The sequence below is a fragment of the Panthera pardus genome, unplaced genomic scaffold (genome assembly GCF_024362965.1).
Source record: "Panthera pardus isolate Hobbes unplaced genomic scaffold, ASM2436296v1 HiC_scaffold_16, whole genome shotgun sequence".
Lineage (NCBI taxonomy): Eukaryota > Metazoa > Chordata > Mammalia > Carnivora > Felidae > Panthera > Panthera pardus.
This window is the reverse complement of record NW_026526721.1, coordinates 81,875,081-82,017,239: the sequence shown is the minus strand read 5'-3', so window position 1 is coordinate 82,017,239 and position 142,159 is coordinate 81,875,081. Positions and strand designations below refer to the sequence as shown.

General features: G+C 49.9%; 2 protein-coding genes across 3 annotated transcripts; both read left to right on the top strand.

Annotated features, from left to right (window-relative positions):
• Window positions 1–45,683: 45,683 nt before the first annotated feature.
• On the top strand, window positions 45,684–65,668 carry EPHB3 (EPH receptor B3). 2 transcript variants are annotated; one of them, XM_019463386.2, is made up of 16 exons: window positions 45,684–46,279; window positions 54,787–54,851; window positions 56,222–56,894; window positions 59,196–59,351; window positions 60,101–60,451; window positions 60,624–60,748; window positions 60,927–61,086; window positions 61,166–61,274; window positions 61,632–61,684; window positions 62,751–62,873; window positions 62,996–63,243; window positions 63,624–63,839; window positions 63,951–64,100; window positions 64,192–64,385; window positions 64,489–64,644; window positions 64,750–65,668. In XM_019463386.2, exons 1-16 carry the CDS (start codon window positions 46,165–46,167, stop codon window positions 64,856–64,858), a joined length of 3,003 nt encoding a protein of 1,000 aa, XP_019318931.1. In that variant the 5' UTR covers window positions 45,684–46,164; the 3' UTR covers window positions 64,859–65,668. The 2 variants fall into 2 exon arrangements, with proteins under 2 accessions (XP_019318931.1, XP_019318929.1); XM_019463384.2 differs by having other exon boundaries at window positions 61,605–61,684.
• Window positions 65,587–105,181, top strand: LOC109275119 (trithorax group protein osa-like). Its single transcript, XM_053904164.1, has 4 exons — window positions 65,587–65,700; window positions 66,376–67,412; window positions 90,099–90,616; window positions 105,036–105,181. The coding sequence occupies exons 1-2, from the start codon at window positions 65,587–65,589 to the stop codon at window positions 67,306–67,308; spliced, it is 1,047 nt and encodes a 348-aa protein (XP_053760139.1). The 3' UTR covers window positions 67,309–67,412; window positions 90,099–90,616; window positions 105,036–105,181.
• Window positions 105,182–142,159: the final 36,978 nt, after the last annotated feature.

Here is a 142,159-nt window from a genome sequence, read left to right as displayed (position 1 = left end):
ATTCATGCCTCTGTTGTGCCCAGGCATTAAGCTAATACATGAGAATCGTACACAGCATAACAACTATGTTCGTTATTATGACTGTGGTACCAATATACCAGGTTTCACCAGTCTGGGGCTACAAGTCCAGTCTGGTGAACATAAGTATCTACATTTTGATGACTCTTGGCCTTCACCTGTTCACAGAGGGTCTTAGAATCTTGCAGAATTTGACTTCAGTTCCTATGCTAAGGATGATTCTGGAATCTCGCTGCCCAAGAGTCAGTTCTGGCTACTGCTCTGTCACCATGTTGCTGGTCAGGTGCAGATGTACTGGCCATGCTGCTTTCTGGGCATTGTTTCTGTAGCTGCTGTCCTCAGCAGCCCCTGAAAAGCTGTAGCACCTGGGCTACACTACAACCTTCATGAGTGTCGTCTCTTGACCTATGGTGTTGCCATCATTGTGGGTGTCCACTCTTGCTGCTGGCCGTGTTGGGTGCCTGGGGCTGGGGATCCACAGATAATGGCTTCAAGAGCTAGGAGGGTTCTGGTCTTGCTTGGTCTAGATTCAAGATCTCTACCAGTTCTTCCAAGGGAATTATGCTTGTGCCATGTGAGACAGAGGCAGCTATTTATTCACTGGAGAGAGGGACCTCACAGGAAGATTCTTTGAGCTCTATAAGTCTCTAATGTTCTGTGAGGCCACTCTCCTAGGTCCTCCATCCAGCCTATCTTCTAAAAGTACATACCTGCGGCTATAGTAGTCTGGGTTTGGGTCAGGTCAAGGACCAGCCTGGTTTTTCTAAAACCAGTAAGTTACTTGGGCCCTCAGAGTTTGAAGATGAGTGGGGTTTGCATATGAGATGCCTTTGTCTGTTGTAGCAAACATTCTCTGTGATGCCGTATTGCTCCTTCCTACAATGGCTCTTGTCAGGGACCCTAGGGTATCAGCTATCTCTGTACCCTATTAACAAAGTTTAAGTTCTTGCTTTTCCAGACATACCTCAGTCCCACACAGTCCAGGGAACAGAAGAGGAGCTTAGTGGACACAGTTATTCTGTGTGGTTGCCCAGCATCTAAACCCCCTCCCTCTATCTAAGGAATTGTCCCACCTACTAGACATGCATGAGGCCGAGTTCAGCTCCCCACAAGGAGCTGGAAATGCCAGGTTGGTCCTTAGTGGCCTCTCTTGAAGTGGGCACAGTCCCCACCCACCTGCCCTAGACTCTGCCTTGGCTCTTAGCCCTCCAAATCATTCCTTTAATAATGCTCCTTTCTGCTAAAATCCACCAGAGATTGTTGATGATTGGAGGCTAAGAATCCTGTCTGAAGTGAAGAGTTTCATTTCTACCTGACCCTAGCTCCACCCTGTTAGATAAAAATGTGTTTGGTTGTCTCTCTTCCTCCTTTCCTTTCCCCTCCCTATCTGTTCCCCTTTCCTGCTGATCAGTAAGGAAAAAAACCAGCAACTTCAATAGAAAAATGGGCAAAGGACATGGACAGGCAAACAACAGAAGAGAAACACAAGAAGCTACTAAGGATATGACCAGATGCTCAAAATCACTGATAATCAGAGAAACCCAAATTAAAAGCTCTGTGAGATAGCGTCTATCTCACAGGCACCTGTTAGGCTGGCAACCATTCAAAAACCAGGTAATGCTGAGCTGGAGGGGATCTGGTGACATAGATATCAATCATGTATCGCTGATGGAAGTGTAGATAGGTACAGCCACTCTGGAAAGCAGTCTGGTTCTATTTGGTTGAGTCGAGTCCTACGTTTGCATGCCCCATGACCTAACAATCCTGCTCCTGGATATACAACCCAGGGAAATCGTCATACCAACACATAAAAGAACACTTATAAAGAAGTTCCTTGCAGCATATTTATATGGTGGCTGGTAATTAGAGGTAACTGAGTGTCCACTGCTGGGAGACTGGGGCCAGGGCACACGATAGGGTGTTACAGCGAGGTTAGATGTCTTGAGGTAGGTGTCACACAGCAACAGGGAAGAATGGTACAAGCACAGACAAGAGGAAACATAAGAAGACATATTGTATAATTGCTTTCCTGTAAACTTTAAAAATATATGCACGTAAATCAGCAATGCACATTTTGCAAGAACACATCCAAATAAAGATGAGCGTTAATACAGTAAAAGAATGACCTGTAGAAAGGGGGGAGTGAGAGTAGGGAAGTGGGATAAAAGAAGGCACATTAATTAGTAAAATAACCAAAGGACTTTGTGCAGACCAAGAATAATAATGCAGCATGGACGGAGCAATAGGAGTAATTCGAGCCTCTTCAACCAAAGCAAACAAAATGAAACAGACAAAAACAACCACCACCACTAAAGAGCAAGCATGATGTGTACGTAAAATCTTGATTACACAGGTAGAGGGTGATGTGGATGCCACAGCAGGCACTGAGGGTGGGCCACGTGAGACAGGGCAGGGAAAGACCCTGTCCATGTTACGAGAATCAGAGCAGGCTACATCTGAGTAAATGTTACCTACCTAAGAACAGGCCTCTTTCCAGGTGGCTCATCAAAGAGGTCTGCTCACATCATAGAAGAACCTTTCCACCCCCTTATATGGACCTTGGGATCAAATCCATATTTGATTAGCACACCAGAAGCACAGCACTTACGTCAGTGATGCTCATATGTCCTGATGGATGGTCAGGAAGACATAAAGATGGCCTCCTGGCTGGGCCCAGAGCACTCTAGTGGACCCAGAAGCATGTGCTAGGCCATCTCTAGTGGCTAATTGGAAATTGCTCTCCATATTATAATGCCTTCCCATAAAAAGTTCAACTGTGCATGAATAAAAGGAAGGATCTAAGCTCAGCCAGGAAAGGAGTGGTACCAAGGGCATTAGCAATTCCCGGCATCTGCTTCCTCTGACTAAGGGACAAACCACTCTCCCTCTAAAGAAATGATAGCAGTTAAAGGAGAACTCAAACCATCTTCTCAATAATATTGAAGGCCTAACTAAAGGGGAAAAAAAAAGGAATTAATAGAGTAGAACTCTATTACCCTGGAGGGGTAAGAGTCTAAATGGGTGAGCTTTTGCTCCTTGTCTGGGAAAAGGCAGCTAACAGGCCAACCTTCTGGGGTGAATAGGAGGGGCAATATTGCATTCCACAGTGTCCTGAAGACACTGACACTGTGAAGACACTGTCATTCCTCTAGAGTGTAGAGCTGGAGGGACAGAGCTGGTGGTCACTGTCTACCAAGGTGGAAACCTAGTCCAAGCCCATTCCCTGCTTATACAGAGAGCCCACCCTCTAGAATATTCTCAAGCCCTGTTCCTGGACTGAGTGCCCTCAGGTGCTGGCCAAAGAAAGGTTGAGCCTCTCCGAAAGAAGATCCTAGGTCTCAAATTAATTTTCAAATAATCATTTCATTTAACATGTCCAGAAGGAACACAGGCACACAAGGCACATGAGACAAAACAACGTGTCTCAGAATCAACAGAAGCCATAAGCCATAGAAATAGACCTACCAGGATCTCAGATAGAGTTCCTAGGTACAACCTGTAATAGAATAATGCTTACTGTGTCAGGGAGGTAAAAGCAGAATTTAAAGTTTTATATAAGGATATGGACAAATTTAAAGCCACACTGCTGATTTAAAAAAAATCAATTAGACATTATAGAACTAAAAAGTGCAAAAATCATGGGGCACCTGGGTGGCTCAGTCAGCTGAGCATCTGACTTTGGCTTAGGTCATGATCTCAGAGAGTTTGAGCCCCGCGTAGGCCTCTGTGCTGATAGCTTAGAGCCTGGAGCCTGCTTCAGATTCTGTGTGTGTGTCTCTCTCTGTTCCTTCCCCACTCACATTCTGTCTTTCTCTTTCTCTCAAAAATAAATAAAGCTTAAAAAAAATTTTAAGTGCAATAATCCAATTAAGAACTCAATAAAGGGTTTAATAACATAGTGGAAAGGAAGATAAGTCAGAAGAAATCATCAAGAATGAACCACAGTGAGACAGAAAAATGGAAAATACAAAAGAGATGATAAATAAGAGAAGATACAGAAAACCTGATACATGTTTCATTGGAGATCTGGAAGCAGGGGAGACAGAGAATGGAGGGGAGGGAACATCTGAGGAGATAAAGGATGGAAATTTTCCAGAATTGATGAAATAAGCCAATTCTCTGATTCAAAAAGCCAAAGGAAAGACTGCCACAGGAAGTAGAAATCTCAAAGAACCAGGCATTGGTTAGGCCAAGAATTCCCGCTTGGGAAGTTCTCCCTGCATGACAAAGTTTGAGAGTACTTGAGGGAGCTGGTGGATTTCTTTATGGAGGTGTTCTTGTTAGTTTGTTTTTGAAGATGGGAGAGATTTGACCTTGTTTATAAGCTGAGGGAAGAAACCAGCTGAGAGTGACAGATTGAAAATACAGAAGGGGGGCGCCTGGGTGGCTTAGTCAGTTAAGTGTCCAACTTCGGCTTAGGTCATGATCTCAAGGTTCATGGGTTCAAGCCCCGCATCAGGCTCAGTGCTGACAGCTCAGAGCCTGGAGCCTGCTTCTGTGGCTCCCCCTCTCTCTGCCCCTCCCCCACTTGCACTCTGTCTCTCTGTCTTGGGGCGAGTGGGAAGTGAAACGACAACAACAACAACACAGAAAAGAGGTAATACGTGAAGACATTTTTTAGAGGAACAGGGATCCATACTGTGAATAATTTATAATTATAATACCTATAATACCTATAAATTTATTGAGCACTACATGTCAGAATTTGTTTCAGGAAGTTAAAATCCTTAACAGCTAGTAATTGTATTTGGACATCACTGATACATGCTAATTGATGCTCAGAAAGTTCAAAGAAAAAAAAGAACCACAACAACTTGGTTGTAAAGTATGGCTAGTAAATGAGGGCACTAAGATCCCATTCAGAACTGATCTACCCCAAAGTCCTTGTCCTTTCTACTCCACCAGGCTGCTCTCAGAGCTCCAGCTGACCTCAAAAAGGCCTTTTGTTGGGCTGAGATTGGATAGAAGGAGGAGAGGATGACCATAGAGGTGCAGCTGTTTGGAGAATATAGAGAAAGGATTAGGAAGTTGAAGCAGTTCAGGCTCAAGGCTTGGTTATATCCAGGAAAGTGGTAAGGGGTATTATCTGCAGAGTTTGAAGGATGTGGGAAGTCAGCAGAGATGTAACTGCAGAGGAAGAGTCCTCTGAGGGGCGCGGGGAGAGAGGGAAAGGAGCCTAGTTAGAGGAAAGCAGAGGAGGAGGCTGAGCGTCAAGCCAGGTACAGGGAGAGAGGCAGCAAGCAAAGAACAGGAGTTGAGGGGTGAGGGGAGGCTAACACCGTGACTTACTGAGGATGGTGGCAGGACTGGGGTGAAAGGAAGACTGTGAGCCAAGTGCCAAACCATCAGTGACAGCATGGAGTGGTGTCCCAGAGGCCCACCAAGGGCACTGAGAAGCAGGAGGGAAACTTGAGAAGAAACAGAACATGTCATAGTCTCAAAGGATCTCCCCCCACCTGCCAGTATTTATTAATTACAAAGGGAAAAGTAGTAACTTCACAGTGGAGAAACGCAGCAGATCTCACCTTAACCAAGTGATCTCCAGATGCCGTTTTATTAAAAGAGTTGATGGGACAAAGCTCCCAGCTGCCTGGCAAGGGACAAGTCCATAAATAATTATTACGTATTTTAGTCCTTGAGATAACAATGGCAACTATGGCCCAGAAGTCTCTCCATCCCAGTCCTACCTCGGTGCAAAATTAATCTGCGCTAACGTGTCACTGTGTCCCAAAGGGTTAATGTGTTGTCTCTGGGTAACATGTGGTTAACACATGTGCCCTTGACCGGTCTTCCTTAATAAATGGAGTGATTCTAACAGTAGGGATTCAGGCACGGGGTAGCGTTGGGAGAACTGCTTTGGGCTGGGGTGAAGGTGAGAGAGTTTTACGTCTCGAACTGAACCGGGAACCCCCGCGATCCCCCACGGTCCGCACGCCATTGTGCTCTGGCTGCGTCTCTAACCGATGAGCTTCCACGGCTCTGGCCCTGCCAGCCTCCTCCAGACCCTCGAGTCTGCAGGTGCGGGGTGGATGCTGCGGGTGGCCTGCGCTCTGTCCCCTCCCCCATGCCGGCCGGACTGTGGGGCTCTGGGCTCCCCGCCTCATCTCCGGCGCCTGGCGCAGAGCCCGTCCAAGCAGACTACGCAGCGCCAAGTGACAGCCCTGACGCTCCTGGTAAGGTCTCCTCTGGGAAGCGCGCCGATGCCCCCTAGTGGCTGAGCTCTGAACCTTCCGAGGTCCCGCCGCTCTGCCGGGGACGAAGGTACGAATCCCCTGGCGTCCCAACCCCCTAGCGTCGGACGGGGCCTGCAGAGAGCCGGGAGCAGTGTCGCCCTGGGAGTGTGCGGGCCGGGGCTGGGCTGGGAAAATGAAGATGGTGCAGTCCTCGAATGAGCCAGGTTGGAGTCAGGCCCGACCCAGGAAAGCTAGAATCCTCCTCCTGCTGTTCCCTGGCCCCCACGCTGGCCTCAACTCTCAGGTCTTTGTTGTCCTTGGGGGAAAAGGGAGAAATGAATATTTATGTGCCCGGCAGCTTCACTCAGCCATGTGGAGACTCACTACTTGTAAAAAGGATTTGAAGTGATCACACAGATTTCTGAGGAAGTTAAAGAAAGGGGAAAATGTGGAGGTAGAAAGATCAACAGAGGGGTGAGGTTAATATTTAAAATGACTCTTGAGACCCTGAACCAGAAGACTTCTGTAGACCAGAAGACTACAAACAGAATGTTAAACTTCCAAATCATTAGAGCTTTTAAAAGGAAGAAACCAAGCCGACTCAAACAGTTCATCAAGAATCAGGAACAAAAGACCAAGGGGAAGGGAAATCATGGAACTAAAGGACATAAAAGAGGGGTAGTGGGTGGCTGAGTCAGTTAAGTGTCCAACTTCGACTCAGGTCATGATCTTGCGGTTCATGGGTTCTAGCCCGGTGTTGGGCTCTCTGCAGTCAGCACAGAGCCCACTTGGGATCCTCTTGTCCTCCTCTCTCTCTCTGCCCCTCCCCTGCTCACACTTTCTCTCTCAAAAATAAACATGAAAAAAAACCCCGCATGGTATAATCTCATTCCATTTGAATGATGTTTACAAAAGGCAAAACTAAGCTATATTGTTTAGTAATAGTGATACATAGTTTATTTCAGAAATCAGATATTACAGAAATTAGAAATCCCTCCCTCTGCTGAAGCAAAGCAGGACAGGGGAATGGCTTCAGGGGTGTTAGGGCATTGACAGTATTGCATGTATATATATTATTATGCCATATATATATATATATATATATATATATATATATATATATATTTCAGTTTGTTGTATATATATGGATTATAAAAGCCCAGTTTTCTATATGGAGATATATACCATGCTTATTAATAGGAAAATACAATATCATAAAGATGTCAACTTCCCAAATTAATCTATGAAGTTTTTGTTTTAATCAAAATCCTAGCAAAGATTTGCATGGAATTGACAAGCTAATTAAACAATATATATGTATATTTCTCCATTAAAATCTGCATATAAAGTATAAAATAGAAGATGAAAGAATTAAAAACTAAAAATCTTGGAATGGAGAAAGTGTTTCCAGGTAAGGGGAAAAACTCAGAAGCCAAAAGGGAAAAAAAATGGGCATTAAGACAAAATTATACGTGGAGAAATTATCTGTGGAGAAATATACACAAATACAAAATAAAAAATAAATGACAAGTTAGAAAAAGAAAATAAGTGCAACTCATATGTCAGATAAATGGCTAATTTCATTACCATATATTGTAAATTCTTATCAATCAATAAAGGAAAAGATAGAAAAATGGACATATGGCAGAAAAAGATACACAAATGGCTGAAAAATAAAAGATACTCCATTTCACCCATAAATAAGGAAATGCAAATTGAAAATAAAAATGAGCTGTTTTTCATTAAGAAATTTGATAATATAAAGTGTGAGCGTGGGGCACCTGGGTGGCTCGGTCAGTTAAGCGTGAGACTTTGGCTGCCGTCATGGTCTCGTGGCTCGTGGCTTCGAGCCCGCATCAGGCTATGTGCTGACAGCTTGGAGCCTGGAGCCTGCTTCAGATTCTGTGTCTCCCTCTCTCTCTGCCCCTCCCCTGCTCGCATTCTGTCTCTCTCTCTCTCAAAAAGAAATAAGCATTAAAAAAACAAAGTGTGAGTGTGAATGAGGGCAATGTAAACAGGCATGCTCATGCATTTGTTGGAATTGTAAATTGTAGCCTTTTTTAGAAACAAATTTGGTGAAGTCTATCGAAATTACACATGAATTACTCTGTCATCCTATAGTTATAATCCTGTATGTGTACAGCCATATATATTTTTTGAATTTTTAAAATTTTAGAGAGAGAGAGAGAGAACGAATGGGGTAGAGGAGCAGAGGGAGAGAGAAAGAGAATCTTAAGCAGGTTCCATGCTCAGCACAGAGCCTGATGTGGGGCTTGATCCCACAAACCTGGATCAAGACCTGAGCCGATATCAAGAGTCAGACACAGGAGCCTTTGGTCATATATATATTTAAGGATATTGATTGCAGTGTTGTTATTGAGGAATCCTGGAAACAGCTTAATGTCCACCAATAGGAAACTGAAACTGAACTACTGTGTAGCTATTTTCACAGTGAGCAAGAAAGAGTACAGATAAGTTGTTCAATGAAAAAAGCAAGATGATGAACTGTTGTGTATTTTATGCTTCCATTTGTGTCAAAAATGGATCGGATAGATTTGGAGAGAGCATCAACCATATACAGGATTGTAGGACATTAACATATTACAAGGGCCTATAAGCAGCATATGTTTTGGAAAAAGCTACTGGGGGCCTGAGAACCTGGGCAGTTGAATTTAATTGCATTGTTTTCTGCTCTGTACTTTTTGATTTTTTATAAACCTCTCCTTCTATACCTCTCCCCTCCTTCCATCCCCCTCACACATACACATGCATGCACACACATTTTTTTTTCAATTCTCAAGTGCACTAAAAAAGAATTATTTTGCCTTTTTCCTTCCTCCAAAGGTTCTAACACTTTTTATCAAACCTGAGAAAACTGGCTATAGAGTAGACAATCTTCCCATGAGCCCAATCTGCAAGTTGATTTAAATTCTTAAATACTGAAAAAATATACAGTTAAAACAATAAATAAAGGGTTTTTTTAAATTATGAAAATGAATCCTAAAGTATCTAGTAATAAGCATAATAAAAGGTGTTAGATGTATATGGAAAACATGTAAACTTTATGGTAGGATTTTGAAGAAGACCTAAATAAATGGAGATATTTGCCATATATATATATATAGGGTCCATATATATATATATATATATATATATATATATATATATATATGGACCCAATACCATAAAGATGCCAATATGCCAAAATTACTCTGTGAGGTCATTGTTTAAACCAAACCCCAACAAAGACTTTGTAAAACAAGTTAACTCTAAGACATACATGGAAATGTAAAGGACCCCAAATGGTCAAGATAGTCTTGAAAAAATGTGAGAATACACACTCATGTAGAAATCAAGACTTATTATCAAGTTATAGTAATTAAGAGTGTGGTATTGCTCAAGGGTAGACAAATAGACCAATGGAACAAAATAGCTAGAAAGAGACCAACACATTTTGGGAAATTTAATTTATGACAAAGCTGGCATTTCAAATGACTGGAAAAAATGGTTCTAGGACAATTGTTATCTGTATGAGAAAGATCTCTCTGTAACTCCTTTCATGAAGAATCAGATCTGGTGGATGTAAGACCAAATATAAAACAGCAAAATTTTTAAAGTTCTAGAAGAAAATATAGAGAGACTTAGGACCTTGAAATAAGAAAGGGTTTTTTAAAATGTTTATTTATTTTTGAGAGAAGAGAGAGAGCATGAGCAGGGGAGGGACAGAGAGAGGAGGACAGAGGATCCAGAGTGGGCTCTACGCTGACAGCAGCGAGCCTGATGTGAGGCTCGAACTTGTGAACTGTGAGATCATGACCTGAGCCAAAGTCAGATACTCAACCAACTGAGCCACCCAGGTGCCCCAAGAAAGGGTTTTTTTTTTTTTTTAACCAAGTCACCCAAAGCACAAACTATAAAGAAATAGATATATTAGACTACATTATTAGCACTTATATTTTCTGTGCCTTAAAAGACACTATAGAAAGTTTTTAAGATAGGCCACGGGCTGAATGACAGTATTTGCAACACATCCATCTGAAAAGGGAATAATATCCAAAATATATAAAGAATTTTTAAAAATCAATAAGAAAATTACAAGAACCAATAGAAAAATAGGAAAAGGTTATGAAAAGGAGTTTACAGAATTAAATATACAAATGACCAGTAAGCATATAAACAGATACCTAACCCCCAACTTCATAGTAATCAGGGAGATGCAAATTAAAACCATAAAGAAATAATATCATAAACCCAATAAATTGAGGGAAAAAATCTGACAATAGCAAGTTTGATGAGGATTGGGAACACAATAATTCATCTGTTGCTGGTATGATCACTTTGGAGAGCAAGTGGGCAGTTGCTAGTAATGTTGAAGCTAGGCCTCCTTTGCAACCCTGCAGCCCCAGTCCTGGGCGTGCAGCCTAGAAGTTCACACACAGGCACAGAAGACACGGACTAGAATGTCCATAGCAGGACTGTCTGTAATCGGGACAAAATGCACAAACAGTCCAAATTTTCATCGGTAGGAGAATGGATAAATAAATTCAATATAATATTAACACAATAGTATACTATACTTCCATGAAAATGAATTTTTATTTATCAAAGAGACCCCAAAACTTAGGTAGCACCACATGCCAGGCTCTGTTCTAAGTTCTTTATAAATATTGACTCATTTGGGGCGCCTGGGTGGCTCAGTCGGTTAAGCGTCCGACTTCAGCTCAGGTCACGATCTCGCGGTCCGTGAGTTCGAGCCCCGCATCGGGCTCTGGGCTGATGGCTCAGAGCCTGGAGTCTGCTTCCGATTCTGTGTCTCCCTCTCTCTCTGCCCCTCCCCCATTCATGCTCTGTCTCTCTCTGTCTCAAAAATAAATAAACGTTAAAAAAAATTTAAAAAAAATAAATATTGACTCATTTACTGAATGAACCTGAGCTAAATTTATCAACATGAGTCAACATGGATAAATCCCAAAAGCACTATGTTGACTGCGGACAGCAAGTTACAGAGGTATTTGTGCAATACTTTACCATGTGTGTAAATTTGAAATATTTAAGACAGTATTATTATATCATGTTCAAGAATTTAGACATATGTAATAAAAGTGTATGAAGAGGTTACCACAGGGGTGAGAGTGAGGGTAGGGAGTAAGGAGGGTCCCTGAGGGGCTTCCTTAAGAAAGATTCTGCATTTCTAATGCTTAGTGATAGCTAAACTATTCTATCTCAATGCATCTCCAAGGTAGTTCAGAAAACAGTAAAATATAGAGGGAAAAAAAAATCACACACTTCCATTTAATTGGTTTCCTTCTCGTCTTTCTCTGCTTATTTTATATATTTGTAATAATCCCATATATATTCTTTCACTTAAGTGCTTTCTCATTTTCAGTACAAGGAATATCTGCACTTTGGGAATATTTAGGGTTATTCCTTCCGATACGTTTTCACAGGTCGAATTACAGTGTCAAATTGTATGAGTACCCAAAGACTTTTAGTACTCTTTCTTACCACATTTTGCCAAGGGTTGGACCAATTCGTTGTCACAGCCTCCAGTAGCGCATTGGTGCCTCCATTTCTCCCAGAGCTCTGTCATTACTAAATATTCTTGCAAAAAAAAAAAAAATCCTTAACATATTTTTTAAATGTTTGTTTATTTTTGAGAGACAGCATGAGCAGGGGAGGGGCAGAGACAGAGGGGGAGAGAGAATCCCAAGCAGGCTTGAGGCTCAGCTAGTGCAGAGCCCACAGTGTGTGTGTGTGGGGGGGGGGCTCCATCCCCCCACAGGGAGACCGTGACCTGAGTGAATATCAAGTAGAGTCCACCACTTAACCGACTGAGCCACCCAGGTGCTCCAATCCTTAATATTTTGATCTGTGAAAATGTATTATTTTGAGAAACATTTCCCCTAACTGCTTATCATTCATTTATAAAGGAAGAAAAGCTTTACTGTTGAGGGCGCCCTGGGACCCGCGCAGTGGGCCTGGCGGCAGGTGCAGCTCGGAGGTCCGGCCTCACCCACACAGCCCTTCCTCCCACGCTCAGCGCAGGGGGGACAGTGGGTCTGATCTGCGGAACCCGCCCACCCCCGACTCCCAAAGCACAGCGAGCTCGTCGGTGGCATAGTTTACTTTTCACTATCATTCCTTCCTGCCGATGGGTGGCTTTGGGCTCACGCCTTGGCGGGTGGGCTAGGGCTAGAGTACAGGGCTGCCTCACAGCCGTCTTTGGGCCTCTTCTCACCCAGTGAGAAGTGACACACTGGCCATTGACATCCGCCCACGGAGCGAGGGCGCACAGGGCTCCATTTACCCTTCCCGGGCCTGGTGAGTGGGGTGGGCGCCTGCCCCTCCCCTCCACCTTGGGCCACACACAGGCGGGGTGGGACCAGAGGAGCTTGTCCTTTCCCGTGGGCTGGGCTGGAATTTGGGGGCGGGGAGAGGCGGGAATTGAGGAAGTTGGAAAGGGAGGAGTGAAGGGCTGGATGGGAGGTGGGAGGCTGTTTTAGAGTTTTAGAGTTGGGGGGGGGTGGGATGGTGGTGGAAGAGGGGAGGCCGGAGAAGGGGCAAAAGGGAGGGCCTGGGGGGTAGCTTTCTGGACCAGAGGGTAGGGGCCAAATGAGGGCGGGGGGGGGGGGGGTGGGGAGGGACAGACGGGGGTGGGGTAGAGAGATGGGATAAGGATGTGAAGAGGAGACCCAGAGAGCAATTGGGAGGGCACTCAGATCCAGCTGAGGGATAAAGGAGTGGGAAGGGAATGTGGAATAGTGGGATGAAAGGAATTTCAGGAGGGAAGAGGCATTGGCAAGCTCTGGCTACCTCCTGCAGGAGCTGGGCTGGCATTTGCCAAAGGGCTCTTCTTCGAACCTTTGCAGGGTGGGAGAAGTCTGCAGCTCCAGGCCTCGGCTAGGTGGAGGAAGGTGATGACAGAGGTGGGCAGTGTGCACTTAGCTGTGGAGAACAGGCAAGGGCAGCGCCTCCCCAGCTGTCAGGAGTCTCCTGGGGGTGGAGTCTGCTGGGACCAAGGTGTCACCTGGGAAGTGGGGAGAAGGGAGGGGGGGGGACCCCCAGTGAAGGAAGAGCACTGTGGTGGAGGGAGGATCTGAAGAAGCACAAGGGCCACTTTGGGAAGCCCAGGTTCTTCCAGGGACCACCTGCTTGTCACAGGGAAAAATCCCCACCAGTGTGACAGGGAAGAGATTAGGGTTTAGCCAAGTTATGGGAGACTCTAAAAATGGTGCCTTAAGACCATGCTCCTCAAACTGTGCCCACAGATAAACCCCCCTGGGAGAGTGTATTAAAATGCAGATTCTAAGTCAGCAGATCTGAGGGGGTGCCTGAAATTCTGCATTTCTCCAAGCTCCCAGGCAAAGCCTGTGCTGTGTGCTTCAGGACCACGCTATGAGCAGCGAGGGTGGAAGGAGCTGTGTGTCAACATGCAGAGGTGTCTAGGTTATATGGTAAAGTGAAAGAATAGTCTATGTGGGGTGACCCCTGTTTTTTTTTTTTTAAAGTGTGTGTCTTACACAAACACAAATGTGTACACATACACAAAAAAGGTGCAAAAACATACCACCTATACTTTTTCTGGGAGATGGGATTACAAGTGATATTAATTTTCTTTTTGCTCATCTCTATTTCCTAAATTTTCTCCAATAAATACATACTCCTATCGTAAGGAAAAAGAGTCGCCGCTCAAAACCATGGAAGTTACTTATTTTAAAAAGAGGACTCAGGCAGAAGTTCACAGATTTCCCTCTGTGGGAAGCTGGATTAGTTGCCCCTCCTCTTGGGCTCAGAGCATCTATTCACACGCTGCCTGGGGGAAGGGGTCCATGGGGAGGGGGTCGTCAGTCCCTGGGCTTGGCAGGGGGCTCAGCAGGGGGCTCACCTTTGTCGGAAAACTCAGCCGATACCCTCAATAAATATGTGCTCACTTGAATGAGCTTATAGGACAAGGTCCCACTGAAGAAAATTTGCATATGGCAGACTCTAGGAGTGCATTTAAACGGCAGTGTTAAAGGGAAATTTTCTTACTGCCTATTACTTTTATTTTTTTATTAAAAAACTTTTTTTTAATGTTTATTTGTTTTGGAGAGAAAGAGAGCATGAGCGGGGGAGGGGCAGAGAGAGAGAGGGAGACACAGAATCTGAAGCAGGCTCCAAGCTCTGAGCTGTTAGCCCAGAGCCTGACGCGGGGCTCGCACTCATGAGCAGTGAGATCATGAACAGAGCCCAAGTCGGATGGCCAACCGACTGAGCCACACAAGTGTCCCTATTACTTATATTGCTTATATTATGTGGGCACACCGAGCCTAGAGACCTTAGTGTATGAATGGATAGCTCTTTCCATTTATATGTTATCTTATTATTTACACTTTCTTATTGATTACCTCATTTGATCCTTGAGGTAAGTGCTCTCATTATCTCCCTTTTATAGTGGAAGAAACTAAACCTCAGAGAGTTAAACTTACCCTGGGTTAACATTTAGTAAGAGGCTTTTTAACCCAGAACATCTGACTCTAGAACCTAGTTTTTTGACTGATGAAATGTACTGCATCTCACAAGATAGGGGACCAGGTTCAACCTCACCTTCCTGTTCATGTACAAACACATCTCTGGAGCTCCTTGTTCTCATGTGTGAGCCTGAGGTAGTGAAACCTCTACAGCACAGCTCAGACTGCAGTGTGGGGAGTGACCTGAGCTCACCGCGAAGCTGGACACTCACAAGGGGCCATGTGGTGGGGGTGGCCATGATGAGTTTATTTGTTTCAAAGAAGGCATGTTAATGTGAAATCTAGAAGCTGATTGCTGGGGATGAACTGGATATCCTTGAGATGGTCTGTTTTCTTCTCTGGACTTCTCTATAAATTAGGAAACACCTTTAATATGTTCTCCCTGGTTTTGAAAAGATTTAGTCTATCGAATAGATTGCATTTGTTAACTAATAATTGGTTTTCTCATTTTTTATTAATCAACCTCATTTGTAACTACCATAGCTTCTAATAAATATGAAATATAAATATAATCACACTAAGCAGCTGCAGTTCTAGCAAAAGAAAATAAATCTGGCATTTTGGTTGGCCTGGGCCGCTTTATAAGAGGTAAATGTTTAATTGTTGTTGGCTTTTAGAATAGAAAGACCCATAAACCCCATAAGAATCTATCCTAAAAAAATGGTTTAAATGGCAGAAGGAAAAATGTATTTATAAAGATGTTTATTGCGTTATTTATGATAGCTTAAACAGTAGAAATGCACTAACTATTCATCTGTACATAAATTAGGGCACATTTGTATGTTTGCACAATGGCATATTTTACAACTATTAAAAGTTCTGTTCACTCTTAGAGCAGAGAAAAATTTCCTCTGCAGGGCACCAAACCCAGAAGTCATTAAGGGAAAGCTGACAAATTTGACACCATAAATATTAAAAAGGCTTGCCCTTGAAATACACCATAAACAAAGCAAAAATACGAGTGACAAACTGAGATAAAATATGCAACAGCAATGATATTAGACCCACGTATCTTTATTTTCCTGTAAATCATGCTCTATTTCAGCTTCTCTCCTCCAGGGCTGAGCCATGAAGCTTGTTGCCCAGAGAAAGAGGGGCAGGAACTGCTTGGGACAGAGAGGTCCCTAAAACACTGTAAATCTCAACCCTGATTTCCTTCACCCCTTTAGCAAGACAAGAGTCTCAAATACCAGCCTTTGTGGAGGAAAGAAAGAATAGTTTTATTCTGAATTTTTCCCTTTAAAAAAATCAAGGACCAACCTGGGTGGACTTAATCATAAACATCTACACAGGGAAAACTACTACCAAGAGGAAGTAGGAAAAATAGCTACATATAGACCCCAGAGGATTGTGGGAGGGAGAGAAAGGTGGGAATAAGAGAAGCAGTTGGTGACACATGTGTGTCTCAACTGTCCCAAAGTTCCAGACAGATAGATTGAAGGAAACACTAAAAGCAGAAGAGAGGCTTCTGACCCTGTTTTAGTTTGGGATTATGGAAAGAGAGCTCTCACCAGGCACCTTCCTCGAAGCAAACTTTCTGCCTACTTAGGCACAAAGAAGGCAAGCAGTTGGCTACCCAGAGTCTTTCCTGATATTCATTGGCATGAAAGATGTCCAGAATTTCCTGGATACTCTTGGGAAGGAAGATCTGACCCGTTATATAAGGCCCAGGTAGTTACCCAGGCTGGGAGCCAAATGAGAGTTGTAGCCAGGCCTCAAGGGGGTTCAGAGCACCCATAGGACTGAAGAGGAGAAAAATCCATTGAAAGGACCATTGGTCTCCAAGAAAGCTAAGAAAATTCTTGATTTTCTTAGCCATAGATATAAGCAACAAATGTCAGCAAGATGCTTGCCCAGTGACCAAGTCAACAAGAAACATGGTTATAGAAACTGGAGGAGCTATGGAGCAGTCTAAGGCCCTGTGCTCAGGAACTTAGCTCCCCTCCTTTATCTTTACTACATTAGAAGCCCCATCTTCCATACACCCAAATGCCATCTCAGACGACAGGAGGAGGAGGAATATGAGAGTTAAAATAGTGGGTACGGTAACTGTAACAAAAAGATACTAAAATATGGTGGCTTAGACAATAGAGGCTGGTTTCTCGCTCAGATAAAAGTCCAGATGGGCAGTGCTGGTCTGATAGGGCAGCTTGAGAAGGTCAAGAGGTTGCTCCTTCTATCTTGTTGCTCTTGTTCTCAACATGTGACTTCTGTCTCTTGGTCTAAGACATCTATTCTAGCTCCTGCCAACATGTATGCCTTCCAGCTAGTGGAAAGAGGGACAACAATATATCAAAGGCATAGTTTTTGCCTTCCTTTTAAGGGCATGACCTGGAAGTCATGCACATCACATATGCTCACATACTGTCATCCAGAACTAGATCACATTGCTACACCCAGCTTCAAGGGAGGCTGTGAAAGTCTTCAGCTGGGCAGGCACCCAAATATCCATATCTTATCCACAGAACACACTCACCCTCCTCCAGCTCAAAGTTCAGGGTCTCTGTGTGCTGCAGGGTCTTCTCCCCCAGGTCCAGATGCAACCATTTATGTCTGGTGATCTCTAACCAAAGAGAAAAGTTACCTTCCCTCCCTCCAATTACACACATACCCAAAATGCACTAGTGGAAAAGAAATAGAATGAGTAATCAGAACTTCCATTCAGAAAATGGAAGAATGGAAAACACCCAATAGTCACTAGTTCATAGCAATGATCAAATCCTACCACAAAGGAGTTACAAACACTCCCGTCCCTGGTGGTGGAGTTAGTGCCTTGGCTTGTCTATCTGGTAGCGAGCTACTTGTGCATTGACCTCAGAGAGGACAGAATAGTTTTTGGCAAGATTACTTGTCTGTTTTCCTCCATGGCCTCATCCCAAGTGGGCATTGGAGAGGATGCCCTTTTGGGGGACTTGTGTATTTCACAGCCTTTTTCTTCTGGTGCCTTTGCGGGGGTGGGGGGCAGGGGTAGGAGTTACTTTAGGAGTTAATACAATCACAGGCTTTTTTTAGGCCACACAGGGGATTTTTTTTTTGCAATGCAGTTCACTCCAAGAGTTAGTGGGCTTCAAGTCCATTTGTTTCCTGTTAGTGCCATGTGCAGGTATCTATAGTCAAAGTCCTTCTTTAGGCATGATTTTTACACGGGAAAATTTTGTTCTTTAATTTACTGACTTCAGATTTGTCTTTTTTGTTCCGGAAGGCAATTAAATTACTGGTGGATTTTATTGACTCTCAGGCTTGGTCTGTTTGGGTTTTGTCCTTATTCCCAAGGAGTGGTTCCTACTCTAAAGCATGCTCCTTACTCCCCCATCTCCCAATATTGTGCACCTTTTGGTGTTCCTATTTGGCTCTCAGCCTCACATAAGCCACTTTCTTCTCGGCCTTCTGGTCTCCTACCTGCACATAGGCAGCCAAGCTTTTAGCCAAGGACTATGGAGAACTCCACAGTAGAGTTTCTATCACCCTTGTCCCCCATGCAGTTCCCACATCTTTGTTACCCTGCCCTAAAAATTCTAGCCAATTTAGCATCCCTGAATTTCTGCTTCTTCAGCTCAGCAAGAGTGCTACATACTGTGCTATGCATTGGGAGGGCTGTCTCCCTATACCATGACCCAGAAAGTACCCCCAGGAAGAAAGCCAGGGCCAATGTGGAATTCACCCTAATGTGTTTTCTTTTTTTAAAGGTTCACAGTCTCATACTGCCTATTGTCCAATATACTGTCCAACTGCCAGTTTATTTTGTCTAGTTTCACAGTTGTTTATGGTGGCAGTGGTGGGAAACTGGTTATCAGTTACTCCATTGGGAATATAATCAAAATTCCTTCCTTCTCTAGGTAGAGAATTTTATTTGGATACACAACTGTCCAGGGAACTGGCCAAGGTAATTTGAGCAGAAGCAAAGGAGTGTGCCTCTACTTCTCTTTGTTTTCTTTTCCTGCTGGCTGGAATGTTATGGCTATGATTACTAGCTGCTCTTCATAATGAATGTAATGAAATCTGCTCTTCATAATGAACATATTTAAAGCAGAGATCTCAGAAAGAAAAGAGAAGAGAGAATGGGGCAGGGGAAAAAAGTATATGAAGGAATAATGGTCAAATTTTCAAAAAATTTAGTGAAAACATCACCTATAGTTCAGTGAACCCCAAACAGGATGAATAAAATAAAACCATACCCAGGCCCAAGCTGCTAAAAACCAAATAGAAAGAGAAAATCTTAAAAATAGCCGGATAAAACACACATTATGGATAGCAATGTGTGAACGATGGCTGACTTCTCATGAAAAACGAGGGAGGCCAGAAGACAATGGACTATCATCTTTAAATGGCTGAAAGAAAAAGTTGACAATCCATAATTTTATATTCTGTGCATATACTCCTCAAAAATGAGGCTAAAGTCATTTAAAAATAAATGATAGCTGAGAGAATTCATTGCCAGCAAAACTGAGGTACAAGAGGAGGTAAACTGGATAGAAACCCCTTTATAGGATTCTACACCCAACAATTGCACATTCTTTTAAGTGCACACAGAACATTCAGTGGAATGGACCATATGCTGGAGCACTATAGAACTCTCAATACATTTCAGAAGACTGAAATCTTGTGGAGTATGTTCTTTGACTATAAGAAAATTAAATTAGAAATCAATAACAATAAGATACCTAGAAAATCCCCAAATATTTGGAAATTAAACGAGGTAATTCTTTTTATTTTATATATTTTATTGTTATTTTTATTTGTGACATTCACCTTGTTTAATTATAGCTATATATTCTTTTTTAAAAGACTTTTTAAATTGAAGTAGAGTTGACACACAATGTTAGACTAGTTTCAGGGGTACGACATAGTGATTTGCCCTCTTTATAGGCAATGTTGTGCTCACCACAAGTATAGCCCACCTGTTACCATATGACACTATTACAGCACCATTGACTATATTCCCTATGCTGTGCCTTTCATTCCCGTAACTCATTCATCCTCTAACTGGAAGCCTGTACCTTCCCCTCCCCTTCACACATTTTGCCCATCCCCTACCCCCTCACTCCTGCAACCATCAGTTTGTTCTATTTATTGTCTGATTTTGCTTTGTGTTGTTTATTCACTTGTTTTTAAATGAGGTAATTCTAAGTAAATTACAGATCAAAGAAGATATCAAAAGATAAATTAGAAAATATTTAAAATTGTTTAGAAGGACACGTTGAGGTGCCTGGGTGGCTCAGTCGTTTGAGCGTCCGATTTCAGCTCAGGTCATGATCTCGCAGTTCATGAGTTTGAGCCCTCGTTGGGCTCTGTGCTGACAGCTCAGAGCCTGGAGCCTGCTTCAGATTCTATGTCTCCCTCTGTCTCTGCCACCACCCCCACTTGTGCTCTCTGTCTCTGTCTCTCTCTCTCTCTCTCTCAAAAATAAAGATTTAAAAAAAGGATGTGTATAGGTTTAAATGCTTATATCAGAAAAGCAACAAGTGTTTCAAATCAATGATTTAAGGTTCCAGCTTAAGAAATAAGAAATATATGAGTAAATTAAACTCAAAATAAGTAGAAGGAAGGAAATAATAAAGGGCAAAGATCAATAAAATACACAATAGTCAAACCAGAAGAAAATTAACAAAGCCAAAGGTTAGTTCTGTGAAAAGATTAATAAAAGTGATAAACTTTTTATAAGAGTGGTCAAGAAAAGGAGAGAGAGAGAGAGAGAGAGAGAGAGAGAGAGAGAGAGAACACACAAATACCAATGTCAGGAACAAAAGATGGAAGTCAAGTCAATTGGGATTCTCAGACCCTGGGGAAAAAATTAAGGACTGTTATGAACAATCTTACGCCAATAAATTTAACAAATGAAGTGAACAAATTCGTTTCAAACTTACCTAACCTGACCTAAGAAAAAGAAAATTTGAATACTCCTGTACCCATTTAATAAATTGAATTTCTAATAATAATTTTTCAAAAGCTTCTCACAAAGGAAACTCCAGGCCCATATAGTCTCACTGGAGAATTCTATCAAACATTTAAGGAAGATGGAAATAGTGTCAAGATCATATTGTAAAAGAGCACATAGGTAGGAATTATTGTTGCAGCTATCTGTGGAAATTATAATCTGCCAGTGATATTGGGATAAGCAAATATTTCTTAGGACACAAAAAGTACAAACCAAAAGGAAAAGTAATAAATTGGACTTCTCAAGATTTAAAAAATCTGCTCCTCAAAAGGCACTGGGAAGAAAATGAAGTCAAGGCCATCGCGCCTCCAGCCAGCCTGAGTGACTCTTCTCTCTCTTGCTTTGCACCTCCAGCCTCACCTCGGCTGGAAATGGACCCCACTGCACCTGCACTGGTTCCTGCAAATGAGCTTCTTGCGAGAGCTGCTGCTCCCGCTGCCCCATGGGCTGTGCCAAGTGTGCCCAGGGCTGCTCTGCAAGGGGGCATCAGACAGAGCAGCTGCTGTGCCTGGTGTGGGGAACAATCTGCTCCTGATGTAAATAGGACAGTTTGTGTAGACCTGCAGTTTGTTTAAATATTTGAACGACAATACGCTTGTCTAGACTCTTCTGGCAGAAAAGAAAAGAAATGGGAAGGGAAGGGAAGGGAAGGGAAGGAAAGGGAAGGGAAGGGAAGGGAAGGGAAGGTGAGGGGAGGAGAGGGGAGGGGAGGGGGAGAGGAAAGGGAAGGGAAGGACAGGGAAGGAAAAGAAAGTCAACACCCAGACTAGGAGAAAATATTTGTAATACACGTATATAAGAAAGAACTTGTATCCAGAATATATAAAGAACTTTTGTGAGTCAATAAAAATAAGATGAATAACCCAATTAAAAATTGATAAAAGACTTGAGGAGAAACTACAAAACAAGATTCTCTGGCCAATAAGCACAGGAGAAGATATTCAACATTTTTAGTCATCAGAGAAGTGCAAGTTAAAACCACAATATTACTTCATACCCATTAGGATGAGTAAAATTTAAAAGACTGAAGATTCTAAACATTGGCAGGGATGTGAGACTACTGGATTTTGTAGGCTTTGAAGACGGAGGGAGGGGGCCATGAACAGAGGGATGCAGGTAGCTTCTAGAAGCTGAAATAAGTACAAAAACAGATTCATCCTTGCTGTGGATTGAACTGTCTTCCTGTAATTCATATGTTGAAGCCCTAACCTCCAATGTGATGGTATTTGGAGACGGCACCTTTGGTAGGATTTGGAGACGGCACCTTTGGTAGGTGATTAGGGTTACATGAGGTCATAAGAGTGAGGCTCTGATGATGGGATTGGTGCTCCCAAAGAAGAGGCACAAGAGGATTCTCTATCTATCTGTCTGTCTCCTACTGGCCATTGTGAACACACAGAAAGAAAGTGGCCAGGAAAAAAATCTTCCTCGGCACCTGACTGTGCTGGCACTCTGATCTCAGTCTTCCAGTCTGCAAAACTGAGAAAATAGATTTCTGTCCTTTAAGCTACCTGTCTGTGGTATTTTGTGTCAGGTGCCAGAACTGCCAGAGGCAATCCTGGAGTCCCTAGAAAGGGATGCCTTGATTTAGCCCAGTGAGACTTGTGTCCAACTTCTGACCACCAGAACTATAAAATAACGAATTTGTGTTGTTTCAAGCCAGTAAGTTTGTGATAATTTGGTACAGCAGCAATAGAAACATAGACCCACTTATTCCTCCTCTAGATATTTTCCCCAAGAGAAATGAACAGTAAAAATCTGTAAGAGTACTTGTACATGAATGTTTGCAGCAGCCTTTTTCACAATAGCAAAAACCTAGAAATAATCCAAATGTCTATCAACAGGCAAATGAATAAACAAAGTGTGATATATTCATACAATGAAATACTCTTTAACAACTTGAATGAACTACTGGTATATTCAGCAGCATGCATAAATCTCATAACATGTTTGTTGAGTGAAAAAAACACAAATGAGTACATAATTTATGATACCATTCATATGGTATTCAAGAAGGGGCAAAACTAATTTAATGTGATGGAAATGAGAATGGTGGTTGCTTGTGGGGTTGGGGACAAGGAAATTTTCTGGGGTGATGGACATAGTCTACATTTTATTTTTTTTTTTAACATTTATTTATTTTTGAAAGGCAGAAAGAGACAGAGTGCAAGTAGGGGAGGAGCAGAGAGAGAGAGAGGGAGACACAGACTCCGAAGCAGGCTCCAGGCTCTGAGCTGTCAGCACAGAGCCCGACGCGGGGCTAGAACCCACCAACCGTGAGATCATGACCTGAGCTGAAGTCAGACGCTTAACTGACTGAGCCACTCAGGCGCCCTAGACATAGTCTACATTTTGATTAGTGTATTGGTTACATAGGAGTAAAAATTCACCAGAACCTTTTGTGTTGGGGCACCTGAGTGGCTCAGTCAGTTGAGCGTCCAACTTTGGCTCAGGTCGCGATCTTGGGGTTCATGAGTTCGAGACCCGCATGGGGCTTGCTGTTGTCAGCGCAGAGCCTGCTTAGGAGCCTCTGTCCCCTCCCCCTCCCCCTTCCCCGCTTGCTCTCTCTCTCAAAAATAAATAAACATTAAAAAAAAAAAAACTTTCGCGTTACACATTGGAGATCTTTGCATTTCACTGTACTTAAGTTTTCCTTGATTAAAAAAAAAGGAAACCAAGAACAAATATTGGGGGACATCTCAGTGTCTGGCATATCATTCATCTCTCATATTTTTTCACTTAATATAAGAGGTAGTTAATGCCTGCTGCTGTAATTGATGAATCCCCAAATCAAAAATGTTTCTCTTTCTCAGGAGGTACAAAATGGATGCTCATGGTCTGCAGGCTGTTCTCCTCCAAGTGGTGGTTTAAGAATCTATCTTGGCCTCCGCCATCTCCACAACATGGCTTCCAAAGCTGTTGCCTGGGTCTACCTCAAGCCAGCAGTCGAGTTAAAGCTTAGAGATTGTGCGTGGGAGGTTTCTACGGGCCAGGCCTGGCAGGGGCACGTGTCACATGGGCCCTCATTCTGTTGGCTTGAACTGAGCCACACAGCTACACGGAACTGAGAAGGAGGCTGCTAACTGTAGTCTAGCCAGGAGCCCCAGAAGATGAAAAGGCTTCGATACTAAGTTAGCAGTCTCTGCCACACTGTGTTATTAACATCCCTCACTAGCTTACACGTGTTAAATATTTACTGTTCACCGGCAACTGTTCTAAGAGCTTTGCATTTAATCTTCAACAGCTCTTTGAGATACATACTAGTTTAATCTGCATTTTACAAGTGAGGAAACAAGAGGTATACAGAAACGAAGTGAGTTGTTGAAGTCATACAGCTCATATGTGGTGGAGCCTGGATTTGAACTCAGGCAGCCGAAGACCAGAACAGGTGGCCAGAACCACAACTTTGTACTGCATCCAGATGAAGATTGCATAATATTTCAAATGCTTGGATGGGCCAACTTTACGTAACCATTTTCATATTGTGAGAGATTTAGATTATATATTGATTAGGTCTCTAAATAATGCATTGCTGAACATCTTAACGTTTTCCCCCCCTGCATTATGGATTGATTCCTTAGGATTAATTCTTTTTTTTTTTATTTTTATTTTTAAAAGTTTGCTAAATTAAGCCTACAAGAGTCTGCTTCCTTTCTGAATTATGCACTGCATACAAATGACCTCATTATTGACAAGACATTCATCATTGGATGCTAACTGTTTTGGTTCAGCTCTCCCAGTTTGCAAATTATTCTTTGCAAAAATATTAATCTGCTTTTGTTGATATTTAGCCCTGACGATACTTGAATAGACAGAGTTCCTCACTTTACACAGCAGAGTCATGAATTTTTCATTGAAAAGATCTCACAGCTTATCTGATCCAATTCCTTAGTTAATAGAGAAAGATAGTTCTAAAAATGGTGGGGCAAAAATAGAAATTTTATAAATTGAATCGCATTTTTTACTGACTAGGGGAGCTTGCTGTCAAAGAGATTCTATGAGAAATGCTTCCTGTGAGTGAAAATTTAGCTTGTGAACAATTAGGAGCTGTGAAAATCAAGATGCAGAAAGGGACCAAACTGTGACAAACTGTTCCTTAGCTTTGGAAGTGATTTGTCTATTATGCAAAAACAGTTAACATTTACGGGGTGCTTATTGTGCATCGGAACACCGTGCTCAACACTGTACATACTTTGTTTCATTTCATCCTGGCAACAAACCTGTGGGGTATATATTGTTAACATCCCTGCTGTACAAATGAGGAAACTGAGAAGAGGCGAGGTTAAATAAGGATGCGCTACTTTAAAAGGCAGAATCACCCCAACAGAATAGCTCATTTCCCCTCGTTAACACACTTTATGTCTTTTCAGATTCTTTGTTTGTCAGGGTCAGGGTGGAGTGTGGGGATTCCACTCAGGTAGATAATTCCAAAGTCCTAAAATCCTCTTCGTTGTCAGGTTTAAAAAAAAAAAAAAAAGGAATAGGATAGGAAGTTAACTAGTAGCATGAAAATCTAAACTTTCTTGAAAGCTGAGTGGGAGGGATGGGCCATGTGAATGCTGATTGATTGATTAATGAATGACCTTTCAAGAAGAGGGGACCCACCAGGAAGTCTTTTGTGGGGTTCCCATTCTCTGTCACTTGCTCATTCTCTATTTCAAAAGCCATCCCACCAGGTGTCTCCCTCCTCCTTCTCTTCCTTCGCCCTCTCCTACAGCCTCCTCCCAACCTCTCCTTGGCCCAGCCTTCCTGCCTATCTCTGTCCTTTCCTGTCATTCAAGCCACAACCCTGGAGAACCTTCTCGAGCTTCTCAGAAGGGAGAGGCTGACTTCCAACAGGGTTCATCTGTTTTATTTTTATTTTTATTTTTTTTAATTGTTTTTTCAACGTTTATTTATTTTTGAGACAGAGAGAGACAGAGCATGAACGGGGGAGGGTCAGAGAGAGGGAGACACAGAATCTGAAACAGGCTCCAGGCTCCGAGCTGTCAGCACAGAGCCCGATGCGGGGCTTGAACTCACGGACGGCGAGATCATGACCTGAGCTGAAGTCGGCCGCTTAACCGACTGAGCCACCCAGGCGCCCCAGGGTTCATCTGTTTTAAATGAGACACTCCTTCCCAGATGCAAACCGTTATCTCAAGACCCCCTTTCCTCATGTGGAACAGAAGAGTATCAGGGGCCTACATATTCCCCCATATGACTGTCCTCCAGTCTCAGGCAACACAGAAGGCCAAGATCTTGCTCCCAGAGGACGATGGGGGCAGCAGGTCCTAGGTCCTAGGGATCAGGAGTGGTGAGTTCTTTCTGGTGGTCCTTTGGCCGCTGTGTAAAACTGAGGACAGCCAGATACTGGATGAGAGTTTGGCTTGAGGATAACCTACATTCCGGGCCCTGTGGCCTCTGGCGTTCCCACCTGGATTGTGGCAGCCTCCTGTGGGGCAGGGGAGAAGATTCCAGGGAGAACAGGATCAGAGTGATTGTGCAGTGGGGAGGGGGTTGTGTGGAAAGAGGCCTTGATTCCAGCTGCCTGAGCTGAAGCCCATGCAGTCCAGCCAAGGGGACTGGGACGTTTCCTCATGGGACCCACGCTGACTGGGGCACTGGGAGGCCCACAGGAGGTATCACACGGGCGGCCTTCCTCAGGGGACAACTGCCAAGCCTCCTTAGAAAGGAAAGGCTTGCTCAAGCAGGCCATATTCACACACACGAGGCACGTAAGTGATGTGCAGACAATCCAAGGACAGTGAAGAACTGGCCACTCCAGCACCACAGTGACTGGGTGAGCTGGGCTATGGCTTGTGGGGGGGTGGGGGGAGGGCTGGCGGGGGAAGTGTGGGCGGGGTTTCTGGGATGGTAGAGCCTGTAGAGCCCGTGGTTCCTCTAAATGAGTCAGAGGACCTGGATTTGGGCCCTGGTGGGATCACTGTTTTGTTTTTGTTATCACTGTTTTTTTTCTGTTGTTTTTGATCATCAAAAGAGAGGCTGTGTGTCAAAGAGCCTGGCAGGTAGTAAGTGCTCCATAACATTAGATGAGCCTGAATCTGGCACGTTCTGGGAGGCCTCATGGCCTACATAGGGATTGCCTGGCTCAACTGAGCTCCTGTTAGGAATACATTAGCTACCACACAGCAACTGGTAATGGCAGTTGCCGCCCAGGGGCGGAAATTGTTGCCAGGGACAAGGGAAGGGGGGGTCCTTTATTTTTTTAAATTTTGTCCATATACATCTATTTCTTGTTTCAAAAACTAAGTACCATTTAAAGTTTTTAAAAAAGGAATATACGATTTTGTATTAGGGATTCAAGGTTATCAAAGCATCTGTATATAGATGGTTTTAACTGAACCTTCAAAACAATCTTGGTAAGTGGGTATTATCTTCATTTTATAGAGAAGTTAACTGATGTGAGGTCTCATAGATAAAGAGGCAGAGTCTAGCCCTGAGCCCAGGGCCCTTTATGCCAAGTGGCTTCTAGTATGGTGATTAAGAGCCTGAGACTTTGATCGACTTCCATGGCTTGATGGGATCCTCTGTCCGTCCTGGGGGTGAGGGTGGGGCTCTCCGTGCCTCAGTTTCTCTCTGAGTCAACTGCCCTGGAGCTTCACGAAGAAAGACATGGGATAAACTTGCATCAGCCATGTAAGCCCCCCCTCTGTGCTGGAGAGGGAGCACCCAGAAGTGAACAGATCATCAGCTCTGCCCCTCAGTTACGGGAGGATGGGGTCCTTGACCTGCTGTGCTCCTGAGGGCCCCACGCTCAGCCTGGGTGGGCTGGGGCTGACATCATTTGGAAGCTCCCTGGGAGACGCTGTTGTGCAGTCAGAGTTGAAGGGCACTGGGTTTAGAGGATTATGGTCAGGCTGCTGGGCAGTGCTGAGCCCCACCTTGGCTAAAGGCCAGGCCCCCCACCTCTGTCCACATGCAGCAGTGTGCTGTGAACGTTAACAGAGGGAGAAAGCCTGAGGCTCTTGTTTAGGGCCACAAATCCAACTGTGGTGACATGAGTCCGAATCCAAGTCATTCAGGTTACAAAGGTTGTGGGTTCAGGTCCAGCCTCTGCCAGCTGTGTCACCTTAAACAAGTCAACTAAGGTCTCTGAGTCTGCCTCTCAATGAGATGAGAGTGGCAATACCTAATTCTCAAGGTTGTTTGAGGCTAGACTTATCTGAGAAAGTCTACCTGGGGGTACTTTGAAAACCTTAAAATCCTAGTATAATATGGTATATTCTTAAACCACAAAATAGAGGGAAGAAAGAAAGAAGGAAGGGAAGGAGGGAGGGAGGGAGCGGGGAGGGGGGAGAGAGGAAGGAAGGAAGGAAGGGAGGAAGGAAGGAAGGAAGGATGAGGGGGAAGGAAATACCTTTCCCTTTACCCAGATTCAACACTAGTCAAGCTCCTTAAATTCCTCTTAGATATTTGAGGAGCCTTCTTCACTTGGCCCGTCCTGGGTAGAGGCTGATTTTCTCACCCCAGCTCCCTAATTCCTGGAATTTCCATGGCTCCACTCTCTGTAACTAGGACAAGAGAAACACGCATTCCTCCCCACATTGGAGTTTCTCCACTTTTGGTGGGTCATTTCCCCCCTCAAGGATGTAACTGCTCAACCAGTGCCCCCTGGTGGTGACTCTTATGAGCCTCTCTAATTTCACTGACCTGGAAGGTTGGCATTCAGGGGAGGAAGAACCTAGATGGGGTACCTAGAAGCACCTGGATAGGGCTTAGGTAAGGAGAATCAGGCTGTGGGGTCCATGTGTGACCTGCATCTTTGCACTGTGGCCACTGTGCCCATCGTGCCGGCACTGGGGTGTCTAATGACAGAGACTGACTGGTATCAGTTGGGTCATTTCATGTACTAGGTTGCTCCGTGCCTCTTCCATAGTAGATGCTCTCTGGTGGGAGTTAACATGTGACACAGAGATCTTCACATTTCTGCCTATTCCCGTATGTCTACCTGCATCCTCTACCCCTGCCTTCGCTATCCTCATCTTCCGATCTTTTTTCCTTCCAGGCCCCTGACCAGCCACGCCATTAGCCATCACCCATGCATTGCACATATTTTCACTTCGGGACACTTCTCTATCCACACAAAGGAAATGATGAGAGGGACCATCCATAACTCTGTCAATTTACTGGAGGGTTTTCACCCTGTTTTTTTTTTTTTTTTTTCAAAAGGTGACTCCTAAGAGCAGCTATAGTGCACTTACCATCATTTTTAGTTGGCACATACCTAGGAAGCTGGCTCATCTGTAACCCCAGCTCTGGCTTTTTAGTCCTCCTTCAGCTGGATGGACAGAATCCCTACAGCCTTGGGTGTGAGCTGAGGGAGGTGCATTGGGAAAACAGCGATGGGGGCCCCGCAGCTTGCCCGTGCCTTCTGTTCCTGCCCAGGCTCAGTGCGGTGGTACCATTTCCATGTACAAGAGGCTGATGCTGGGTTTGCTGGACCTTACAATGTGGAGGGTCCGACCAGACCCAGCTCACGATGGGAAGTTCTGGCCGCGTGGTCACTTGGTGTCCTATGGAAGTTTGTTTTGTTTTGCTGGTTGATGAATAGTTCTCTGCTGCAGACGGCATGACCTTGCTGGAGAACTAAAGGGTCTCATTGTGAGCGTCCCATGGGAGCTTGCCACCAACCCCACGACTGAAGCCTTCAGCACCATAATATCAGTCAGTCATATGGTTCAAGAGACAGAGCTGCTGGCGTCTCAGATAATGCAGGGACACCTGCAGACTTGAGAGTGGGGCAGCCTGGATGAGGGCTTCCCCTTCCATCTCAGGAGAAGCTCTGCCATTAAGCATGTTAAGTTCTTAGAAAGAGAGGCAGACAGAAAGAGAAAATGAAGTTGCTCTTTGCTGGCCCCTCTTGTGATCTTTTTATGTAACATCTCTCCCAACTGTGACTTCCTTCAGGGCAGCATTTAATCGCCGCTCCTCTGCCTATGTTAGCTATGTGATCCTGGGAGAGCCCCCTCACTTCTCAGAGCCTTGGTGTCCCCCTCTGTAAACTGGGGATATATCCCTGCCCACAGTGCCATGGGGCTGTGGGCATTAAGAAAAGAAAGCACACGAGCCCCTGGAATGGTGTCTGCACATTGTCAGCATTCCTGAAAGGCTGGCTCTCATTCTTCTCCCCTGTGACCCTCTGACAGAAGATTACCCCACCCCACCCACAGGGCTCAGTAAATCTGTGCTAATGTGTTAGTGGGTGTCGATGAGTTCATGTAACCTTGGGTCACATGTGGTTAGCATGTGTGTGTTTTAATAGGCTTTTTTACAGTGACGCTAATGATGTGTGGATTGTTTGGGGGCGGTAGGGCTGTGTTCTCGAGTTGTAAACTCACCATTCCTCTACTCCCCAGTATTCTCAGAGCCTATCTCCTCTGCAGCCCTCGCGGGACTGCGGGGTGCGTGCAGTTGTGTATGTGTGTTGTTAATGTGTTGTATGTAAGTGTATGTCTTACAGTTAAGTCCACAGAAGCAGGAAAAAGACACAGACCGCCCCTGCCTGGATACCATCACCTCACCGACCTCCGCGGGCCCAGAGCCCGTCCCTGCTTCCCCAACTCGGCAGTGGACAGCACCTGTGCCCCGATCTTCGTATCTCAGTGTTTAACCCAGGGCTTCGCCTAAACGTGTGCTCAATACAGAGTAAGTACTTCTTTGCTAATTGAAAGTGGAAAAGTCCGTCCTGGTGTTGTCTTTTCTGGGCAGCCCTGCAGTGCCCTCTAGTGGACGTTCGCTGAACTTCTTAAAGTTTGAGGTTCTGCGAGCCCTAGAACAGTAAAGCTCAGGTCTGTTTTGGTAATCCAGCCAGGCTTGGCCTCCGTTGCTGTTGGTCCCTCTGCCTTGCAGAGGCTGTGTGTGAGAGCTGGGTGAGGCTGGGGTGGCGGGGGAGAAGACCAGATAGGTGCCTGGCAGAAGAGCAGGGTAAATCGGGGAAACCCAACCTGTCCCTTCCTTCCCAAGCTTCTCTTCTTTTCTTCTCAGGTGGAAATGACTCAACAGTTGCCCTAGTTTTGTTAATTTTTAAAAAAAGGGTACCTAAAACAAGATGACACATAAAGGTCCCGATTCTCTTACGCCAAGTTCATGCTTGTATACCCACATCTAAGACATCAGCAAATTCTGTTGGTTCTGGATCTGAAACCCATCCCAAATCCACCCTCACTGTCAGGCCATTGCCCAAGCCACATTATCTCTCGTCTGAATGATCACCAACGCACCCTGTGGGTTCTACTCTTATTCCCTTACCATATAGTACCAGACTCCATACAGTGCCAGAATGTTCTTTTAAAACCATAAGTCAGGGGTGCTTGGGTGGCTCAGTCGGTTAAGTGTCCAGCTTCAGCTCAGATCATGATCTTGCGATTGGTGAGTTTGAGCCCCACGTTGGTCTCTGTGCTGACAGCTGGGAGCCTGGAGCCTGCTTCGGATTCTCTGTCTTTCTCTCTGCCCCTCCTCTGCTCGTTCTCAGTCTCTCTCTCTCAAACATAAATAAACATTAAAAAAAATTTTTGTTAAACCATAAGTCAGATCATGTTGCCACACCCTGTTTAATACTACTTTGTTTCCCATTTCACTTGAAATAAAATCCAAACTCCTTCCTGTGGCCTACAAGACCCTATGTGTGGAACACAAGAATAAAGCCACTCCAGAAGGCAGAACAGGGCCAGTTGACAGGGGTTGCAGAGCATGAACTTTGACCCAAGGAAGGAAGGAATTTTCAAGAATCAAAGCTGTGCAGACTGCCTACACAATGAAGGGTAAGGTCCCACCGTGGAAAGTGCAGAGCTTCTGCTGAGAACATTTCTGTACATACAGGTTGGCTGGAGGCTGGAGTAGATGATCTCCTGTTACCTTCCTGCATGGGAATGCTAGATCTCTAGGAATAAGAAATGTGAAGAGGAAATTCCCACTTTACTGGTGGTGGTGAGATAAGCAGGATCTGGACATAGGAAATAGCTCTTTAGGAAGCGTCAGCCTCTGCTTCTTCAGGAACACTTCGTCCAGCGGGGCGCTCAATAATTGTGTGGCCCTTTCTGTTAGTCGACACCAGATGCAGGGCAAGCCAAGACTGTCTGCCTCCCTGAAACCCTCTTCTTGCTCTCAGTTCTTCCGTCTTGCAGAGTTCTGGGAACTCTTCCAAAACCATGCCAGAGACCATTGTGTATGTTGGGGACATAAGGATGAAAGGTTTATACTATGCTGTCAAGAAGTTCATGGACTCAGGGTCTCTGGGCTGGTGAGCAGTCATAGCGCAAGGACGCTTGGATTGGTGGGATAAGTGGGAAGGGCAGAGTACATAGGAACTGGAATATGTGAGCCCGAAGCCCTGGCTGGGAATCAGCATCACCTAGGGAGCCGTGTGGTCAGGGTTTCTGGAGATTCCACGGGAGGGTCCAGGAATCTGGTGATTTTTAAAAATCCCCAGGTGGTACTAAGGTAAGTAAGACTGTGGACCCCCAGCTTAGTTGGGAAGAGCTTCGTCTTTGAGACACCTGGATCAGAATCCTAGCTTTGCCACTTAACAGTTGTGTGACTATGGCATCCACCTCTCTCGTCCCATGAGTGAGCAAGAGGAGAAACAGGAAGAAAGGAGGGAGAGAAAGGGAAATAAGGAGAGATTTATTGAGCAGTGTACCCAGCCAGGGGACACTAGGGCGGGGGCAGGGCGTCTTTGCAAGTGGTCACACCACATAGGCCCGGCTGCACCCCAGGCCACGGGTCTAGTCATGGGCACACACTCAGTCTTGTCTCCATTTCTGGAGCACCTGCCTCCAGGGTTATTGCCAAAGGAGCCAAGATGGCGCCTTTTTGTAGGGAACACAGTAAATCCTTGTAAAAGGTTATGGAAGGGTTTTCACGGCCACCCCATGAGGTGGTTATAAGGTGTACCCCCATCACAGAGAAAGAAATGGGTACACTGAGAGGTTAAGTTGTGTGTCAGAGGCACCTGAAGTTAGGTATGCAGACCTGTCCCAAGAAAGCCAAGGATGAGTGTTGTTCAACATCCAGCTAAAAAATATTACATAGTGGAAGCCTCTGGCTTCCTCTGCTGACTCCCTTTCCTCTCCCCTACAACCGCTCTCCCGGAGTTGGTGTTTATCATTTTCATGCATCTTTATATTTGTTTAGCATCTATACAAGAATTCGTAAACAGCACGCAGTCCCCTACTGTATGTTTAGACCTTTTATACACAGTGTCACAAGAAGGAAATCCTCCTGCCACTTGCATTTTTTTCTCAATATTGTTTTTGACGTTTATCCACATTGATGCATATATCTCTAACCTACCTATTATCATCACTTTTTAAAATTTATTTTTTATTTTTAAATTTTTTAAAGTTTATTTATTTTGAGAAAGAGAGAAGGCACAAGTGGGGGAGAAGCAGAGAGAGAGGAGAGAGTGAGAATCCCAAGGAAGTTCTGCACTGACGGGCCTCGAACCCACTAACCATGAGATCATGACCTGAGCCAGAATCAAGAGTCAGATACTTAACTGACTGAGCCACCCAGGCGCCCCTTGAAACTTATTTTTTAAAACTAAGCTACAATTGACATTTATCTTTGTATTAGTTTCAGGTGCTTAGTGTCAACGTAATGATTTGATATTTGTATATACTGTGAAATGATCACTACAAGAAGTCTAATGAATGTCCATCACCACACACAGGTACCATTTTTTTCGGTGACAAGAACTTTTAAGATCTACTCTTTTAGCAACTTTCAAATATATGATTCGGTATTATTAGCTAAGGCCATCATGCTATACATGACATCATTAGGACTTACTTATCTTATAACTGGAAGTTTGTACCTTTTGACGACCCTAAGCCATTTCACCCATCTCCCCACCCCTGGCCTCTGACAATAACCAATCTGTTCTCTGAATCTCAGTTTGCTTTCTTTGTGTTTTCTGTTTTTTAGATTCCACGTGTAAATGAGATCATGTAGTATTTGTCTTTCCCAGTCTGACTTATCTCACTTAAGGTCCTTCCATGTTGTTGCAAATGGCAGGGACCCTTAAGGTCCATCCATGTTGTTGCAAAGGGCAGGATTTCTTTCTTTTATGTGACTGAATAATAGTCCATTGTATATATTACTGCATTTTCTTTATCCTTTTATTTGTCAATGGATACTTGAGCTGTTTTCCTATCTTGGCTATTATAAATGATGATGCTATGAACATAGGGGTGCAGATATATCTTTTCGAGATCATGATTTCATTTCCTTTGGGATTATCCAGAATGATATGACTTGGTGGATGACATGATAGTTTCACTTTCAGTGTTTTTGAGGAATCTCCATACTGTTTTCCATAATGGCTGCACCAGTTTACATTCCTACCACAGAAATGCATAATGATTCTCTTTTCTCCACATTCTCACCAACCCCTGTTATCTCTTACACTTTTGATAATAGCCATTCTAACACGTATGAGGTGGTACCTCATTATGGTTTTGATTTGCATTTTCCTGATCACTAGTGATATTGACCACCTTTTCATGTACCCGTTGGCCATCTGTATGTCTCCTTTGGAAAATGTCTATTTAGATCTTCTGCCCATTTTAAAATCAGACTGTTTTTATCATTCCTTTTTAAAATCCATGACTCAGTTGATGGACCTTTGGGTTGCCCTCAATTTTTTTTTTTTTTACTATGACAGACAATACTGCTGTAAGGATTTTTTGCTCGGCTTTCTTTCTGCACACGCATGAGAGTTTCACAAGGGTATACACCCAGGAGTGGACCAACTGGGCTGAGGGCATTGTGCTCTTCAGATTCATTGTGCAATTTATGCACTAGCAGTGTAACAGAGTTTCTATTGCTCTGTGCACTCGCCTCGCCAGATCTCACATGTACAAGCCTATCTTCGCTTCTGTGCTTAATAGCCTCTTGTGGCAAAAACAATGGGAGAATAGTTACACAGGAATGCATCTAGACTATGTTCTTGGCTATGAAGTCCTCAGCAAAGTCTGGATGGAGGCTGCTAAGGCAATCTGTGCCATTATTAATTCAGAACATCCTGCTACAAAACATGGGGTAAGAAGCAGAAAGCACACTAGGAATTTGGACAGGCTTGCTGGCCATCTCCACCGACGATATGCTTCAAGGCATTATCCTTTTGTCCTCACCTTTTGTTGGAGGGAATAAATAGGAAGCCCAGACTTCTAGGTTTGCCTGTTCACGACAGTTGTCCCAGTAAAATCATTAATAGCACCTCCTTTGACACTCCTTGGGAGTGTTTAGGTTTGAAAGATAAGTTATACAGTCACCCTAGCTATAAGAGTGGCAATTCAAATCAATTTCCTATCCAGACTGTTCAGATTTCTGGTGCTCTGCTGAGGTCAGTGTGGATTTGACCGGTGGCTGGAGAACCTGTGTGTTGCAAGTCACAGGGGAAGAACTGCAATTGTTGCTGCAGTAACGAGGTTGAAGATAGAAGTCGGAGCCCTCAGAACGTTCCAGAGGGAGCTGACCACAGCCCAGAATCCCTTCCCTGAGAAGCTCTGGTGCTTTCACTGTGGAGTCCTGGCCATGCGTGCTGGTCACTGCCCACAGGACAGCCAGCTCCAGGCACAGGTGGTGCCGGGTAGCCTGGCGGGTGTTCCCCTCCTGGTCCCCTCAAGATCAGAGTCTGTTCCAGGCCAGCAGACAGTGCTCCCTGCCAGCCCTTTCACGAAAACAGTTCCTGGATGTGCTTCATGAGTTGTGGCCAAGCTCTTGTGACAACACCTCCTGCAATAACAAAGGGACCCTTTGTGGGCAGTCGGCTCCGGCTAACAGCTTGTGGATGGCTGGCCTCCCTCTGGCACTTTCTTTTCTAGACAACCCACCCCCAACCCCTTACACCCATTCAGTTCAAGACAATCTGGGATCCTAGATAGATAATTGGGCCATTTGATCAACCTGAAGAGGTAGGTCAGGGCCGCCTTCCAACATTGAAACTTCCGGAGGAAATGACAGGACACAGTGGGAGATCTGTGGTGGGGGACAGCTCAGGGCATCAGCCTTCAGTGGTTCCCTTCCAGCACTGTGCCACCGCCCAGGTGGAGGCCTGCAGCTCAGCAGCATGCTCATATGACAAAGGCTTCTCTTAGAAAGAAGTCCACTCAGGATTTCCAACTGATTGGCCTCGGAGGCTTAGCCTCTTACCTTAAAGAGTAGACCCACTGAGGATTACTTCTACCGGTGGCATTCAAGACTCCTCTGGGAGTCTTTGTTGAGCTGCCCCCACCCTATGTTGGCCCTCTTGCTTTTGTGCCTCCTCCATGATCCACAGTGAGTGTGTGGGTGTGTGCACGTGTGTGTACGTGCACACATACATGCCTGTCATAACGTAATTATTCTGTCAAGGACAGTGACACTATCTTACTTCATGCACTAAAAGCTCAGTGAAAGTTTGTTAAATGAAGAAATGAGGGGCGCCTGGGTGGCTCAGTCGGTTAAGCATCTGACTCTTGATTTCAGCTTAGGTCATGATCTTATGTGTCAATGAGTTTGAGCCCCACACGGGGTGCTCTGTGCTCACAGTGCAGAGCCTGCTTGGAATTCTCTTTCTCTCCTTCTCTCTCTGCCCCTCCCTTATTTGTGCTTGTTCTCTCTCTCTCTCTCTCTCTCTCTCTCTCTCTCTCTCTCAAAATAAATAAATAAAATTAAAAAAAATTTTTTTAATTAAAAAAAAAAAAGAAATGAGCCAATCCTTTGCTTGGAAGGGGTTGGTCCCAGAAGCAGACTGGATGGAGGAACTCAGTGACATTGCCAAGTCTTCTTTTTTCTTCTGTCCTTCTCTTCTGTCTCATTTTGTAGTGCACAGACTGTCTCCATATTTAGGGAGGATGGCAACCAGCAAGCCCCAATTCACAATAGCTGCCTGGGAAATGAAGGCAGCTCCATGGTCTCCCCTGATCCCTGGATCACCTCTGGGACCATGGCATGGGGTACACTGACTGGAGGGTTCACTAGAATCACCAAATTGGACTGGGGCAGAAGCAGTTTCCCAAAGTGAGGGGATTGAGCTGATCTTGAAGAGACAAAAATAACAGCTTTGCAGGGCCACCACACTGAAGCCTGAGCAGTTCCTAAAAAGACAGTTCTGAGCTGGAGGCCAGGACTGCTCTTATAGGAGGGGTGACTCTGGCACTTCTAATAACCACAGGCCAGCCAGGTTTTACAAGGATGATCCCCTCTGCAAGCATGGCAGGTGGCTATATCTGTAGACTCTGAACATCAACAGTCAGCAGATGTTTACTAGATGCTAGATGCTAGATGTGGGACACTGCGCAGGCTGGGGGGTCAGTGGTCCGCAGCCAGAGGCATTCTCTGCCCTTATATGGCTCATCATCTACTCAATGCCCAAGGTCCCCTGAATGGCCCCCACTGAGCCTCACCTCCAAGCAGGCTTTGGTTCCAGGACAACCCTAAGGTAACATTCTTGGAAATGGGCTTGATGGGCATGGCCCATTTCATCCTGGCAACAGTGCTATAGTGTAGATTTTAGGATATAGGGCCAGAAATAGGCCCTAATTTAAGCAAAAAAGGAGAGAGGAAGAGCAGAGGTGAGAAGGGAGGTGGGGAGGGAAAGAGAGAGAGAGAATATGTTGGGAAGACATTGGCTAGTTCACAGAATTGAAGAAAAAGATGAGTACCCAGGCCAGGATTTGGGATGGACTGGGACAGGACCAGGGCTTGCCACGGCTCTGTGTGGACCTTGTCTATAGGGTACTGCTCTATTGGCTCAGCACCGGCTACCTTCAGTCCCTGTGACTTCTCACAAGAGACCAGTTCCCAAGAGAAGGCTCCGACTGGCCTGATTTGGGCCAATACCCACCCGTGTGATCAGGGATCAGGTTGTGTATTGGCAGTTCTTCTCTGTGGAGTTGAAGAGGAGTGGTGACCCAAAGGAAGAGTGAGAAGGAAGGAGTATATTGGGGGCAGACAAAAATAGCCACCGTGTACCACATAGGTATGCCTGTTTTCCAGGTGAGGAACTGAGGCTCAGAGAGGTTATATAACTTGCTCAAATTCACACTGCTAGTGAGTGATAGGACTTAAACCCAACGTGCTTGATTTCAGAGCCCACATTCTGACTCTCTATCCAAGGATAGGTGGCTGGTGGAGGTGCCTTAATCACAAATGATAATTTACAAAATATCATAGTAGTCAAAAGTTTGGGGACCAGTTGGAAGGTAACTGCCACCAAACAGGCAGGAGAGGAAAGACTAGCTTACACCAGGGCAGTAGCTAAGATGGATATGAGGATATGAACCACGAGAGAGCGTGAAAAGAGACGTTAAGTGGCTAAAATCTGTCATGACTGATGACTAATAGGATGAGTGAAGGAAGGACAGTAGTCTACATGGACATTCTGGTTTTGGGTGTGGGCACCTGGTAGATGGAACTGTCTGTCCCTCGCTGAGATACAGACCCAGAAGGAACTGGTGGGGCTGGGGGAGAAGGAAGAGGAGTATAATTTTGGACATGTTGGATTTGATACCGAAATGGAGAGATGTCCAGGAGCCAGTGGACAGGCGGGATCTGGGACATGGAAAAGAGCCATAGGCAAAGGTGGTGTCCCCCAGGGACACTGTGTAGTATGAGCCCGACAAAAGTCTGTGGATCTGCAGATCGAGTCTGGGGAATCACAGCATTTGGGAATAATTCAGCATACTTGGGTTCTGCAATTGTGTGAGAAGATATGGGGGAAGTATCTCATTCCTTACTGCACATCAGTGTGATTCTTTTTTTTTTTTAAGATTTTAAAAAAATTATTTATTTTGAGAGAGGGGGGAGGGGCAGAGAGAGGGAGAGAGAGAATCCCAAACAGGCTCCACACTGACAGTGAAGAGCCCGACCTGGGGCTTGATTCCACGACACTTAACTGACTGAGCCAACCAGGTGCCCCACATCAGTGTGATTCTTTCTGCCTCTTCTGGCCCTGCTGCTTCTCCTCCCTTCCCTTACTTGGGTAAGTCAGTGTCAATATTTCAGAGGCCATAGCGTCTTCTGAGCACAGCCTTGCTGGCCTCCCAAATGTGCTTTGTAACATCGTAGATCTCTTTGACTGGAAGCTGCATGAAGGCTGAGACCCCACCTGTCTGGTGTCATGGTTGCATCCCTGTAGGAGGTGGAAACCCTCACCCTCTCAGGCTCCGTACTAGCAACAATGATGATGATGATGATGATGATGATAGTGAGTGGTACTAGCATTTATTGAAGACCTGCTAGGTACTAGGTACTCCATTCAAGCCTTTACATACTTCTCTCATTTAATGCTCAGAACTGTCCCATGAGATTGTGTAGTTTTACAAGTGAAAAAACAGAATCAAAGAGTTGAAGTGACTTGCCCGAGGTCACAAGGCTCAAGAGAGGTGGTGTCAGATTTCTTTTTAAAAAAATTTTTTTTAACGTTTACTTATTTTTGAGACAGAGAGAGACAGAGCATGAACGGGGGAGGGTCAGAGAGAGAGGGAGACACAGAATCTGAAACAGGCTCCAGGCTCTGAGCTGTCAGCACAGAGCCCGATGCGGGGCTCGAACTCATGGATCCCGAGATCGTGACCTGAGCTGAAGTCGGACGCTTAACCGACTGAGCCACCCAGGCGCCCCCGGTCTGAGAGGTGGTGTCAGATTTCTAAGCTAAGTGCCATGGACTCTGAAGCCCTGCTTTCTCTCACGGTATTCTCCTTCTGGAGGGAAGTAGGAGGGGCATCACATGGAGGGTTCTGGGAGCAGCAGCAGAGACGTGGAAAGGCCTGAAAAAAAAAAAAAAAAAAAGCTTTCTGAGAGGGAAAAGGCCGTTAGGTCTGACCCAAGAGTGGTAGCTTTGGAAAACAGAGAGGAGAAGATGCCTCGCCTGGATAGTACCTGCTGGAACCCTAAGGTGGATGTGGCACCATTTCTGGCTGGGCTGGGAAAGAAGCCCAGGATGAATTGGCCAGAGCCACTACCTGGGCAGGTGCTGGGGAGAGAAGACAAGCAACGAAAAGGGCCTGGGCATCCTGATGACCCTTCCCCACCTGAGGCGGGTACAAAGTACCCACACTGCCCGGGCACCGAGGCCGGGCCTGGCAGGAGAAAGGAGAGCCCCAGACAGAGGCCTCATTGACTCTGGTGGTCCGGAGTGGGCCTCTGTAGGGACTTCTACATCAGGTGAGTGTAAGGGAGGGGAGTGGGAGAAAGCTAGACTAAAAGGCATAATTTTAAAAAGCAAATGGGACTGGCTTAACCCCCTGCTTGAACCTTAAAACCCACCAGGGGCTTCCCATCTCCCTCACCTGAGCTCCAGACTCCGTAACACGGCAATGTGGTTACTGCTGACAGTGTCACCAGTGACTCCTGGACTGTCCCCCAGCACATACTTCATGATCTCCGCACCTGCCCCCAACATTAGACCCACCTGGGGAGCTTTTCAGAGATATCAGTGCTCAGGTCCTGCCCCAAACCAGTGTTTCTGGGGGTAGGCATCCTTCTTTAAAAACAGAAAACAAAAAACAAAAAGCTCGCCAGGTGCTTCCATTGTGTTTCTAGGGCCAAGAAGCCTTGCTGATCTTTCTTATTCTCCGGGCCTCAGCCTGGTCTCAACTCGGTGCCTGCCTCCTCGGGAAGGCTTCTGTGACCCCTCTCCTGGGCAGAGTGGGCTGGTGCCCATTTATGTCTGTGCCCCACAGCATACAGTAACTGTGCAATAAGTGGGCTGAAAGCTGAAATGTTCAATATCAAGTTAAAATCTGTCTCCCAGAAATTTCCCTTAGTCCCTGATATTCCCTCCTTCCTCATTAAACATGAAAGCCCAAGCCTTTTCCATTTTTTTTTTTTTTTTAACTTTCCCCAGATGTCTATGGGTATTGGTCCTTAATTAGCACTTTTGGATGCCTCTGGGTCCTCACTGTCCTCCTGAGCAGGAGCTGGCTCTCTGTTCCCTCAAACATTAGAGTTTCCCCAAATAGCTCCTAGAAAAGGAAGTACGGCTGCTCCACGAGAAAAGACAGTTTGCAAACAAGGGCTTTGTGCAGGCAGGCTCAAAGGCAACCGAAGCGTCCCCTCTCTGGGAGACATTTAAAGCACCTCCACGTAAGATCACAGAGAGATTTAGTCAATACTCATCCATTTCTTCCTCCACCTTTCCTCAAGGGAAGCCAGAACGGAGCTCTTGTCAGAGAGGCTGTGGAATAGCTTCAAGAGAGTGGAGGGGATGATCCAGGTTGGATCGGACAAGGACGAAGGCGAGAAACTGCCAACAGGGTATTAATTGGCTTTGCAACAGCTTAGAGCCTCGCCCTGGTCCAAACAACTTGAGGCAATTTCCAAAAGCAACTGTGAAGGAAGAGGCCTGCACCTTTCTCACCTCTTTCCAACAAGCAGCTCGGAAGCAGGGGGAAGGAGCCAGGAATCCACAGGGCATCCTTCTCCCGCCAACTGCCAGGGCCTGGAGGGAGGCCAGGCCGCGCGCCTCCTGGGGCTTGGGAATGTGCCTGAGTACAAGGAAGCTGCGGGGGGGTGGGGGGGGGGGCCGGCTCCCTATCATGGAGAGGAGGTGCTGACAGCAAGTGCCCAGGCCCCGCCAGGGTTCCGGGGAAGGGATGGCTGCTGCCCAAACACTGGGTGTGGACAGCTAGTCTTTGTTGGATTTCTGGCTCCAGTGACTGTCCTTCTCTGATCTCAGTTTCCTCATCTGAAAAGGAAGGTTTTGTTGGGCCAGGTATAAAAGGTCCCTTGTAGCCTCATCTTCTGGGGCTGGTGAGAAAACCGGATGGCGGTGGGGGCGAGAACAGAGGGAGAGGAAGGTTCAGGAGCGGTTGTGACTCAGGGGAAAGACAGGAACCGAGCGCCTTGTCTGTCCGAGGCAGCAGGTTCCAGCCTGGAGGCCCCGCCCATCAAAGAGGGGTGGAAAGACTCCTCTACATCTTGGAGGAGACATCACATGAGGAAGCTGAAGTCCAAGACTCAGCTTTAAAAGACTCTCACAAAGTCATACAGGTAGCTAGAAGGGGACTTTTGTTCACCACAGGGATGGCAGGTAGGTTTGACTTCCTGTGCCAAACCTGATGGGTTGACCAGGGCTGTCTGCATCATGTTGAAGAAAGAGTTCAGAATCAATGAGCAGGGCCTGCCATGGGCTTGGGAAGAAAAAGTGGCAGCATGAACACCACATATTGGCCATACTTACTGACTCGGTCAATAAATTGTTATTGAGGGGCCACTTCATGCAGCACACTGGCCTTATACCAGGGATTCAGTGGTAAATAAAGCAAGCCCCTGCTCTCAAGAAGCTTACAGTCTAGAAAGGAGACAGATAACACACATGTAAGCTAATGACTAAACAGTATAATCTCAATTAGTGCTAAGTAGTATATGGAAATTAAATAGTGCAATGGGCTAGACAGTGATGGTGCAGGAGAGGAGGGAAGAAAGCAAACTGGTTAGGGAGGTGACATCTAAGCAGAGATCTTAATTCTGAGAGAAAGCAGAGAAATAGAGCACCCAGGCAGAAGGAAGAGCCAGTGCAAAAGCCCTGAGATCAAGCCTGCAGGGGACAGAGAGATACCACAGTTGAGGCTGTATAGATGGCAAGGGAGATGGTCAGTGGAGGAGGTGGGAGCTGTGAAGCCAGCTCTCTGCTTCATGTGCATAGTTGGATGTCTGACAGGCCTAAACTTAGCCAGTCCAAAATGATACCCTCAGTCCTCATCCCCCAGCCCCTCCCCACCCAAACTGCTCCTCCTCAAGTCTTTACTTCTCTTCCTATAAATAAGCACCCATGCTGCTGCTCAGATCACTGGGCTACAACCAGCCAGGTCATCATCAACTCTTGCCTGTGGTCACCTTGCTGGTCTCCTTGCCTCCACCCTGGTCTTTGACAGGAGCCCAAAAAGCACTCATCAAATCAAGCCCGCCATCCTTCATTGCCTCCAAGCTCTCTTCTCCCAGTTTTGACTTTTTTGCAACAATCTCCAGCCCACAAGCCCAGGAACACATATTTACTATCTTTTTAAAAGACAATGTGAAGTTGGTCACAGGTGCAGGGGGCATTAAGCCCCAAATCAATTCCTCTAGTTGTCCCCAAACAGACAGGGTTTCCAGAGAGGTTCTGGGCACTGAGTATTGTCATAGGGACCATATATATAACAGGCACCTGCTGTGCTCCTGGCCCTCGGGCCAGAGCATCACAATAGACAAGGAGGTATGGTCATCCCCCCACCTTCATTCCTGTGGGTACTAGGACTCAGAAAGGTTCAGCTTCTTATCGTGAATACCCCAGCTGGTGAATGACCATGCCAAAATTTGCACTCAGGTCTCTCTGACCCCAAAGCTCAAACTCTTGCTTACATGTTAAGCTTTTTTTCAGTCTCAAATGGGCAAAGGATGGTGGGCTCAGTGAGAAGAACCTTGACCTCAGTCTGGATATTTTCCCTTCATTCCAAATCAAGTGTCAGAGCCTGCTCCCTGGGTTCTTTGGTACCTCCTCAGCCTGGAAAGATGGTTTGGACCTTCTGCCCACCTGCTCCCAAAGAGATGAAGGTGTCCCAGCTTTCCTTAACCGGCTTGGCGTTCAGTCCCCACACCTCCACCTGCTCCTCTCTCACATCCGTTCTGTTGGCAGGTGGTCACCTTCCTGCCCCAGGCTGTTGTAGCCAGTACCTCGGTGCCCTTCAGTCTATCGGCCTCTTGATCAGGAAGCATTCCCGTGGGAACCATGGTGCCAACATCCGGTGAGGACGGGCCCTAGTAGCCCTGCTATCAACCCAAGAACAAAGGAGCTTGGTGCCTGCCGCTCGGCAGGCTGTGTTTGTCCAGGGCGAGGCCTAGCCTGGCACAGATGCTGAGCAAACAGGAGTGCCGGCCTCACAGATCTGCCTTACAATGAGCAGGCCTTTGGCGGAGAGGTATTGCTCTCAGGCCACCTGCCAAAACACTACCCTTCCCAATGCCAACCAGCACCCCAGGGCAGGGGGACTTTAGGGCAAGCAGTCCTATCCCTAAGCCTCAAGCTTTCTAGCTCTACAATGGAACAGTTGTACGAGATGATCTCCAAGATCCCTTCTGTGATCTAGAGCCTTGAATGATGTTGTGGGAAGTTCCTAGGGCTTGAGAACAGATCTGAGGTGGAATCTGGGCCTCTGTCTCATGGCACCCCCTGCCTTAGCCCCATGTATCCACACATGTCTGTGGCTGGGAGGATGGACCTCTCTCAGAAGAATGTCTTCAAGTACCAGATCCATGACTTCATTTGCTCTAATGGAGCATCCAGGACTGAAACTAAGGTATTTCATGATCAAAGGATTAAGTATGACCATCTTGTTTCTGAGGCCACCTAGTATGTGATCCCTTACTTTCTGCCCCCCAGAAATCTTAGTGTAGCTGGGGAAGACTCAGAGGGCCCATGGAGGGATGTTTCTCTAACTAGGACAGTGAGAGGCTACACAGTGATATTCACAGACTTCAGCATGCATCAGAAGCACCCGGAATGCTTATTTAAGATACAGATTCCTGGGCCCTATATCCCAGAGACTGAGTCCCAAGGTCCAAGGTGGAATGGGTAGCTCAGGATTCTGAGTTTTTAACAAGCACCTCGGTGATCTTTAGGTCTCTGATGAAGTGGAATGAGTGAGTCTAAAAGCTATACAGTCCTGGATTCAAATCCTACCTCTGTCGCTTATTCGCACTATGACTTGGGGCAAGTCCCTAAGCCATTCTACATGTCAATTTTGTCTGTAAAATGAGGTTATAATAACATCTACCGCTTAATAAACAAAAGCTATTATTTCAGAGTGTTGATTGCACTTTGTAAATGTTTGTCAAGCAAAGGAGGTAGAAGTTCATTGTCAATCCAGAAACCCAGGGGTTCTCCATCTACCACATCTCTCTCAAACACTCAGTCACAAATCTCATGAATTCTACCTCCTAAAACATCTAAGACCTGCCCACTTTTCTCCATCCCCACAGCCTCCACCCTAGTCCAAGCCACCACCTGCTTCTACCTGACGACTGCACGGTCCTCTCTCCATCTCCCTATTTCCACCCTTGCCTCCTCCCCTTCTTTCCAGGGCAGCCCTGCTAATCTGATATGGCAATGCCTCTGCTTCAAGCTCCAGCTCTCAGGAAGGCCTTGAGTCTAAAAACAACTCTTTTGGTCCCCCACACCTACTTCTAAGCCTCCTTTCAGCTCTTCTCAGCCTCTAACTCTACACTCAAGATATTCTGAACTTCTTTCAGATTCCTTTAGTGAATATCAGTTTCTCTTGCCACAGGGACTTCATGCAAAGTGTGTTCCTGTGTCTGAAACAGCCACGCCACCCCCATCCTGTCCCCAAACACACATCTTTCACCTACTACTCATTTTTCATCTTTCAGATGAAATGTCATTTACTCAGGGCCAGACGTAGCCATTCCCCTCACAGGTGCTGTGGCAACTCTGTCCTTCCTCCATAATCACACCTGTTATACTCTGTTGTGATGACTTCATGCCAGCCTCCATCAGTAAACTAACTCCAAGAGAATGAAAAATCTGTTGCTCTAGCAGCAGCAGTAATAGAGTCTATGCTCAAAGGACGACGAAATACCCTGCTGAATGAATGAATAAATAAATAAATAAGCAGAAGACCCTGGTCGCAGGATGTGTTGCAGATGGGCGTCCCCTTGATAGTGCCTCAACTCAGTTTAGGATATGGACGTGTCTGGAGAGAAGACAGCCACGTGGGGGCGTCTCTGGGCAGGTACAGGCCACAGGGGGGCGCCCTCAGCTCGTTGTATGTGACTGGCACCTCTTTAGACTCAGGTTCGGTTACTAATGGCCAATGGGAGATAGGAGGCGGGGTTTCCCTCTGATTGACAGTATCGCTCCGCCCAATCTAATTCATCTTTTTCTTGGCTCCGCCCCCTCCAGGCCTCGGAGACGCTGAGGGTGGGCCTGATGGAGGCGCCACCAACTCAACTCCAGCAGAGAGCTCTCGAGGCCGAACAAGCGCGCCTGGCGGTCTGTGAGTGGGCGGCCTGCGGTGAGGGGTGGGGCCACGGCGCTGACAGGCAGGCGGCCGGTCCCGCCCCTCTCGACCAGAGCGGCAGCGCCAGCGCTGGGGACCACAGAAGTGAGTACGCGAGCGGCGCAGCAAGATCCCTGCTCGGACCCCGGACGGTGAGCGCACCCGGTGCCCCGAATCCGAGGCGGGCCCGCGGCAGGCCGCCAGATAACTGTACCCCTAACTACCACCACTTGCGCCCTCCTGCCCCGGCCCGCCTCCCGGAGTTCTCCGGCTCCGAGCTCTCCAGCGCCCGGGATCCTCCTGGACCGGTCCATCCAGATTGCCGCGGGACCGACCTGCCTGCATCCCCCAGCATCTACGGGCTCGGGCCGCCGCCTCGGTCCCGGAGCCGCCCGCCTGGATTGCACCCTCTTCTTGCCCGGACCTCCTGGGACCGTACGCGAGCGTTCCTCGGAGCCCGCGGAGCGGACCCTCCCCCAGGTGTCCCCAGCCCCGCCGGCGCGGCCCGGCGCGGCCCGGCTCGGCTCCTGGAGCCCTCCCTGGCCATGGCCCGAGCCCGCCCGCCGCCGCCGCCGCCGCCGCCGCCGGGGCTCCTGCCATTGCTCCCTCCGCTGCTGCTGCTCCCGCTGCTGCTGCCCGCCGGCTGCCGGGCGCTGGAAGGTGAGCGGCGTCGGGGGGTGCGTCCAAGGCTTACGGCGCCCGGGGTCGCCCGCCCTTGGGCCAGAGTGGACCCACGGTGTGGGTCAGATGAGGGCTGGGCGCACGTCGGAGGAGGCTCCGTCACCCGCGCCGCTCCGGGGGCCGGAGGATGGGTGGGGAGGACGCCCCCGGAGCTGCCTTGGAGGCTCCAGCTGGCTCCGAGGCCCGCGGTCGGCGAGTTGTGGACCGCAGGCGGCTTGACTGGGGTGGAGCGTCCCCGAAAGTCACGGCCCAGCTGCGAGCTCTTGTGGGCGAACTCCGCACTCGCCGCAGAGAAGAGGGGCCCTCGGCGGCCGCGGGAGGCGAAGAAGTGGGGGCGACCCACCAGGCGAGGCCGGGCCTCTGAGACTGCCGCGGGGTTGTGGCGGGTGGGGGCCAAGCGGACTCCCGGGTTGGGGGGCGGCGTTGTTTCGGAACCCGTTGGAGTTGAGCGAGAGGTGTGAGTGCCTACACCCCTTTGTCAGGGGATGACTGCGGGGGTGGAGAGGCGGGGGCCTGTTATTGTTTATGGTTTATGGAGCGCCAGTTACACACGAGGTGCAGTGTGCAGTGGCCATCCACACTGCTATGCGGCTCTCCCTCCGCCTTCTAGCAAGACATCCGAGTGCTTGGGTCTCCACTGAACCCCTGAAGTTCTGGGGTTTGCCCCATTAGCCGGTGGGAAAAGGCTGAGTTTCTCAATAGACTGTGTGAACTACCCAGACGGTGCTGATGCTGAGGGGGTAGCTCCAACTTCCAGATGACTGTATTTGGGTGAACAGGATGCTGTTGGCCCTGGTGGGAGAGCTCACACATAGGCCACTTGACACAAGCCTTGGGGACAGAGAGCCACTGACGCTGGTCATACAGGATAGACACACACACACAGAGTTTCCAAAAATTTTGGAGCCATTAAATGAGGGAAGAAAAAAACCTTCCTTAATGTGGAGGGAAGAACCCACAGAAATTTGGGGGAAACTGGAGCACTTATTTTTGGTATCTTTAACAACAGATCTAGTCACTTTCTTAGTACAGGAACAAAAATATGAATTCTGTGTAAGTTGGTCTGTTCGTATGTTCACAGTAACCGTAAGGGTTGGAAGGAAAAAAGAACACAGTTCCGAAAGAAAGGCATCTTCTGGTGCTTTCTGATTTTCTTTAGGGGAAAAACGTTCCTATGAGCCCCCACCCCCTTTTAGCTCTGAGCCCACTGGTGCTGACTGACCGATTCACACGGGTGGACACATGCAAATTCAAGCAGACACAGTGAGGTCGCACCCACATGTGTGTGATAGGATCTCAGGCGTGAGAAACCAGCGTGGGGCTTTGTTGTTGATTGCCTCAAGGGTGTGAGCCAGGGAGCCTGTTGGAGTTCCCAGATCTGTGTCTCTGTGTCTTAGCCCAGGAGAGGTGACACAGACACACACTTAGGGGCTGTGTGTGCCAGGAGCAGGGCCCGTGTTGTCAGGTGTGGTGGGTGCTTGTGCTGGCAGTGGGGTGGAGGGGGTGTGGTTTGGGTCAGGTGCGCAAGGGCTACCTGAAGAGGCTCAGTCCTTCCCCCATTCCTCTTTCCCTCCCCCTTTCCCCCCTTTTCACCCCTCACAATCAGCTGGACCCTCAGAGGCAGGCCGTTGCTGGGAGCTGGCATCCGGGCCTCCAAGCCAAAGAGCCGAGGGGCTGACCAGGAGGCAGAGAACTGATGAACAGCAGCAGCAGCACAGGAAACAGAGGGCAGCAGGGCCACTGCCCCAGCCGTGTTCCCCCTCCCCGCTCAGCTGAGAAGTGGGATCCCTGGGACTACTCCCTGGCTAGGTGGGTGGTGGCTAGGAGGCCAGGCCAGTGTGGGGTGCCCCTAGGAAGTAGCAGTGCCTTGGTGTGTGGCTTTTACCTGTTCCCTCACTTTCGCCATACCTCAGACCTTAGGGTTTTCAGTGTGTGTGCGGGACTACGCAAAGAGAAAGAGAGATGCTTCAGGGCTCAGACCCACACTCGGAGGTGTGCCTACCCACCCCTCTGTCCTCCCTCACTGTGACATGGGATAGTGATAGTACCCACTATCCCTGGAGTGGGTATGGACTGAGTCCATAACGTGTTGTGGGGTGCTTAGCACACAGCCATTATTATTCGGGGATTAACTATTATTATTCTAGGATCTGCTCCATGAGGAGGGGCAGAAATGAAACTGGTGTGTGCCTTACCTGCTGGAGGGAGTTTAGAGGAAGGAGTGATGGGGGCAGGAAGGTTGGTCTGGGGAGAAAGTTGTCTCCCCACCTCCATCTCTCTTCAGCTCTGGGAGGGATGGGATGGGATGGGAAGAGAGCTAGGTGGGGGACAGCCGTCCCTGCGTCCCGCCCATCCCCCAGCCCTGTCTAGAGCTGGAAGGGTGAGATAGGGAGACTTGGTGGTCCTGAGCTATGGCCAGCGGGGAGGGTTAGGTGGGTCCCTCCCCACTCCTAAGCTTTATGGGCAGGGTATCTAGCCTCTGCTCCAGCTTTCCATTTGGCTTTGCCAGGATTTGGTTTGCCCGGGGCCTAGGGGGAGCCTTTTGGCTCTCTGAGTTATATTTAGGTCCGGTGTCCTGAGCTGTGGGTGCTGTGTCCTCATGGCTCCATTGGTTAGGTACTGTCTGGCACCTGGTTGTTCTGCCTCCCTACACACTTGGGGTCCACCAGGACTGCATCCAAGGACCTCATTGGTTTTACCTGAGGATGGAACCAGGGTCCTTGCCCCCTCTCCTTGGTTAAAGAAACACCCCTCCCCTTGCCCTCTGATTGCTTACCTCCCCCCTAAACACAACACAAATTGCCCTCAGATTTACCCTCAGTCATAGGGAAACAGGGCCATCCTGTTGCTCACTCTCCTTTTGAGTAATGTTTCCCAGTGCCCCGAGCCAAGATCATTCTCCCCTTCGGTACCAAGAACCGGAAGGTGAACAGACCAGGAAGGTGAGCAGACCCAGAACGGGCATGAGAGGAGGAAGGGTGTCTGAGCGTTAGGGTACTTAATACCCCAGATAGCATGGAGAAGTCTGCTGAGAGCCAACCCTTTTGAGAAAAGAGAAACCATTCCCAGATGTGAGAGGTGGGGACGGGACAGCCGCCCTCCCAGCCAGGCTGTGTTAGCTGAGTAGCCACTGCAGTGCGCCTGGTCCCCGGGTGGCAAGAGACAGTGTGTGAACCCCTCCCTCCGTCAGAGGCAGCAGCAGTGGTCCCTGAGGAGGTGCCAGCTGAGAGGGGTCAACAGGCCTGGCATTTCTGTGGTTTCTTACTTGTAGAGTTGCCTCTGGTGCCCCCCACCCCATCCCTGTTTGTCATGAGCTGGCACTTAAGAGCTGCCACTGAAGGACAGCGGCAGGTATTCGGGGGAACCAGTTTTCTCGTCACTGCCTTCCCTTTAGCCAGAACTGCTGCAACTGCCGTCTCTGTGGCCTCAGCGGCTTGGAGCTAAAGCCTAAGCTGCCGTGGGCAAGGCCTCCGCCACCCGGCCTTACACTAATTAAACAGCATGAAGAGGCTGAATCACCAGGCCTGCATAGTTTGAAAATTGTAGCCCTGCCTGTTGTGCTGAGTCAAACTGGTTTGTCGGGATTGGGCAGCTGGGGAGGTGGGGCGGGGGGGACGGGACAGAAGAGACTGGGTACAGCTGGGCACCTGATGGGGTGAGAGAGGCCCCCTACCCCAAGGGCTGCCCTGGCCCCGGATCTCCTATCACCTCCTGCCCCCAGACTCCTGGCCAGGCTTGCTGTGGCTGGGATCCCAGGGAAGGGCTCAAAGGCCTCACAGAAGGGCTAGCTGTCCATCCATCCTGGCTGGCTGGCTGGCAAGGCAGGGACTGGGGCGGGGGGCATGGGTGAACACTGAGGCATCTGGGCTCCTTGCTCTGTGCTTTTTCCTCCCTTCTCCCTTTCAGGTTTATTTAATTATAAATCCCCACGATCTGAGGGGAAGAATGGAAAACAAAATGTGTTCTCTGTTTTGAGATGTTCCCCTCCCCTGCATCCCAGATTTGAAGGCCAAGGGGCCATGAGCGGGGAAGGGAGAGGCGGCCCTGGGGTGAGTTAGGCTCTTCTAGGTCCCATAGCAGGAGCCCCCCAAGTCCCCTTCCTCCACAGGCTGACCACCCTGATTGTGCAGGTTGGTACATGCTTATATACACACTGACACAAAGGGTAGGGACAGGATGGAAGAAGACCGGACAGATCCCTTGGGTTGGTTGCTTGAGGTGGGAACCCCAGCAAGGAGAAGGGGGACCACCTCAGGGCTGGCATGGGGTTTTCTCCCTCTCTTTGCAGCCAGGGCTTTGCACCTTCTTGTCCAGACTCTACTCCTCTGTCCACTTGCACCTGCACACTGTGCTGGGCCAGCCCAGAAGCGTGACCTTCTGTGTCACCTCAAAGTCCCTGATCTGGAGCTTGGGCTTTATGCTTTTATCTCTGGAGGTTTTTTGTTTTTTTGTTTTTATTTCCTGGGTCTCACTGACACGGAGCAGTGTGCTCTGTATGACCTGGAACCTGGGGTGCTGTGGGGTCTGGCAGCTCCATAAAGCTGTGTGTACTTGGCCCTTCACCAGGGCAGTGGCAGGCTTCCAGCTGGTGCCTCTGCACCAGGGCCACCCAATGAGGTCTTCAGACATAGTCTGGGTGCCCATTATATTCTCCTCTTGCTGGGTGCCCAACTTGTGTGTGGAAGTATTGCCTGAAGCTCCTGGGGCTATGTCTCTTCATGATGCCACCCCCTCCCTAAGGGCTCAGTGCTGGGGTCAGTGCCATTGTACTGGCAGGGAAATGGCCTGCTGCTTGGGCAGGGGCTGTCCCTGGGGAGGCCACACCCACCCACACCCAAAATCATCTTCATGTCCCTGCCCCACCCCCAGCCTCGGGACCAGTGACTGCTTCGGCCTGGGCCAGGGCCCCAGGAAACAGGTCTGGGGCTTGCTTCTTCCCTGCACCTCTGGCCAAGACTGGCCTAGCACCTCCGCTTTCTTAGCAGACACTGCCCCTCTCCTAGCCCTACCTCCACCCCACCTGAAGACTCCTCTCATGGAAAGAACATGCTTGCAGTGTGTGTGTGTGTGTGTGTGTGTGTGTGTGTGTGTGTGTGTTTGTGTGTGTGTGTGTGCGCGCGCGCACATGTGTGTGTTGCACGTGCATGGAGGATGCACTTCTGAGGCTCTATACAAACGGTAGATGTTGATATTTGTACTGCGTCTGCAGGCTCCTGTGGCCTGTTTCAGTGCAAATGGGCACCAGCGTGTGCAGCTGATGCTAGTTGTGTGTGACTGCATAAGAGCACGTCACTGAGTCTGTAGAGAGAAACAAACTGGTGTTTGTGGTTGCATTTGACCACACTCAAGACTGTGACTTGTGGCCGGCAGTCGTGTGCAGTTGGGTGTGTAAGGAGAATGTACTATTGGGTGTGCGTGCCCTCCGTATATGCATATGTCTCTGGAAATCTGCACATATGAAGACTGTAAGAGCGAGTTTTTGCCTAAGGCAAGCCAGATCTGTGTGTAGGAAAGACTGTGTGTGAATGCCTAAGGAAGGCTAATCTATTTGCACCATATGCATCTGTGTGTCTGAAAAAGGCCGAGGCCGTGTATGAAGCGGCATGTATGTTTGTGGGCGGCTGTGGCTTTGTGTGTTTTTGTCCACCATATGTGTTGACTTGCCATTCTTTGGCCCCAGTGGCAGAGAATGAGCCCAGGCACTGAGGACTGGGTAATGTTCGTGCGTGTGTGTATTTGTGCACAGGCAGGAGCCGCACAGCTGCCGCCACGTGGCTGTGCTCCGTGGCCCTGTGGAAACCTGAAAGGGGTGCGGCTTCCCTTCTGAGCATTGAAGCCCCAGTCTCAGAACGCCCCCAAGCCTGCTGTCCCCTTCCATTTTCGGTTTTGAGGGGCTGGTGGGGGGGTTTCCAGCCTGATGGAGCCCCGTATCCGAGAATGGCTGCCCTGTCCACCTTCTGGTTTCCCTCCGGCAGCCACATGGGGGGCAGAGGAGGATGGGGGTGCGGTCGCCAGCTGGGGAGTTTGGCGACTGCTCACTCAGTCCTCTTTTGTCCTTACCCTGTGCATCTCATATCCTTTACCTCAGCGTGTGTACATGCACATGCACGCGGGGCACACACATAGCAGAGAAAAGGTGGGCTCTGTTGGGTTGGGCCTGTCCTTCCCAATGCCACAGACAGATGGATTCTGGGACCTCCTCCATGCCCTTCCTGAGGCTGGGACACAGGCACCTCAGGGTCTCCCTCTTGCTGAAGGGGAGCAGGCCCCTCCCCTCCCCCAGAGAGTAAGCCCCCTCCCCACCAGGGTGACCGGAGCCCTTCCTCAGGCACACATGACTCGAAATCCAAGTCCTCTCCTCATTAATGGGAAAAATGTGCCGAGATTGAGCGATGGCCAAGGCTGAGCGATGGCCAAGGGCCGATCCCCGCCCCCTCCCTCTCCCGCTCCCCAGAAATTAAACAGAAATGAAGAGCCTCCCTCCACCCCTGCCTCCCCCCACCCCTCCCCCTCCCCACCGTCCCCTCCCTCCTCTCAGAGCCAGCACAGGGCTTGTTTTAAACTGTGGAGGAATCTGGCTGGAGGGGGGAGGGGGCTGAATATTTGGGTTTAAACAGTTCCAGATGGGTTTGGCACAGGCTGAGCAGAAGGAAGTGAGGGAGAGGGAGGAGGGAGGCAACTCGAGGGAGCGGTGGGAGCCCCTGCCTGCTCGGGCGGGCGGGTGGCGGGCAGCGGGCAGACAAGCAGGCGGACTGGCTGGCTGGCTGGCTGGCTGGCTTGAGGGGGGAGGGGGCGCACTTGGCTCCACTGGCTCCAGGGACAGGAATACTCTGGGCTGCTGTCTGGAGAAGAGGCCACTTGGCAACCTCCCTCTCTATCTCTGTCTCTTTGGGCCTCCCTGTCTCTCCACCTCACTGTCCTCAGCTGGCCACCCCACTGTCTGGTCCTAGCCAGCCGGCTCTATCCAGATCCGAGCCTCTCGCCATCCACCCCAGCAAGGCCCCTGCTCCACTGCCTCTCTCCTGGCCTGTTTCTGGGCCCCTGCTTCTGCCCATCTCTCCTTCCCTCCCCTACCCCCCTGCCAAATGTCTGTGTCTATCTGTCTGTCTGCCAGAAGGGCCCATCAGGCCACCGACGATGAGGCTGGGAGAGCTCACCCTGCAGCCAGGCCCTCCAGGGACCAGTCTCCTCTGGTGGAAGACGAGGGAGCCTCACTCCCCCTGTGTCTTACATGAGGGTCTGGGGCCACAGCTGCCTCATGCACCATCCTCAGCTCAGACCCAGACTGCAGGAAACCAGTGCCGGCCGCGAGCCTGGAACCTGTGGGGTTCAGGGCTTTCTCCTCCTGGGCAGCCCTGACCTGCCCCCTCCAGCTCAGGGCAGAGGGGAGGACTGCTGGCTGCCCTGTCTCCCAGGCTAGAAGGAAGGAGTTGGCATCTTTCCTCTCAGAGAGCCAGAATCCAGAACCCGATTCCTAGGGCAGTGAGTTTATGTTGGAAACCTAAATGGGCCCCCCCTTTGGCTGAGCAGGGGGAGACAGATAAGAAGTGGAAGCTTGGAACAGGATCGGTGCTGTGACAAAGCCCCTGGTCCTGGATGCACAGAGGAAGACATCTAACCTTGATTTGGGGGTCCAGGGAAGGCTTCCTGGAGGAGGTGACAGTTTGAGCAGGATTTAAAGGATACATAGGAGCTTTCTCGGCTTTCTCTATTCCTCCTTTCCCTGTTCTCCCCTTCACACTGCACTCAGAGTGCCCTGGTTAAGGGGTTAGTTGTGGAGTCAGACCTGCGTTTGAGTGACATTTCACCCCAAGTCCTAGCAGTTTTGCCTCAGGCCACATAGAAACTTTATCTGGGCCTCAAGCGTTCTCACCTGTAAAAGAGGTGCACCCACAGCACCTTTATTTATCTGAGGATCGTAGGAAGAACTGAACTAGCTTGCAGAGAGCTGGTCTGGGTCTTGCTGGCCCTCACCCCGCCCTCAAAGAGCATTCCTGCCCCATCCCCTAGAGGAGATTGAGTGGGAGGTTGGGTGGGAGCAGGCTCTGCTCCCGTAACTGCCCTCCCCGTCCCCTGGGCATGTGTGGCACTGGGCCTTTGTGTTGGGAATGGAGTCAGGGGAGGCCTGGGCAGCAGGGTCTGAAGCATAAGGTCCTTTGTTCCAGGATAAAGGGCCTGCCGCCCCTTTGTGTGGAGATTAGCAGAGCCTGTAGGTGTGTGAACTGGCCCCAGCTCTTGCCTGGGGTCAGCAGCAGACACCTGCCTCCCGCTGGCCAACCCGACCTGACTTCTTTGGGGCTGTGACATTTCCGGAGATGGCTGCAGGGTCTTCTCCAGGGCAGGGTAGCCGAGAGGACTTGGGGGTGGGGTGGGATGGGGCGGTGCCTGCTGAGAATCATTCTCCGGTGTCCTGGCCTTTCCTGAACAGCCTCTTTCTCGCCATCCTGAGCGTGGCCTCTGACCTTTGTTCTTCTGTTGCTCCCCAGAGACCCTCATGGACACAAAATGGGTGACTTCTGAATTGGCATGGACATCTCATCCAGAAAGTGGGGTAAGCCTCCCCCACCATCTCCCCTCAGTGTTGGTTGCCAGTTAGGCCACTCCCTACTCCGGCGGCCATTCCCCTCGCCTCACCAGGGCCGGAGAAGGGCTGCCCCTGCCTATCAGGTTCACCTCCTTCGCCATTCCTATCCTCTGCTTCTGTCACCTTCCTTCTTTGCCTATGGGTGTTTCACACCCTCTCAGCCTTCAGCCTGCCTGTGTCCCCCTCCCCATACACACCACCTTTGTCCCATTCTCCCTCTGCGCGCCCCTCAGCCTGCCTTTAGCCTACCCCCATCCCTTCCCTGCATGACTGCTCTTTGTGTGTCTTCTCCAACCATCTCCCTCCTTCCTGGGTCCCTGGGTAGGGCACTGGCTTGGGGACCAGAAACCTTGGTTCCAGATCTCTAACTTGCTTTGTGATTTTAGCAAGGCAGTTTACCTTTCTGGGCTTCCATTTCTTCACTGTTAAATTCCCGTAGTTCTGACATTTCTAAAATACCCTCATTAACCTCCCTAGGGGCACCTGGGTGGCTCAGTTGGTTAAGCGTCTGACGTCAGCTCAGGTCATGATCTCACAGTTCGTGAGTTCGAGCCCCGCGTCAGGCTCTGTGCCAACAGCTCAGAGCCTGGCGCCTGCTTAGGATTCTGTGTGTCCCTCTCTCTCTGCCCCTCCCTGCTTGTGCTCTCCCTCTCTCTCTCAAAAATAAGTAAATAAACTTCAAGAACAAACAAACAAACAAACAAAAACCTCCCTATGTAGCCTACACAACTGCACTAAGCTCTGAAACGCTGGGGTGGGATGACACCACAGGCCCTCATTCACCAGGCCAAACTGTGTGACCTTGGGCAAGTCTCTCCCTTTGAGGGTCTTGGCTTCCTCTTCTGGAGAGTGAGGACAACAGATGTACCTTCTCATGGAGTTGTTGTGAAGGTTAAACGTGATTGTGATTGCCCTGTATTGGACATTGTTACAAATCCATTATATATGTTAAACTGACTTGATTCCCTACCACCTCGTTTACATCCAATCCCAGCCTCATTTTACAGACAACGAAACGGAGGCGTAAAGATAACAAATACTATCACTAATACTCCTGTAGTACTTACCAATTGTTCTGTTCTGAGTTCTTTATTCGTTTAAACTCCCTTATTCCTTATTCTCGCCATGTTGCTGATGGGAAAACGATGGTACAAGGAGGTTAAGTGACTTAACCCATAGTCACACAACAAGAACTGGGATTGGAACCCATGTAGTCTGCGTGCTCAGCCACTACACCACAGAAGCATCTCTGTGAAGTGAATACAGATCTGGGCATGTGGTAAGCACCTGGCAAATGTTGGTGCTCATTCCGTCTTTTTCACTTGGTCTGTGCACAGTGGGAAGAGGTGAGTGGCTACGATGAGGCCATGAACCCCATCCGCACGTACCAGGTGTGTAACGTGCGAGAGTCAAGCCAGAACAACTGGCTCCGCACGGGGTTCATCTGGCGGCGAGACGTGCAGCGGGTCTACGTGGAGCTCAAGTTTACCGTGCGTGACTGCAACAGCATCCCCAACATCCCTGGCTCCTGTAAAGAGACCTTCAACCTCTTCTACTATGAGGCTGACAGCGATGTGGCCTCGGCTTCCTCCCCCTTCTGGATGGAGAACCCCTACGTGAAGGTGGACACCATTGCTCCCGATGAGAGCTTCTCGCGGCTTGATGCTGGCCGTGTCAACACCAAGGTGCGAAGCTTTGGGCCGCTCTCCAAGGCCGGTTTCTACTTGGCCTTCCAGGACCAAGGTGCCTGCATGTCGCTCATCTCTGTGCGTGCCTTCTACAAGAAGTGTGCATCCACCACCGCAGGCTTTGCCCTTTTTCCCGAGACCCTCACGGGGGCCGAGCCCACTTCTCTGGTCATTGCCCCTGGCACCTGCATCGCTAATGCTGTGGAGGTGTCAGTGCCACTCAAGCTCTACTGCAATGGCGATGGGGAGTGGATGGTGCCTGTGGGAGCCTGCACCTGTGCCACCGGCCATGAGCCAGCTGCCAAGGAGTCCCAGTGCCGCCGTGAGTGGGGACTGGTCTGGGGGAGGAGGGGAGGACTTGGGCCAAAGCCACGTACTGCCTCCTACCTGCTACTTCCTACCTGCCAGTCAAGGAGGTCTGGCTTCAGGTCTGAGGCGGATGGAAGAAAGGGAAGAGGGGTATCAGGTGCATAGCATGTGGTACAAGGGGGGAGATGAGCGAAAATGAGGAGACATACTAGAATAATAAGAGAAAGAATAGAACTCAAGACAGAGGTGGAGAAACATGGAGAATCCTTGATAAGGAGGCAGCTGGTCAGAGAGTCAGGAAGCCAGCAGAGATACTTTGTTTGGCCCCAGGTAGACACTTCACCTTGGAAGTACTAGATGATCCCCAGAGCTGTGGGGACAGGGGCTGTGGGTACCTCATGCTTGTCCCTTTTACCTTGAGGTCTCATTTCCTTGAGAGGCAGTATAGATAGCATAGCGGTCAGGGGCCCGGTCCCTGAAGTCTGAGTCCTCACTCTGTCAGTTAGCACCTGTGGGACCTTGAGCAAGTTCCTTAACTCTTGGAACCTTGGTTTCTTCATGTGCAAGATGGGGACAATAATGATGATTGCTTTATAGACTTGTAGTGGGCTTAAGCAAGTCAATGCATGTGAAGCTCTTGGAACAGTACCTGGCACGTGGTGACACAAGTACCACGTAAGTGTCAGCCTTGGCTCTCAGGAGCCCTGGGATGCATGGGCGACAGGGATTCTCTTGTCCTTATTTCATACAGGAGGAGGTTAGGAGACTTGTCTGTGGTGGCTTGCCAAGACTCTTAAGACCTTACAGTGTCCTAGACCTCCAGCTATAAAACCCATTCACGAAGGGTTCTCATTTGAGTGTCATCACAGTCCTGTAAGGTAGATTCCAGTTATCTCCCCTATTTTGCTAATAAGGAAACTGAGGCTCAGAGAACAATTGTACTCAAGGCATCATAGCTGGGAATGTGGGAGCTGGGGCCACAGCCTCGTCCATGCTCTACCATGCAGGACAAGATGCCAAGGGCTTTGTCTACTAACCCCTCTGCCCTGGTGCTTGCAGCCTATAGCTCCGAGGGGTGGGAGCTGGCTCTTAGCACAGCCCTAGGTATGAGGGGGCTAGGGGCCCAGCCTGGCTGGAAAACCCAGTGTTGGGTGTTGTCATGGCAAGGTGAATAGTGCCTTGCCCGGCTCCTCTCCACTTCTCTATGGGAACCTGCCCCAGACTTCCTCTTCGTAAGTGGAGAAAGGGGGTGGGGGTGATGAGCCTGACAGCCTGAAGAGGGGCTAACACTCTCCAGGTCCCTGACAGGAAATATATGCTGGTTCCCATAGCAACCAGCCTGGCCTGGCATCTGCCCCCTCCCCCACTGGCTCAAAAGAGCTTGGGTGGAATATCACCTTAGTGAGGGGAGATTAAACCCCAGAGAAGGGCATAGCCCCAACTCTGGGCATTCCATATTCTAGATGACCTCCCCAGAGGTAGTCATATAGGGATAGAGTGGCCACATGCTTTTGAGTGTCCGGGGCAGGCCTGGCTTATGCTCCTTATAACATGATTATTACTAGCGGCCCTTTTCACTCCCAAAATATTCCAATTTGAATAATAAATTATATGGCTGTCATAGATATGCGGAATCCCACAGCCCAGGTCCAGGGGCCCAAACATAGATGGCAGGAGAGGAAGCAGAGTCGAAGGGATGTTCAGGCACCCATCCCTGGGCTCACTTTGGGGCCAGGGATGCCCTTTGTGGCTGCTTTGGGGCCTCTGAACTCCCGGTGACCCCAGCCTTCCTGCCTGCTGTCTTCTATTCTTACTCCTCTTCGGCCCCCACCCGTGCCCAAGGCAGAAAGGAGCTGCTGCCTGGCTCCTGGTGGGTGGGGAGAGAGACTGCTCCTGTGAGCGGGGCTGTTCTGGGGTGGCCACGAGGATCCTAGGAGTGATTTTCCTCCAGCTTCAAGGAGGGGCGGGAGCATCCTGGCAGAGTAGGGTGCTGCCGGCTTGCCAGTGGTCTCTTCCCCACCCCTCCTCTTCCTTCTCTCTCTCTTCCCTGCCTCGACAAGCCCAGGCTGCCCAGGTGATAGGCCTGACGTCTTCGCCCATGAGGCCCCAGGGTAGGGGTGGGGGGCCGGGGCGGGGAGGAATCCGCTGACGTGGGGTTTCCACAGGGCAAAAGGGCCTTTTGTAGCTGCACTGGAGTTAGGCAATCCCAGTGTGGCCCCCACAGTCTAGGAGGTAGAGGGGCCAAGTCCTGTGCTGGGGGAGGGCCAGATTCTCACGGATCTGAAGAGCATGTCCCTCCTCTTCTCCCCCGCAGCCTGTCCCCCTGGGAGTTACAAGGCAAAGCAGGGAGAGGGGCCCTGCCTCCCCTGCCCCCCCAACAGCCGCACCACCTCTCCAGCTGCCAGCATCTGCACGTGCCACAATAACTTCTACCGTGCAGATTCGGACTCTGCAGACAGTGCCTGTACCAGTGAGTGAACTCCCGGCCTTGCTCTCTCCTGCCCAGGGCCTTCTGTTTAGGGGCCTAAACAGTTGCCATGCATATCCGTTTTCCAGATAGGGAAACTGAGGCTTGGGCCTGGAAACAGTGACTGGCCCTGAGCCAGAATCCAGGTCAGCTGGCTCAGCCTTTCCACCAACATTGAACAAATGCCTACTAGCTCCTAGCCAGGCATCAGGAGTCCCTGGGAATTCTAGTCCCTTGCTCCTTGTGCTGTGTAGAACTGCCGTTCTCTTGGCCCAATGCTAACCGTTGGCCTCATATCCCTGGGGCAGCCTAGTGTCCTGCCTTCTCCCTGCTGCGGCCTTTGGTGCCAGCCATTGTGCCAGGCGGCCAGGAATGTGGCGGAAAATAAGATACAGTCACAGTCCTACAGGAGCTTGCCACCTGGTGGGAGAAGCACATGTGAAAACAGATAATGACCATATAATGTGTTAAGTGCTGGGCTGGAAGGATGCCCAGGAATTGTGTTACGGGAGTGCAGAGGACAGGAGGAGGAAGAATCAAGGAAGGCTTCCAAGAGGAGGTGACACCTCAAGTTGGGCCTTAAAGGCTAACTACAGTCTTCCCAGTGAAGAAGTGTAGGAGAGATATTCTGCTTATTAGAGCAGAGACCAAGGCAAGGAGGTGGGAAGCAGCTTGTAGTATGCAGGAACTCTGGGTGGAAGGGTGGTGCTGTGGCCCAAGCTCACTGCCCTCTCCCTCCACCTTCCCTCCAGCGGTGCCATCCCCTCCTCGGGGTGTGATCTCCAACGTGAATGAGACCTCGCTGATCCTTGAGTGGAGTGAACCCCGGGACCTGGGTGGCCGGGACGACCTCCTATACAACGTCATCTGCAAGAAGTGCCGTGGGGGCCCTGGGGCCACGGGTGCCTCAACCTGCTCTCGCTGTGATGACAATGTGGAGTTTGTGCCTCGGCAGCTGGGCCTGACAGAGCGCCGGGTCCACATCAGCCATCTGCTGGCCCACACGCGCTACACCTTTGAAGTGCAGGCAGTCAATGGCGTCTCGGGCAAGAGCCCTCTGCCCCCCCGCTATGCGGCTGTGAATATCACCACCAACCAGGCTGGTGAGGAGGGGACACGGGAGGGTAGGGCCTGGGTCATTTTCTCCCACACAGAGCTTAGGTTGCCCAGGGCTTGTCAGTGGACCACCAGGGGTCCCATGGGAACTGGGTCCTTGGGAAGGATGCCAGGGCCCAAGGAGCCCATTGTGAGCCCCTGCCCTGTCTCTTCCCATAGCCCCATCTGAAGTGCCTACTCTACATCTGCACAGCAGCTCAGGTAGCAGCCTGACCTTGTCATGGGCACCCCCAGAGCGGCCCAACGGAGTCATCCTGGACTATGAGATGAAGTACTTTGAGAAGGTCAGAGCCCTGAGGGGCAGGAGGATGCCTTGGGGTGAGAAGATTACCCCCAGATAGGGTCAGGGGCCCTTGGGAGCCAGGTCTCAGGTACTGAGGCAGCCACAGGTAGGCCCAGGGCTGGCGGGGGCTGATGAGCCTCAGGACCCACTGAGGTGCCTCATTCCTCCTGGTGTTGCAGAGTGAGGGCATTGCCTCTACGGTGACCAGCCAGAAGAACTCCGTGCAGCTGGACGGGCTGCGGCCTGATGCCCGCTATGTGGTCCAGGTCCGTGCCCGCACCGTAGCTGGCTACGGGCAGTACAGCCGTCCTGCTGAGTTTGAGACCACAAGTGAGAGAGGTACGTAGCCCACTGTGCCTGCTCCCACTCACCTAATACTTTCCATCCCCCCACTTACCAGTCCCCTCCTGGTCTCTAGGCTCTGGTGCCCAGCAGCTCCAGGAGCAACTTCCCCTCATTGTGGGTTCTGCCACAGCTGGACTTGTCTTCGTGGTGGCTGTCGTGGTCATTGCTGTTGTCTGCCTCAGGTATTCTCAGGCCCGAGTTGCTCCCATGGGCTGGCAAGAGCTTCCCTTTGGCACCATAGAGCCCACATGCCACAGAGGCCCTTGGTGGGCCCAGGCTCTCCTTGCTGGCAAGGCCCTCTCTAGTTCACGCCCATGTCCTCATACTGTCCCCTGCCTTTTCCCCGGCAGATCCCCTGGGGGACCAAGTCCACCAAGCCCCTTACCCGGAGACCCAGTGGCTGCTGTTACCACTGACTGTGGGACCAGACACCGGGCCGTCCCTTGTGCACCCTGGCCCTCTTGTGAGCCCGAGGGTTCCCTGAACAAAGGGAGCTCTTGGACTTGTCTCAGGCCTCGCCTCCATCCCGCCCCCTCCAGGAAGCAGCGGCACAGCTCTGATTCGGAGTACACAGAGAAGCTACAACAATACAGTGAGTTTGTCTCTTCACCCTGTTTCCTCCCCCGGCCCCCAACATTCCCTTGGTCCCTGCGGGGCTGGGAGATACCGTCTTCCCTGCCTGGGGTTTCGTCCATTGTACTTCTATCCTGGACAGCCCCTCCTGCTTCCACTCAAGGGCTGTTTCCTGAGCCCCTGCCTCACTCCTGCTAGCCCCAGAGGTGAATGAGAAGTGACCCCTCTCCTCAAAGGCGGTTAATCCTATGAGAAAGACAAGAATTGTACACACAGGAAAAAAAGGAAAGAACAATTAAGTGTTAAGTTGGGTGTTCCTGTTACCAAGGACAGTAAGAACTCAGAAAAGAGGAAGCCTTCCTGGAGGAGGTGGCCTTGGGCTGAGCTACGCCAGGCGGGTTGAGCAGGGTTTAGACAGGTGGGAGAGAGCATTCCTGGCTAGAGGAGCCTCTGGAAGGCAGTGGGTGGGGTGGGGAGAGTGCCCGACTGTGGGGGCAGTGAGAAGACTGGTTTGACAGCTGCCAGGGAGCAAGGCTGGGTAGTTGTGGCCAGTCGTCAGAGGGTCGTGAAAGGCAGGCAGAGGAGTTTGGACTTGACTCCACCATAGGTAATCCGAAAGGCTCTCAAGCTTCGGAGTAATACAATGCGAGTATTGTTTTAGGAAGACAGGTATGCTGGATAGATTGGTGGGAAAAGTCCAGAGGCAGAGAGCCCAGCTGGGAGACTATTGCAAGAGTCTGAGTGTTGAAGGTCTGGATAAGGTCAGGGGCAGTGGGAATGAGGGGAAGAATGAATCTGAGAGAGGTTTTGACATGATGAGAGATGAGAGAGAAAGAAGAATAAGTTCCTCGGTGTCTAACTTTTATGGTCACTGATTCCCACGGAGGGGATGGTGGGGAGGGGCCCAAATGGGACTCCAGCAGAGAGGAATATGGAGCAGACTTACGAGGGAGAGTGAAAAATGTGCTCCCATCAGGGGGAGAGCATGGGGCAGTACCCTGGGCCTGAGGGTGCAGCCTGAAGAGTTCCCTCACTGTCCCCAGCCCTAGCCCAAAGTCCCTCATGCCCACTTTTCTTTCCTCTAGTTGCTCCTGGAATGAAGGTTTATATTGACCCTTTTACCTACGAGGACCCTAATGAGGCGGTGCGGGAATTTGCCAAGGAAATCGATGTGTCCTGTGTCAAGATCGAGGAAGTGATTGGAGCTGGTGAGTCCCCCTGGGGCACAGTGGGGAGGAGAGGCTGGGGTTACCCTGGGGAGGGACTGGCATGCACTGGGGACAGGGCCAAACCCAGAAGCCACTTCCTACTTGTGCCCTTTGCCCTGCAGGGGAATTTGGGGAAGTGTGTCGGGGTCGCCTAAAACAGCCAGGCCGCAGGGAGGTGTTTGTGGCCATCAAGACGCTGAAGGTGGGCTACACGGAGAGGCAGCGGCGGGACTTCCTAAGTGAGGCCTCCATCATGGGTCAGTTTGACCACCCCAACATAATCCGGCTAGAGGGCGTGGTCACTAAAAGTCGGCCAGTCATGATTCTCACCGAGTTCATGGAGAACTGTGCCCTGGACTCCTTCCTCCGGGTAAGAGGCAGCTCTCTCAACTCCCTCCCCTCCCCCAGAGAGCTGGGTTGGGCAGACCATACCCTCCCACAAGGTTAGACAGACCCTACCCTCTTCAAGTCTGCAAATATTCACCGAGGTGGCATGGTGCAGGGAAGCAGCCAGGGCCTCAGAGCCAGAAAGACCAAAGTTCTCATCCTGACTCCGTCCGCTACCGCCTGTGTGACCTCAGGCTTTACTTAATCTCTCTGCGTTTGAGCTACCTTGTTTGTAAAATGAGAGTGGTCGGAGCTATTTGGATCCTCACTGGGGTTTCCTGGGATGTTGTATACACACAGTTGGGCACGCCCCGGGCCAGCAGGGAAGTGGTGGGCCCACCTGAGCCTGTGTGTTGCCTCTAGCTCAACGACGGACAGTTCACAGTCATCCAGCTGGTGGGCATGTTGCGGGGCATTGCCGCTGGCATGAAATACCTGTCCGAGATGAACTACGTGCACCGAGACCTGGCTGCCCGCAACATTCTTGTCAACAGCAACTTGGTCTGCAAAGTCTCAGACTTCGGCCTCTCCCGCTTCCTGGAGGACGATCCTTCTGATCCTACCTACACCAGCTCCCTGGTACAGGAAGCAGCTGGGAGGGAGACCGGGGGCGGGGCCAACCAGGCAGGGGCTCGGGGCTGGGGACCAGCCCCGAGTCATAGGGTGAAGGGCGTGTGCCCCCCCCACCAGGGCGGGAAGATCCCCATCCGCTGGACTGCCCCAGAGGCCATAGCCTATCGGAAGTTCACCTCTGCTAGTGATGTCTGGAGCTATGGAATCGTCATGTGGGAGGTCATGAGCTATGGAGAGCGACCCTACTGGGACATGAGCAACCAGGATGTGAGTGGGGCCAGCCAGAGTGGTCAGGTGGGTGGGAGCCCTTGTGGGGCAAAACGGCGGCTCATGCCAGGTTTCCCTATTCTCTGTTCAGGTCATCAATGCTGTAGAGCAGGATTACCGGCTGCCCCCACCCATGGACTGCCCCACGGCACTGCACCAGCTCATGCTGGACTGCTGGGTACGGGACCGGAACCTCAGGCCCAAATTCTCCCAGATCGTCAACACCCTGGACAAACTCATCCGAAATGCTGCCAGCCTCAAGGTCATCGCCAGTGCCCAGTCTGGGTCAGTATTTCTGCCTCTTTTCCCACTCTGCTTTTGAGGCAGCAGTCCTACCCCTGCTTCCCTTGCCGTCAGGATTCACCAAGTCTCTCTCTTTTCCCCACAGCATGTCACAGCCCCTCCTAGACCGCACGGTCCCGGATTACACGACCTTCACGACAGTTGGTGACTGGCTAGATGCCATCAAGATGGGGCGGTACAAGGAGAGCTTTGTCAGCGCGGGGTTTGCATCCTTTGACCTGGTAGCTCAGATGACCGCAGAGTGAGTGTGCCTCGGATTTGGTGGGGTAGGGCAGGGGGACCTGTGCAGGGCCCAGAGTGGTGGGCAGGAGGGGAGGGACTGACCCTGCCCTTGGTCCATCTGCAGAGACCTGCTGCGGATTGGGGTCACCTTGGCTGGCCACCAGAAGAAGATCCTTAGCAGTATCCAGGACATGCGGCTGCAGATGAACCAGACACTGCCCGTGCAGGTCTGACACCTGACTCCCACGGGGTGGGTACTCCCACCAAGGACTGTGCAGGGACTCTGACCAGCCGGCTGGACTTTTGGACTTTTGGATGCCTGGCCTTAGGCTGTGGCCCAGAAGATGGAAGTTTGGGGAAGGCCCAAGCTGGGACTTCTCCTACAAGCCTGTGCTCCCTCCCCAGGAAGTGTGTCCCAAACCTCTTCATATTGAAGATGGATTAGGAGAGGGGGTGATGACCCCTCCCCAAGCCCCTCAGGGCCCAGGCCTTCCTGCTCTCCAGTGGGGGATATCCACCACCTCAGACTTCGCTGTTCTTCAGTGCTGAAGGTCCTGGCAGGGTCAGGTGGAGGATAAGCCTGGGTTCTATAGGGCCCAGCCCTGGCAGGGGTCTGGCCCCCCAGGTAGGCAGAGAGCAGTCCCTCCCTCAGGAACTGGAGGAGGGGACTCCAGGAATGGGGAAATGTGACACCCCATCCTGAAGCCAGCTGGCACCTCCAGTTTGCACAGGGACTTGTTCTGGGGGCTGAGGGCCCTGCCCCACCCCCGCCCTTGGTGCTGTCATAAAAGGGCAGGCAGGGGCAGGCTGAGGAGTAGCCCCTTGCCCCCCAGAGACTGACTCTCAGAGCCAGAGTTTGGGTGTGTATGTGAGTGTGTTTGTGTGTGTGTATGTGTGTGTGTGTGTGTGTGTGTGTGTGTGTGTGTGTGTGTCTGTGCATGCACGGACCTGCACAGAGAGCATGGGTGAGTGTGTAAAAGATTGGCCCTGTGCCCTGCAGTGGGGCCAGCTGGGCCGACAGCGGAATAAAGGCAATAAGATGATTCTCTTGCCCCTTCTCTTTGCACCTCCTGAGGCGGGATTCTCTCATGACCTCAGGTTCACAGTCCCTCAGCGCCAGCCCTCTTCAGAATTCTCTGGAGTCATTGGGAGACCAGTTTTGGGCCTAGCCAGGCTCACCTTCCCTTTTGTGCTTTGGCCTTATTGCATCTAACTTCTTGGAAGTGGGTGGTAACAGTAGAAAGCAAACTGCTCCTGACTTCCTGCCTTCTCAGGCCCAGGTGTTCCTGGGGCCAGGGCAGATGCTGGAGTCGGCATGGTGTGACAGAGCCCTTTCACACCCATTGTCTTTGAGGGAGTGGAGGGTGGAAGGGGTTGGTCAGCTCCCAAGGTCACGTGGTCTTGGACAAAGGGCTCAAGAGGCCACTGGTGTTGAGATGCAGAGGCTAGCTCCTTTCAGCAAGCATCAGACAGGAAGTGTGTGTACTCTTTACTGAGCGCTTACTATGCTCCAGGCACCGGGCTAAAATGCTCCATTTATACATGGATCTTTATTTAATCTCACAACAACCAGCCAAGGAAGGAAGTATTTTTATCTCTTTTTTACAGAGGAGGAAAGGGAGAGGTTAAGTAACTTGCCCAAAGTCGCTGAGCCAGTAAGTGAGTCCTGGGGCTGGGATTCCCACCCAGAGACTGCCTGCACACTTGAAAGGTTCAGAGGATAAATAACAAGAACCAGGGAGAGGATTAGGAAAACAGCTTCTGGAAATGTCAAAGGAGAAATTGTGGGGGGGCGGCGCTCAGAGGCCCCTTGGATGCAGAAAAACACAGGTTGGAGGGAGGCAAGTGCAGTCGTTTTTCCCAGTGTCAGGAGGGACACTCTGGCAGTAAACCTCTGCAGGGCGTGGAACAGGTTTCCAAGGTACCCGCATTCCCTAAATCAGAGTCTTGGCTGGACCCGGTAGGGGGAGGGGCGTGGACAAAGCCCCGTAGATCTCCGGGTTCACGCGCCGCGGGCCCCACACATCTCCCGGACATTTCCTGGCAGGGCAGAGTTCTCAGTGGGGGAGGTAGTCCGGGGTTGGCGCTGCTGCGGACGGGGAGGCAAGGGGTAGCTACTTCAGGCGCAGGGGAGCAGGCCCTCGGAGTCGGGCGGGCCAGCGAGCTGAGAGCAGGCGCAGGGGAATGGGCGGCGGGCGGCTCGCGGTGCGGGTTCCCCGCCCGCTCCAGCCCCTCCGCCGCGCGCTCCCGCGCTCCGCTGCTCCCGCCGCGCCCGCTCCTTAGTATTCCCCCCACGGAGCCGAGCGCCGCGCTGCAGTGGCTGGTCCGGGGGAGGGGCGCCCCGTCAGGCTCTGTTCTCCGCGTCCCCCAGGGTCGGGAGGTGGGTGGGCACCGAGCTCCTCCGCGGAACCCTCCTTCCCTGGCTGGGGACTGCCGAGGGTGGGGGGTGACGGGGACGGTGCGCTCCCCTCCCGCCCCCCGCCCCCCCAGGTCGCCTTGGACCCAGGCGCCAGAGCTGTCAACAGCGCGAGGTGTCTCGGGCGGCCAGGGGAGGGGACGCGGTGCGGAGTGGCGTCCTGCACACCCCGCGCCGCATTCCCGGACTGAGGGTACAGATAAAGGGGAGGGGCCCTCCAAGCGCCTGCTTAAGTGTCCACTTCCTGCTCCTGAGGCTCCGAGGTGAGGAAGGGCCCGTGGCTCATGTCTCCTGGACTGACTCCCTCAGCGCCCTACCCGTCACTTTAATAGTCTTAGCGGGAGCCTGGGATGGGGGCTCCACCCGGAGAGGTAAGATATCGCCCCCTACTGGGTCCGCAAGGAGGGCGGGATGGTGGACGTAGAGCGCCACCGGAGGAACTGGGGGCCAGGAGCCCTACAGAGAGGGCACTTGGTGTGTGCACCCCAGGCCGAAGATTTCTAGGGATGTCGAGGGACGTCTTGACTCCAGAAGTCCGGGGTACGTAAGGCATTCTGTTGGATGTGCCCTATGCAGCTCATCGCACATACCTCCCTCCATGTGTGTTCAGATTTGTACTCCCTTGCATGCCCACCTCTCTCCTTTCACTTAACCACTGAAACAGCAGACAGGGACACCCTACACTTACCCAAGCCATACCCACACCATGTGTCTAAGTCACCTCCTTTATTCAGGTTCACACGTCCTCAGTTATAAGACCCTCTGTCCCAACTACCCAACCTACACGCGGCTAGAGCTTCCGTGACTGAGAAGAGGTGGGGGAAGGGATGCAAAGACCACAAAGCACTAAAGCCGACCCCTCCTTGAAGGCCCTGCTCTGGTGCATTCCTACCTGGGAGGCCTAACCCAGCTAACCTGTATCTCCCTGGGGGTTGGGTTGAGTCCTCAAGACCTCTGAGCAGTGATGCAGGGAGGGGTGGGGCGTGGTTAGGGGAGAGAAAGAATGAGGGTATTCAGGAGGGGTCTGTCTTTTCTGGGGACAGAAAAGGAATGAGAGGTAGTGCAGTCTTATTCTGCCCAGTCTTAGTTAATTACACACTCCTGGGGGCAGAAAATTAGATCTCCCAAGTTAGTGCTTAAAAAGGGAAGCCAGTGGGAGGAGGGAGTATTGAGGCTGGGGGAGAGGCACTCTGGCACACCTCTCTTATCCCATCTGCCCCAGAGGGGCAGTTACAGCCTCAAATGACCTAAACTCAAGAGTATGGACGGGTAGGGAAAGTAAACTGCTCTAAGCAGTATCTCCCTCCAACAGGGGTGGCTCCAGGGAGAAGGACCTGGACAGCAGCCCTTAGATCTAAGCCTGAGTGGCCAGACCCTGGATTAGAAACTGGAAATCTGGGGGGACTGGGGTAGTGTAGTGGGAAGGGCTGCAGATTTAGAGTCTAGGCAGACCTGGGGTCAAGGCCCAGCTTCCTAGTCTGTGACCTTGGGCAGGTTGACTTCTCTGTGCTTCAATGCTCTCATCTGTATAAAGGTATAGTAATCATTCCTACTTCATGAGACTGTTACAAACATTAAGTCAGTTAATGAATGTAAAGTATGTGCCAAGATTATAGGAAGTACTCAAAAATTGCAGCTAATATTTTTATTAGTATGAAGTGTAAATAACTTATAGGAAAAGATAGGAAAATGCTGAATAGTGCTTGACGCATAGCAGGAGCCGAATAAATCAAGGCACTTGGGGAAATCCACCATCCCCTTTCCATGCACAGGGTGCTAGACATTTTCCTGCAGGCCTAGCCCAGGCCCTGGCCCACTTCCTGGGATAGGACTGTTGGGGCTTGGATGGTTTGAAGGCAACAAGAGTGCAAAAGTCCATTAAGAGGTAGAGAATCCAGCAAGTTGTGGAGGGAATGTGGTTTCTGCATCTATCCCCTTAGCACACTGATCTGGGATCTGGCTTAGAGTGGGGGGCTCCTCCCCAATATTCACTCATTCTTCAGGTGAAGTTTACTGGATGTCTACTATGTGTCAGGTGCTTTGCTGGGTACTAGGAATTTGTAATGAGCAAAAATAGAGATAGCCACTGCTTCAAAGAGATCAGTCTAATAGGAACATGGATGCTATTCACATAGTCATACCAAGAAATGTATAAAATTACAAGTCAAGGTAAATGTTAATGGATGTGGGACCAAATCACAGCTCTAGAGACCTGAGCTAGTTTTGGGCAAGGCTGAGAGTCCTTTAACCAGTTATCTGGTGCCCAGGAGAGGGAGCTGGGGCCCCCATTGCCCTCCAAGTCCTTTTAACCTTTTGGTATCTGACCCTGAGCATATCTTCATTCACTCCCTCCCTCACTCATTCATTTATTCAGTTGGACCCTTCTGTATGCCAGTCCCAGTGTATGGAGTTGGGGATACAGAGGTGAACCAGCTATAGCTCCTATTCCTTGGAGGTGCACACAGCTCAGAGGGGATCACCGATAGATAAATCAGCTGACACAATGTGGTACAGTAAGTGCCGCAGCTAGGTAAGCACCAGGAACTGTAAGGAAGGGACTCAGGCTGGGAATTCTGTCAAAGAAGGGTGCTTGAAAAGGGGACCTAAATTAAGCCTTAGAGGCTATTAGCAGTTAGCAGGAAGGGAGAAGGAAACAGTCTGTGCAAAAGTCTTGGGGCTTGTATGAGCAGGGCAGTCTAGGGGCACGGAGACCATTCTAACTCAGAGGATGAGGAAGAAACAGGGTCGTAGACATATGCCATTGACTAAGCCTTCCCTTCCTCATAATTCATCCCCAGCTCGGCCATTTACTTCTCATAGCCCAGAGGGCCGGTCGTGGGCACCCGGTCCCAGCAGTTCTACAGCTCCGCAGTGTTCCTTGGGCACCCTATCTGTCACCACTTCTGTAGCCCTCTGCTCTACCTCTTCCCTGCCTCAAGGCACATTTGTCCACAGGCATTTCTGAGTACGTGTGATGCGTTCTATCCCCATTTCTACAGAAGAGCTCAGAAAGATTACATGGGTTGCCTGAGGTCCCAGAGCCAGTCAACAGCAAAGCCAAGATCTGAATTGGATCTAACCTATCCACTATTCTGGGTTCTTCCCACTCTAGCAGAATACCTTGGAAGAGGGCCCAGGGGAACCTAGAAGTGCTGCACCTCTATGGCACACCCGGGCCCTTCCTGGGTCACTTCAAATTGACACTCTCCCCACAAGGAGAGGGCTCTGCACACATGGGCAACGGCTACCTAAGCTTTCCTTTTTCAGAGAGGGAAGAGGAGAGAGGAGAGCTGGGTCCCAGGCACTGAAGGCATCGGTAGGAGCACAGTCCAGGAATGCATAGGGTTCCAGCTTGGGGGTGGGGGCACAGGTCTGACAGGCAAGAGCTCTGTCCCTCCACTTCCCCTCCCTGCCCCTCTCTGTTTCTCATTAATTATTCCCCTCTCATGGGGCAGGAATGAAAACAGACTCAGGCTCTGGCTGAAGGCCTGCTGTGACATCAGCCTAGAGGTGGCTGCCCCGACCCTGACTACTGGGGGCTGGGAAAGACCCCCTATCCCACTTTATCCTGCCCTGACAGGGAGAAGGAGAGGCAGGAAACAATTGTCCCTGAACCCCTTTCCCTCCTCTGGGCACTGAACTTGGGGCAGGTGAGAGAGGTACTGGCCTGGAGGACCAGGCAAGGGTGTGTCTCCAGGAATGTGGGGGGTACAGAAGCTGACTTTCCCCAGACACCACGGCCTCCCACATACCCTGCGACTCCCACCCACACTGCCACCCCAGCACCACTCCCAAGCACTGTGCTCTCAACGTCCTCTCTGCTTACTTTTGAAACCACCTCCACTATTGAAATCTTCCCTACACTACCTTCTTCTCATCCTCACCTCCCTCATTTTTTCTGAGCCTCATGTTCACAGTCAGCCTTCTCCCTTGGACTTGGGGTGCCTGGCTGACCAGATTCTTCTCAGCTCTAGCTTGACCTCTCACCTCCAGTGGTGGTGGTGGCGGCGGCGGTCTGGGTGGTCTTATTCTCCTTCTTCCTCTTCTTTTAAAGTAGGCTCCATGCCCAATGTGGGGCTTGAACTCACTACCCTGAGAGTGTATGCTCTACTGACTGAGCCAGCCAGGCGCGCCCTCCAGTGATCTTCATTTCCAATTGGCCTCCAACAACACACTGAGCTACACATTGATCCTTATTATCATCGAGCCATCTCCAAGACTGGAAGTCTGATATTCCAGTCTCTCACCACTTCCTCCTGTCTGCCCAGTTTTGAAATCTCTGGTCCCCAAATCCCTTTTTCTCCCCACCTGGGGGCCTTCTGGGGTGTACCCAACTTGGACTATTCTCACTCACAGACATTGCCACCGTGACCTCTCTGACCAATCCTTTTCTTGTTTTGCTAAGTTTTAGTAGGTGTGCTGCCAAAACGAGCACTTGTTTTGCTAATTTTTAACAAAATTCTCTGACAGCAGCTGCTACAGACTTTCCTATACTACTCAGGTCCCCCAGTTGCAGCTTCTTCCATTCTCACCTCCTAGTTTACTAAAATAATGCATCCTCTCAACGAACACCTGTTGAGATTTCCTCTTTGCCGGACACTGAGCTTCAGGCAGTAGAGGTAAGTGAGTTGCCCTCAAGAAGCCTACAATCCAGTGGAGGAGAAAGCCTACAATCCAGTAGGGTGACAGAAATAGTCCAAGTGTCACTGATGGATTTTGAGTGACATGAGAACGGTGTCTTGGGAAGTGGAGTGAGACAGGTGTAGGATGCACTGGAGGACACAGAGATGTCAGCAGGAAGGCAGGGAAGGAGGCCACAGTGTAGGTGAAGGGTAATAAGGTCCTAGATGGAGATGGGGTGAGGAGGAGGTGTTGTAGAGGTGACGAGGAGGCAGGTGTAAGGGATCTTGCAGAGGTAAGAAGCAACATGTTTAGTGACTGACAAGATGTGGGAGGGGAGAGACAATAGAAGTCTGAGCCTGGGTGATTCTGAGGACTGGGTATTTGGGTGTACTTTGGGACCATTTCTAGATTCAGAAAGTACAGGAAGAACAGTATAGGTGAAGGAGAACAGTGGATTAAGTTTGGCGCTTTCAAGGAGAGATGCCCAGTAAGGCAGGCATTGCATATATGGATCTGGAGCTCAGGAGTGAGGTCTGAGCATGGAGCCCAGTGATCAAGTTTGGAGAACAGGTAAGATTGCCTTCGAGAGTTGTAGAGTAAAGAGAAGAGGCCGAGATGGGTGCGTGGGGAATGCCCCCCTCACTACTCCTGCAAGCATCCTTCATGCCTTTCTGAGAGCCCTTATCATAGTACATTGTAAGTGTGTTCCTGTTTGTCTTCTCTGCCTTGATGTATGCTCCTTCTTGATGATGCATGTCTCACAGGAAGATGGGCCCAGGTCTGGCACAAGATAAGGGCTCAATAATGCCTGAGGGATGAATGGATAGTAATAGTGATGTGTTGAGAGCTTAGTATGTGTGGGGCACCATTCTAAGTGTATTACATTTAGTAATTAATCTCCAGGACAACTCTACATTTCTAACTCTCAATTGAAATGTACTCTTTAACATTTCTATGTTACAGATGGGAAAGCTTGGTTAAGAGAAATTAAGTAACTTGTCCAAGGTCATAGTACTAGTAAGTGACAGAGCCAAGATTTGAATCCAGGTAGTTTTGTTCCAGAGCTGATACTTTTTATTCTCATACTATTCTGCTTCTTAAATAAAATCTTAAAATCTACTGTGATTACCATAATCGAATGCTTACTGTGCCAGGCACCGTGCTGAGAACTTTATTAAATTATTTAATTTAATTCTGTAAAAATGGGTTAATAGATGAATGTATTGATGGGTGGAATAAAATAAGCATGTACTCATGTGTGTATATGTGGATAAGTGGATGAATGGATGGGTGAATGAATGGGTAGATGAAAAAGTAAATGGAAGGATAGATGGAATGATGGATAGATAGGTGAATGTATGTATGAAAGAAGAATAGTTGGATGAATGAATGATGGGTATGTGAATGAATAAATGAATGGATATGTGGATGGATTGATGGATGGATGGATGACTGGATTAAAGGATAGGCAAGCAGGTGTATGGATGAGAAAATGCATGGATGGATGGGTGGATGGATGGATGGATGGATGGAGTGCCTGGATGGCTCAGTTGGTTAAGCATCCAACTCTCGATTTCATCTCAGCCCCTCCCCAGGCTCTCTCTCTCTCAAAATACAAGAACGAAGGAAGGAAGGAAGGAAGGAAGGAAGGAAGGAAGGAAGGAAGGAAGGAAGGAAAAACGGGAGAGATGGAAAGACTAATGGATACACAAGCATAGATGAAAAGATAGATAGCTGGATGAATGGGTGAATGGGTGGATGAGTAGATAAATGAATGGGTGAATGGAAAGACAGATGAATGGTAGGGTGAATGAATGGATAGATAATTAGATAATTAGATGAATGGATGGTTGGATGGATGAGTGGATGTTTAGGTGGTTCGATGGATAAACAAAGGAATTCCTATATTTAGGGCTATAAAAGAGAGTAAGGAAATTCACAAATTATGGCCCCTACACCTTCCTTTAGATATATCTATGCCTTCTCCTGGCCATTTCTTCCACAGTAGTATATAGAATCTGTCCTGTCCTACCCCACCCCCCACCCCTAACAAGGCACCAAAGCTTGGTCCTCATCTACCCATCATCACCCCCAAGTACAGAGACATTGTGGAATGGATTTCAGCCATTCAGTTTCTCTTTCTGTTCTTCTGCCTTGATGTCCAGGGAAAGCCCCTTTCAAACAACCAGGCAGGAAAAAGGCAAGTGGTGGTTGTGAGGGCTCCTCCTTCGGTCCCCTGTTGTGTCTTTAACAGGCCTAACCCTAGAGGCCCAGGACCCAATCAGATGCCAGCGAGTGGGAAATTAACAGGCATGACAGGAAGTGTTAGGGGTACAGCGTCAGTGGGAAGGTATACTCTGTGGGGCTGGCGGGACAGCCATATCTATTCTCAGGCAGAGAAGGGATTTTTTGAAGGGGCATTCAGGTAGAATGGAGGAAATAAAGCCTTTCTGAGCTTGAAGACAGTATCCACCTCTGAAGACATCCAACTGTAAGCCCTCAGCTCTATTACATGGGAACTATATGACCTTAGACAACTCACTTAGCCTTTCTGAGTTTCCTTATCTGTAAAATGAACTAATTAACCTCCACCTCACATGGCTACTGAGAGAATAGAACAAGAGGATGCAAAGAGTGTGAGGCACATAGTAGGTCATTAACAAAGTGCTTTTAAGAGGTAATAAAGTATGTAGATTTATTTATTTATTTATTTTCTGGGGGAAGATAAACTCAGGAGCCTCTGCTCCGTGTCTGTTTAGGAGAGTATGGGTTTGGGAGGATGATTACATCACAGGTCTAGGGTCCCCATGGCCTCCAGGTACCAGCAAAGCCTCATGGGAATCACCTTGAGAAGCCGTGTCCTGTTTCCTGTCCCCACAAGTTCATGTCCTTGGAAATTTCCAAGGCTTGAGCAGAAAGAAGTAGCATCAGGGTGCAGGTGGGAGTGAGAGCTAGCCTTGGAATCCCTGAGGAGGCCAGACCATCCCCAGAGCTCCTGACTCTCCTTTTTCTGGGCCAGGCGCCAGCAGGCAGGGCACCCAGCTTGGTGCTTAACAAAAAAAGAGCTGCTTGTTGTGGAGGATGAGTCATGGAGACCCTAGAATGGCCCTGGGAGGAAAATGGGGAGAGGGTTCTTCCTGACCCAGGAATGGGCCTTCTCTCACAACCAGACCTCAGTGTGGGTCATGGGCATTCAAGGAAGCCAGAAACTGGGGTTTGTACCCTTCCCTTCCCACTGTTTTATTTCACCTCTCTTGTCTCGTTTTTATCTACACCATGTTTATGCTTTCAGATGAAAGAACAGAGGCTGGGGATCTTGCCTTGGATTTCAGAGATATCTATGATATTGAATAGCTGGACTTTTGACTCTGCTGGGGACACTTTTTCCTCCTAAACTGGGCTTGTACTAGGCTTAAACACAGGATATGTGAAGGGAGGAGAAGGGGATGACTATGTCTTGTATTAGACTTTTTAATCATATATATATATATATATATATACACACACACACACATATATACATATATATATATATATATATAAACTTTTTAATCTGTATTTTCTAAACAATTTTTAAATGTTTAATTTTGAGGGAGAGAGCATGTGTGGGAAGAGGAGGGGCAGAAAAGAAGCGACAGAGGATCTGAAGTGGGCTCTGTGCTGACAGCACAGAGCCTGACACAGGGCTCAGACTCACGAATCACGAGATCATGACCTGAGCCAAAGTCAGATGCTTAACCTACTGAACCGCCCAGGCGCCCCTAGACTTTATGTAGTTTTCTTCATAGCAACCTTTGACGTTGTAAGGAAGACAGTATTCCCCCATTTTACAGATAAGGAAACAGGCTCAGGGAAAGAACTTACCTGAGGTCCCATGCCTAGTAAAAGTTAGAGCCTATATCTGAACCCAGGCTGTCTGAGACTTGGTAAGAGTGGTACCTGAGAGGGGGGCCTTCAAGAGAGGGAGCCCACAGGGGTCTAGAAGAGGAGGCAGGAGGCTGTCGTGGTGTGGGGAGGACTGGGGTGCTGTTCTGTTTAACTCAGCCCCAGGGCTCCTGGCTGCACTTGCAGCCCTGTGCTGGAAGCCTGGTTCTGCATGTGTGAAATGAAGGTGCCGAACAGGTGCCAGCAGGGCCATACCCAACCCCAGCCCCCACCTGAGGGCTCAGGAAATGACACACCTGAACTGTAGAACAGATTGTTGGACCCGTCTCCAGGATCACCTCCCAGGGGAGGGGTTTGCAGATGGTTGCTCAGCTGCCCCTAGGAGGGAGGAGGGCTGAGGAGTGCCCTCCAGTCTGAGCCAGACTTGGCAGTGTGGGGTGGTGGACACATCAGCCTGTGGCTCAAGTCCTGCTGTGTGATCTTAGATAATTTGCTAAATATCTCTGGGCCTCATACCCCTCTTTTGTAAACAAAGGGAGAAACTTCCTTCGGCTTACCTTCTTGGCATAGGGCCTGGAGGAAGAGAGACCCCCTACCCCAAGGAGCTCTGACTCTGGGTCAGAATACAGTCACTAGAAAGAGGTCAGGGAACAGAATCTCTGCCTGATCTCTCTGTTGGTAAGAATGAAAGAGCACCCTGGGGGCTGCTGCTCCTCCCCCCCCCCCCAAGTCTGGCTGTTAAGGGGAAGCTTCCTCTTGACACCCTTTCTCTGGTATCTGAAACAGAGCGTTTCCTATTCCTGGGGGCTAGATAATGTGTTCAGGGGCAGGCAGGGAGGGCTAGTAGTATGGCATTCACTCTAACTTGGCAACTAAAGGCTATTGTGGGGAGGGCTGGGCTCTGGGCTCAGATCTAGAACATCATCTGCTCCTGGCACAGGTAGGGTGACTGAGGCCCCAGAGGAGACTGCCAACAGAGCCTGAGCTCCCACATTCTCAGGCCTGAGACAGAGCTGAGCCGGCAGCCTCCTTTTTGGGGTTGCAAGCTGTGTGGAGGCCAAGCGTGCCCAGAGGGGAAGGGGGGATGGCTTGTGTCATTTCAGATTGGGTGGGGGTGGTCAGGTCATCACTTCTCCTTCCATACCAGCCTTGGCCGAGGCAGCAGCCCAGGCGGCAGGGAGGCTGGGGGATGGGAGGGCAGAGCTTTGCAAAGGAGGGAGGAATTCTGGTTGGAAATCATTCAAATGAGGCTATGAAACCAGAATCCAGTCTTAGAACAAATTGGCCAGATTTGGCCTGGGGGGAGGGGGGTTGCTTGGGGAGTGGAGGAGGTTGGGCCCAGGCTGAGGGGGAGGGGCTGGACAGGACTCCCCCTGTGTATTCCCTAGAGACCAGGTCGGAGCTGTGATGGGTAGAGGGGGCAGCTGTCCCCCTGTCTTCCCCTGGACTGCCTGCAGTGGTATAGGAGGGAGAAGTCAGGTGCCCCAGCCACCCATCTGCCTGTCCTGGAGGGAAGGTGTCCACCCCTCGACGACACTCTCTAGGACTGCCCAGCTGTGATCCTCCTACATCCTTCCCCTGTTCCTGCCCTACCTCTGAGGCAGAGAAGTCTCTGTGACTCCCCATCTTACCAAGTACTCATTCAAAATTTTCTGTTTCCTTTTTGAGTCCCCTGTGTTGTGCTAAGCCTGAGATGCAAGGATGAACTCAGCAAGAGGGCTAGGTGGGAAGGAGTCCATCGCTGAGCCTTTGAGGTGTGACTTAAAATGTGGATTCTCATTCCTTGTTCTAACTAGGGAGATGTTCTGGTGGGGAGGGAGGGGGTGCCCTGGGCAGTCTGGGGAATGCCTCTCCTTCCCAGGCAGAGCTAGGGATAGGCATGGGTCAGAAATGAGGGGAGGGTGGGTGGGGGGGGGGTTGGGGGGGGTTCACTGTGGGGCCAGGCAGGGGCTTGCAGCAGCAGAGGAAAACCGAAGCCTTCAGAGACTCATCAAAGGAGCTGCTGTGTGAAAGGGGCAACCTTGGAGGGGTCACTCGGGTTCATGCAGCCTGTCGAGAGGGATGCAGGCCTAGTCTGATGGGGGGAGGGGGAGGTGCCTGGGGCTGAGAGAGGGAGTTGCAAAGCACAGGACAGTAGGCTCTTCGCACCAGCCAAAGGCAGAGAGTCGTGGAACTCTTTTCTAGGGAGAAGCTCTGTGTCTGCCTGCCATGGTCTGGGTGTCTGGGCCTCTTTCTAGGGAGGAAACAAGGTTTCTCAGCCACCCCACCCCCAAACCTCCATATCTCTAGACCTCCTCAAGAGCCAAAATCAAGTCTCAGAGCCAGCCGGAAGTAGGACTAGGAAACAAGCAGTGACCACCCCCCCCCCACCTCCCCACCCTCTTTCTGCCCTGATCCTTCCCTGCTCTGATCCCAGCCCAGGGGTCCGTCTGGCTTACTGCTTCTTCAACACTACTGCCATCATGCAAGAGTCTGCCTTTGTACTGCCTTCCGTTCCCATCTCTTCCTTTGTGACTCAAGTTCCTTTCCATGGAGAGGGAAGGAGACACTGTTTCGGACCCCCCCCCCCCCCCCCCCGCTTCCCCACTTCTCCCTGAACCCACTAACCAATGGGAGAACTTATTCCCACCCACCTCCAGTGTGGGGGTCTCAGAGGCCTCTCTGCCCTTCCACGTCCCAGAGCCAAGAGAGGATCCCAGAGTCCTCTCTGCTTTGCCCTCCGTATGGATTCCCAAGGGTCTTCACCAACCTGTCCCCTTAGAGTGTGGGTCACAAGTCTTGTTTGCCACTCCAGACACCCCCACCCCACCTCATTGAGCTCTCAGAATTCTGTCCTCCTCACATCCCAGTGTGGATTTGCAAAGTCTCTGCAAGCCCCAATGGGGGCCGTAGAAGAAAGGCACTTCTCAGGGAGGGAAGGGGGGGCAATTGTGGCTCACGATGGGAGGGACGTCAGCTTCTGGCCCCTCCTTCAGGATCAGACTGGGCCTGGACCTCTACTCTCAATCCCTCCTCTCGACTGAGGGGCCACTGTGGCGGGTGAGTGAGCTGGAGGGGGATAGGAGGGGCAGGGGAGGTGGGGGAACCGGTCTTGTGTTGTTCTTGGCTTGGAGCCCCCGGCCCCAGGGAAATCCTGACTCTGTGGAAAACTGAGCAGGCAGTCAGGCAGGGGAGGAGGAGTTGGAAGAGGAAGAGGAGGAGAAGGGGGAGGAGGACCAAGGGCTCAGGGTGAGGTGGGGGTAGGGGCTCCTCTCATAAATCAATCCCACCCGCTCTCAGGCCTGACAAAAACCAGAGACCAAGGGTCCCTTGGGGGCTGCAGCAGGGGAGGGGGGCACAGACCATCCGATGGGTTGCGGGGGAGGGAAGGCTGAAATGAGGGGCAGCATCCTGCTCAGACAGCCCCGCCTCAAGCCCCCCAAAACAACAGGTGTGTGTGTGGCAGGGGAGGAGTCTAAGAAAACAACTTCACAACTACAGGAGCTGAACCAGGGTGGCTGTGACAGATTGATGGGGGCGGCATGGGGAGCGGGGAGGAATGCCCTTCTGGTCAGCAATTCAGAACACTTTTATTGCCCTGAATTCTGGCCTGGTTCAACTCCTGAGAAGCTGTATGACTTCAGACACGTTGTTTCACTTCTCTAGGCCTCAGTTACCTCAGGCGTATGAGGGTGCGGGGTTGGTTCAGTCCCCTGGCACCGCTGCTACAGCCCTTCTCAGTGCTTGGCAGAGGAAAGCCTGTTGCTCATGAGTGGCCAGGACAAGAGCCAAGAGTCCAGCCTCTGCCTTTGAATAACTTTGGCCTTGTGTGGGGCACATAACCTCTCAGATCCTCAGTTTCTGCATCTGTCAAATGGGCATAATAATACCTCCCTGGCAGAGCTGTGGTGAGCATGAAGGAGACAATGTAGTGTAAAGGGTCTGGCGGGGCAGATTCTCAGTCAAAGGCTGTCGATTTTGTGTCTGCCTCTTGGGTGTTTGCAAGTCTCCCAGCCTTCCAAAGGATCACCTCTTTCCTTTATTACTCAAGTATTAATAATGATCAGGTGTCCCCAGCTCCCAAACATAGAAGCCCTCGCAAACCCACCCCCTCAGTATTTGCCTAGACTCTTGAAATGTCAGTGGTTCTGCTCCCCCTCATCCCTCCTGCCGTGGCTGGTGTTTATCTGAGCTGTTGCCCCGCTTGGCTGCTGCCCCGCTGGGGACACATGAACTCTGGGCCTGTGCCTTGCGAGCCATCACTGAAAGGCTGGGATACAGAAGGAGGATACAGCCAGTACAATGTGGCCAGCCATGTGCACTTGAAGATCGGCCACCCTGCCCTAACCGCCTAGTCCTGCCATCCACGGGCCTCTGCCTGCAGGGGTCCAGCATGGTCTTTCCTCAGCCTTCCCCTCTAGGTACCACCTCACAGCATCCCATTCCTGCCTCCCAGTCTGTCCCATCCAGATTCCTGTGGCTACCGCCAGAGCCCCTCAGCACCCCTTTGTGCTGCCCTTGGGTCCCTGCTGGACCTGGCCCTCACCCCGTTTCAACCAGATCCCCATTATGATACATTGAGATATTTCAGCCAACAAAAGGGGCTGACTTTTGAGGTATCTTCTGTTCCTCTGAGAGAATGCTGAAAGGCAGCAGTGTTTGTTTCCTAGAAAATGTTTTCTTTGCAGCTACATTCTATTATTATTTTCCAGGAAAATATCTTTGACCAACCCATCTTCTCCCCACTCCCAGACTCACCTCCTTTTCTAGGTCTCAGGAAATCTCTAGAGTGTAGATGTGTTTGGTTAGGGAGTGTGCAAGCAAGTACAGGCTACTACTCCAGGTCTCTATTCTTGAGTCTGAACAGACCCACTGGGCTGGGCCATGTCAAGGGCACAGCTTGGAGTTGGGAGGGGGTTGGTCTGGTCCCCCTTGAAAATCTCTAGTTGGGGTTCCCTTTTCCCAGGAGGCCTTGCTTTCCTCTAGAATTTCATACCCTGATGTGGCCTCAAGGGACTGTGTCCCAAGATGCAGGGGACAGTGGAATCAGAGGGCCAAGAGGACCTGTACTTTGCTGGGTGGCTCTTGTGGGGACCACACTGCTGACCACGGGGCCCCCCCATGGTCAAGGAAGTATGGGATGTTGGAGGACAGGGAATGGTGATGGGTATCCTTGTAAAGATAGTACCTTTACAGGGCCGCCTGGGTGGCTCAATCGGTTGAACATCTGACTTGGCTCATGATCTCATGGTTCATGAGTTTGAGCCCCACATTGGGCTTTCTGCTGTCAGCAGAGCCTGCTTTGGATCCTCTGTCCCCTCTCTGTACCCACCCCTCTCAAAAATGAATAAACATTAAAAAAAAAAGACAGTACCTTTATAAATCTGTCACCTCCACTAGATGCCAGCCCCTCTGGGCCTCTTGCTCTTACAAGGCCTCATCTTCACTTGGGTCACCCTGGGGCTATGAGGAAACCAGCCAGGTCAGCTGGGTTTGTCTAGGGAGACCATTTCTCAGACCAAGTTCCTCACTCTGCAACCTCCATGGCAGGTGGTCATCTAGCCTCTGTTTGACCATCCCAGGGATGGGGCATTCATTACCTCACAAGGCAGCCCTTTTAGCTTGGGTAGTTGAGATTGAACAGTTACAAATGGAGAATCCAACAAGTATTTATTGCCAGTCCTTCTGGGGGAGCGAAGAGGGGGTCAGGGAGCACAGCTGTGGACGTCTCTATAAGGGAGGGAAGTAAAGCAGGGTTACCTATTTGGAGTGAGGTCCAGGATCCTGGAGAAAAGGCTCAGCCCTTGGAAGCCAGAGATGGGGCTTGAGTCTTTGTTCTGCCACTAACTCACTGTGTGGCCTTGAGGGAGTCCCTCCCTTCCCTGGGCCTCAGTTTCCATAACTGTAAACTTTATGGGCTGGGCTCAGGGACTTCTAAGGGCCCTGCCCCTGGCGACGGATGCTCTTCTGTGAGTCTATGAATAGCTGGCACAGAGGGATCAGGTCTTGGTCCATGGAGGCCAGGCTGGCTCAAGAGTGCTCAGAGAATGGGCCCTGTGTGGGACAGGACAAGGTTCCCTTTCATTTCACGAGGTCTTGGCAGCATCCCAGGGCCCACAGACTCTCCCTCCTGCCAAGGTCAACCCAACCCTGACCTGGGGGGCACAACTCCCTGGGGCAGTTGAGGTCAAGAGCTGGTAACTTGGGAGAGGGAGCCCAGTGCAGAGGTTAAGACTCCTGTCCTCTGGCTGGGGTGAGGATCTGAGCGACTTCAGCTCTGTGAGCCTTGTGTCTCTGACAGTGACCCCGGGCTCTACCCTATCCCCCACTGTAGTCTTCGTGGTGGTCCTTGGAAAGATTTCCACTGGCCTTGACGTCAGACAAACCTGGTGTAGAATCTAGAGCGGCCACTTACTAGTTCAGTGACCTGGGGCAAGTCAATAGCCCTCCTCACCTAGAAGTCAGGGATTCTAATTTCTATCTTGCATGGTTGCTGAGAAGATAGGACACTTGAGGAAGCAGCTCGCACTCCATGGAGCATGGTGTTATTACCGTTATCAGAGGCCCAGCTAAGCAGAGATGGTAACAAGGAACAGGAACGGGACTGGACTCTCTTCCTGCTGCCTCAGCCCTCTGTCTCTTGGTCTGTTTGTCCATCAGGGCATTGGGGACTTCCAATTCTCAGGCCCTAAAATCTGCACAATTTGAAGTAGTCAAAACAAATTCTTCACTCTATTTATGCCAAGAGGGAACAAGGGCCTGGCCAGGCCTAATGGGTTCCAGGTGCACTCTGTGCCCTGCAGAGGCTGAACCAGCGTGCTGGCTGTGGCTATGACTTTCCCTGTCTGGCTGGGAAGGCTCAACTAAGTCAGACCTCTCCAGCTTGTCCCTGCAGCCTCTGAAGAGTGTAGAGCCAGGACAGCATAGCATGTCGAGCTCCCCACTATGGTGGGATGGCCGGCCTTGTGCTCAGAGAGGTGCTGTGCCCACCCCCGGAGGCACACATGGGGGTTTCCTAGGCTTTCCTTCTCCACCTCTCCCCACCTACCCCAGTCAATGCTGAATACCTACTGTGTGCCTTGCCTGGACCTCAAGAGGTTTTTGGGTTGCTGGGACAATTTTCACAGACTTGTAAAACTCCTTCTCACGGGAGGCCAACTGAGAGTGACCTCCCAGAGAGGCTCAGAAACCAGGTGGGAGCCCAGAGGGCATGAGTGAGGTTTCTTTTATTACCATTATATATTAATTATCGGGTTATATAATCAGAGTGACAGCCGTCCCTCATTAATGGTGAACCATGGGCTGGGTACTGTATTCAGTGCTTTCTGCACGTGAGTTTATCAAATCCTCACAGCCCTCCGTGGCAGAGGCTCATGTTACCTCAAAGGGGACAGAAGGCTGAGGGATACCAAGAGCCTTGCCTGAGGTCACACAGTCAGAAACTGGCTGAAGTGGGATTTGAGCCCAAGGCTGTTTGATATCAAGGCAGGACCTGTCCAGCTCTACTATGCTTTTTATGGGCTGGTCCAGCCCTTCCCTAAAGAGTCAGGGAGAGCGCATCTGTTTAAGTGTGTGTACGGGAGGACCCAGTCAAAAGGCAGAGCAGGAGGAATTTTTCCCTGGAGTGATGCTGGAGACTCACACACTCATCAGTAGGCACACTGCCCCCTCCTCTCCCAGTGCTCCCAGACTCAAGCCTTGGCCCTCACCTGCCTCTCTCCCAGCTTCCTCACCACCTCGGGACTGGGACCTCCCCAGTCCTGAGCTGGCTAGCAGAGGGGACTGTTGACACTGGGGCCATCATCTAATCATCCCACTCCCACCCACATCATCAGCTGGACCCTCTGGGACAGACTGGGTGGTCACCATTGGGGGAGGACTGGAGACCCACTGTAGAATTGTGGGCATGATTACAAATGAGGAGTTGCCTCAGCCCCCCTGTTTGGGTAATTATTGTCTTAATAATCATCTCATCCGTACATTCAGGAGTGCTATTGTTATAACTTCTCAAAGCACCCAGTACTTTCCTTTACAACACCGATTTGTAATTACAAATTTATTTACACATCTGTGTAGTTAATTCTGTCTTCCTGCTGGACTGCAAGCTTCTAAAGGGCAGTCTGCTTTCTGGTGTATCCCCAGGGCCGGCACAATGGTGACACATAGTAGGTACTTGATAAATTTTTGTTGAATGCATTTATGGATAAATGAGTGAAATGGAGCCAGTAGAAAGCTAAGAAAAGGTAAGTCAGGATCATAGAAGGAGGCTAGGAAGGGGAAGAGGTATGAGGATGAAGCTTTTGGAGTCTGACTGTGGAGCTGGGGTAGCGCTGCCCCCGGAAGCCAGGTGTGGCTCTGGGGTGGGGCAGCTAAGCCTTAGGACCTGTTCATCTTCTCAGCTGAAACTTAGGTAGGAAATCAGAAAGAAGCCTGTGGATTAAGACCTCTCTTGAATCTCCAGACCCTCACAACTGTGAAGGGCCACTAACTACCTTGTTTCCCAACCCCCCCCCCAGACTTACCCTCTCAGAATGGAATTTGGGGAGGACCTCAATATTTGGGCCACTTTATGAAGGTCACGGAGAGCTGGTCTAGACTAAAGCTGAGGATGAGACGTTTCCCAGCCTATGTCCCCTTCCTATTGTGTCTCTAGAGCTGTTGAGCACTTGTCTTGCCCCATCCCTCAGTCTCCACTCTTCGCCTTAATAGTCTGGGGGGCATGGGAAGGGAAATCGTGAGGAAGTTCTGAGTTCAAAGCTAGTTCTACTACTTTCTCACTGGGAGACCTAGGACACGAGCCTCAGTTTCCTCATCTGAGGAACAGACATGATAATCTCCACCTTGCAGTGTTGCGGGGTTAAACAAGATCACGTGTGCAGAGCTAGTCGGGTGTGGGGCACCAAGCAGGCACTCAGTGAAGGCCTGCGCTCTCATTCCCGCTCTGCCGCCAACTAGCTGTGTGACCTTGATGAGGACGCATCACTATTCTGGGGTTCAGCTTCATCTATCAAACAAGAGGGTTGGATCAGATCATCTTGAAGGCCCCTTCCAGCTCTGACTTGCTTGGTTCTATTCTGAGCAGGGAGCCCCACCTCTGGGACAGGGGCAACATGAACATTCCTTCAGCTCAGATTCAACCCAGGCACATGCTTGCCCAGCCCCATCCCGCACATTTAGCCCATAGCTGTTGCCACACTGGCCACGCCCTTGGCACTATGCTGCTCCCCCACCCCACCCCGCTTGCCAGGGCCACAGGTGGGTGGATCCCTTCTCGGGGGCTGAAGAAGCTTGGGAGGCTAGAGGAAGGGGATGGGAGCGGAGAGGGAAGGGTAGGGGGTTTGGAGGAGAGTAGTGAGGGGAAAAAGCAAGGCAAGGCCTTGAGCCCTGTGGGGTTCTAGTTCTGCCACTTTTTGCCGCGTGTGTCCTTGGGCAAGCGTCTTTAACCTTTTAGAAGCCCGTTTCCTCATTTATGAACTAATAATAATAACAACAATTAAAAAACCCCATTGGGTTTTTGTGAAGGGTAAATGAAATAATATGTATCAAGTGCCTGGCATTCTACAGTTTTGTTCCCTGGGAGTGGTCTGGACAAACACCCTTCCTCAGCCCCAGGGGAGGGGCAAGTTCCATGAAGGCCTTGTGGGGGCGCTTGGGCAACTTTCCCTCAGGCCTGCGGTCCTCAACCGGCAGCCGGAGCCTCCCCCCTCCCCTGAGCTGGCAGCCTGGGGTCCTGGGCCAGGGAGCCCCAGCCCGCAGAGCAGGGGGAAGGCTCCGGCCCGAGCCAGCCCCCGCCCCCAACCCGCACCGCCTTTGCCTCGGTACCAGCGTCTTTGATCTGCAACCTTCAGGGGGATTAAGAGCCTGAGAGCCCCGCTCCCCGGGGTCCCCCGCTCCCAGCCGCCCTCCCTCCGGGCTGACCTCCCAGTCGGCGCGGCCCGGGCTGGGGGCTGGCTCCACCGCCGGTGGTCCCCGCCGCGCCTCCGGGCAGGCCACTTGGATTACAGGGGCAGCAGCCGCGGCTGGCGGCTTCGGGGAGCCGGATGGGGGGGTCGGGGTGGGGGCCGCGGGCCCTGGGGGGCGGGGCCAGGGGAGGCCGGGGTGGGGGTGGCCGGCCCTCCCGGCCATTTTGGCCGGGGAGTCTGTGTAAAGTGTTTAAAAAGAAAAACTCTCCGGAGGAGGACGTAACCTTTTCTTAACATCTGGGGCTCAATTAGCTAATGACAGCAAAGCCTTCTCCGGTGTCGCTGACCCCTGGGCAGCAGCCTCGCTCCCCCACCCCCGGTATTTATACAGCTGCGGCCCCTCGCTGGGGCGCGGGGCAGGGGGCTTGGCTGGGTTATCTCGGCGGAGATCCGCCGCCCACCCCAAAAAGAGAAAGAAAAGGCTTAGCACTCGGTCCCACCCACCGGCCCCGCAGCCCTACGCGTCGAGCTCACTGTCTCCCTCTCTTTCTCCCAGCGCTTCCCGCGGTCTCACCGTCCCCCGCCCGTCCGCGTCTCCTCTCCCTCTCCTTCCCTCCCCTCCTGCCTCCTTCCTTTCTCCTCTCCTCTTTTTGTTGCCTCTCCCTGTCTCCTCTGCTTCTCCTTTTCTCTCCTCTCTTTTGTCTCCTTTCTGCCCATCTTTGTTACTCCTTCACTCTCCCCCTCTGCCCACCACCCCTTTGCTTGTCTGTCTCTCTTTTCTCCCCTCTTTCTCCATCTTTTCTCTCCCCGGCGGCCTCCCCTCTCTTAACTCTGAATAGCTTCCTTGTTCCTCTGGGTTCCTGTCTCTCCCTCTCATTCCATTGCTTCCTCCCCACCTTTGTCTCTCCCCGTCTAAACCCCTGAATGCCTCTCTGTCTGTCCTCCCAGAGGTGCATCCCGCCCTGGCTGCCGGGCAGATATCCCCAAGGGGGAGCAGGGGAGTGCTGAGCCACCTCTGGGCCAAGCATCCTTCCCACTGCAGGGCTGTGCTGGCCTGGGGCTGGGCACTTGCGACTGACCTGGATCCCCAGTGTGGGAAGAGTGGGAGAGCTGGGTTTGAGGCACCAACTCTTCATAGAGCCAGAGGGGATCCTCAGCGGCTTCTCTAGATGCCCTGCCACTCTGGCTCCTGGGATCTCCTCTTCCCTGCCACTCTGCTCACCGGACCCCACCCCAACACCCTGTCACATATTTTGAACCCAGATGCAAGTATAGACACCCACTTTGCTTTTTGTCTTCCTTTTAGCACAGTTAAAACAGGTTGGAGTCTTTTTTTTTTTTTTTAATTCGCCAATACTAAGGAAAAAAGTGATAAGTATGGAAACTATAAATAGTACAAAATAGTCATGTCCAAAGACATGGAATAGCAAAGAGCACAGGACTTGGAATGAGAGGAGCTGTGTTCAACTGGGAACTCCGTTGTTTAAACACTTGTGTAATCTTGAGGAATCAGTTCCCTCTCTGTAAAATGGGGGATAAAAGTAAGTTATTAAACAACAATGAGATTTTTCGCCCATAGGTTCACAGCCAAAGAAAGGTGAAGATCTTTCATTATCGCTTTTTGTTTTCCTGGAGAAAATCTCGGAGTCTAGTATTTTTCTAGGATGGCAATGAGCTCCAAAATTCTACCTCTTATTTTTCCAAATACACCTGAAATTCTCACACTCCTTGCAGACTCTTCTACTTAGCTTCCCTTGCACAGAAAAACGCAGAGAGCTAACGTGCAAACAATGGAGGTGGGAGGAGGTCCCAGAGCTCCAGGGCTTGAAGCCGGGTAGGACCCTAGGCTCACTCTGTACTGGGCACTGTGGCGGGTCCTTCGCATGCGGGATTATGAATCCTCACCAGAGCCGAAGGCAAAGGGTGCTCTTGCCCCTGATTTATGCCTGGGGAAAGGGAGAAGCAATTGTCCGAGTACCAGGGCTAGCTTGGGGTTGGAGCCAGGACCGGAACCCAGGAGGGTTTCTCTCCTCGAGTAAAGGGTAGAAGAGAGACAGGGTGCTTGAACACCTTCGGTGGCCCGAGCGGGGCAGAGGAGAGAGGCACAGCTGCCCTCTTTCAGGGAGCTGTGGTAGGTGGGCTCCACGCTCGGACCCCGGGGGCAGGCGGGAGGGGGCGGGGACAGAGGGTGGGGTGCTGCGCCCTGGCCGCTGCTGCGCCCGCGCCGGCCCCTCCGCCGCCCCCCAAGCCTGGCTCCCCGCGCGCCGGGCTTGCTGCCGGCACCGGATGGAGAGTCCCGAGAAGGCTTAATTTGCAGGAAGACATTCTCATCAGATCTCGTCTCCGGCAGCCGAGAGCTGCTGCCGGGGGTCGGGCCGGGCTCCTCCCAGTACTCCTCCCCCCGGGCCCTGGCTGGACGAGAAACAGAGATGGTGGCAGCAGAAACTGGAGCCCCGGCGCCGGAGCGGCCGCGAGGGGCCGGGGCCTTTGAGGGCTTCGCTGCTTCTTGCCAAGGTCAATCCAACCCCTCCCACGCTCAAGGCGGTGCGCGCCGCGTGCTCCTGGCAGCGGGGGGAGAGGGGCTGGAGGTGGGCGTCCCGGGCCAGGCCAGCCCAGTGTGCTGCAGGGGCCGGGCCTCAGCGCTCGCCGCCCGCCCACTCTCCGGGCAGGTGCTCGGAGATTCCTGGGCACCGGGGAGGTTGGGAAGGGGTGCCGGGCCAGAGGCTAGGATCCTGGCGGCTGGGTTGACCCACCCGGGCGGAAATGGAGACTAATTAGGGACGTTTTTATGCTAATATGCACCTGGCTGAACTTTTCTAGGGCCGAGAAAGTGTGTAGAATTGAAGGGAAGAAGTTCCGGAGAGCCAGAAACTTCCGGAAGCACTTGATTCCACGATTAAAGACTACCCGGCTCTACTGCTCACCCGCTGTGTGGCTTTGGGGAAGTTACTTGGGGACTTCAGTTTTCTCTGAAAAACCGGCAACTCGGGTCACGTTTTTTTCCCAAGCTCAGTCATTCAGCGAAGAGAGGAAATCTGGCGGTCAGGTTGCTCCCGGAGGATAGAGGGGAGATGGGTTGCAGGAGGGGTGAGGTGTGTGGCAGGAAGAAGAATCCCGGCCGGTGCAGAGCATCGGAGTCGCAAAAGCCAGGAGCAAATTTCCAGGGGTCTATGGCTGTCTCCACCATTGCCCAGAGGTGAAAATGAGGCGGGCCAGGGGAGGGAGACTGAACAAAAGTCCCCGAATAGATGGCAGGAGGGCAGAAGGAGGTGACACTGTGGTTAAAGAAGACAGGGAGATGGGGTGGGGAGCAGGGTAGAGAAATGGGTGTTTTATGGTGGCACCCACCTGAGCTTAATCGTAAGGTGGGGGTGGCAGGGAGGGATGGCTGTGTGAAAGGGGAGATGACTGATGGGGTCATGTCCTGAAGGCCGGTGAGGGTTGAGAGCTAGGGCACATGTCAGAAGAACAGGAGACACATTTGGGGGAGGGTAGGAGAGGATATTTCAACCCTGAGGGAAGTCTTCATTGGTCTTATTCAACTCATTGTTGGAGGAGGCCTCAGTGTTGTCACTGACTGACGAGTAAGTGGACCTGGGAAGAGTCCACTATGGAGACCGGATCATTAGGGTGGGGGTGACGGAAGTGCTGATGAGCAGGGTCACAGCTGAGGCTGGGTTGCAGGAATTTGAAAGCAGTGTAAAAGAAGCTTTTGTGGGGATGGGAGAGGGCCAGTATTTACTGAGATGGTCTTGCACCCGTGTATATTTTGCCTCATTTAATTCCCATTACAGAGTGCAGCAGGTGTTAGCATCCCAGTTTATAAATGGGGAAATGTAGGCTCAGAGTGGTGAGGAAACTTGCCTAAGGTCACTCAGCTGGTAATTGATGAACATGATTTGAACCCAGGTCTGTCTGCTTTAGAATGGAGGCTGCTTCCATTGTGCTCCATGGGGCAAGAGACCTGACCCTGGGGCCTCAGCAGTGCTTCCTTCCCCAGGTGTGGCCATCCTGGGGCACTGACCCATTTGGCTGGAAGGAAGAGGCTGGGCTTTTGACCCAGGGCAGCCTGTCCTGAGCCAGCCTGAACTTAGCAGGAAGCCTCCACCCAGCTGAGAGGAGGGGGAAAGGGTGGGGATTTTTGTTTTTGTTTTTTTTCTTTCCCTAAATGAGATCAAACCATATATGTTGTCCTGCAACGTGTTATTGTTTCTCCTAATATTTCCATGCATATGTGTATATATATATATATATATATATATAATTTTTTAAAGTTGTATAGTATTCCTTTATATAGATATTCCACTTATTATTTATCTAGTCCCCTCCCTCTGACATTTATATTGACTCCAAAGTTTTGCAGTCACAACAGTTCTATAGTGCACATCTATCCTCGTAAGAATATCTTTGTGCAAACAGAAGTATTTCTATAGCTTTATTATTCAGAGACCGGTGATTTGGGAACAGTTATAGACATAAGTACCATTAGTAGATTGCAGAACTAGCCCCAATTATGTTCTCTTCCTGGATCCACACATTGTAATGCTGTTCTCCTTTAATCCTGCATTTGGCCAGCTCTATAGGATAAGTTCCTAGAAGTGGCATCATTGGGTCAAGAATATGCTCATTTTAATTTTATTTTTTTTACATTTTATATATTTTTGATAGAGCACAAGTGGGGGAGGGGCAGAGAGAGACGGAGACACAGAATCCGAAGGGGGCTCCAGGCTCTGAGCTGTCAGCACACAGCCCGACGCGGGGCTCAAACTCACAAACTGCAAGATCATGACCTGAGCCGAAGTCAGACACTTAACTGACTGAGCCACCCAAGTTCCCCAAGAATATGCTTGTTTTAAATTCTTACAGTTAGTACTAAACTTCCCTGCAAAGAGGCTATATCAATTCATACTCCCTCCATCAAAATATGAGGGTGCTCATACTTTCACATTCCTGCCACTGGGTATCATAGAATATATACAGATTTGCCAATCTAGTGGGACAAAAAGAGTTTTTCATTTTTGTTTTCATTTCTATTTTCCTGAGTCTATATAGCTCAGCCACAGGCCCATTAGCAGAAGAAAGCATCGTTTGTGAAGACCTGAAGAAGAGCTCAAGAATGAGTAGCAAATTTAGGGCAGCCCTGAGGAAGAACTTAATGCCAGTAAATGAATGCTCTCAGGATCTAGGTAAGGGAAGCAGTGGAATTGCTTTCTCTATGCACATTCCTATGCTCCGGGTCGATCAGGACCCCCAGAGCTCTGGGCGAGGTCTGGGTATCTAGGGTCTCATGGCCAGCAGCCAGATAGATACCCACCGGTGAAGGCTAACAGGCCACGTGGGGCAGAGGAGGGCAGGTTCCAGGGAGGGCACAGGGAAGATGAGGGTCACTGGGTTGTGGGTGCGAAATGAAAGCTGGGAGAGCCTCAGGCTGGGGAGGTGAATGATGGGAAAAGAATGGGACTCCAGGCTCAACAAAGGTGGGGGGGAGTAGATATAAAGTGCTGGTGGTACCCTCCCCAGATCCATATGGACTTCTGTCCCCAGTCTGTTCATAATACCATAGTTGATATTTTTTTTTGAGTGCTTATTGTATAAGACATTGCTCTAAGTGTTTCAGTTTATCAAATAATTTTATACTTGCAACAATGCTATGAGATAGGTATAATTATGATCCCCACTGTACAGATGAGGACATGGAAACATAGAGTTAGTTGCTTATCCAAGGTCACACAGCTAAAAAGTGGCTAGGTGGGGGGCACTTGGGTGGCTCAGTCAGTTAAGCTTCCGACTTTAGCTCAGGTCATGATCTCACGGCCTGTGAGTTTGAGCGCCGCGTTGGGCTCTGTGCTGACAGCTCAGAGCTTGGAGCCTCCTTCAGATTCTGTGTCTTCGTCTCTTTCAGCCCCTCCCCTATTCATGCTCTGTCTCTCTCTCTGTCAAAACTAAACATTAAAAAAATTTTTTTTTTTTAAAGTGGCTAGGTGGGATTGGAACTCAGGCCACAGGGCTTCAGAGTCCATGCTTCCAACCACCACATATGATTTTTTATGGCCTTCATTAGCTAATATAATAATAACCACCATTAATTGAGAGCAGACCAGGCATACTGTTTTTGTCTCTGATGCTTACAAGTAGCCTATGTAATAGTAAGTGTTACCCTTAATTTAAAGAGGAGAAGGTGAAGTTCAGAGAAGCTGAATACGTTGGTTAAGATCACGCAGCTAAAAAGAATTTGAGCTAGAATTTACACACAGATCCATATGAATCAAAAGCTCCTGCCCCTTCCACATCACCCCAGGGCCTTTCACAATGTAAGGAGAGGAGAAATCACACGACCACAGAATAGCCAGGGCTGGAAGGATCTCTGAAACCATCCAATCTGAATCTCTCATCATAGGTGGAGAAATGGAGGGTCAGAGAGGGTACTTGCCCAAGGTTACATGGCAAGTCTCAGAACAAAGCACATCTCCTAGACTCCTGGTCCTCTCTGGAGATTAGAGGCTTTGCCTCATCCCTGTAGAGGTGAGAGCACATGTGAGTGCAGCTTGGAGGGAGAATATGTGTATGTGTGTGTGTGTGTGTGTGTGTGTGTGTGTGTGTGTGTGTGTGTGTTTGTGTGTGTGTGTGGTTGTGGGGTACGTGCGGGCAGGGAGCCACATGCAGTGCTGGGAAAGGCACTCCCTCATCAGCAGGGCTGACCGGGACACAGAGTGACAGTTTGGAAGGGGAATCTGAGCATGCCATACTTTTCCTATAACCAGAACCTGGAAACTCTCCCCTTCCCCTTTCCCCTTCTACACCCCCACCGCATATACATGACCAACCTGCATATTAGCATAAACTGCTGTCCTAGACAGAGCTTTTAAAGGGTTCCGAGAGCCTCCTACCATTCTGGATGACCCAAAGACTGCCTTTTCACCTTACTGGGCCACATGATCCAAAGGTACATGTAAAATGCAAAGTACCCTGGGACTTAGCAACAGTGAAGAGGGTATATGTCATTCACACCTTTCTGGGAATTAGTTTGTTAGCTAGGACAGTATGTCACAAACTAGGGTATCTATCCTCAGAATAAGTTCTCTGAATACTTTTAAAATTTGGATTCTACTCGTATTCAAATATTTTAGCAATTATAAGGACAGGGCTCTGAATTTAAACATTTTCATGGACTAGGATTTCAGTTCCTTCAGTTGGTGTGCACCAACATGGGCCTGGGAGCTGCTGGGAGCTGCTGGGAGCTTGCAGATGGGATCTATGAGAATTACCTTCCCTTTTAAGAGGTCTGTTCATTCGCAAGTTTGGGAGACTCCGTGCAAGGACCACTGTGGCGTGAGCTCTTTGCTATGGCGTCATGTCTGCCAATGTGCTGGGGACAGATCTGGGTTCTAGTCTCAGTCATGTGGTCACTTGGGGTCTCAGTTTCTTCAGGTGGAAAATTCACTTGCCCTTTATGCTTGTAGTATCCTGTGTGCCAGACGTGTGCTGGTTCTGAGAGGGACAGGAGATGAAGGAGGTTTAAGCCTATGAGGTCCAGACAAGCTGGTGAAGGCACTGAGCCTGGCACCCTCCTGTGTGACAATTCAAGACAGAGGGTAGGAAAAACCTACAGGGTGTAACAGAGGAAGAGGTTGGTCACTTGTGCCTGCTGGGTACAGGTGGGCTTTGTGACAGAAGTGACTTGGAGGGGCACCTGGCTAGTTCGGTCAGTAGAGTCTGTGCCTCTTGATCTTGGGGTTGTGAGTTCAAGCCCCACCTTGAGTAGAGAGCTTACTTAAAAAAAAAAAAAGTGCCAGTGGCTTTGAGTTGGGCCTTGAGAGGGTTGGGCAGGGTGGGCTTGGGGACAGAGCTGAGGTGTGAAGTACATTTAGGGTACTAGACCTATAGTTGAAAATATGAGGATTATCTCATCCAACTTGCTAGTTCCCTTATATATAAGAGAACATCATGCATCCCAAATTGGCTCAAGGGCCTTCCCAAGGTCACACAGCCAGTTAGGGTCCTACAGACAGCAAGGAGGTAGGCAAGAATTTTTTTTTTTTCAATCTGGAGCCGAGTTTGCAGCCTCGAGAATGTTTTCAGGGAGTCCAGCCCATGCTGGCAACCCCCTCTCGCACCATACACGCCACGAAGCCTATGCCGACTCCAGCAACGCACCTCTCTTGCAGCCCCCGGGACTCCAGAGGCACACTGCCCCACAGACCTGGGGTTTTTTAAATTTTATTTCCAGTCAACAGAACAGCCACATCCTGGCAGAAACCAAAGTGGAGGGAGGTCTTTAGCCCACTGTTCCCAACCCCTAGTCGTTGGCCTGCAGTAATCGAACTCAGATTCAAAAAAGGTGTGAAAGTCAGAACCCGAAAAAGTCCCGCCCAGACCCTAGCTTGCACAGTTTCCTGGGCAGGGGGGGCTCTTGGGCACGGGCAGCCTGCCTCCACTTGGCGTTAGAAGTCTTTCCTCTCCTTGAAGGGGGAGGGGGCAGGGACTCTCAGGCTGTGCCCACCTCTTTGGGCTGGAGGAAATCCTCCCCTCACACCGGTCTCTTAGGGTCTGTGGTCACCCATCCTATCTGGGCAGAGGGGGCTCGTTGCCCCAGGACTAATGGGGTAATAGTGAGGTGGTCAGAGTGGGGCTGAACCCAGAATGGCCTAGGGTCTTGTGCCAGCTTCTTTCAGCAAAGATGTGGAAAGAACAGCCTATTATGGGTGTCAATTAAAGGGTAAAAACAGCATGGCTGTGAAACTCAGATTTACTACGTCTGGGCTAGGTTTGGTTGCTCTTTCCATGACCACCACCACTGTCACCTCTGTCAACACCACAACCACCGTCACCTCTATCCCCTCCACTATCAATATCTCTATTATAACAACCACCTCCACCCCCACTGCTATTAGCATTTCCATCTCTGTTTCAACCATGACCTCCATCTCCATGGCCAATCACTACATCCATTACCACGACCACCCCTACCATGACCATACTTCCACCTCCACCAGCATCATCACCTTCAACTCCTCCACCGTCACCTCACCACTTCCGGGAACACCGGGACCAACTCCGCCATGATCATCGCCCCTGATCGCCACCCCTCAACTCCCCTAATACTTCCAATGCCTGCTACCGCCCACCCCTACCTCTGCCCATTTTAATCCGTCTACACTACATAGAATATAAAGAACTGCTGTTTGGGTTAACCCTTCAACCTCTTGTCATTTGTCCAAACCCAGAAAGCCCAACTGTTGACCCCATTTCCCCAGGTTTTCTTTTGAGGTTTCTCATAGAAGATGAGATTAAATGCCGTGTTCTTTAAGTTAAGGACGATGATGTGTCTCTTGCCGTTCCTGATTTACCAGGCCCATCACTCTGTCCTGGAAGGAAATTGGATTACTCTGACAGAATGTGTTCTTTGGAAAGCAGTGCTGGTTATTACCTAATTCCTTATGACCTAGTGTTTGCAGATTGATTTTTTGACGACGTGTCCCAGTAGTTTTCTATTATAGCAGCTCGGCTGATGGGCCACGCACTTCCAGAGACATCTGCTTTCCCCCACGTTTAAAAAGAGGCAAGGACAGGCTGCCTGGGTCTCCCTCGGTCTCCAGGCTCCTCACCAGTTCTCCATAAATCCCCTCAGAGCGAGAGCTAGTGAGCTGACTCCACCTTGGGCCAATTCCTTAAGTACCTAAGCATGTAAGTCATCAGGGCCTGTGGATGTGAATACACAAGTTCTTTCCCTCTTGGCTTCCTGCCTTCTCATGATCCCATGCGGTGCCTCTTTCAGTTTTCAGATCACAGCTGACCTTTTTAGGCTAAGAAAAAAAATAAAAGCCTCTGCTTTTTTAGTGTCATTGCTTATAGGCTTTCTCTCCCCACTCAAAAGGAGCCAGCAATCTCCTTATCCCCTTTCGTTGGCCTGTTATAGTTAGAAAATGTTTTTCTCATTCTTTTGCCGCCTTGTGCAAGTTGTATCTCATTTCTTTCTCTGAACGACTCTTCTGATTTTATCTGCGCAGGCTTTTGTTATTTTTTTTTGTATGTGCCCCTCCTTCGTAACCTGGCCTGATTTCCACTTTCTTTGGCACGGCCATTTTCATTTTAGCTCTCTGGGAAGCTTGCTGCATAACTAGCAAGTAATCTCCGGGCCTCCTTTAGCTGGTTTATGCATCAGGAGAGTTTCAGTCTCTTCTCCTAATTTTGTTGCCTTATGTGGAAATGTCCAATTCTCCTTAGAGAGTGCCTTTGGTTCTTAAACTCAGTATTTGTGCTTTTCATCTTGGCTCCCAAAGCTTGGTGCGGAAAGCTTTTAGAAAGGGCCAGTTTCTGCATCTTGCCTGAGTTCCTGTTTTTCCTCCCTTTCTCTCAGGCAGTGGTCACCTTTCTCCTATGCCCTTCCGTTCTCCAGCAGCTTTAGTGTGTGTGTCATACCTAGTTGGCACACATACTGGGGTAACCACAGGGGGAGGGGACTAGCACCTGGATCGGGTGGCTGGTGCCCGAGTTTGGGTGTGGACGCTTACCAGGAGTGTTTGGTTAACGTGGAGGGTTTTCCCTGTGCAAGGACCCATTTGTTCATTCTCAGACTCCCTCATTCCCTCTAGAATTTCTATTTTTGTCTGGGGCCCTGACAGCTGCGGGTTCACAGGGTAGATGGGTCTTCCTGAGAGTCGGGGTGAGGACAACCCGGGGGGCACACCGGCTAGTATGGTACACAGACCTGAAATCAGGGCAACTACATAGAAGTGGCAGTTGTGAGGCATGAAGACACTGGCGTGTGCACGGTATGCTGTGAGCCATACTAGAGCGGGGTCTTAGGAGTTAGCAAGATGTTTGCCAAGAACGGGGATACAGAAGGGCATTCCAGGTGGAACAGGATATGCAGAGGCAGAGAGGGATGTCTGGGATGGGCCATGTGGGGCAGGCGGAGCCTTTGTACTCTGTGAGGGCCCGTAGTCTTCCCAGGTCCCACCGTCTGGGTGGATCTTGCAGGGGGCCCAGCGCTCTGAGGCCTCTGCTGTGGTCTTCAGACTTGCCTCCCCAGTGATGACTTTCTGCACTCAGCCTGGCTGACCAGTGTCCCTGCATCCCTGAGAGGAGCTTGGGACCTCATCCCTTGCCTTTCATAGTGGCTATGACAGTGGGAACCCATGAGCCCCTTTTTGAACATCCCACTGCCAAGACGGGGCTGTTCTCTTCTCCCCCAGGATCCAGCTAAACACCCTCTACACTCTAGATTAAATTTTTTTATGTTAAAAAAAATGGAAAATACAGATTAGCAAACATTTAAAAGCAGTTTCAAAAATCAAATGTGATCCCACCATTCGGAATTAACCTTGGTGACATGTTGATGTTCATCCTCCCAGATGCATAATTTCCTTTAACAAAACATGTAGTCAGCCATGTGGGCATCTTTCAGAAGTACATACGGGTCCCCTTCTTATTTAAAACTGCTACATGGTACTCCACTGCTCTAAGGAGCCACAATTTAGACATGGAGGCTCCATGGGCGGTGCTGACTAAAAAAAAATGAGGAGGGGCCTTTGTAGATTCTCCTGCGTTTCCTTTTCTTTTCTTTCTTCCTCCCTTCCTCTTTCTTTCTTTCTTTCTTTCTTTCTTTCTTTCTTTCTTTCTTTCTTTCTTTCTTTCATTTTATTTTTAATCTCCACACCCAATGTGGGACTCAAGCCCATAACCCTGAGCTCAAGAGTCCCACGATCCACTGACTGAGCCAGCCAGGTGCCCTAATTTTCCTGCATTTTCCTTGTTCCTTTGGAGCCCAGTGATTCAAAGGCTATAGGAAGCCCTGGTTCAAGAGTCAGGAAATGGGAGTCTGAACACCGCCTCTTATACCCATATGTGTGGGTCTCAGATCTATCCATACATCTCTCTGAGTCTATTGGACATTTCTGAGGCATTTAATATAACTGACCACTCTCTCCTCCTTGACCTTCCTCCCTCTGGCTCCTGTGATGACATCTGCTACCTCAGCCCTTTTCTTGTGTTTTACTTGTCCTTCACAGTTTCCTGAACTAGAACCTTTTCTTCTGACTAGTACTTAGATGTTGGAACTCCCCAGGGCTCTCTCCCTCCTGCCTCTTCCCACCTCTTCCCATGCAGTTTGGTCCTTTCGGATGACCACGTTCCATACGTTTGAGAACCAAACTCTCTCCGGCCCATCCCCTTCCCTGAAATTTAAATCCACACATAGCCATGTCCTGAAGACATCCCTATCACTAGCTCAAGTGTTTCCACATCTGGGCTCACTCCTCCTTACTCCCAACGTGTACCTTCTCTTGGAGTCTGTCTCAGTGACTAATGCTCTTCTTCCTAGCGAGAAGCCGGAATAACAAGAAGGGAAGTCTTCTCTTTCCCTCCTGCGCCCCTCTCAAATCCAGTGCCTCAAACAGCCTCGTTCCTCCCCTCAGCCCTGCCCCTCCTCCGCTCCCACTCCCTGCCTCAGTGCAGGCCCTGGGGTCTTCCTCCTAGACTGTGCCCACAGCCTTCACAGGGGTTCCCCACCCCCAGATCCTCCTAGAATCCACCCACCGGGATACTTTTCACCAATACTTTTAATCAATCAATCAATTAATTAAGGTGTTTATTTAGTTTTGAGAGGGAGAGAGAGCGTGCGCAGGCACATGTGCAGGGGAAGGGCAGAGAGAAGGAGAGACAGAGGATCCAAGCAGGGTCCTCACTGTCAGCATAGAGCCTGATGCGGGGCTTGAACTCACTAGCAGTGGGATCATGACCTGAGCCGAAACAGTCAGACACTTAACCGACTGAGCCGCCCAGGCGCCCCACCAATACTTTTTTTTTAAACTTGAGGTATAATTTACATACAATAAAATGCACATATTTTAAGCATACAGTTTGACAAATTTTAATGAATGCATTACATCTGTGTAACCACTACGATAAAGATACAGAAAAATTCTATCATCCCTTCAAGTTCCTTGTGATCTTCTCAGTCAGCCCCTGTCCTGTGGCCCATCACTCCACTGATTGCTTTCATCAGAGGTGAATGTTGACTCTTCTATAGACTTCATGTAAATGAAATTATATGGTTTGTATTCTTTGCTTAGCAAAATGTTTTTGAGATCCCTTCATGTTGTCATGTCCTAATCATTTACAAGAGGATGTTTATGTCAGTCAATATCCTGCTTAAAGCTATTCAGTGGCTACTGAATGACTATTCCTCATTATCCACATTCCCGGACCCTGCGTGATCTGGCCTCGTCTTACACATTGCCCGTTCTTCAACTTTAACCTTTAGGAATACTGAACCATTTGTTCACCTGCACACACATAGCTTTTCATGGGTTGCGTCTGCTCATCTCCAACTCAGTTTGCCTAGGGAACTCCTACTCATTTGGCAGTGCTCTGTTCAGACATAGACTCTGTGAGGGTTTCTCTGACCTGTTCCTACCCCCAGGACAAAGAGTCTGTCAGCTCCACTGTAATGGACTGTGTCCACTATTCTAGTCACCCCTGAACCCCCGCCCTGCATTGATTGAATGGATTCCTTTCTTAGCCTGACTCCTGTGTCATGTACATTATTTATCGTTGTTCCCATTACACTATATGTGTTTATATAATTGTGCAACCCCTCAGCTATGCTCAGAAGGATAGAAAGATTCATTCTGTTTCTAGAAATTCTTCCTGTGGAAGATGCTCTTGTTGCCTCCTCAAGAGGGAATAACCCTGCAGTCTTTGTTAACAGACCTTGGTCTTGTTCAAGGAGCCATGTGCCCAGAGATACCTCTGCCAGTGACTGGTTGAGGAGTGGTCTACTTCTGACCAATGAGACACAAAGGACTAGTCTTTAGGGGGCTTCTGGAAAAGTTTGTCTGCTTGAAAAGAAGAAACGAGAGAAGAAGAAATGGCCCCTTGTACACCTTTCCTTCTCCTCCTGTTTGGGACACTATTTTATGAGGGTGTGATATTTGGAGCTGTGACACCCATCTTGTGACCATGAGACAAAGGTCAAGAGAAGCACAGAGACATGGATCCCGCATCATGGCATTATGGAGGAACTAAACAAACCCCAGACCCCCCCTAACCTTCCAACCTGTTGTTATGTGAGGTAATTAAATGAACTGCTTGCTTAAGACACAATTTATTGGGGAGGGGAGACACAATTAGTTGGCTTTTCTGATATTTGCAGCTGAAAACATTCTTAACTGATACATCTTGTGAATAAACTTATTATTTTGAGATAATTGCAGAACCTGTACATTTTTATGAGATTAGGAAGCACTTAGTATCCAGATGGTGCAGAAGAATTTGTACTTTTCCTGGCAAATGACCATACCACCTCTCTGTCTACCTTGACTGGGCCTCAGGGAGGCTTTCCTTTCTATCCTTGTTTCTCAGTCTTTTGACCTCCTGACCCTCCCTTCAGAAAAAGGAAGGAGCTTCCCTCTCTGGGCCTCTGACCTAGGTTCTCATTCAGTCAGTTGCATCTAGTTTTCCTCCAGTGGAGCTGGGGAAGAGAGGGTTTTAGGCCCTCGATTATCTTCTTAGCAACCCACGAAAAAGGTTGTTGTTACCCTATTTTGTAGAAAAGTTGAGTCAGATGAGTGAAAAGCCTGATTGTGATCATGCAGCTAGTAAGTGCAGGAGCCTTACAGTGAGGTCTGCCCAAGCTCCTCTTTCTGCTTTGACATCTAGCCTCTCTTGGGCTTAAGTCATGTCAGAATCTAGAAAGTGGTAGTGCCACATTGCTTTGGGTGGCAGTCATGAAAATGCGCCACTCGGATCTTCAGCTACAGGGAGTTTAGTTGACCAAGGAGCCAGGGTGCTGTGCATTGGTGCCGTGGCCACACTTCTCATGGGCTGCTCCCCCTTCACTGAGCACTGAGCACAGCAGGGGCACTGAGACAGTCCCATTCCTGAGAGATGCAGGCCTCCTCTGGGGACGACTTTAGCTCAGGGACTTCTCTTGGCTTGACCAAATCCTCCATAGAATCATGATGTAATCTGAGACTTTGCTCATCTGACAGTCCTTCCTTCCCTCTGTCCCTCACAGAGGTCGGACCCATGTCATGGTTTGACAGTTCTGTGCTTCTCTGGCTCGATTCTCTTTTTCTTTTTACAGATGTTTCCACAAATAAAGCTCATGTATATCTAATCCCACCTCAGGGTCTGGCTTCTTAGAGGACCTGAACCGATGTGCTTTGGTTTTTTAAACCCCTAAACTCAACCTGGCAGTGTGTATATAAAGCACCTGGTATGTACTGGGTTATTTCTCTTTTCCTCTCAGAGTGTATGAAGGTGTTAATGGTGGCTATGCCGTGAGGCAGTTTTGAGTGACAGCAAAATGGACCATGCTGTGATCAGGAGAATTTGTGCCTACCTGGAAACTATATATCCTGAGTTCAGAGAGGCGGAGGCATCCCCCTAAGGAAACACAGCTCATTCCCAGATGCCCAAATGTATACCCAGTGATGCATGGAGTAGGGGGTCAAAGTCAGAGTGAAGAGATGGGGTCAGCATGCAGTGTGGGGCAGGCGTTGTGCATGGGGAAAGCAGCCCCTTCCTGCCCCTCCCAGCTGACTTCCCACACTGGTCTGTGTGTTTTGGTGCCATGGCAACGGGTCGTGAGGGCTGTCTGTGGAGAGTGAAGCTTCACCTTAGGACACTGTGGGGAACTAGATGCATCTAGAAGATACCAAGTCCATGACCTTCTGGCCTCCCAGCTTTGCTCCAGCCTGGAGACACCACCCAGCCTAACCAAGCCTTTAGTCATCGACAAATGCCTTTCTCTGTTCACACTGCCTATCCAGCCGGTCGGTTTCGATTAGCTCTGATTGGCCACACTAGCTCTGATTCTGGAATGCTCTGGGGTTTTTTTTTGTTTTTTGTTTTTGTTTTGTTTTATGTTTGTCTATATCCTCTATATATCTCAGGGCCAAGTTCCAATCTCACCTCTACCTGGAAGCCTTCCCTGATTTCCCCAGTCCACAGATCCTTTTCTTCTTCTGTCTAGCAGTTACTGTACTATCTGTAGCATTCACATTATAACATTTGGACTTTGTCCCAATCTAATTCAACAAGCTCCTAATATGTGCTAGACACTGTGCTAAGTGCTGAATGCTCACGTGTGTGTCTTGGGGCTAAGTCTATCCCATGCTCATTAGACTTCAGCAGACCCTCTAGCAGCACTGGCTTTAAGGCCAGGAAGGACAGGACAGGACAGAGGTTGCAGCTTAGTAGAGCCTTGACTCAGTCCAGACAGGTCACTGTCTGAGTCTTCGTTTTCTCAGCTATAAAAAGAAGATGATAGTACCTACCTCACCAGCTTGTTTTGAGGACAAATGAGGTAATATATGTAAAGTACCTCACACAGTGCTTGCTCAACATGTTCGTTCTTTGACTGTCTCTCCACGCTGACCTTCCACCCTGTAAACCCCCTGAATCTAATGAAATGAAACCATTGTGTTCTCCTCTTCCTCTTAGGACTGTTCAAAGAACTCCCTGTTGGGGGACCTGGGTGGCTCAGTCAGTTAAGCTTCTGACTCTTGATCTCAGCTCTCAGCTCTCCTCTTGATCTCAGAGTTGTGAGTTCAGGCCCTGCATCGGGCTCCATGCTGGGTGTAAAGCCCACTTCAAACAAACAAACAAACAAACGCACACCCACCCAAAGAACTCACTGTCCTGGGTTGGCCAACTTAAATAAAATGCTCAAGATCCAGTATTTTCACACACTTTCTCTCAGTCAGTCCTCCATCAGCTCTGGGACAGGAGGTAGTACTCCTGCCTCATCCAGGACTCAGAGGCTGAGCACCCCCAAGATCACAGAGCTAGGAAGCAGTGGAGTTGGCTCAGAATCAGGCCTGAGACAGAAAAGCAGCCGTAAGTAGACAGAGCCCTTGAGTGAGAACATGTGATACTGCTCTGCCCAAGATATCACTTCTGCCCAAATGATTCCCAAATAATTCTATAAATGCAACATAATGCCAATCAAAATCACAACAGGATTTGTCCCTGTGAGTGTGTGTGTGAAATTTAACAAGCCAATTCTAAAACTAATGTGGAAGAAGAATAACAGTTGGAATAGCCAAGAAATACTTGAAAAAGAAGGACAAGGCGACATGCCCTATAGATAATAAAACACCACCAAGTTGTGCGAATTAAAATGGTGGTGTGCTGACATGGGACAAGACATGAGGATCAAGGTCACAGAACAGAGTGTAGGAAGGGCTCTTGTATAAAGAGGAATCCGGTGTGGTAAAGTAGCATTGAAAATCAGTAGGGAGTGGCTCAGTCAGTGAGCGCCCACCTCTTGACTTCAACTCAGGTCATGATCTCACGGTTGGTGGGATTGAGTCCTGTGTTGGGCTCCACGCTGACAGCCGGAGTCTGCTTAGGATTCTCTCTCTCCCTCTCTACCCCTCCCCTGCTCATGCTCACTTTCTCTCTCTCTCTCTCCCTCAAAATAAGTAAATAAACATTAAAAAAAATAAAAACGGTAGGGAAATGATGCGCTCTTCAATAAATTCTGTGGAGACAATTGGCTATCCTTGTGAAAAAGCAGAAAGTTGCTTCCTGCTTTATACTACTCACTAAATAAATTCCAGATGGATTAGAGAGCTCAGAGTGAAAAAACAAAGCTATAAAACTATTAAAAGAAAATATAGGAGAATTTGCTTATAACCTTGGGGTAGGAAAGGCTTTCTTTAGCAAGACATAAAACACAGAAACCATAAAGGGAAAGACTGCTAACATTGATTATGTCCCAATCTGAAACTGCTGAATGACAAAAGACACCATAAATACTGTTAAAAGACAAGTGACACACTGGAAGGAGGCATCTGCAAGACAGAAAAAATGGAAGGATTAATATTTAGGATATGTAATGAATTCCCACAAATAAAGTAAGAGATAAACCACCCTAGAAAAAATGAGCGATGGTCGGTAACAGACAGCTCCCCTCGGAGGAACTGCAGATGGCCAATTAAGTGTCTAAAAGGCTCAGCCACTCTAGTCATCAAAGACATGCAAGTCAACCAATACTGAGTTAACATTTTTCACCCATCAGATCTGCAAAATTTTAAAAAGATTCTCAATAGCTACCATTGGCAACAATTTAAGGGCAACAAACACCTCTTCCGCTGTTGGTAAGAATGGAAGTTGTCAGGGTGTTTATAGAGCGTGGTCTGGCAGTGCCTGTGAAAATGCACAGTGTCCAGACTCTTCACCACAGCGATCCCACACCTCTGCCTGGAGAGATGCTCCAGGAGCATGAAGACACCCGCCCGGTCACAGGGGCCAGGATGGCAGTGGCAGAAATGTGCACAATCAGAAACAGCCCAAATGCTCATTGATAGAGAAAGAGCTAGATACATTTCTAAATATCCACGTTAGTGATGGTTTTCTGATGTTCAAACAGATGAAGCAGACCTCTGCATCCTGAAGTGAAAAGGTCTCATAATGAGAGAGAAGCAAGTCACAGAACAATCTGCCTCCGTTTACGTAAACACAGGCACTTGCTTTGAAACTATGTGCATAAGTAAGAATATTCTGGAAGGGTGCATACCAAACTGACAATCCTTGGGGAAGGAGGTAGGATTGTGTAAGAGCAAGGTGGGCTTTATCTGAAACATTTTATTTTTTTTTTTACAATGAGTATGTATATATGTATTACTACTCCTACTACTCCTACTAGTACTAAGTTTAAAATTACTAGAAAGACTGGATTTATTCAGTGCCCAGCAGTTTGTGTCCCTTGTGTTCAAGATTGAACCTGCTGGTGTTCCTCTTGCTCAAATCCCATGCCTGGTTCCTGACTGCACACATCACCCACCCTTCTCCAACTCCTAACACTGGGCTCCTTGTCTGAATTCTCAGCCTATGCCATTTGGTCTATCGTAGTCAGGAACAAAGGGGAATTACTCATGGCCCTTGCTCCGGAAGAGCACATGGTCCAGTAAAATAACTTTAGCAAAGGTGTTTTGGGGAAAAGCCAGGAAGGCTTTCTAGAGAAGGTGGCATGTGAGCTGAGGCCACATCAAAAAAGATGGATCATTTTTTATCCTACCCCACAATACATGCATTATATTAAAAACTACATAACACCATGGGCGTCTGGGTGTCTCAGTTGGTTAAGTGTCCAGCTCAGGTCGTGATCTCACAGTTTGTGAGTTCGAGCCTCACATTGGGCTCTGTGCTGACAGTGCAGAGCCTATTTGGGATTCTCTCCCTCTCCCTCTCTGCACCTCTGCCACTTGTGCGTGTGCTCTCTCTCAAAAATGAATAAACTTTAAAAAAACCTACATAAGACCATTACAAAAATTTTGAATGACAGAGAGAAAAAAACATTACCCATAATCCCATCACCCTAATTCAATGACTTTTGTGAATTCCCTTCAAGTCTTTGTCCACAAGGCAGACATAAGTGTAAGTATTGCTATGGACTGAATCGTATGCTACCAAAATTCATATGTTGAAGCCCAACCCCCAAATGTTGTGCTATTTGGAGATGGAGCCTTTGGGAGATAAGATGAGGTCATGAGAGTGTTGCCACATGGTGGGATTAGTGCCCTTATAAGGAGGAGAAGAGACACCAGAACTCTCTCTCTCTCTCTCTTTCTCTCTCTCTCTGCACACACCTAGGAAAGGCCTTGTGAGAACACAGTGAGGAGACAGCCATCTGAAACCCAAAAAGAGCTTTCACCATGCCTGGACCCTGCCAGCAACTTGACCTCTTGGACTTCTAGTCTCCAGAACTGTGAGAAATAAATTTCAATTATTCAAGCCAACCAGTCTATGATATTTTGTTATGGCAGCCTGGGCTGTGTAAGACAAGTATGCAGTTTGAATAATGTATTTGATTATATGTATTTTTTAAAGGTTTTTTAAAAATCTATTTTTTAAGTAATCTCTACACCAAACGTGGGGCTTGAACTCATGACCCTGAGATCAAGAGTCGCATGCTTTTCCAACTGAGCCGGGGGCGGGGGGGGGGGGGGGGGGGGGGGGGGGGGGGGGGAGGGGGGGGGGGGGGGGGGGGGGTGGCGCTCCTATATGTTTTGTTTTTTAATGTAACATTATATCATAGTCCTTTTTTATATTACTAAGTGAAATTTATAACGATCACTTTTAATGGCTGTGCAATATGCCATGAGTGTACTATATGATTTAACTACCCATTCCCCTATTGGTGGATCTTTAGGTTGTTTCTTACTTCTAAAGTTGCAATGAACAGCCTGGAGCATGTAGTTCCCCCCCACCCCTTGGGTTATTTCCTTGGAACAAATAAATTCTCAGAAGTGGAAATACTGGGTCAAAATTTATGAACACTTTTATGGCCCTTGAAACATGTTGCCAAATTGCTTCTAAAAGTATAGTTCCAGAATACACTGAGGGCTTTGTTAGGCAAATATGAGAGGTATAGAAATGGGATGGGGGGTCCCAATTCCAGGAAACAGCATGTGTAAAGGTGCATGGACTGGGACAGACTTGTGTGATTTATCCCTTGAATGCCATGACATGGCCAAGATGGAGAATTGTATGGCAGATTCTGTTGGTGGTAAACCCAATAGCTTTTCTCAATCTCCTTCTTACTTGCTCTTCTCTCACCATAGAAGGTAAAAGCCAGATAATCTGCTTCCCAGCTTCTTTTTCAGCTAAAAGTGACAACACTGCTCCATTCTGTCCAAAAGATGTAAGGGGAGGCTTTGAGAAGAATTCCTTCCTTCCTTTCTTCCTTCTATTCTTCCCCCAGGTCTCTCCCTTCCTTTCTCCTTCCTTGCTTCCTACTTTCCTTCCTCCCTCCCTCCCTGCCTTCCTTCCTTCCTTTCTTCTACATTTTCAACCTGTTTATCAAATCTTTCAACTGGGAAGCTAAAGGTTTCTGATTTCCTGATTATGGGAGGAAATGCCATTGGTCCCATCTCTCCTTCCTTCTTTCCTTGAATGCAGATGTAATGTGTGGAGCTACAGCAGCCACATTAATATCATAAAGGTAGACAAGCATGAGGACAAAAAGCCAACATAGTGAGGGTGGCAGAAAGGCAAGACAGAAAGAAATTGGATCCTTGATAGTACTATTTAAGTGGCTAATTAATACCATCAACCACCTACCTCGAATTTCCTGTTTTCTGGGAGAAACACCCCCTTATTTGACTAAACCATTCTTAGATTTTCTGTTGCTTGTAGTCAAATGCTTCCTAATAGATCTAGGACTCTACCACCGTGTCCTATCTCCTCGGCACCTGGAATTCAGATTCTAGTCCTGTCCCACTAGAGTTCAATGCTGTCTCTTCGAATTGGAGAGGTGGATTTTTGCAGCCTGGAACATTTACTGCCTGCCCACCCACAGTCTGGGTGGTATCCCCTTCTAGCTCTGGGTGCTCCCAGTGGGCCTCAGACTTGGAGGCCTGAGCCCTGTTCGTTTTTTCAGGAGAGCCACCAGGCCAGGACCTTGTGCTCAGGCAATGCTGATTACTGGTGCCCTTTGAGGTCTCAAGAGAATCCTAAGCCAAGAGTCCTGGATTCATTCTGGATCTTTCCCTTATAGTCATATGGCCTTGGTCAAGTCAGTCTCTCTGAACAGTAATCTCTTCATCTGTAAAATGGGGCCAACTGGGGTTGCTGGTAAGATTTAGAAGTACAAATCTGGTAACATGGTAGGTGCCTGAGAAATGTCTTCCATTTGAAGACAACCAAGGCTCAGAGAGGAGCATCGAGGAGCCCAAATCATCATGTTGCAGAGTTGAGGATAGACTCAGCATGCCGAGTCTCCGTCAAGGTGTGTTTCTGTAGCCACGTGGCCTCCTCTGTGGAGGCCTGGTGCCTGGAGTGATGGACACTCCTCCCCAGTCACTCAGAACAGAAAATACAGCGCTGGTTTGTATCCGGGTAGCAACTCAGTGTTCGCTTACCCCACTCCACAACAGGCGAGGGAAAGGAGCCTCCGCTTCTGGGCTGCAGGGCCTGCGGGGCCTGCTGAAACCTTGGGAGCTGGGTGCTGTCCCCAGGCCCCCCAGGCTAGAGTGCGAGCTCCCCTGCTTCCCACCAAGGGACCAGAGTCAAGTTGGCCTGCCCACGTCCCTTGCACAAGGTCTGCAGAACTGCCCCTAGGTCTCTCCTGCACATCCCCAGCTGATGATTTGAGGACTACATTCCATCAGCCAAAATTAGGACATGTGCTCTGTCAAAGGATTCTTTCCATGACTGAAGGTATTTATTTGAAATTTCTTATCAAGGAATAAAAATGAACTCTGCCAGAGGTTTAATGAATCACCTTAATTGGAAGGAACACAAATATGTGCAAACGGCTGTTTTGGACACACTAATGATGTCAGGAGAGGTTTCTTTCTCAACAGCTAAGGGGTTGAAGTCTTAGGCCCGGGGATAGAAGTGGAGAGGTAGAAGGGGGTGGCCATGGGCAGAATTTACTTGCCTTGAACAAATTCTCCCAAACTAGCAGCTTTTTAACATTTTTTCAAGGGGATATAGAGGCATGATGCTTAGTGAAACCAGAATGAAAAGATATAAATAGATGCAGTGTGAGAGCTAGTCCAGGGCCATGGAAAGCAGATGATCAAAGGGTTGGCATGGTCGTTTTATTGATCTCATCCCCCCCCAGCGGCTTGCTAGCTGCTCAGGTCGCATACCGATGCCCACCCTAGACTGGACTCTGTACTGGGGGGAGACCAGGTTCCCAGCCCCCGTACAGAGTTTCCATCTATCTGCAAAGTTGCCTGCAGCTTAAGAGAAATGAGGGGTGTGAGGCCCAGGATGTGGGCTCTTCTCACTGGAACATAGCAAGGTTTTTCTGATGCGGTTTCCACCTTCCCGGAATAAGGATGGACTCCCCTGTAAGTCTGCTCATCATCATACCTGACAGGGGACACATAACTCATTCTCCGTCCCCAGTCTCTTCCACTTACCAGCCTCTCCGAGAAAGCCAGGGAGGCAGAGACCTGCATTCTGGTCCTGACACACCCCAGTGTCCCAAAGGGGAGGAGCCCATCAAGGGATGCTTGTCACCTGAGGCCAGGGGAAGACTTGGGGCCCTGGGTGCAAATCCTTGTTCTGTGTCTTTCTGTGTGACCTTGATCAAGGTACTTAACCTCACTCAGCAACAATTTCCTCATCTGTAATATGGAGCTAATGGCTTCTATATTATAGGCCTAATCACATATGCAGAGCACCCATTTCATTGTCTGGCACATAGTAGGCCATTGATAAATAGTGACTATTAGTGTGTAAAACCATAAAGACACATAAACGCATAAGGGATACCAACATTAATAATAATTATAGTAATTATCCCATCCTTCTTGTTCCCTCAGGCAGAAGGAAGCAAGGAGAGAGAGGACTTCCTGCCCCGATGCCTGGTTTCTCATGGGGCCTCTCGCATTGCTCTTAGGCAGATGGGCTCTGGCTAATTTCCATGGCGAAATTCCTCGTGCACAATGCTGTTCGGACCCAGAGATCTGGCACGACCCTGTTTTCAGCTGGATAGAGTGCCACTCCCGCCCACTCCGTAACAGTCAAGGCCAGGGCAGGGGGTGCCCCTCCCCATGGCAGCCACCCTCTTGCCACCGTTTGTGGGAGCCCCAGGAAGTTCCCTGTCCAGCTCTTCCCGCTGCCCCAGCTCCCACAGCCCTTGTGCGTGACCCCTTCTCATCCCTCCTCTGCCCCCCACCCGGCCTGCCTGCTGGCATCGCACACCAGCCATGGCAGCAATGTTGTGTGTGTCCTCAGGGAGACCCAGAGAAAAATCCCTGCTTCCGGCTCATTGTCTGCACTGTCTCCACGTGCTCCAGGCTGGGCAGGCGGGACTCCTGCTAGATGTCCTCAGCCTGGCCTAGCCTCACAGCCAGATCTCTCTTTCCTCCCCCCACCTCCTCCAGCCTGTGTGTGTGTGTGGGGGGGTGGTGGTGAGGGAGAGATCTTAATTTCTCCTGCTTCTAATCAGCACAGCTGGGAGAACCAGCAGGCAAGGGCAGGAGGAGGTGAAAGGCCATGGGCCTAATCTACAAGCCACCCAGCCACCAGAGCCCGGCTTCCCTCCTAACAAGCCATGCAGCAAACAAATTATCTTTGTTGTTCCTGGGAAATCTGTAAGTACTTACCCGTGTAATTAGCATCTGTGCCTTGTGCCGGCAGTTCAGGTGAACAGGCCACGGCTACCCGGTGCCAGGCCGCCTGTAATCAAAACCAAAGCGGCCGCCAAGGTGCTCTCGGGTGAGGACGATGTCAAACTCAATAGGGCCCTCACCTGCGATGGGGTCCCCAGGAGCTGGCGCACATTAGGGCCTCTGAAATGCAAGCAAGGGGGAGGGAGGTGGGCAGAGCCCAGCCTTTTCCATAAACTGTCTGGCATGCTGAAGCCAGAGCACATGGAGGGCCTGAGGCCTGACCTACCGAGGCAGAGGCCCTGGGCCCAGGGATCTGCACTTCAAACAGCTGTCCAGGGGATCTGAGGTACAGCCAAAGCTGGGTGAACAGTGGATGTTCTCCAAATCCCCTCTGTTGGTAGAATGGTGATAAGTATCACTTACTGAATGCCTTCTGGGTGCATGGCCTTTATATATGAATATGTTATTTCATTTTTCATATCTTCAAGAAGGGTATGACTATACCTTTTTCACAGACAGGATAACTAACTTGCCCAGAGTCACACAGCAGCAGGGCTGAGAGATAAATTGAGGTGTGCGTGCCTGTCTCCAAACCGTGTTCTGGCCCCCCCACCCCCACCCCAGAGTGATTTCCCACTTGAAGCTACTTGTTCCATGCAACGCTGGCACCTGTGCGCAGAGCAGAAAGGACAGGCCCGAGTGGGCAGGCATCCCGTGCCTAGGAACAGGACAGAGAGCAGTGGCTCAGCAGGGAGCCCACAGAGGGAGGGACCCCTTGTGGCAGAGGCTACCGCTGTTTTCAGAGAGAATGGCCAGCTGAAGCAGCTTTCCTTAATACAGCCGACAGAGGTTGCACTCAAATTAACCCAGAGCGAGCACACCCTTGCAGGCTGCGGGTCAAGGCAGACCTCCAGAAGAGCCAGCGTGGCGCGGCAGGGGGACGGCGTGACAGGGCGGGGAGCAGCGGAGTGTGTGCGGACGGTGTGCGAATGTGGATTCTCGCCTGGATAGCACAGAGACGGGCTTTTCAACAGTTCCTCAGTGAAGAGGAAATTGGAAATTAATATCAAAATCCCACTGAGTAGCGTCCATAGTTTCCACATGTAATCATGCTTGGCTTAGCCAGGTAGTAAAATGTTTATGATTTTCTTTCCAAGGTTGAGTTTAGTCATTCTCAATGAACCATTTAGTTGGCTTCATAAAGTCGTGAATTAAAGAACCCGTCTAGGTGATGTTACAGATGGATGGATACCTGGGCTAGGTGGACCCTCCTGGCCGCTGAAGGCAAGGCGGGGGGCCCAGACCTTGAAAGTCCTGGGAAGACGCCATCCTCCCAGGCGGCTGCTTTGACGAGAGGCTGGGGCACCACACTCTACACGACACACCGCTCGACAGAGAAGGCACCGTAAGTCTGTTTGAGAACCTCCCACGGCATTCGTGATTCCCATACAGAAATTCCAATGTATGCCCCTCCCCCTACACGGGCTTCGGGTAAACTGAGGCATCGCTGCCCTGCCAGCTAACAGTGGAGGTGGCCGGGTGGACTCATCGTGGTCAGCAGACACTGGCGCTCGTTCTTCCCGCCCCATCCTGGGCAGGGCAGGAAGTGCAGCAGGCTCTTGACCCCACCCCTACCCCTCTGCGGCTCATACCTATACACACACACACACTCTCGTGTGCATACACATACGTGCTCACGCGCAGACATACATGTTCATACACAAGACTTCTAAAGACCACACACACACACAAACGGACATGTACACAAATTTCTATACACAGAGACCCATTCTAACGCACACTCGTGCAGAGATACAGGTACACAGACACTGACACTCGTACAAGACACACCCTCACGAAATACAGACTCCATACCCTCAGTCACACCCATGAGCCAGCACACACCACACGTTCCCTCTTCATTTGCCCTTCGGAGAGGAGAAGGCAGCACCTGAACTGCCCCTTGTGGGTGGCTTCTTCGTGGTTCCAGGCAGAGAGAGGCTTAACTGCCAGGCCCTCCCCTGCCACTCCCCCATCGTGGCCACTCAAACGCACACTGGGACCCAGCTTTCCCCTGCCTGTCCGGTCTTCTCTCGCCCACACCACAGCCTCTCCCACCACAGCATGCTCCCCTCACCCACTCCAGCCTCTGACACACACACACACACACACACACACACACACAGAGCATGCTGGCTGGTGCTTTCCCTCTCTCCCTCTCGCGGCTGGCTCGCTGTCACACAGGGCTGCTCTGTCTCCAGCCTTTCCCGGTCACGTCCGAGCCATTTGCCTGTCAGCTCTACCCCCGCCCCCCACCCCAGCTTTGGTCCTTGTCTCATGCACAAACACACACGGCCCTGTGCAGACACCCCGTATCTGTCTGTCTGTCTCCTGCACACACGGAACAACCTGAGACATGGCAAGTGGAAGAGGGTGCCGGGCCTGATGGAGGCTGTTATTCTTAGTCCTGTCACTGAACACTTCCACCCCCCCCCCCCCCCCCCCCCCCCCCCGCCGCCAGCTCAGTCCCTGCCCTGCCCATCACCCTCCCCGTGAGACAGAGCCAAACCTGAGACCAATCGAATCCCCCATCTTCGGAGAGGGAGGGAAGCTAGTAGGGGATTGTAGCCCAGCACTGAAAAGGAGCAGAAAATGGGATTTATTTTTGCTGTTCCCCACCACCACCCCCCCTCCCCCCTCACACCTCCAGCTGCTCAGAGAGCAGTTGTGTGGGGACCAGGGAAGGGAATTTGCATTTGAAAATATTTGTTGGTTGGCCTGAAACATTTGGTGTGTTGCTGACCCAATTGTGTGTGTGTGTGTGTGTGTGTGTGTGTGTGTGTGTAGGGGGCGTGGGTGAGAAGACACTGAGGAAGCAATAGTCAAGAGAGGTCACCAGGCAATGTTTCCTTACCCCTTTCTTGCTTAGGAGCTGGAACCAGCCATAAATAGATCAGACCCATGCCCAGCTTCTGCTCAGCCCTAGGGATTGCCAGCTCCTGGCCTTCTCTGCACCACTTGGGCCCTCTCTAGGCCTCCACACCTGCCAGGAGTTGAAGAGGGGCCCTGGGGGAGAGAGCTCTACCCCCAGGAAGTCCCATAGATATGTCAAACCCAAAGTGCTTGGTATTTTCCTCTAAATACCTCCTCCTCCCCTGTGTCCCCTTTGCTGGAAACTTCGAACATCCCTACCTTCCTCCCTGCCTTCTCCTTTCTGGCTGGGGGTCAAAATTCTACCTCAGCCGGTGCCCTCCAAGCATTCTCTTGTCCCCACCCCCATGAGCAGAGCCCCGGTAGGCCCTTTAGCTTTTGCCAGGACCACTGCAGTAGCTCCTAGCTGGCCTCCCTCCCTTGGTTTCCCTCCCTGCCAGTTCATCCTCCAAACGGCTGTCAGTGATGTGTTAAAAAGTGAAAACCACAGGGCACCTGAGTGGCTCGGTCAGTTAAGCATCTGACTTCATTTTGGCTCACAGTTTGTGACAGCACGGAGCTTGCTTGGGATTCTCTCGCTCCCTCTCTCTCTGCCCCTCCCCTTCTCTGTCTGTCTCTCTCAAAAATAAATTTTTTAAAAAAAGTGAAATTAAAAAAAAAACCTGACAATGTCATTCTCCTGCTCAAAACCCTTCCCCGGTAGCCAGCAGGTAGAGGGGAGACCCCTTGGGTGGCACGCCAGCCTCCTCGTTCTGTTCTTTATCCCTTACAGCTCCACTCCCCACTGCACAGAGCCAGTGGCTCCCTGAGCACAGCAGGCCCTTCCGTGCCTCTCTGCCTGCCTGGCCACATTCCCTGCAATGCTTTTTCTCTCTTCTTTACCTGGGGTGAATATCGTCCCTTGTGAAAGCTCTGTGTCCCTCCACCTGTCAGGTTTTCAATCTTCTCTCTGCTCTTAGATGCTTACAGCACTATTGCCCCTCAAGGGTCCCTCAGTTATTCCCACCTCCATGCTTTTGCCAGCTCAGGCCTCTCATCTGAACGTCCTCTCCACTTGACTCAGTCCTGGCCAGCACGAGCCTCACCTCTCTGACACAGACTCTTTCCTTCGGGATTTTCCAGTCTGTGGCCCACACCAGGCCTCAGATTCTTATGCCCTGCATGGTCCACACGGCTTCCTGTGCGTGAGTGTGGGATCACCTCATCTGGCCTGTGAACTCCCAAGGGGTGTGGGGGGGTGGTGTGGAGCTCCTGCCAGAGAGCCCCCATGAATTCAGAGCAGTGCTGGGCTCACAGTCAGGGCTTGGGGTCTTCGGAGGGGAGAGTCAGGGGTGCTGAGTTCAAGTCTGGAAGAGTGGGGGGAAAGGATCCCTCAGCAGGTGCTGAGTGAAGATGGGCTGCAGTCCGCTGAGACTCCAGCTCATAGGGCTGGGCAAGGGGACACAAGGGCACTCTCGCCTGGCAGCTACTAGTGAAGACTGACCCTAGCAGAGATGCCGGAGGTGGGGGGCGCTGGGCAGGCTCTGGCTCTGACATTGGTCTGCTGAGAGTCCAGGAGAGTGAGAGGCTCAGAGGGAGAGAAGCAGAGACAGAGGCTTAGAGGCCTAGGCAGGGACTGTGAATGAGACAGACACATGGAGAAAGAGAGAGGGACAGAGAGAAAAAGAGGAGATAGAGACACAGTCACCAAAAGAGAGACAGACTCAAAGACAGACTGAAAGACACAGAAAAAGGTTTACAGATGCTCAAAGACAGAAACAAAATCATAGAAAGGAAGAGAAAGAGAGATGAATAGAAGAGACAAAAGGGAGGCAGGCAGAGAGGACAGGAAGAGGCAGAGAGAGGAAGGCAGGTGTCAGGAGAGACATACACAGACAGACAGACAGACAGACATATGGGTACGGGAGAACCTGAGAGAAGGTCAACAAACATGTACACACCTAATGAAGGGAGCCAGGAAACCACTTAAAGGGACAGAGAGGGTGTTGAGGGGGGAAGGCTCCAGACTGATGCTCCGAGGGGACCAGGGCAGGCCGGGGCCTGTCAGCGAGGCTCCTCTCCTGGGCTGGGAACTGTGGGTGGAAAGCAGGGCTGGCTGGAAGGGCTCTGCAAGTCAGAGGAGAGCCTTGGTCCCTTCAGGATCCAGAGTTGCCCCAACAGGAGTCCCAGGAAGGGAGACCCAATGGCAGGGGGTGATAGGTCCAAGCCTTGAAGCCAGATGGGCCAGGGGTTACTGGGTCCAGAGGAGCTTCCTGAACGTGGAGCCTCTTACTCTCAGCAGGAAGGGAGCTTCTGGAGGACCACAGGGCTGAGCCCCTTGGAGACTCTCACAGGGAGGGTGCCTTGCATCTATGCCTGAGCCCCAGGTAGATTTCCCAGGGCCTTGGCAACGCATTCCACTGTCCCGCTGCTCAACACAGAGCCTATTGGAAGTCCTCACTGATGTCTAATTCAGATACCTCCCACTGCAATTGCAGCCCACTCAACTCTTTAGGAGGCTTAAAAAGAAAAAAAAAAAACTCCGCTGAAATTCGAAATGCCACAGAGTACTAAGACAAAGACCCCTTTCTATACAGTTCCACCCCTCCTACACCTCTCTCCCCCTCCCCACCCCCTTCCTTACTGCAGGCTAAATTGGCAGTGGAGAGGTTTTGAGTCAACAAATGCAGTGGGCTGGGGAAGGGAGCCCTGAAGGGGATTCCTGTCTTGGAGACATTTGCTGACAGCAGTTACTGTGACAACAAGGAAGGCCTGCCACAGACCCGCAAGCGGCCCCTGCATCCTGCCGGCTGCCCCTGCCAGTTCCAGCTCTCTGTCCCCTGTCCCACTTCATTCACTTACTCATTCATTCATTCGTTCTGTCGTTTACTCCACAATCTTTTGGATACCAGCCATGCGTCCAGCACCTGTTTGGTATTTTTATATTTACGGTCTCATTCGGTCCTCACAGCAACCCAGGAAGTGATCTGTTATTCTTCCTTTAACAAAGTAGAAAGCCGAAACCCCAGAAAACTGAAGTGACTTGCCCAAGGTCATGCAGATGATTAAGCTGGGATTTGAACCCAGGTCTGTCTGACTTCCCAAATCAGTGTGTGGCCCTCTGGGCAGTGCCAGAAAGCCAAGTGCTAGGTGATGAGCTCCTTGAAGTCTGAGACTTGACCATCTTTAGCTGTACATATCTAGACTGTGCCCAGGTCCTGCTTGATGCATATTGTGGAATGAACATTAGGTATCGAAGGGAGGGCAGGAGTCAGCAAAGGTAGGAGCTTTCAGAAGAGAGGGCCTTCCAGTTTGGAAGCAGCTCTACCTAGATTCTGTAATCTGTGTACTTAAGGGCATTTATAGAGTACCTACTGTGTGCAAGGCACTGTATTAAGACCCCCAGACGCAGAGATTTAAAAAATGCATTTGTGCTTTGCCCTAACGGAAGTCTTTGTTTAGCTGGGGAGACAGACACATAAACAGATGGAGTTAGCGGTACTCTAGCAGTTAAGTACAAAGTGCTGTGGGATCCCAGGTGGAACATGGGCCTCAATGTGAAAAGCAAAACAAGAAAGCTTTTATAAGACAATGTAGAAAAATATCTCCATGACCTCAGGGCAGGGAAAGATTTGTTAAACAACACACAAAAATAGCACCAACCATAGAGGGAAAGACTGATACATTTGAGTACTTTAAAATCAAGAAGTTCTGTTCTTCAAAAGACACCACTAAGAGAGTAAAAGGGAAATCCCAGTGGGGAAAAGATTTTGCAACACATACAGCCAACAAAGGGCTCATCTCTGGAAGGTGTGTAAAGAACTACAACAGACTATGCAGGAGACTGACAACACAGTGGAAAAATTGGCCTAGAGGATTGACCATTCAAATGGCCAATAAATATATGAGAAGGTGTCTGACCTGATTAGTAATGAAACAAATGCTAATTAATACCCAGTGAGATTTGGGGCGCCTGGGTGGCTCAGTCAGTTAAGTGACCAACTCTTAATTTCAGCTCAGGTCATGATCTCATGGTTCGTGATTTCGAACCCCACGTTGATCTCTGAGCTGACAGCATGGAGCTTGCTTGGGATTTTCTCTTTCTCTCTCTCTCTTTGCCCCTACTGCACGTGCTCTCTCTTTCTTTCTCTCTCTCTCTCAAAAATAAACTTAAAAAAAAACCCAATGAGATTTTATTACATATTCACCAGATTAGCAAAAATGTAAAAGTCTGCTAAAACCAAGTATTGGGGAAGCTGTGGAACAGGAGTTCTCAAATACCTCTTTGGTAGCAGCCTACCAGTATTTAAGTAGTCAAGTCAAAGATATGAGCACCCCAGATGTGAATTCAAGTGCAAGAATGTTCATGGCAGGCATTGTTCATGAAGGCCCCAAACAGAAACCAAGAGATAGCACAGATTGGGTAAACTGAGGACAGGGGAACAGAGAGAAGAGCATAGTGGATTCTGCCTCAGGAGTTGGGGTGTCTGGGAAGGTGACCTCTCCGTTAGCTCCTGGAGGGTCAAGTCACCAGTCAAGGAAGAGGGAGGGAGAGCGTTCACAGGCAGGGTTTCTGGGCAGTTCCTGCGTGTCCTGGAGGCAGTGGGTTGAGGGTGGCAGGCAAAAGAGGCAGGAAAGGCAAGCAGGGAGGGGTTGGACTTGTCCACGTGAAGGCCTCTGTGAGCCCTCACAGGATGGTTGGCTTAAATACAGAGCTTAAATTTGGAGCAATGCTCCTTGGGAGCAAGGAGCATTTGGAGGGAGGGAGACCAGTCGGAGGCTATTGCAAACGACTGAATGGGACTGGAGAAAAGAGTCCAGTGACGGGTGGGTCTGGGCGCCATCTCTGAGACAGGTGGATGGGATGTGGTGACTGGGGATGGAGCTAGGGGCGGGAAGAAGCTGAGGCGAGTCCCAGTTCTCTAGCTTGGAGAGCTGGGTGGACAGGGATGTTATAGCTGAACATCCAGGGACCAAGGAAGGTGTGAGGGAGAGGTTTGAGATATGAAGAAGATGCTAAGAGCCCTGGTTGGGGACATGCTGCTTTGGTGTTGCTGCAGGATAGATAGGCAAACATCCAGGACAGCAGGACAAGCTTGGACACAGAGCTACAGATATCAGAGCTACTGGAGCAAGAAGCCATGGGTTTAGATGAGAAAATTCGGGGTGCAGGAGCCAGGGCAAGACCAGTAGTCATAGGTGGAGTCCTGGGAACCAAACACAGAGGCAAATGACAGAGGAGGAGGAATGAGCAACAGAGATAGGGAAGGGGTGATCAGAAAGTAAGGAGTCTGGAAGAGGCTGGTGGTGTCACAGCAGCTGAGAGAGAGCTGGAGGTCTGTGGAGTGAAAACAGGGCATTGGAAATAGGTGTGGTTGGGTCTGGGTTAAGTCCAAAGGAGGAGTGGAGGAAACCTGGGGGTGGGGTCTGGTTGGAGGATCTCTATTTTCTCTGATGAGTATATGTGAGGCAGGGGCAGGCCAGAAGCCTGGAAGGGTGGTAAAGGTTTAGAACAGGAGCTGACCACCAGGGGCCCAGCAGCCTGGAGGGCTTGGCTGACGTCAGGGACCATAAATCTGGAGTGGCACCAGTTTGCACGGTTGGGTGATTTTCCTGTGCCTTCTCGTAGCCTGGGAATCATGATGGAGAAAGCAGATGACTGGAATCCTCCAGGGCTGGGAAAGGCAGGGCAAGGGGGTGTGGGAATCGAGGGTGCCAAGGAGAATGAATGATGTGGCCAATCACAGGCAGGTCGATAGGGGAGGAAGAGAGCCAGGAAGTAGCTGACAGCCTGGCAGAGTGCCTCGTCCAAAGCCAGTGCTCTGGTCCCATAGTTGAATGAGCAAGACAGAATGCGGGAATTGGAGAAATCTCAGTGAGAGGAGACCAGGTTTTGTGGGAGGAAAGGAAAGAAGCTGTGGTCCAAGAGGAGGATATTGGAGTTTAAGATTTTATAGGCGACATTCCAGGAAGTATGTGGGGGGGGCTGAGGTGACGGGAAGAAAGTCACTGAAGATGGGGAGGTAGAGGAGCCGATACGTGAGGAAGGCGGGGTGTCTTTGTGGACATTCAAGTTACCTAGCATGATGGCAGGTGTTAGGATACAGAGGAAGCCTATGAGCCGGTGACCAAGTCCTCAAAAGTCGTTGGGTGACCTGTGGGTGGAGAGGTGATAAGGCCAGGTTGGGTAAAGAGCATACTGGCTGGACGGTGGGCCCCCGGAGGTCTGATTCTGAGTGGGAGAGGAAGTATAATGGACTGAGGTGGTGGAGGAAGGTGGGGGAATGTTTATTCTTTCCCCAGCTTGGCCAGGCGCCCCCTGCAGGCTCACCTGCTCACTGTCTTCTTGGCCTCCATTGTTCTTTGAGTCTGAAGGACTCTGCTTAATCTTTATGTATACACACCCCAATATTTAAATTTTCTCCCCTCCAGGTGGTAGGGCAGGACTCTGTGTGTAGAGTGGATTGTGGCCCCTATATATTGTGGATCCTGTATATGCTGAAAAATGGGCCATGCACACGGCACAGAGGAGCCTGGGCACTACAGCTTGGGATACTGACAGCATAGGGCTGTTCTGGACCAAGCTATACCATCTGCCAGCCTTCTCTGCCCCTTCCCCATCTCCTTGGGACATGCAGAACTTTTCTATCTTTCAACTCCCCCATGGAAAATTAAGCCAATACCAAGAGATGCTGAGTGTTAGGTCATAGGCTAAGGCATGGTGGTATCCAATTATCACGGCAGCTTACTCTGTCTGAAATGCCTCATCCCCTCTAGCCCTTATCAAAATCCTGCTTGACCTTCAGGCCCCCCCCCCAAAAGGTGTCACCTCCTTTCTCATCTCTCCTTCTTGCTATCAGTTACTTTGATAGCAAGATTCTTGGTCCTTCCATTTGGCATGTGTGTCCACCAGTCTTCAAGTTGGTTGCTAAGAGTCTGTATTTCCTATACGACTTCATTCTTGAAGGCAAGACCTCTGAAGGGGCCGTGGGGACGAATAAGACACGGCCTTTGTGGGGAGGAGCTTGCATTCTGGTTATAGAGTCAATGAATTCCTATTGATTTCTGGATCTGAAGGGCTAGGACTTGCAAATAGAAAGCTGAGGGAAGGGGGGTAGGAATTACCCTGAAAGCACGTGGGGAACCTTTCAAGGTTAGAGGCTACACCCAGGGATCTGGAGGTAGCAGGTGGGGGACGAGGGTCAGGACTGCTGAATTTTTAGACATGTCAGGTGGTTCTGAATCTTACTTCTAGTTGAGAACGACTACTGGGGAGATATAATTAAGCACCCTGGGGACTGACAACGGAAGAAGAGAAAAACTAAATTCAGATTGGCCATATAATGGTGACAGTTCTTTATGAGCCCTGCATACAACCAAAAACTCATCGCTGTGAAGTACAACAACAATTGGGTGTTAAAAGGTGGCAGCTCTCTCTCTCTTTTTTTTGTAGGTGACATTAGATTATGATTCTAAACTTCTCAGGACTGGCCTGACATGGCTGCTGTTGCCCAAAGCACCAAGTGCTAATCACAGCATATCGCACCGGCTCTCTTCCCTACTTGGTCTTTCAATCTTTTGGCTTCCAGAACTAGATCCCTGGAAAGAAGAAAATTAACACATACCAAGCACCTGTCATAGGCCAGGCACTAAAAATACTTAACTCTTTTAATCCCCAATACTTCTATATTGGGGAGCATTGTGGGGAAAAAAAAGGGTTCAGAGCAGAGACCTCTGCTGACCCAGGTTCAAGCTGTGGCCCCGCGGTTCACGAGCATTAACTTGGAGCTGTCTCTTAACCTCCACAGCCTCAGTGTCTTTATCTGTAAAATGGGGCTAAGACAGTTTACCTGGTCAGGCACATGGTAAATGTTTGGTACATTATAGCTGTCTGTTGCTGTTTCCTCCATCTTACAGAGAATACACTGGAGCCCAGCTGTAAGTAGCTCTCCCTATTTGCACGCAGGTCTGCTAGAAAGTCTAGGCTCTTCCCTCCACCACGCCACCTCTGGGCAGCATGGCCTTAGTTAGGGGAGCGTGTGCCACCAAGGGGAGCTGGGGGTGGGGGCAGGGAGGAGCACCTGTGGCCGTTAGGACGGGCTTTTATGAGCCTGTTCCACCAACTGGCTCCCTCCCCCAGGTCTGCAGCACGTTGAAGTGCTTCCTGTTTGCTTCCAAGCAGATGGTGCTGGAATCTCTCTACACCAACTCCCATTCATAAATCACGGCCGTTCCCCTGGTGCTGGAGCAACTGTTTTAATTACAGTGGGGGAGGTGTGCATGTGTGTGTAAGTGTGTGAGAGTATGTGTAAGCGTGTGTGAGTGTGAGAATGTATGAAAGTGTGAGTGTGTAAGTGTGTGCGTGTGTGTGTGTGTGAGAGAGAGAGAGACTTAGACACTGCTGGCCAGAAGATGCCGCCCCTTTTGCCCACTGGGGGTTCGGCATCACCCCTTCCGACCCTCCCAGCCCACCCTACAGAGGCCTGAGGAGGGAGGCCCTGGTGGGAATGTTTCTGGCTTCCGGTGGCACCCAGTCCCCCACCAGAAGGGACCCTGGGACCAGGCAGCCATTCTTAACCCCACACTTCTCTGGCCCCAGGTACTGGGCATGGTGGTAGAGCTAGGGGGAGGGTAATGTTACATGTGTCCCTGCTGTCCTGACAGGCACTTACGGGGTTGTAAGGAGGGGAGAGGGGGTTGGAGATAGGGATGGAGACCTGGTCCCGGTCAGGTCAACTCTTATCTGCCAGAGCTGAGATTGAGTGAAGGGGTGAGAAGAGAATGACAAGATTGAGGGAAGCCAGGCTGGGGACACTTGCTGGGCACCTCAGCTTAAACCCCAGTGCTCTCTGGGTCCCTTATCTTCGGCCCACAGGGCCGTGTGTGAACATTATTTCCATACATAGTCATATACCTGAGAGGGCAAGTGGCCCTGGATGCTGTTGTGGACCTGGGGAGTGGTGCTTTCGTGTGTATGAGCAGTCTGTAAATGCTAGTCGCCCCATGTGGTGCTCATACTTGTGTGTGAGGATGAGTGGGCCCGTGCGGGTGGGATAGGGATTCGATTGCATGTATAGAAGAAGGTTGTGGGGGACGGGGTGTGTAGCTGCGTTTAGGGTGGGAGTAGAGGGGCTGTGTGTGTTCCAGTCCAGGTGAGCAGGTATGAGTGCAGGCCGTTGTTTGTCTACGACTGTCTCCACGTGTTTGGGACAGTGTGATGCTGCGTGCCTGAGTCCGTATTCCCTCCACCCCTTCCATTCTGAGCAGCTGACTATGGAGGTATGTCTGTGGGTTCAGATTTTCTCCCTAGTCCCTGGGGTTTTACATACAAATCTTGAGGCTTGGACTGGCCCCTTGCAGGTGGGAGGGCACAAGGGCAAGCCAGAAGGGGGCATTCAGTCCCTGAATACACCCACCCAGAGACAGTGGCTGCCCTGGGGGCTCATGGCTGATCCCGGTGTCTTTTCCCTAAATCCTTCCTTTTGTCTAGGGACCCCTATAAATGTGATGCTGCCAAGGACTCTTCTCCAGGTGAGTCTAGTTTTGGGGGGTCCTCTTTTTCCTTCCCCTGCTCCCAGAGAAATCGAGGAATCTCAGATTTTACCTGCCTATATTCTCTCACCTGCCACACCCCAGCGCTCACCCCAGTATTAGGTGGTGCACAGAGAGGAGTGGGATACAGACACCAAAACAGAGGCTCCTAAGAGGGAATGCTTTCTTTGCCCTGGCTCCTCCCTCCCCACTGCTCACCTTCATCCCTCAGCACTCCCCTAAGCACCTCCAAACTGACCCAGAGAAAGAGCCCTGGCTTTGGAATACAAGCTCCACACTTGCTACTCGCCAGCTGGGTCTCCAGCCACAAGTCATTGCACTTCTTTAAGACTGTTTCTTCATCTGCAAAATGGGGATTAAAATAGCATTGTAAGCACAGAGAGAGGCAATGCATATGAAAAGTGGCTAGAAATGATGAAAGGCTATAGTCACGTGCCAGCTATTAGTACTTCTGGTTTTTCTTTTAACTAACCAACACTATCCATTTCACAGATGGAAAGACTTGACCCCCTGTTGTTCCCCGGCTTTTTGCTAGGAGCCCAGCACTAATTACCCAGCCCTCACTCCCAGTCCTTAGCAAAAGAAGGCCTGACCTTTGCTATCATTTCCTCCACCTGCCCCACCTTGCCCGCTTTGCAAACTCTTAAGTATCCTTTAGGTAACAGCTCAAAGGGCACCTCCTCTGGGAAGACTTCCCTGATCCTCAGCACAGTTGGAGTCTCCTCTGCAAGGCTTCCCAGCTCTCTGAGCACATCTTGTGGCAGCTCTTATCAGGCGCTCTGTAATTGTTTGTTTTTCCAACACTGTTTCACAATTACTGTGTAATTTACAAACACTGACAGTGCAGTGTGATCTAGCTGCTACAGCTACTGTTGAGGTTCCACCCAGGTTCTAGTTCCTGCAGGGTCAGCCCTTCCAAGGTAGAACCACTCCTCACCCCAGCTCTGACCTGTGATCTCCCCCACCCCAGGGTCTGACCCAGAGCCTGTCTCGAGGAGGTGCTTGGTAAATGGTTGTTGACTGAAGAAGCACATGAATGAGAGAAGGAGTAGAGACTCGGAACAGGACAGAAGGGAAGAGATGCTTCTCGTTAACATCTCTTCATAAAAGCCAGCGAGTTCCTACATCCAGCTGGTGTCTGAATTGGGGCCGGTCGTAAAACAGGGAGGCCCCTGAGGCTGAGGGCAGCTGGCTGGCCAGTGGGCTTTATAAGGCGGTTTTATGGACTCAGCTGAGATGTGGTGATGAGAAGCCAAACTTTAAACATCCTCTTAAAGTTTGCTTTCACTCCCCGGAGCCTGTGAGCTGAAGGGATTGGAGGAGAGGCCTGTTGAGGAGGTGCCAGTGGACAGATGAGGAGGATAGCATCATCCACATGGACCAGAAGGAAGTAGGCAGGAATCACAGCAGGAAGGGTATCGGTTAGATATGAGGAAGGACTTCCTTCTGGGGCTGGGACACAAGGCAGCCAGTGGCAGCAAGTGATGTGGAGGGGAGCAGCTGGGCTGCCATCCCGGATTACTCTGCGGCTTAAGGGCTCTCGTCACATTTACTTACCGCAGCTCCACCCATCTTTGTTTCAAGAGGGCTACCACCTCTGCTCCCCATCTCACCCTGCTGTCTCCTGACCTCGCCCGTTTTTGAACCAGATAGAAGTTTCCAGAAGGAGAGAGGAGCCCAGGTCAGTACCAGGATCTGCTCTGAGGCTGCAAGCCCAGGTGAACCCAGTGCCAGCCAGGCCTGTGAGTGCAGGGCCCATGGCTCCTCACCTCTGCCGCTGACTTGTGGGAAGGAGAGAACAACCCGCCTGAGCAACTGAAGAAAGTGCTGGGGAGGGAATCAGAGCTGGAAAAAGGTCAAAGGGACAAGGAAAGAGAAAAATCCAAGACAGGAAACAGTGGAAAAGAAATGCAGGAAGGGGAATTATGTGCAGAGAGCCCTCACTGAATTTATGCTGTTTGTCTCAACAGAATTGGAAATACAGCAGAAGAGTTGGTCTCTGGGAAATTCTGGCCAGTTTGGTCCATTCTCTGCCAATTCTCCTCCTTTTGAGTTATTGTGCATGTTGGGTCAAGTATTCATTCCCCAAAAGTTTACTGAGCATCTACTAGGGGCCATTCTTATGTTAGTCTTGCCACTAACATTTGCAGGATTCAGCACGAGAGTACTAACAGAGGTTTACATGCCATATGTCTAAAGGCCCAAGATTTATAAATCAAGCTGGCATCTTTTTCCCCGACTCCGTAATGAGATGGGCCTTGTGCACATGCACTGAATACGAGCACATACATCCAAGCGCATCCACGGTTTCTAAAATCATGCACCATTGCCCCATTCTTTGGACATCTGATCTCCAAATGAGGGTAGAAGCTTATGCAGACCCTACAAGGAGGCTCAGAGCTGGGGCCTTTCAGGCTTGGGTCTAAGGTTCTTCCAGGAGCCAGACCTGAGCATCTATGCATGGCTAACTAAAATTCTCTGCTGTGTATTCTGAGTGTATCATTCTCCTAACATATCATCACTTTTCATTGTCAATCCAGCAAAGGCCCAACTCCTTACTCTGATCTGGCCTTAATCTTTCTAACCTGATAGATACTTTTCTGTTTACAGTGTTGAAAAGAAAACCACAGGCCCCAATTAGTGTCACTTGGGCCAAGTCACCAAACCAGGGCTTAATACAGGAGGATGATCTGGGCAAGCTTCATAACTCTTAGACGAGTATTAGCGTTTTGAAGGTGTGCAACCTCCAATCAGTGGGGTTCCCCGGCTTGCCTGGGGTTCCCCAGCGGGTGAAAGTCTTGAACCTATTCTCAAGCCCAGAGAATGCAGGGCTCTCACATCCTGGCTTAGGCCGTGTGAGCTCAAGTAGCTGGGGATATCCCAAGGGCCTGGTGTCCTTGTGGTTAGATCTCCCTGGAATTGTTCTCAAAGGCTAGGCTTGTGGCTGGCCCATTTGCTGGGAATGATGGGTGACTATCACCTAGGGAATGGAGGAGTCAGAGCCCAATTAAAGGCTTTTCAACTCCTGCCAGAGTCCTCAGCCACAGAGAGGGTGCCCTTTGCCTTGGGGTCCACGGCTCATTCTCTGGAAGCCTCTAGTCCCAGCAGGACTGAGCACCCCCCTCTGCCCCCAGCTCCTGTAGGCCTAGAATGATCAAGGTCAGGTCAGGAGGGACACTACTCTGCAATCCCACCCGCCACCTCCAGCCTGCCCCTGCAGGGGCTGGAGGGGAGCTGGAGAGGCAAGGGAGGTGTGAACACTGTTCTGCAAGACTCCACCCCCATCCACACCCAGCAGAGTATGTGGGTGGGGTGGGGGGGGTGGGGTAGGGGGCTGCTCCTCCTTCCCAGGCTTGGCCTCACTTGATTCCCTGGGGCAGGGGAAAGAGGAAAAAGAAGGAAAGGGAAAGAACTTCGATTGCGCGCCTATCCTGTGCCAGAAGCTTTACATACATTAGCACGTTTAATCCTCACAGCAATCCCGAAGGGAGGATTATTATCCGCATTTTACAAGTGACAAAAATGAAGTTCAGAGAGGTTAAACATCTCACTCAGGCCCACACAGACCGTGAACGGGGGAGCTGGGATTCAAACTCGGGGCTGCCGACTCCCAGCCCATGCTCTCTTGCTCTGGGAGAGGATGGCTTGACCACCCCTCCAGCACTTCTAGGCCTGGGGCGTTCCCAGGCACACTCCACGTGTGCGTATGGCCTCTGGGGGCCTTAGGCCTCCCAACTGTAACAAACGCCTTTCAGACATTTCCGGACACTTCCCACCCCCGCTCAGGGGTCCTTGGGAAAACCGGGTTGCCTTTGAAGGGGCCCCCCAGGCCCATCAGCATCTCTACTATTTCACACTTTCCCTTCAGGATCATCAGATGAGGAACAGCTGGGCCTGCAGATTTATTAGGGTTTTGCAAGTGATTCTATCCGTCCCCAGCTAAGCCCCGCCCCCGCTCCCATTAGTAGCCTCTGGAAAGCCAAGAGTTCCTTTGTCAATGCCCCAAACCCACTTAGCTGGAGTGATTTTTGCCGCTTTCCTCGAAGCAGTTGGGAACCAGCCATACATCTCCCCAGAAACACCAGAGAAAAAAGAGAGAGAGGGTAAGAGAAAGAGAGAATTTTACCTTTGTTTCAGAAAACAGAACAGAAAACCCCTGGCTGAAGAGGCAGGAGACCCAGATTTTCCTCCTGTTTTTATCGGCTGTGTGGCTTGAGGCAAGTCATGTAATCTCACTGGGCCTCAGTTTCTTCTCCGGCAGTGGGGGACCAACCGTATCCACCCCAAGTACCTGGAGGGAAGGCTATGAGTATGAAGGCCAGTGCTTTGGACTCTCCGAAGGCCTGTTCTAGGTCCTCCTCCTTTTCTCCACACCCGACACTCTAGAAGCCATAGGTGCCATGCTAATGTGTGAACCCACCTAGGAGGCTCACCCTCATACACTGAAAACATAATGTGACCATGGAGCTTTCCCACTAACAGCCTTCAGAAACATAGAGCATTTCTCCTTTTTTCCCCTTTGTTTTTCAGGGGTTACCCATTGACCTACACCTGTGTGATATGAATGTGTGGGAGCTTGTGACAGTCATGTGACATTAGGAGAGCCAAGGGGAGGAGGCACAGGAAGCAGTGGGCGCCGAGGCACAATATGAACATTCATCACCGAACAAAAAACAAAAGGCCTCAGCTACCCCAGGGGTCAGAGTTCCACATGTAACCAGTGGTCACAGGTACCACTTGCAAAAGCTGGCCAAAGCCCTCAGGGAGTTGAGCGGAGGCCCGGACTGATGATGATATTTTAATAATGAATCATCATTAATCATTCTAATTATTAAACAAAATATGTATTAATATTTGATTAGCCATTAGGGTACTAATAATGATGGGGCTTATGAACTAGTGGCCCAGCATGATTATGGTCATCACAACAACGCTAGGCTGAGGGAACTTTTTTTGGCCAAAAGACCAATCAGAAAGCAATCAAAGTATGTAACTGGGATCACAGGGCTGATATGTAATGACAACAAAAAAGTATGTGGACGTCCAAATGCCAACTGTCAGCCCTGACCACCAAGCGTGGCCGAAGGGTGCTGTCACAAGGAGGCCTTGCAGCCCAGCCTCTGGAGCCTGCACAGTCAAGGCAGTAAGGCAGCCTGGGCCCGAGGGCTGCTGAGTCCTGCCAGAGCCTTACGAGTGGGCGTTGCGATGCTGGTGCAGGAACCAGGGGAGTAAGGCCAGCAGAGGACTGGGGAGAGCAGAAGTGTGAGCCAGCAGAGGGTGATGTGATGAGAGGTGGGGGATGAGAAGCATGCTGAAAATTGGCAGCAGAAGAGCTCTCCTGAGCTTTGTGCCAATCCCGCCGACAAGTATTGCAATATAATCACCAGGTATTAAGAAAATAGAAATAGGGTCTCCAGGCGCCTGGCAACATGGCAGATGCAGAGGACAGAAACTGACACCATGGAGATGACTGAGGTTCAGGGGCAGCATGAGGCTCACCTACCCTTGACCCGAGGAGCAGGGATGGGCCGCTAGAACCAGAAAGACAGCCATGCCTTACCCCTGTAATTAGGCAAAATGCTTACTTTAGTTGTTTAAGAAAGTTGTAGCTGACTCTTTCTGTGATTTGGCTATTCACCAGGAATTCAGTAATTCCTTTGTTTTGAAGTCCTCACTTAAGAACTTCCATCAGGACTGGGGCACCTGACTGGCTCAGTCAGTAATGGATGTGACGCTTAACCTTGGGGTCATGAGTTCAAGTCCCACGTTGGGTGTAGGGCTTGCTTACTTTAAATAAATAAATACAAATGTTTAAAAAGAAGAAGAAGAAGAAGAAGAAGAAGAAGAAGAAGAAGAAGAAGAAGAAGTTGTTCAACCAGAACAGACCTGCCTAAACCTGTGTCCAGGTAGAACCATTCATGCTGTAGAGTCCAAAATGGGATATTCTGATCAACTGATCCTGACCAGGGACCTTGCTGAGTGCAGAATTCCCCAATTTATAAATTGGGTGAGCAACCCAATTTATAAAAGTTGGGATAAGCCCTGCCATCTCTTGCACTGGGCAGGGAAGCAGGATCACCTTATAGAATTGGATAGTTACCCAGACAAGAAAGAGCTCAGCACTTTTGCTGACGAGCCAAGAGACCATCATGGGAGAGAAAGGCTTGGGGAAATGGCCTCTGATTCCCATGCTGGAGAAGGCCTTTAGGAGTTATTCAAATCTGCTTTGAATTCTTTCAAGATCCAGTTTGTCCAGGCCTTTAATCAACTAGAAACGACAGTCAGCTTGGATGTTGGCGATCTAGCTGGATTGGACTGGAAGGAGAAGTGTGTTTTCAAATATTCAGACATTGCCTGTTGTGGAAGGGGGCTGGGGTTGGGGTTCACACTCTTCTTAGCTTGAATCCCTGGAACCCTAATGGAAGGCTTGCACTGTCTTTTTGTAATCGTGCTTACCACATGATATTAGAAGAAAGTGTAATGCATAAAGGAGGCAGCCATTCTTTGTTGTAAAATAGGAAAATTCCTGCAACCTAAAAATCTCCCAGTGCCGTTCTAGAACCCGATGAGTCCTAGTGTTGCCCTCCACTGGTGGCCAGTTTGCCACGGGGATATGCACATAGTAGGTTCTCATAAGCACACGTGCCCTCCCCTCACCCTCCTCATGTGAGCCCCAAACATTTATGGTTATTGTAACAGGTCAAGTCTCACTGGCAGATTTGTTTAGCCTCACACCGCGTTGGGTACAAATTCCTTACTCTAAATAACGGTCACTCATTTTCCCCCTGCCTTGAAACAACAGGCATTTCATTCACCTCAGCTGGCAGCGCCCAGCAGACTGGCTCGCTGGCTCACACAGGCCGAAACGTGCTGCGGCTAGTTCCTGCCCCGCCTCTCCTCCCTCTCAGCTTTTCTCCCAGCCACATGCAGAACTCTGCCCCATTACTCGATTATCACATTTCATATGAAATTAGGTATTGCAGGTCTTATGTTATTCAATTAGCTCAGCACAGGCTGCGGGCATGACTCAGAGGCGCTCCCAGTTTCACATCTTTTCAGTCATGGCCTCCTCCTTTGTCCTGACCCCGGGAAGACCCTGTCTTGTCAGGACACCCTTCTTCCCGGAGGCTTGGGTTAAACTACACGCTCAGGTCCCCTGGTTCCAGGGCAAAGGGCCTTTCTGACCAGCTTCAGTTACACTCCCTTGAACCCTCACTCCCTGGTGTCTCCTAGAAGTACCCAGATGAATTACCTCCATTTGCCTCCCTTATGGTGTGGCCCAGAGCCCTGTGGAACAGCCCTGTGCTTACCCTGGCCCTGGCGGCTTTTTCATTCTTCTCCCTGTCACTAGACTAATGGTTTCTCTAAAAAGCTTCAGCCCTCCAGGCTGCAGTGTCAGCAGCTCTGGGTGGCCCAGCACATACTTCCTCCAGGTACATGTGAGCATGCTGGAAATCCTGGTCCCACCCACACATCCTGGCCGGGTAGCCTCCCCCTCTTCCACTTTGCAGCCTTCACATTCTCCACTCCCACATTTACATTTCATCGGAGTCAACCCCAGGCTTTCTGTGATCCCCCCCATCAATCCACAGTGATGTTTTTGGCTATATACCCCCTGTCCCTGGAAATGATTTCCCACCACTCCAGATGCAGACACACGGACCTCCCTCTCTTCCCAGCACACTTTCCCTTCTGTGCCCATCTGTCCTCAGAGGTGCCAGAAAATGTATTTGGGGTTCATTTGCTCATTCAGCAAATTTGTCTAAGTACCTACTATGCATAATACCGTATTCTTTACCTTCAGGATTTATAATCTAAGAGGAGAGGTGAGAAAAAAAACACACACACTATAACATGGAAGAATAATACATAGGAGTAATAACATGGTAGAAAATACCTCTTTTGAGAGACAAGGTGTTGGTGAGGCCTAATCTGCATAATCTGGGAATTCTGGGTTATCATGTCTGAATGCCAAGAACTCCTAAAAAACTTTGAAAAAAACTTTGAGTCTGATAATCAGGTCTCAGGGGACTGGGTAAAGACTCTTAAAGACAAGATAAAGGGTAAATCAACTGTGGTTCTGCCCTGTGGACCTAGGACCACATCAGCTAGAACGGAGCGAAGGAACATTAAAAACTCCAGCTTCCTTTTTGCTAAGAATGAGCTGAATTAGCTTTCTAAGAAAGCTTCTTCTAATTTTGAGATTCCCTTTGGCAATAATCCCTCTTAATTGCTCTGAAGTCCACATGACTATTTGAAACAAAAATTATAACATTGTCTTGTGGGTTTTATAATATATGTAGATGAAATACACATGATAACTATAGCAGAAAGGATGGGGGTGGAGAGTAATGGACCTCTGTGGTTGCAAGGTTTCTACATTTTACTTGAAATAGTAACCCTAAGTGGACTGTGAGAAGTTAAGGATGTATATTATAATCCCTGAGGCAGTAATAAAAAAATTAATGCAAAGAGGTATAGCTACAAATCCAATAGATAAATTTAAATGGAATTTTAAAAATCTAAGAGAAGGCAGAGAAGAAGGAACAGAGAAATAGAAAACAGAGGAGGCAAATAAAACTAAATGTAACCATATCAATAATTACATTAAATGTTAATGGACTAAACATTTCAATTAAAAGGCAGAGATTGTCAGAATAAAGGAAAAAAAAACCTTTGTAATCTACAAGAGATACTTTATATTTTTTTATTTATTATTAAAAACAATGTTTTTAATGTTTTTATTTATTTTGAGACAGAGCATGAGCAGGGGAGGGGCAGAGAGAGAGGAGACACAGAATCTGAAGCAGGCTCCAGGCTCCGAGCTGTCAGCACAGAGCCCAATGCGGGGCTTGAACCCATGGACTGTGAGATCATGACCTGAGCCGAAGTCGGATGCTTAACTGACTGAGCCACCCAGGTGCCCCTCTACAAGAGATACTTTAAATATAAAGACACAGATATGTTGAAAATAAATGGATGAAAAATGATATACATTCAAAAACTGGAGAAACTGTATAAATATCAGATAGAATAGATTTCAATCCAAAGGATATTACCAGAGATAAAGAGGGATATTTTACAATGGTAGAAGGGCCAATTCATCAGGAAGTAAAAACATGTATGCAACTAATAACAGCACTTCAAACACATGAAGCAAACATTGACAGAATTAAAGGGAGACATAGAAAATACCATAATCAGAGATGGAGATTTCATCAGTAAGGGTGGAGTTGTCTGATTGCACATCTGGGACAAATGGGTTTGGAAGGTCATCCTCTAGGCCAGGGCCTGGCTGTGGGTTGTGGTGAGGAACTTCAAGGAAGGGAGTTAAGCAGCAACAAAGCCTGGAGAGGTTCTTTGAGGATGGAATACTAATGGTTCCAGGTGATTTTTATGGAGACCCTATAGCTCAGGCCCCAGTTGAGGTGGGGAGGGAGTGGTTGAAGGTATTGAAGCTCGTTCTGAAGATAGTAGTAATAATGCCCGTGTGGCGATGGTCACTGTGTTCCAGAACAGGATGCCAAGCAGTGGAGCAGAAAGCAGCAGCAGAAGCCAAAACAATCCTCACTGATTTCATTATTAGCTGCTCAGAATTTCTTTATAGTATACCTGATGATGTGGGTTCAGGTGTCATAGATTACAGCAAGAGCTAACCTTATCCTTAAATGTTACCAGGACTGATGGGGTCTGGAGAAGCAAGAGGTCGCCCACTAGTTCTCCAGCTGAGTGTGCATCAGAATCTCCTGACGGGCTTGTTAAAACAGATTGCTGGGACCCATGCCCAGAGTTTCTGATTCAGCAGGTATGAGGTGGGGTCTTCTGCTGCTGCTGTTGGTCTGGAGATATTCTTGGAGGACCACTAAGGTGAACAAATGCCAAGGGGGCCCAGAAGAGGAAACAGGCCTTTGGCACAATGAGTCAGTGTGGAAGGTCATAGATGGAGGCCAGGGTGAAGGGCCTTCCAGGTAGAGGAGAGTCTAGCAGATGGTGCACTTCTGGGGCTGAACTGGAATGTCCATATGAGGAACAAAGCGGAGAAGCCTGGTAAGATGGACCTAACTTAGCAGTGAAGAGCACAGTTTCAGAAATCAGATATGCAAGTTTGAATCCTGATTCTGCTACTTATTTTTTGCATGACCTAAAGGAGGTTACCTAATCTTTTGGGCTTTGTTTCCGCAATCTGCAAAGTGGGGCTAATGCTAATGTCTACTCTCAGGATTGTTAGTGAGGGAGTGCATGTAAATGCCTGACATAGAGTCAGAGCTCGGTCAATTAATGCTAGGTTGTTGCTGAATACAGGCTTGAGGATTTGTACCATGTGTGGGCTGATGTTGACTGAATCAGGCCTGGGCCGAAGCTATGGCAAACTAGTCAGTATTTTGTGAAACCCTTCCTGAAGGCACTGGTCTTTTGGCTCAAAGAGTTCCAGTCCTCCTGCTCAAGTCTGGTCACTTTCCTCAAAGTCAGGTTGTCCCCCACCCCCAGCCCTGCTCTGTCCTTCCTGAGCCCCTTGGCCACCAGGAGGGGTCGCGGAGGCAGCTCCACTGGGGGCCCAGGCAGAGGAGCTACAAGCCACCTAGCCTCTGAATTTATTCTCCTGGCTTTGAGTTATCAGCTGGCATCCAACAGAGCAAATGGCAGCAGCTTTTGGATTTCTTTTTTTAAAGTAAGAAGCGAAGGGATTTAGTCCATCTGCATTAAGGAAAGGGAATTCATTCCTCCCCCCACCCCACCCTGTGTTCTGAGATAAAATGGTTCATTTCCATGAAAATTGAAACTCAGGGAAGAATCCTTGTTGCAGTGCCTCTTGGACTGTGAGCTAAGGGGGGTGGAGTGATGTGGACAGGATAGAGAACCGTGCCTTTCGCCATCTTCTGTGGGCACTACAGAGGCCCCCGGTGCATGGGCACTGGCTCCTAAGTGGCCCTTGTATTGTTCTGAGCCTCTGTGCTGGCGGCTGTACAGGAATATAGGTGCTGGCTTAGATTAGAATGTTTCCATAACCCTTTGGAAATTGTATTCAGCCTCCTGTTCCCCATCTTCTGTGGGAACCAGCCTATTACCTGGGCCACTATCCCTCGCCCCAACCCCATATAATTCAAGCTTGCTTTTCTGCTTCTGACCTAGCCACCACTTAGGCCTTTGCATGCCTTGTGGCCATGTCCTTTCAGGGCCTTCCCGTGGAGAATGGACAGGGACAGAGTGGGCAGGCACTGATCCCAGCAACTAGAATTTCCCATGGCAGTTTCCTCACCCTGGGACTTGTCCACAACCAATTCTCACCCCTCAGTAAGGGTGCCTGGCCCCCAGCACCATCTCAGTTAATCGCCATCCCCACCCCCTGCTTTCTGTCTTTGTGGTTTAAATGGAGCTCAGGATAAAGCCAAGCCTGGTCATCTTGGGGAAGCATTGTTCGTGGTTGGAAATCATGAGTAAATTTTGAAAAATAGTCAAAGAAAATCCTGCTTAGGAAAGCAAGTTTCCCAGCAGGGGGAAAAAAAAGCCAACTGGCAAAGTCCAACAGGAATAATCAGAAATAGTCTTTGGATTATTCACCTTTGGTATCATCCACCCCCCTCCCCATCCTTCCCTGAAGCATGGGTAACCAAGAGATACCCACATTAAGGTGATTGTCTAGGAAGAATCAACTTGGACATGAAGCCAAATTCCTGAGCAGTTTCCCCTGCAATCCAGATTCCCTCACACTGCCTTCTCCAACTCCTTCTTCATCCAAATGCAGTTCACATTATGCATCTGCTACCTGGGGGCTGTTGGCCCTGGCAGATGTTTGCGGCAGAACCCTGGGACTGATCCAAGGGTTAGACCTTCTGGGCCCTGCGTGGGGAGGTACAGCTTAAAGGTGTAGGTGGATTTATCTCATCGGCCAAGTATTGCCTGAGTGAGTGTCTGCAAGCACAAAAGGACAGTGAACTCCTCTCACTTAGCCTTGCAAATCAGTCCCCCAACTTTCCCAGCCCATGTGGGGGTATTTTTCTCCCCTAGGACTGAGTAGAAAATAAATGAGGCAGCAGCTCAGGTGGGAGGTGGGGGACCTGGTTCTGAACTGGCTGAGTCATCCCTCTGGTCTTCCCCCTTCTCCCCACCCTCTACCATAGCTTTTGTTCAGCTCCATCTTCCCTTGCCCCAAGGGACCAGCCTCCCTGCCTCCACTCTCCATAGAGAAGCCTTCTTCAAAAGCAAATCTGAGCATGCGAATGGCTTGGGACTTCCAAGGTACAACCAGGTACGGAGTTCTGCAGAGGCCTGGAAAGGAGATAGTAAGGGATGGCTCAGTCTGGGTTAGGCCCCTTTCTTAGTCTAGTGGGGCCAGGGGACTTTCTGTTTGCAAGTGCGGGTTGGTCCCTGCTGGTCCTGCGGGAGACTCTTCTCCCTCAGAGAATGTTACCACCAGGACAACACCTAGGCCCCGTGCTTCTTTGACCACCCTGGGGGAGGACAATGCTCCTTTCTGAACCCCTCCAGTGCCCACTTTGCTCCACGGGACATGGTCCCACAAAGATGCTTGTGGAATGACTCCAGGGCATCTGGAATGCAGCAGGGTCTGGGCAGCTTTGGCAGGGGGTGAAGGTAGATCATGTTTCCAACTCCTTGGGACCCAGGAGTGGCAGGGCCTCTGAGAGTTGACCAGCTTATTTTTAGTTTGGATTCTAGCTCACCAGCCCAATTGTTTTTCAGTTTTGCCTAATTTGGGCCGGGTCTCGATGGTGTCTCCTAGGACCCTGGTTTGGGCCGTTGAAGGTCTGCAGGACACGAGCTGTCAGGGGAGAGAAGTCCCGCCAGCTTCCCGTCCCTGGGCATTGGCAGAATACAGCCTACGCAGCCACCCCGGGGCCAGGACCAGCCGCTCCAGTTGGAGGAGGAAGGAACCTGGGCCTCCCAGCACTGAGCCTTTGGTGATTTGGGGTGGGAGGGGTGTAGACTTAACATCCTGTTTAAATTTGGCACTCTGTCGCATTTTTAACAGAGGTTACGACCCGCCCTCCTCCCTTTCCCAGGCCTATCCTTACATATTCCTCTAATCAATTTTTCACTTTTGGCTCTAATTCTGCTCTTCACCTTGGAGCTTTGGGCCCAACTGAGGGAGGAACAGAGTGATCAGTGTGATGTCTTGAATGCTGCCTCTGAACAGAGCTGACCATGGAGAGAGGCTGCTGGGAAGCCCAGCATCAGCTGGGGGGACAGAAGATAGGCAAGAGGAGAGGAGCGTCGAGAAGGGTGATAAAGAGGAGAGGAGAGGGTATGTATGGGTGAGGACTGTATCGTCGCATGTATGTTGGGGCTGGAGCTGGTGGTACAGGAGGTCTGGGAGGAAAGGCAGTAGAGAGGGGGCAATGCCTAATGGCAGGGAGGCACAACTGCCCCTGAGCCTACCGGCCCTGTGAGCAGAGGCCTGCCGAGCAAACACCCAGCCCCTCCGTGACTCCCCGGTGGAGGAGCCCACATTCCTGCCCAGCAAAGACCGCTTTAATCAAGGCTCCAGATCCTTCCTGCAGCCGCCCGGGGGGGACTGTAACGCTAAACACATTAGTGTGTGAGATTGAAAGGTAACACATTCTCATGGAAGCCCCCGGAACAATGGGCCTCGGGTCTGGGTTTCATTTGGAAGAACCGTGCGGTGGGAATTTCTCTAATCAAATAAAAGGAAAATGAAAAACTCTATCGTTTGCAAACTTTAATGCTCTTAATTGCATTAATTTGAAAAACATACAAGGTCTTTCTGAGTGTGGTGTTGGAGCCTGATAGGAAAGGAAGCTCGGGGCCTGGCTGGGGAAACGCAATGGGTCTGATGGCAGCAAAGGGTGCCTGGGAGAGGTGGCCCACCCCCCCATCGCCCCTCCCAGCCCTGGTATTTCCGGGGCCTCTGTGGTGGCTGAAGAGCCCCTGAGAGCCCCTTCAGGCCACTTGGCTTGGACCTGCTGCTGTCACTCACTCCTCATCTGCCCCAACCTGAGGGGGAAGGGCAGATCCTCTCTGCTCTGTCAGCACCCACGGCCCAGGGCCAGCTGCTCATCTCACAACACACCCCACCCTGGATACTTCCAGAAGCCCAAATCCCAGTCTGCCCCTTCATTTCCATTTCCCCTATAACACCCGCAAGAGCTCACCAGCCTCTTGCTCTGCCTCCATGGAGGATGCAACAGAAACAACCCACGTGAGGGCACTGAGTCTGTCAAGATGTGACGCGAGTTCCCTGAAGCCTGAAGGACTTCTAGCCTGGAGCTGGTAGGTGCTCAGGTGGGCCACATTTCTCACTTGGAGTTCAAGGGTCTCTCTGGTGTCGCAGCTGCGGAAGGTTGTGGAGCCTGGAGGTTCCTAACCATGCTGAGGTTGTGGCCCTCCTTGAACAGCTGGTGAGAGCTGGAGGCTGCTCCTCAGAAAAGCGCACATTTGTGCATGCGTGTGCACATGCGTGTACACACACACACACACACACACACACACTCACACATATGGGCTTGCACCTGATTTCACAGGTTTCACAGACACAAACGCCTGTAACCCATGTCCGTGTCAGAGGAACCAGTTTAAGTCCTGCTCCTGAGTCTTGGCAAGGACACTGACTCGGAGGTCCTTCTAGGGAGTGGGGTTCAAGGCACTGAGGCTAGGGGTGAGGACAGCTCTCCGGATGTGAGGAGGACCTGAAGGAATGATGTTCAGGCCTGTGGCTCACAGAGAGATGTCCCCGGCCCTGGGCGTGTTGGGGTTTCATCCCAGTGCCTCCATTCTCAACCTGCTTGACCTGAGGCAATTAACCTTTGTCTGTAGAATAGTGTCAAGCCCAGCAGGGCAGTGGGGAGGATTAAACAAGGTATGCTACATGCAGGGCAAGCCGTGGGGCTCCGTACACGTTGGTTCTCTTCAGGCCCCCAGTCCTTGGGTGACAATGGGGGAGAGAAGACTGTGTGTACATAGAAGCTTCTGGGTTTTGTGTTTGTTTAGTGGCCACCAGAAAGGATCCTCTTTATCCATCCCATACTTTTCTCCCTGAATCACTGTCGTCTTGTGGCTCCTTCAACCTGAGATTCCTGTCTCACCCTTGAACTTGTAGTAAGCTCATCTCTTCTCTCAAGTGTCACCTCCTCTGTGAAGCCCCACAAAATCCCTGGGAGAATTGATTTCCCCCAGGAGGTAAGCTGGGGATGTTATTGTTCCTATTCTCCGGAAAACTGAGACTCTAAGAGGTTTGTTGACTTGCCCGAGGTCACTCGGTGGCAGAATCAGGACTATTATACCAGATGATGGCCCCCCACTGTCTAGCACGTTCCTCGAGCCCAGCACTGTGCCGGTCACTTTGTATATGTGAGCTTGTTGCATTTTACAGAACCCAAGTGTCTTGGCTCCAGATCCACATTCTTTCTCGGCACCACACTGCCTCCCAAAGACAAGGATGGAAAACCAGGAGGCTTCCAAAGCTCTTTTTAAATCTTCCTTTGTGAAGAATTCTGTCAGCCATCAGCCAACACCACTTACTCAGAGCTCTGGGTGTGGACTAATGAGGGACACAGTTCTTGCCCGGATGGAATGCAGGCTCCCAGGGAGGCCAGACCTGCAGCCCTCCAGGGGGAAACAGGAGAGAGAGGACATTCTGTGTCCCCTAAGAGTCCCACTCTCATTTCTGCCACTAACCAGCTGTGTGACGTTGAATACGGGCTGCCTCCCCCCGGCCTCAGTTTCCCTGTTTGTACCGCAGGGAGCAGAAAGCATAGGCCTCCAAGGACATCCCCAGCCATAGGATTCTAGGATTCTGTGACTTGTGAGAGTGCCGTGGGCTAGCCACGCCTGGGCGCAGGGAAGCAGTGATCAGCGGGCGTTCTCGCCAAGGTGGTTGATCGGCTCTAATCTTGCAGCCTCATTGTCTGCCAGAGCTCAGACTCGGGAGGAGGGGCTCATCTGGGAGAAGGGGAGCCCTGGTTGAAAATGATTTACAAAAGCAGGATGTGCTCAGGTTAGCAGGGCCTAATGGTGTGTCGGGGAACAGACAGATGTGCTCCCTAGGCTGGCAGATGTTATTTTTTAAGAACTTCTGAAGGCAGAGTCCTGGGGGGAGGGAATCTTGTGGTCTCATCTCTTCTGTGCCCCAGCAAATGCTCAGTGACTTATGAACATGACCTGATTTAATTCTCCCACCCGATCTATCAGGAAAAGATATTGCGCCCCACCCCCCTCTCAGCTCCATCCTTCCGAGCTTTGGCTCAGAGGCCAAAGCAGACTGTAAGGTGTGTTATCTGGCTGGGAGGTGGTGGAAGGAGATTCAAACCCAGGCCCCGCTGGTGCCAATGCCCAGGTACCGTGCACTCCACCATGTTGCCCTGCATCCCCTCTCCACTGGGGAGGAGTGCAAATGACAGGGCTGGCAGTTGAATTTCAACACCGTGGATACTCAGAGAAGGAAACCTCAAATGAAAGGGTTGCAAACTGAATACTCGTGAGCCTCAGTCTAAGCAAATCTAGTATACCCAGATCTAAAAATAGCTCCTTATATTGGAACTCTTTCCCATATGAATTCATTCCCATATGAAAAAGAATCACTGGTTCTTTTCTTCAAGAAGCCAACTCCATTAGTGCATTAAAAATACGACTCAAGTTGCCAAATGTGATTTCATATGCAATCCCCTCTCCCCACCCCCAGCCCCAACATACTTCTCACTCCTGATCCCAAAGGAATACTCCGCCTTGCCTAAAGAGAGGTTTGCCTACAGTGAGGGGGGCTGGTAATCAACATGGCAAACACATGTCCTGGATTTTCTGAGACTGGCTCACTTTCTAATATTAGGTTTCCATTGTCCCATGAGAACACTTGGAACTATCAGGCGTTGGGGATTGATGCTTTGGTTTGTAAAATGTGGTCACCATGGAGGACACTGTCCTCTCAAACCCATTTTCCAGCCCGGCAGGGCTGAAGGATAGGCCTGGTCAGAGAGGGGGTGACGTGGGCGCCCAGAGCCTAGCCTATGAGGTGGGGTGGGGGACGTTGGGTACAGGGTGAGTCAGCGGAGAGACGGCCCCCTGGGTTCCTGGGATCTATTCATGAGCATGCCATACAAAACAGGCAGGCTGCAAAGATCCAGGGCTCCCTTCACAGGCACTCCTCTGCCTGGGAAGTGGGCGGGCGGGACCTGGAGGGTAGCCAGGGAAGAGCAGCTCCATGATTAAAGGGTTGGAGACCAGGACTTTTGAAGCAAGACTGGGAAGGCTGGTTATTTATGCATTCAGCTCTGGGCCGTGCCTCTACCCCACCCCACCCACCACCCAGCCACTCTGACCCGCAGCCTAGCCCTGGGTTGCACACTGGGCTCTGGGAGGGTGACAGGGAGGGCAAAGATTTCCAAAACCTTGACTGAGGACTTGGAGTATGTTGGCAGCGGCTGTAACACACAGGCATCATGAATCTTCCCAACAAGGCTTTGGGATAGTGGTTACCAGTCCCATTTTACAGGTGGAGACACTGAGTTTGAAATGCTTTGCTCAAGGCCACGTAGCCAAGTGGAACAAGGATCCAGGTCTCCTTCTCCTTCTCCTTCTCCTCCTTTTCCTTCTTCTTCTTTTTCTTTTTTTGTTAAGTCTTTTTTTAAATTCCAGTTAGTAAACATATAGTGTTATATTAGTTTCAGGTGTATGCTATAGTGATTCAATAATTCTATACATGACTCAGTGCTCATCACGGTAAGTGTACTCTCTCTCTCTCTCTCTCTTTTTTTTTATTATAAATGTATTCTTTAATTCCCTTCCCCGATTCCACCCACCTCCCCTTTGGTAAAGTATCAGTTTGTTCTCTATAGTTAAGAGTCTGTTTCTTGATTTCTTTTTTCTCTCTCTCTCTTTTTTTAAGCTCTTCTGATTCCCTCTCATCTCAGCAAAAACAGACATGGCAAAGGGTGAGGATAGAGAACTCTGACTAACTCCCTCCAATGACTGGGTTGTTCCTCAGCATTGTTTACGTGTGAAAATAGGAGTCCTTAAAACAGTAATTACGAGGAGGTTGCTGTAACGTACCACTTATTGAACAGCTACTACATGCTCAAGATTACTGCATGTAATCCTTACAACGATGCCCAAGGTAGGTATTATAATCCTTGTTTTGCAGATGAGGAAACTGAGGCTCTAAACATTACCTGACTTGTTCATCGTCCTAGAATCAGTAACCAAGATTTCAGCAGAACCAAGATTTCAGCTTTGATTGTTTGGTCTTCAAAGCCCGCAATCCTTCCATCGTCCCATGCTCCACATGACACAAATGTCATATGGCTGGAACTGCTGTATCCGTGGAAAGAAAGTTTGGGCCATGACTCAGGAGCATCTTGGGAGCATTCTTAAAGCCAAGGAGGGTTATCCCAGAAGCTGCTGGCTGATTAGCTGTTTTCTAGCACCCGACACTAGCTCATTCCCATGCTTTGGCTCGTGCTGTTTCCTTCCTGCTTTAAAAATGTTTTGTATTTAGGGGCGCCCGGATGGCTCAGTCAGTTAAGCATCCAACTTCGGCTCAGGTTATGATCTCACGGTTCATGAGTTTGAGCCCCCCGCATTGGGCTCGCTGCTGTCAGAGTCAGCTTTGGATCCTCGGTCCCCTTCTGTCTGTCCCTCCCCCGCTCACACACTCTTTCTCAAAAATAAATAAAACATTTAAAACATTGTGTGTTGTGTGTGTGTGTGTGTGTTTATATGTCAAATCCTACCTATCCTTTAGGATGAGCTCCAAGGGCTCTTCTCCTATGACTCTTCCTTGATCTCCTAACCCTAGTTGTGTATTCCCTCTCTGAACTCTCTCTGGCTTTTGTGTAGTGGGTAGGACACTGAGCCTCCTCTATTTACCTGGCCCAAATGGTTGGGGGACTTATGTTTGAGGAAGGGCTTCCTGGAATATAGAGTTCCAATCTGGGAGCTTGAGTTAGTCTTGGTGAGGTGGGTGATAGGGCAGCGAGGACCACCTCTCACAGCAGCAGGTGCAAATACAGCTCTGATCATGTCTCTGCTTTCCTTCACGTTCCTTACCAGTCCTGTGTTGCTCCTTTGCATTTGGATGTCTGAGGTTTCCTGGTAGGCACACCATACCCTCCCTCTTAATGCTACATAATCGTGGTTCCATCATGGTGTTGTAAAAAGAACTCAGGATCGGGAGTTCCACAGGCCTGGGGTTTGGTGGTCTCGGTCATAGATCCCTATGTGACCTCGGACAACTCAGCTGCCCTCTCTGGGCCTCAGAACTGGCCAGTGAGATTTCCACTAGATCCAGGAAATTCAAAGGTCAATAACAGAGGGTCCCTGCCTTCAAGGAGCTCCCAGTCTAGAGAGGAATATAGTCAGGTAAGTAGATCTGTTGTAAGTAAGGTGGTTACTTCTTTGGTGGAAGGATGGATAGCACATTGAGGGGAAAGAGGCAAGAACAGAGGGGAGAGTGACCAGCCCTGCCTGGGGGAGTCAAGGAAGACCTTACAGAAGAGCTGACCTCTGAATAAGGATTTGAAGGATGATGGGAGTTGGTCAGGCAGATGAGGGGGTGGAGGTACCCCACTTTGGGGTTTGGTGACCTGATTTCATCACTTCAATTGTACTCCTGAATTCCAATAGTGATGTGCCCTGGGTCACTACTTGGCTGGACATACCTTGTCACGCTTACAGAGACCTCAACTTAGCCACCATTTAAATCCTGGTGAAACTCAGGAAGAAAGCAGCTCGCAAAGGTGGTAAGACTGGAGCAGAAACCAGAGAAGCAGGCCAGAGGAGGGAGTTTCAAGAAGTAAATATTCAAAAACATTAAGCACCGCAGGGATCAGGAAAGATGAGGATGGTAAAAAGTAAGAAAATGATTGGAATAAAGAAAAAAAGACTAGAAGGAAGTATGCCAAGGTGCTCATAGTCCTTTGCTCGTGGTAGTGCGATCATGGAAGGGTAATCCTTTTTCTGCTCCTCTGCCCTACTCTGTACTTGCCATGTTTTCTACAATGAAGTATTTATATGATAACCAAGAACTAGAACAATTGAAACTTGTTTGGAAAAGAAGTCACTGGTGACCTTGGCAAGAACAGCTTCAGTAGAGTTGTGCCGCCAAGCCAGATTGCAAGGCATTAAGAAAGTGGCAGGGGGTGAGGAAGCGGAAGAAGCATGCGTGGAACGCTCAGAGAGGTTTGGCAGTCAGTAGAAGGACGGGGATGATACCTGGAG

Coding starts and splice junctions, on each gene's coding strand:
- EPHB3 (XM_019463384.2), top strand. CDS start 46,165: ATGGCCCGAGCCCGCCCGCCGCCGCCGCCGCCGCCGCCGCCGGGGCTC. Junction 60,452..60,623: donor TATCACCACCAACCAGGCTG/GTGAGGAGGGGA, acceptor CTCTTCCCATAG/CCCCATCTGAAGTGCCTACT. Junction 64,386..64,488: donor ATCGCCAGTGCCCAGTCTGG/GTCAGTATTTCT, acceptor TTTTCCCCACAG/CATGTCACAGCCCCTCCTAG.
- LOC109275119 (XM_053904164.1), top strand. CDS start 65,587: ATGGGTGAGTGTGTAAAAGATTGGCCCTGTGCCCTGCAGTGGGGCCAG. Junction 65,701..66,375: donor TTCTCTTTGCACCTCCTGAG/GCGGGATTCTCT, acceptor GGAGAGGATTAG/GAAAACAGCTTCTGGAAATG.